At 40.2% G+C, this 105,546-nt stretch overlaps 1 protein-coding gene and 2 long non-coding RNA genes across 6 annotated transcripts in view; 2 read left to right on the plus strand and 1 right to left on the minus strand.

Annotated features, from left to right (window-relative positions):
- Nucleotides 1-607: 607 nt before the first annotated feature.
- Nucleotides 608-64,641, minus strand: CYGB (cytoglobin). 2 transcript variants are annotated; one of them, XM_060764604.2, is made up of 4 exons: nucleotides 64,292-64,641; nucleotides 32,190-32,421; nucleotides 29,915-30,078; nucleotides 608-740 (listed from the first exon to the last, which is right to left on the minus strand). In XM_060764604.2, exons 1-4 carry the CDS (start codon nucleotides 64,432-64,434, stop codon nucleotides 689-691), a joined length of 591 nt encoding a protein of 196 aa, XP_060620587.1. In that variant the 5' UTR covers nucleotides 64,435-64,641; the 3' UTR covers nucleotides 608-688. The 2 variants fall into 2 exon arrangements, with proteins under 2 accessions (XP_060620587.1, XP_060620586.1); XM_060764603.2 differs by having other exon boundaries at nucleotides 29,947-30,078; nucleotides 64,292-64,527.
- LOC137096067 (uncharacterized) lies at nucleotides 38,905-50,050 on the plus strand. 3 transcript variants are annotated; one of them, XR_010909218.1, is made up of 4 exons: nucleotides 38,905-39,458; nucleotides 40,660-40,887; nucleotides 47,012-47,147; nucleotides 49,567-50,050. It is a non-coding gene; the product is annotated as an uncharacterized lncRNA (long non-coding RNA). The 3 variants fall into 3 exon arrangements; XR_010909219.1 differs by lacking the exon at nucleotides 49,567-50,050 and adding an exon at nucleotides 48,223-48,509; XR_010909217.1 differs by lacking the exons at nucleotides 47,012-47,147; nucleotides 49,567-50,050 and adding an exon at nucleotides 41,027-42,503.
- A 25,866-nt stretch (nucleotides 64,642-90,507) lies between the features above and the next one.
- LOC132768578 (uncharacterized) overlaps nucleotides 90,508-105,546 on the plus strand; it is a 17,842-nt gene continuing 2,803 nt past the window's right edge. The window contains exons 1-2 of the long non-coding RNA XR_009630730.2: nucleotides 90,508-90,704; nucleotides 105,237-105,287. This is a non-coding gene — a long non-coding RNA (uncharacterized lncRNA). The remainder of the gene's footprint in view (nucleotides 90,705-105,236; nucleotides 105,288-105,546) is intronic.

Here is a 105,546-nt window from a genome sequence, read left to right on the forward strand (position 1 = left end):
AAAGGAGTTAACAGCAGATAAAAGCAGTAATGATGGACAAGACTAGAACCAGACCCATAGTTAAAATTTCAAAATCTAGGCTAAGTTTACTGTGATCGGATGTATCCTGAAAGGATGTGAATGGATCATGCGGATACAATTCTGGACCTAGATCCTGCAAGCACTTATGCACACACATCACTAGTGTTTTGAATGAAACAAGGGCACAAAGTTACGCACAAGTGGTATATGAGCACAAAAGTACTTGCAGAGTTCAAATACTAGAGCTTTCTGTTGTCACTTTAGTATAAAAGGTGGAAACAAACAAACTCAGCGTCATTTGATGGAATGTCCTCTGCAAGGCAAACAAACACTGTAAGTCCCCAGAGCTATACATGTGTATGAACTATAACAGTCGTGATTGGTTTAACTTTTTCCCCCTGGGGAAATTAAAGATATTCCCTCCCCCCGTCACAGTGTACGTGATTTAAATTTGCCTGCCTATACTTCAGGGAGAGTGCTTATGCACACCTGGTGTTCTATAGCTTTGCTGGCCTTAGCTATAGAAACAATAAAGCACTTCCACTCACTAATATGTACACGGGATAATTAAAGGAGACAGATGTAGTTCTCTTGGGTGCTATCTTGTTCTGGTGCCAGTTTATTCCTCTTTGAGAAACAGCATTTCAGGTCTGTGGGAGGGGCTCTGTCACTTTGCTGCTGCTCCAGCCGCTGCTGCCACCGCCGTCACCTGGGGGTTCCTGGAAGGAGAGAAGAGCAAAGGAAGTGGCTGACTAGGCTGAGTGCTTTGGTGCATTTCCAACCAGATAACTGATTGTCCATCATCTACGCAACAAGGTTCAAGTTGATTTAAGAAGACCCTTAAATGAACCTATCATGAGGTTTTCTTGGCAACATTTTTCCAGGTACTGCTGGAAAACCAACTCTTGTCAGACCCACTGCCATAGGTCAAGAAAAGTAGAATCTATAGTGCAAAAACATCTGCCAAGGTCACCAATTCTCCATCCTGTACACAAAAACAGAAAAGATGGCTCACCCACTGTGGAAAAAGCACACCTACTGGACTCACAGGGGCACATTTACACGTACTACACTATCTAGTTATCTATCTTGCTATCTATCTATCTTTTCAGTTTATCTAAACCAGTGGTTCTCAACCTGAGGTCCCCAGATGTGTTTGGCCTACAACTCCCAGAAATCCCAGCCAATTTACCAGCTGTTAGGATTTCTGGGAGTTGAAGGCCAAAAACATCTGGGGACCCCAGGTTGAGAAACACTGAGATAAACTGACTTTTGCAGGACTTATTTCCGGGAAAGCGCCATCTTCTGGGTAAACATGCAAAGGACCACAGTATTAGTAATGCAGCACCAATTTTGTAGACATATTTGGGCAATATTATCTATTGCATTTTCAATCCCAGTCTTTCTCCAATAATTCCAATCTTAACCTAATCTCACTTAATCTTCACAATTGTTTTGTGAAGTAGATGACCAAGAGACAGACACCTACACTGCCATATAACCCAGTTTCTGAATCCAGATTATCTGCTTTGGGTTATATGGCAGAGTAAGATAGATCAAGCCTAAGTGTCCCAAGATCACCAGGTCATGCTGTTGAGGTCTAGCACTCTTGACACTCTATTACACAGAATATTCAGGGATAATGAAAACAATGAGGTAACTGTATTGTCAAAGGCTTTCACATCTGGAATCACTGGGGTGTTGTGTGGTTTCTGGGCTGTACAGCCATGCTCTAGCAACATTTTCTCTGATGTTTTGCCTGCATCTGTGACTGGAATGCCAGCTGCAGATGGAGGTGAAACATCAGGGGAGAATTACTATTATTTTTAAAATTTTATTTATTTATACCCCATTTTATCTCTCCCAAAGGGGACTGAAAGCAGCATTACATAAATGCCTTCATATAAAATTTTAAATATTCAAACATGCAAACATTTAAACAGAATTAAACACAAACAGCACTAAAAAACAACAGTTAAAATCAATTAAAACATATTCAAAGTTATAAACCACAGGACCCCCTGACTAGATCTTCATCTTTAAAAGCCTGTCTGAATAAAAATATTTTAGCCTGCTGCCAGAAGGACAGCAGGGAGGGAGCTATTGTGGTTTCCCTGCGAAGAAGGGAGCTCCAGGGCAGCCACTGAGAAGGGAGGCCCGCTCTCCCGTTCCCACCAACCGGGCTTCAGATGGAGATGGGACCGAGAGAAGGGCCTCTCCTGAAGATCTCCGGGCCCGGGCAGGTTCGTACAAGGGGAGGTGGTCAGCCAAATAGCCTGGACCTGAACCATCTAGGGTATTAAAGGTCACAACCAGCACTCTGAATTGTTCCTGAAAAGGACTAGCAGCCAGTGGAGCTGCTGCAACAAGGGGGTAGTCCGCTCCCTGTAGATAGCCCCAGTTAGCAACCTGGCTGCAGCTCTTCGGACCAGCTGAGGTTTCCAAGATCTCTTCAGAGGCAGCCCCACATAGAGTGTGCTACAGTAATCAGGATGGAATGTAATGAAGACATGGACCACTGTGGCCAGATCTGGCTTCTCAAGGGACGAGAACCGTTGGCGCACAAGTTTTAATTATGTAAAGGCCCTCCTGGCTACCACAAATACCCGAGCCTCCAGATTCAGTGCTGAGTCCAGGAAGACCCTCAAACTGCAGACCTGTGTCTTCAGGGGGAATGTGACTCCATCCAGCACAGGCTGAACCCCTAATCCCTGGTCTGCCTTCCAACTAACCAGGAGCACCCCTGTCTTGTCTGAATTACATTTCAGTGTGTTTACCCTCATCCAATCAATTAGTAATGACAGACAGGTTTTGGGGTCAGGACAGTTTCATTGGCTTTAGGTGGAAAGGAGTAGTAGAGTTGAGTGTCATCCGCATATAGGTGGCACCGTGCTCCAAAATGCTGCTATAACACAACCATACAGCTCAGAAACCACACAACACTCCAATGACGCAACTCATCTAGGTTCAGAAGCAACTTAGAGAAATTCAGGGAAATCTAGAAAGTAGTGATAAATTCCTGGAATTAAATAAAATGAAAACAAAACAGTAATTTGAATTAATATGACACACTGATAAATGGGAGAAAATATAGGTGCTATGGCTTTCGAGGCAGCAGCTTTGTTCAATTTTTTTTGTTTGCTGAAGTGTTTATAATTTCTATGAAATTCATTGCTGTTGTTGTTTTATTTGCAAAATTAATGCAATATAACTAAAATGCCTTAGCGGCATTCTTTAGATTTAACACTACTGAGACGCTATTGTTATTGGACAGGTTTGTTCAGGGCAGATTTGCCACTGCCGTCTTCAGAGACTGGAAGAATATAACTTGACAAGGTTGCCCAGCGGATTTCCATGGTTGAGGAATAATTTGAACCCTGTTCTCCAGCATCCTAGGTCCAATGCTCAAACCACTGCATCACTTTGGTTCTCATGCGATGCTATACTATGCACATTTACCAGGGAATAAATCCCACTGAACCTTTTTTTCTGAATACATTTGCATTGCATTGAACTTTTGCCATATAATTTAACACTCTCATGGGACTAGTTCAAAATAATAAGATTAGAATGACCCAATGTAATTGCAGAGGGTTGACAAGTTTATTTGTAGCATTAGCAAGAGTATTTCCTTTTGGGAAGGGAAGGAGTGTGGGGGGGAGACGGGTGGGGGAGGCTTAAGGAACGCATCGAGTTAATTTAAAACTGCAGGTTGGTGATTGTATTATATTTAGAGGCTCTGGGATCCCATGGGGACTGTTGGCAAGGGTTTTTCACAGGGGGAGAAATGGAATTTTCCATGCTCCATCTCTCTGTGAAATGAGAAGATGTGTAATTTCTAGTCATTAACCAGCTCCCCCTGCGCAGGAGGGCAGAGCAAGAAACCAGTCATTTAATTCCCCAATCCTCCCACCCCCACCCACGTTCCTTTTTTTCCTTGTTTCTTGAAGGATTATATCAGGAGAGGAGCTTGGAAAGTGGATATTTAATTTAGATAAATATATGTTTCTTTCCTGCAGCATTCAGTGTCCTTTCCATTACCCATTCTTGAATCGATTCGTCATCAAACACCAGAGCATTAATTTTGGTCTTGGCTGATAGAATTTATATTAACTGGAAAAAATCATTTTATATAAATATAAGAGCTTCTCAGATAAACCATATCACCCTGAGCAGATGACGAAAAGGCAGATAAGAGTAGCTCACATTTCTTTCTTAGTATTATGATAGGAGATCTCTCTCTTATTTGATAGACAACCTGAAAAAGAAAATCCAGGCCAAATGTAATGTTGCGCGTGACTGATGAAATCATGGCTGGTTTTACTGGTTATAGGTTTGGTTCAACAATTGTAGCTTCAAAGAACCCAGTCTAGATATGGAATTGCATACCTATTTGAACCAACTAAGGCACTCAGACTCATCCATTCATTATCAGCAGAAGATAACTATTAATATTTTCTTCTGGAACTTGGCCATATAGCCCAGAAAATTCACAGCAACCCATAGCTGTTAATACTTGAGAGAATACATTAACCATGTTGAGATCAGGGACAAAGGAGGTAGACTTTCTTCATGTCACCTCTCTGCTTATGCATAGCGGCCCACAGAACCACTGGATTAGTGTTTAATCATAGTGATGGACCACTGGATTCCTCTAGCTTAATTTTATCTACACTAGTCCAAACTCTAGTCCTCCAGGTGCTTTAGACTTCAACTCCCAGAAGCCTCAGCTGCCTTGGCCAATGATCAGTGATTCTGAATGCTGAAATACAAAATACCTGAGAGATCAGCATTTGGGAAACACTGATCCACACCATCTAGCAGACTGTTGGGATTCTGAAATTCTGGCAATGAAAGCAATTCAATCCTGACACATTTGCGTAATGACACCTCTATGCAGGACCATCCAGCTCTCTTCCTTCAACTCCAAGAATCTCCCTAAATTCCTAGAAATTCACTGTCATCACTTTATTATCTAGCTGAGCCATGGAGCAGAAATACATGACTGTTCATTATTATGAGATAGTAATCAACTTAAAGCTTCCCAAGAGACAGCTCAAAATTCAGAAGAAGCTTATTGTTTACATAGGATTTGGCCACTGATAAGCAGAATGTTCAAGAGGGATGAAAGGATGTGGTATGGCATTCATCCCACAATGAAGTCCATACATAATTAACTCTCAACATAGCACTAACTAACAAGTAGCTTTAGGATTGTAAGGAGATGGAGTCGCACTGGTATCAGCAGAACCTTGGAGAGTCGCCCTCTGCGGCTCCTACCAAAAATCATAGAAAAACATTCTAAAAATATTTTTTAAAAACACACAACTGAGCTTAAAACAGATGGGGACTAACCTTAAAATTACACTCCATCTATCTATCTATCCATCCATCCATCCATAGTTTTATTTTAAAGAGAAATAAAAAAGATAGGGTGCACAACCTGCCTTGGGGCATGCATTCCACAGTTAATATTTTCTCCAATCTTGTTGTAAAATGGCAGCCATACTGTATGTGTTTTTGTATTCACTCCAGCACACCTACTATGTCGGATCACACAAGACCGTGTTGTTGCTCAGTTGATATTCCAAGCAGCTGGGCAGTACATTTTTTATGATGCATTCCTTACAGAAAGGAGTTGAAGTGGAAGGATATTCATTTCCAAACTCTGGATTAAATATAAGCCATTTAGAATTTCCTACACCAGAGAGGCAAACTCACAGTATAGCAATGAACAGTTCCAAATTTCAACTGGTTTGCAAATGCAAGTCAGCAGCAGTTAGACACTGCATATAACTGACCGGCTCTGCCCGGGGTTTGGTGCTGTTTCCTGCTTCTCATCATGGCACTGCTTAAGAACGTAAGCAAAATTCTGTACCAAATGCCTTTTTAATCAACTATCTTTTTACTTCAGTGAACCAACCAGGTGTGTCTGCAAAGCCCACAATCAGTACATATGTGCAATAGCTTCTGTTCTATGAGACAGTAATAGAGACTATGAAAACAACAAGGAAATTTTCACAACACTATAGGTTTCCATAGTCAGATTTGTTATTTATTTATTTTTATTTCCATGTTAGGAGTGACTTGAGAAACTGCAAGTCACTTTTGTTGTGAGAAAATTGGCTGTCTGCAATGACATTGCCCAGGGGACACCCGATGTTTTGATGTTTTAACATCCTTGTGGGAGGCTTCTCACATGTCCCCGCATGGGGAGCCGTGGCTGACAGAAGAAGTTCAACCCGCTCTCCTTGGATTTGAACTGCTGACCTATTGGTCAGCAATCTGGCTGGCACAAGGGTTTAACCCATTGAGACATTGGAGGCTTTTCAACATTTGTTGAAAATGTTAACTAAACATTTGTGTCACATAAGCAAATCTGAGCCTAGAGCGGGCAGCCGAGGTAGAAACGCAACTCTAGTGTTCCCTGATATCTTTCTTTTGTCTGAGCGATTGCTTCCTTGCCTATAGATTAAGTATTTTCAGCTCTGGCTTCATTTCTTCCCATTCTCTGCAATCATTGTCTTTGTTGAATTGATTGAATTTGGGTTTGCCGGTCAGAAGGAAGCTGCAATTTCTAGCATACCATTTTAATGATAAGCCAGAGGGCATTTGAACCATCCTTCTCAATCAGATATGTTGTTTCATTGATACATTCATTAAAGCAGTTTTTGATGCGATTCCAAGCAGCAAGCTTCCATACAAAGGATGAGATACAATGGTAGTTCAAACTAAATGATAGGCATCTATGAGTGAGAAGTTCTCTCCCAGTGTCAAAGTGTACAGTCCTGCTGCTTATCAAGTGAAATACAGCTTATGTGCATTATAAGTTAGCAACTCCAAGGGCAAACTGAATGGCTGCAATGAAGGCAAGGTTAATATTAGCCCAGAAGCTGCTTCCTCAAAGTACGTACATCCACATAGAGAATTATGGTGCTTTGGTACAACTTTAACTGCCATGACTTCATCCTAAAGAATTCATGGATATCTAATTTAGGGAAAACTACAGTTCTCTGTCAGAGAAAGCTAAATACCTCACAACATTTTATTTATTTATTTATTTGGAATATTTATATCCCATCCTTCTCACCTCCGAAGAGGGACTCAGGACGGCTTCCAACAGGCACTATTCAATGCCGACACAATATAATGACATAACATAAAACACAATTAAAACAGTTATAAATATACATTAAAACAGTTCCAACCTCCATATTTCACAGGAAGAACCATGTCAATTAACTTGTGTCAAACTGTTATAACTCTACAGTGTAGAAACATTCTTAGAAGAGGCCATTGTAGGAGAGAAGGTGAGATTGACACTGGTTTATTTCTCTGCCAGCTTATTCAATAACTTGCAATATTTCACAAATGAAAACCAGGATGCATGTAGCCAAGAAACATCATCATGTAGTCAAATTGGCAAAAGTTATTAATGAGGAAGGACAAGTTAGGAGAGGCGGCAACAGTTTGCTTTTCCCTGATCCTGCTGGGAAGGGTGGCAACTAAAGTTAGTTGAGGGATCAAGAAGGAAAGTGGTAGGAGAGAAGAGGAACTGGGAACTTTAAAGTATCTTGGGGGGGGGGGGGAAGAGATGACATAAACTTCATTGGGACTCTTCCTGCTAGATTGTGAGAGTGGGAGGGGGACTTGCTCTGTTCCAAAACTCTCTCTATGAAGCTGTGACAACTCCATCCCTCAGGGTTTTTGCACATCCTTTTTGCACATCTGGTGCAAGAGAAAACTGGAGAGTGTGACAGAGAAAAACAGGCTGGGAGGAAAGAGGCCACCAGGGTTTCATACATGCATTTGTGTATAATATGCTCTTTTGAGGTAATCTATCCTATCCATCCTCTCCTGTCCACCGCCACTACTCCTTGGCAACCATTTTGCATCCTAAATAAAGACAGCAGATTAGTATATTTATGCAACATAATCTGCATGCTTTGTTTAATTCACAGAATTTGGGTTTGCAGGTCAGATAGAAACTCCTATTTTTAGCATACCATTCTAAGAACAAGCCTGGGGGCACTTGAGCATGACATTTTCATGGGCACTGAAATCTCTTTATTATCTGCAGTCCATCCTAACTTTGTGCTGTTTGGCAAAAGCTAGGTAGGTATAGAGGTACAATTAATCCTCTGTCATTCCACTTCCTCTGCTGCTTTTAAAATGCCTGCTTTCCTTTCCTCTTGCTGCTTTCTTCCTTAATCCCCATCTTATTTCCATTTATGTTGGCTGGGTTCAAAAAGCAAAAGTAATCTGCACTCAGTAAACGTAACAGGAGGGAGAGATGAGAATGGATGAATCTTCCCTATGTCCCACTAGGTTCAAGCAAAAGCACATTGTTGCACCCTCTCTGTGCTTCTCTGCTCTTCCTCTTCAATACGCATTGACAACTTGGCTAGATGTCTCTTGTTGCTTGGCTAGATGTCTCTATATTTCAATCTGTGAAATGTTGGAGGATATGTTTTTTTTCTTTTTGGAGGATATGTTTTTTTTTTCCAAATTGTGTTCAAATTCAAATTTTCTTCCCTCATACCTTTCCTCTCCCATCCTTCCATTCCTTAATTCCTGCCTTTCCTCCCTCCTTTCCATCACAGTAAAGGTAAAGGTTTTCCGCTGACATTAAGTCCAGTTGTATCTGACTCTGGTGGTTGGTGCTCATCTCCATTTCTAAGCTGAAAAGCTGGGATCATCCATAGACACCCCCAAAGTCATGATGCTAGCCTGACTGCATGGAGCACTATTATCTTCCTGCTGCAGCAGTACCTATTGATCTACTCACATTTGCATGTTTTCGAACTGCTGGGTTGGCAGAAGCTGGGCCTAACAGTGGAAGCTCACCCTGCTCCCCAGATAACTGACCTTTCGGTTAGCAAGTTCAGCATCTCAGTGGTTTAACCCAGGGGTCCTCAAACTTTTCAAACAGAGGGCCAGGCCACAGTCCCTCAAACTGTTGGAGGGCCGGATTATAATTTGAAAAAACAAACAAACATGAATTCCTATGCGCACTGCACATATCTTATTCGTAGTGCAAAAGACATTTAAAAACAATACAATAAATAAAATGAAGAACAATTTTAACAAATATAAACTTATTAGTATTTCAGTGAGAAGCGTGGGCCTGCTTTTGAGATCGGATTGCTGTTGCTGTTGTGTGCTTTCAAGTCGTTTCAGACTTAGGTTGACCCTGAGCAAGGGCCAGGTAAATGACGTTGGAGGGCCGCATCCGGCCCCTGGGCCTTAGTTTGAGGACCCCTGGTTTAACCCACTATGCCACCTGGGGCTCCCCTTTCCATCATACACACATCCAGTAGCAGCAGCTAATCCATTTTGTCTCCTTTCTTTCCTAGTCACATGACAGAAGGCCACTTCACCTAGCAATAACCAATCCATTGTGTTCCTTTACTTTCCCTCAGCCCTGGGCCCAAAGAAGGTTTTCTTTTTTAGTTTAAACTCATACATTATTTTAAATTGGATAATGAAGGGTAGGTGTCCCAAGTTTGATCCAGACACATCAAGCCATGTAGGAGCCTCTGTGGATCAAACAAACAATCATACTTCGACACACAACATATGTTGTGTGTGTGTGCATTTATGGGGGATGTCATAGGCAAGCTGCAGTCTCCAGATTCCTGTGGGTCAAAATTGTAGCTACGTGGAAGGGAAAATGGGGAAATTGTCCTCCATTTAAGAATTTTTTCCTCTAGTGATTTTTTTTTTTTAGACTAGCGGTGGCAGACGGTTTCCATGCTACTCACCCCACTCTAACTTTTAATCTGAATTTTAACAGCAATATACAAGTACTGAGACCTAGTTTAAATAAAGGTGTCAGTACCTTGGATAGCTCTTTTAGCGTCTGGAGTAAAATATGGAGCAAGTTTATTGCTCTTTAGAGGGGCATCTACGCTATGGAATTAATGCAGGTTGACTCTGCTTTAACTGTCTCAGTGCTATAGAATCCTGAGATTTGTAGTTTTACAGAGAAGGCTAAAAATCTTGTAAAAAACGATGACTCCCATGACTCCAAAGCACTGAGACTTGGCAATAAAGTCATGACAAACTGCAACCTACCCATCAAATTTCAGGGAACATTAGTAATGACAATGAGCCAGATACTTGATTTAAAACAAGGCATTTGCTTCTGTAGGATAGAATATCCTTCATCAAGAATGTTAAGGCCCAGAACATCCCTGACAAAGAAAACTCTTCAAAAGCAAAAGCACTGCACAAGACCCTTGGATCATCAATTATGAGGAGCACTGCCAACAGATCTATATAAGATGATTGAAAGGAAGGGCATGGAATGGCATGGCCAATTGTCCCAACTTGAGCACATACAAAAAGAGAGGTGAAGGACCCAGCAAGGAGTTTGTGTTACCTTATTGCTCTTTCTCTGTTATATAAGCAACAACATCAATTTAACCTCAGATTATTGTGTTTGCCTGCCTTACTTATGGACACCCATTGCTTATCTGCAGATTCTCATAATCCCACTTTCTTTTTTAGAAATAGGAGGACCACAGTGGAGATGATGCTCCAGTATGCACAACCTTGCCAGAATTCTGGCAGGATGTTGTGTATGCAAACTGTATTGCAATGAATGAATAATATTGTGCCTGGGATGATAATACATGATAACATGTGATGTGAATTGACCTTCAGCCCATAGATCCAAGTTGGATTCAAACCAGTGGTTTATGTGGGAACAATTTTCTATCCTAACACAGGCTCCCTGGAGCCTTCTTGTTCCCATACATGAAACTATCCAGCCCATAGTTATTTGAGAGAGCTTTTCATGTTAATATCTTTCCGTCTTGTGTTGAAAGTGTCCACAGGATGTGGTGAGAGCACCCCAAGGACTGGATCTGCATGTTAAGCATAATCAGTATATGGAAATACTTTTTTCCTTTGGGGTTACAAGAAGACATGAAGAATTCAGGTTTAAGTGGGTAGCTATTATGCTACACAGTCCCTCCTGCTCCCCTGAAGCTTCCTTCACGATATTTTTTGTTGACTCACTTGTTTTGGCTGTACAATCTGTTACTGCATTTGGAGAAGAGAAGATCATTGACACATGGGAGAGAGAAGGAGAACAAAATAAGAAATCATTTCTTAATTTGTTTTCATCACTGGATTCCCACAATGTCTGTGAAAACTAGGGGCGGTGAGGGTGGGGAGGCTCTGTTGTTAAATATAGCCAACCCTCTACATTTGTAAGTTTGATGTTTGCAGATTTGATTATTTGGAGATTTAATTAATATAGTCTCTCTAAGAATCTTTAGGTCCGCTGGTGTGATTTTGTCATCAATCTTTGCTAGACATTGACCCTAGATTTATACTGAAGGACTTCGGGATTCCTAAAAAAAGATCAGGTTCAAAAATAAGGTTTATTTTTTTCCATTTTGTACACCCTTGGCCACACCAAATGTAAAGGGCTGACTATAATATCTGGGCAAGAAAGAAATGATTGGAGAGGCCTATTGGTTAGCAGGTTGTTATTTACCAAATCTCCCACTTTTGTCTTAGGCTAATTGTTTGTAGCAAAGTATTTGGCCTGGGGAGAGTCCCAAAATGGTTATACATAATTGTCTGATTCCTCCTTCATGGAAAACTGAGGACGGAACTATGTGCAATAGGAGCATCATTCATGCATCTGCCCTGCTCACCTATACAGCAGAGTATCCGCTACTGATCACTTCTCTTTTACCTTTCACCTCTTACTTGGTTACTTTACTCCCTTCCTAACTCATCAGGAACTACCAACTCTTCCTTCAGATGAAAAGAAACACATACCTTTCCTCCTGCACATTTCAATCCCATGTTGATATGGTGGCAATCTACATTTTGTAACCCTGAAACCGTATATTCTCATGTATATACATGTAAAAAAAACAAACCTGGTTCAATTAATCCACATACTGTACCCTAACTTTTATCAAAGAAGGAACATTCCCCTTCTCCAAGTAGAGAAGTGAAAGACAAGAATTTAGTCCATCCTGCGAGAACCTACATGTATTGACCCACCCTAATCTCTCCATTATGACAATTGTTCTGGCCTGGTGGACAACGAATGAACGAACAATTTTATTGATTAGCCAGTTGGCCTTATCAAAAACGGACAGGGCAAACACAACATACAACATACATAAGTCCTCTTAAAATAAAATACAAATTGAAGGCCTGGTGGGAAAATAGTAGTAGCAGTAGAAATGTTGAGAGGATTCAGTGAGTTGAGAGAATAGAGTGAGTGGGTGCTTCTTATGGATTCTACCAGGAGACACTAAGCTTTCAACTTCTGCCATTCTAATCAGAGAAGACAATGGTTCCTTTATCAAAAAAGAAATCATTTACCCCTCTGTGTAGGGTGATAAACAGCCTTTTTGAATGTTTGGAGAGGAAAATGGCAATGGCTTGGGCTGGCTTTCCCCTCTCTGTGGAATAATCCTTGACTTATCTATGAGTCACTCAAAATTGATAATTTTGGCCTACAAAGCAGCTCTTGACTCATACATGAGTATAATAGTAAACTCATATTTTGTTCTGTTTTGCCAATATTTTCCCTAGACTCTCCATGTGACTTGTGTGATTGTCCATTTCTTTTGCTTGTTTTTTTATATATACTTTGATCTGTTGATTATTATCAGAGCAAGACAAAGGTTGCAAGCATAGAGACCCAACGGAAATTGCTGGACAATATACCAGGCTGTGGAATATAATCGCATAGCTACATTTTAATCAGTCACTTCACTGCTATTTCTTTCTAGAATCCCTGGCTTCTACAAAAATTAGAGATATACCAGAAAAGGAGCATTGCCATTCACTGAAATATCACTGTTCATTAACTGAGGAAAAAGGGTCTAAACAGGTGTAAAAGGAGTTGCCCATCTAGAGCAGGGGCCCTCAAACTAAGGCCAAGGGGGCCAGATATGGCCCTCCAAGGTCATTTACCCGGCCCTAGCTCAGGGTCAATCTAAGTCTGAAACGACATGAAAGCACACAATAACAATAACAATCCTATCTCATCAGCCAAAAGCAGCCCCCCACTTAACATTGAAATACTAATAAATTTATATTTGTTAAAAATTATCTTCATTTTAATTATTGTATTATTTTAAGTGTTTTTTGCACTACAAATAAGATATGTACAGTGTGCATAGGAATTCATTCATGTTTTTTTCAAATTATAATCAGGCCCGCCAACAGTTTGAGGGACTGTGACCTGGCCCTCTGTTTAAAAAGTTTGTGGACCCCTGATCTAGAGTGACAGCAGCAAACAATGCTCTCACGTGGAATTGACTTTTGTGACATTATCATGAAGTCAAATCAATTGGCTAGGTAGGAAGCACTCCTTTCTGAAAATGGTCCCCACTCTCAGTTATCATTGGTCTTGTGACCTCACAGTATTGATTACTTCATATGTGAGCAAACTTGGCAAGACTGGAATCAAATCTTCAGTACCAGTACCTGCCCTCAGGCTGCACCAGCCAAAAACCCCTAAAAGAAAAGAAAAGGCATTGGAAAGAAGAATTGGCTGGCATCCACATCCAGTTTTGTTGTGGGGTGGAGAGCCGATCAAAATCTCTAACTCTTAGAGGCCTCAAGGGGAAGAAGGGCTGGGGGTATCCTCACTCCCATTTTTCCTGGCACATTGTGAAGGAGTCAGAGGGCACAAAAAGTTGTTGGGGTGGCACATGCAATTCTTAGGGTTCATTTTGCTCACCTCTGGTAAGCAGGATCTCTAGGCTGATTAGATAAATGTGAAAACCTAATCACATTGTTTTCAAAAGGTAAATATTAGCTTACAGACTTAAAATATTGAGAAAAGTAAATGTAAGGAAATGAAAGACAATTTCTGCTTGTCTTTTCCTCAAATGCCATACATCATAAAGTACAGAAATCATGAGTTAAGTAGCTACCAACTTCTTTCACAAAATTACTTTTGTTCTTTTTATTGTTTATTTTATGCCATCCTGAGAATTTGAACCAGAGAGTGGGAGATTAAATGTTATAAAAATGAAATATTATGAGATTCTGCAGTGGTTTCTGTGAATAAGAGAAATAACCACTTTTATGTATTTACTCTCGTATATAAAGTGTATGTCCCCTGGAATGGCTCCTCATTAATGAGACTACCACTGTGAGGATATCATAGAGCAGAGGCTACAGCTCGAGGGCTAAAAGGAAAATGAAATGTAAAGATGTGTCCATAGGATAAATGTAAAAGCAGCAACATGCTGAATTTTAAAAATCCCACTTAAAGGAACAGAGCTTTGAGGGAAAAAAGATAAAGCAATAAGAATGGAGTCTTCGATTTATGAAACTAAACAACCTAGGACAGAAATGTGCACTGATTTGCCTAACTACAGTACAATAAAGTAATATTTAGGCAATCACAATTTGAGGGTTGGTGTGTTTTTAAGCAGTTTATATATTTAGCCCCAGGTGCGTCTATATTAGTGGGGCAATGAATAGCTTCCAGGTTTTAGTTTGAACTTGAAATAAGCTATCTGTGATGCTGAAATCTATCTCCAGGTTCTGGCAAAAATCCTGGGTTCATTCACTAACAGGGAAGCTACCAGATGCACCAGTTTCTAATAGGTTTTGTCCCTTTGTAACCAGTGGAGACACTAGTGAATCAGAAGGAGTACAACTGAGATCTTGTGGAAACATCTAGAGAAGAGTTTTATCTCAGCTTGTTTGGTGTGTACACATAATACATAAATCTAGAAGTTTTAAGGAAAAAAATATCAACCCCAAAATCTGGGTTGACTTATCTATAGGTCTATTTATGTAATATACCTTCACTCTTTTTTATCTCATGGGAAGCTTTGCAGGACAGGCAGGGATTACAGAGCAGAAGCTGTCTACCTCACGGTCACAGTCCAACTTCCTTCATCCCAGCAGATGTTGGGCCAACCGGTTTGAAGGGCAAGCTGAATGGCTGCTGGGGATGAAGAGGACCTGAGTGAGATCACCTGCTGGGTCTTTTCAAGCTGAATGGCTGCTGGGGATGAAGAGGACCTGGGTGAGATCACCTGCTGGGTCTTTTCATTCAGGTCATCCCCTGCATTATTTAACAGGAGGAAACAAGTTGGGCTAACCAGTTGCCTTTCAACCACAATGATGTATAACTATAATTATTATAGTAATCACAATTTTAAGTTTTGTATTTGAAGTTTTCTGTTGTTCCAGTCTATGCACACTCACCCTGATTGTGTAAAGAAATCAATACTGCTTTCTGTGGCTTAGTATCTTGATAAATGTGAATCTAAAGAAATGAATATAACTTTTGGAGCAAAGTGTGTAGAGCAGGGGTCCTCAAACTAAGGCCCTCCAAGGTCATATACCCGGCCCTCGCTCAGGGTCAACCTAAGTCTGAAACTACTTGAAAGCACATAACAACAACAATCCTATCTCCATTGAAATACTGATATTTTTATATTTGTTAAAATTGTTCTTAATTTTAATTATTGTATTGTTTTTAAGTAGTTTTTTTTTTGCACTACAAATAAGATATGTGCGGTGTGCATAGGAATTCATTCATGCTTTTTAAAAATTATAATCCGGCCCTCTAACAGTTTGAGGGACTGTGACCTGGCCCTCTGTTTAAAAGGTTTGAGGACCCCTGGTGTAGAGAAACAGTTTTGGGAGGGTGAAGAAAGAAAGAAAAAGAATTATTACAGAAGAGCTAATGATTTATAAGACAAATGAAATACAATTTCTTTTGTAGGCACCACTGATGTTGTGATTCCTTTTTTTGTAAAAAGGGGGAACAGAAGGTAGATTGACAAGTTTAATAGAACTATTTATAGTTAAGAGGCAAAGAGAGAAGAGATTGACTAGTAATATTTAAAAGGTGTTAAATACGTTTTAATAATGGTTGTTGACTTTCTGTAGAGAAGACATATATGATTATATGCTTGATGCTTTAGATTATTTTTGTACATGTACATTATACAATAAATCATCAATCTCCTTTCTGTAATGTACACTATAGAAAGTGGATTGATGATCTATTGTAAAAGAGAAGCACTGAAGGACTTTATAAATTAATAGGAGTTCAATCTATTGTCAAGAAGACTGGCAGCCGTTTTATCTTTTTATCCTTTTCTTTTTCCTTTCTTTTCTTTCACTGTATCTTTTTTCTTTTTTTCTCATATTATCTTATTTTGTTTGATACGGTTATTGTTTTTGAAGTATTTGAGAACTTTGATAAAAAGTATTCTTCTCAAGCCACGGTCAGCATTGGCTACTATGCCTCCTGCCTTTACATCTAAAATTATTTTAGGTTGCAACTTGATTTATTACTTTTTCCATTTACACCATTTAATGCTGTTCCATTATCTGGGAGGAGGCCACCAGGGGGCGCTAGAGAGAGAAGGAGAGTCCATTTTACAGGGGGGGGGGTTGAAGAAAGAAAACCATTTCTCCCATGGAATAACCATTTTGTTGGTTATTTCCCCTCCCCACTTCTCATTTCATAAAAAGGGCTGTTTCCAAGATGAGGACATGGGTGGGGGGAATAACAGGAAAACAGGGGGAAATTGTTTTTGTCCTTCAACCCACCCCCGTAAAATGGACTATGCTTCACTCTCTAGAGCCCCCTGGTGGCCTCCGCTCGGATAATGGAAGAGTGCCCACTATTTATGTAATGTGCAAATATTAGTTTAATTAATTTCATACTGCAATTATATTACCTTTTGCTTTAAAAATGCTTTGAATTACAGCCAGTATAATTTTTTAAAGGAAATGGGATGAGTGGGAATGGGGACCAGTATAGGTTGGGCATCCCTTATTTTAAAATTCTGAAATCCAAAATACGCCAAAATCCAAAAAAACTTCAGGTCCTAAGCATTTCAGATAAAAGATACTCAACCTGTAATGCAGTTTTAGGAATATTTATCCTGGATTCCTAAGACATTCTGATGCTAAATATTTTAAGAATACAGAACAGAAATGCATAATGATTAGCCTAATATAGCCAAGAGTTGTTATTCTTAACGTCATTGATTATTGGTGACTTAAAATGGTGGAAACTTTGTTATTCAAGCAATTACATTTTCTGTGATGTTGGTCTTCAGTCCTACAGATTGCACAAACAGTATAACTACTGCACAGTATGGGAGGAAGAGATACTGTCCCCTCCATGGGCAACTGATTGTGCCACAGTGCATCTCCACATTAGTATAATGCTGGCATAACTGTGCTATCATAAATTTGTGTTATGCAACCAATCAATGGGATCTGGACTTTAATCTCCACAGGATTGGTGGAGATTAAACTTTAGCAGCCTTAAATACATAAATATGAATGCCTGTGTGTGTACGTGCACACACACACAAACATGAAGGATAAACAACCTCCAGGGGTTTCTCGGAGATATCAATAAGAAACAACTTGACATCTTGAGCGATGGATTTTGAAGCAAAACATTGGCCAGCTTCATTGTTCTGAGTCCACAGAAGTTGTGAGGATGCCTTCCTTAGATATGGGCAAAATGTCAGGAGAAAACGCTTCTGGAACACGGCCCAGAAAACTCATGGCAACCCACTATCTTAGTTAGTTTTGGATACTATGCACTTTGCATTAGGAGAGAGGATGAACATTTCTGCTCTCTCTCAGACAGCAAACGTGTTCTGGGCTTGCCCTTAGCCCAAAAGCTCCAAAAGAATTAAGAAGATCACACTTGCATTGTCTTTCACTAGCAGTCAGGGCAGTTTCTATCCCCAAAGCAGGCTGAAAGTCAAACAAAAATGAATCTCTAGCTAGGCTGATCCAAGAGAGCCTGGGACTGTGTTGCGGTCAAGCAGGTTTCAGTTAGGTACAGTGCAGAAGACACAATAACATTGCACACAGGAAATAGGAAAATGAACAGAAAAAGGATCCTGTTACAACTTACTGTAACAGGCTGAGCCACTCACTCAAAAATGAAAACAAATTTGAGATTGGTTCAAAATCTCCAAGGTCAGCAGGTTGGAAGTTTCTTTGTTTCTTTAAAATAAGGAACTCATTGACACCTTTTTTACATACCTCTTTGAAGTGCAAAATCAGCATCATGGAACTGAACTCAAACTACATTGGTAACTAATGAAGATTATCAGTGGTAGTCAATTTTAAAATACCACGTCAGCTACTAGATATTAGTCACTATTGCATATGATTCACCAACTGCTATTAAATAATGGGTTATCAAGTACATTTCACCAAACAACTTCCTTCCTTGGTTATTGTTGGAAGTGCAACTAGGAATGACAGCTCACAGTAACTTGGTGACCATAATGTGAATTGTGTTCATTTTAGAATATGCTGCAGAATCTTCTGCACAGGGGGACATTTGACACAGAAACTGATGTAGAAAGTGATGCCTGAAGTTTGAATACCCACTGTGCTTTCTGTACTCCTGACTGTGCTGTCAATTGCTAAATTTCACCTCCTTTCAGCTTCTAAAAATTGCTGTATACCACCTATGAGATCAAACTTTGTTGCACATCACATAGGACATCATCCCATGGGATAAGTAAAGCATTTGGGATTGTTGGTTTTCCCTTTGCAACACTCTGTTTGGAAATTAAACAGATGATTTTCCTACCCCCACCACACCTTTTCCTTTTCTGTGCTTTCTTTTAGATTTATCTGTTTGATTTGCCATCACACAGTAGAAATTTGTTTCCTCCCATTGTCCCTCCAGGTTTTCAATTAGTTGTCTTTTTAAAAAAAACATCAACCCCGATCTTTCCCCAAGCCTCTGCATTGGGATCGTTGGAGAAATGGGCATTTTGGCTCCTCCCACACTCGTTGTCAGTGTTTTATTTACAAGGGGACAACAGGGATTAACGTCACATAGGGAAATTGTCCATTTTGTCCGTCTCTACATCAGGAATTTAAAAATAAGTAGATTGCCAAAAGGCTCTGGAATCATTGATGGCAAAATATCTCAATCCCACAGCTGAAGCTTGCTTTGTGTGAAGGACACCATGGGTTGCAGTTTCTTAAAGGTGTAGAAACACTGATATTACTGCATGGGATGAAGTCCATAGAGATGGTAAATGTATTGTAACTCTCCGATGGGTATTTGAGAATAAAGTGTTTCTGGAAAGTATTTACAAAGGAGAATTTTGAAGAAAATTTCTGGGAAGAGATTTTGATCATTTTTATATTTTTGATTTTTGACATGTTTTGAAGAGATGGACTTAGTTCATTCACAACTTTAAAATGCTATGACAATTTTAACCTTTAGTTTTCACACAGGACACATAGGCCTTCCTAGAGCCTAAGATTACATTCTATTGAAAATACACATACAAAGGTCCAGCAGTGTATGTACTTTATATTGTATGTTTTCCCATCAAATATGTAATCTTACAAACAGTTGTTTGGCAGTGTCAATGAGAGCTAAACCCAATCCCCACCCCATCTGTCTGATAAAAGGCTATTCTTAATTATCTCTGACACAGCTGGACAATCACGAGTACATTTTTTGTGTGTGTCAGGAGCGACTTGAGAAACTGCAAGTTGTTCCGAATCCTGGTGTGAGAGAATTGGCGGTCTGCAAGGACATTGCCCAGGGGACATCCAGATGTTTTGATGTTTTATCATCCTTGTGGGAGGCTTCTCTCATGTCCCCACATGGGGAGCTGGAGCTGACAGAGGGAGCTCATCTGTGTTCTCCACCAATTTGAACCTCCAACCTTTTGGTCTTCAGTCCTACCGGCACTAGGGTTGAACCCATTTTTGCCACTGAGGGCTCACTTCTTAATATACACCTTTGCCCATCACCTAGGCTTATTTGCTATGGCATAAAGGTTCATGGCATAAAGCATTGCATGCGTGGAAATCCAGCTCCTTTCTGTCTCACACAGACATTTGAGGGATGTTTTTTAAGCTGCTGGAGCCCTGTAATTTGCTTGAGTAATTGCAGCCTATGGGTTCTTGGACAATCTAATTAGTTCAAGTCAAAGTACGTTAGATTCAAGCCACTAAAACTATGCAAAGCATCAAGCAGAGTAAACACAATGTGATGCAATATACAACGTATCTACTCAGCACATGGGAAACAGAAGAGATAAATGAAATCCAGTTTCCAAGAATTTTCAATTTTGAAATGTTTGTTGCTTTTGAAGTCAGAGACCGCTTGGGCTCCAGATATGAGACCTGCAGAAAACATGTAGCAGCTGTCTGGGTGTGTGTTAAGAGAGAACTACGAGCGGAGCCAAGATTCATTCTTCTTTTCTGCTCTCTTCCCTCCTCCAACTTTTAATTCCCTTCTTCTTAAATTTATTTGCATTTCGACTGCTTGACCATTATGTCTTATCAATACATTCAGATCATAACTTTCTCATATAATGGATTTGAGGAAAGGAGACACGGGGAGAAAGTGAAGAGGGGGTGGATTCCAATATTTGTAAGTGGCTTGTTGTTTTGCTTATTGGATCATCACCCAAGGGATGGCAGCTAAAGGCATCTGCACTCCGTTTATTAAAAATATGTGTCTATATCTACAAAATATTAGCAATAAACCCAAGCTTTATCTCATGTGGAGGTTTAGAATTCACGGTAACAACAACCAGGAACAGGGAAGCCAATATGTTCAAGTATATTACACTTTTTATATTTGTGTATAGGTAAAGGTAAAGGTATTTCCCTGACATTAAGTCCAATCATGTCCGACTCTGGGGGTTGGTGCTCGTCTCCATTTCTAAGCTGAAGAGCTGGGGTTGTCCATAGACACCCTCAAGGTCATGTGGCCAGCATGACTACATGGAGTGCCGTTACCTTCCCGTCGGAGTGGTACCTATTGATCTACTCACATTTGCATGTTTTCAATCTGCTAGGCTGGCAGAAGCTGGGGTTAACAGCAGGAGCTCACTCTGCTCCCGGATTTGAACCTGCGACCTTTTGGTCATCAAGCTCAGCAGCTCAGTGCTTTAACCCACTGCACCACCTCCATATTTGTGTATATATATATATGGAATACTTTGACGCTGGAGGCATCTCCCATCATTTTGGCACCAACATTCAGTAGTTATGGAATATCATTTTTCTCTGCATTCATTCCTATTTTCCTAACTCAGCAGCTGTAAAGAACTTCCAGAGTGTTTTCATTGCTCTCCTAGCCACACAGGAGCTAATTCCCCGTCCTACCCCCCCCCCCAGACAAGAGGTTGAAATAATGTTCAAATAGGCCAGTCTTGAGGATGGGATTATTTGGGTGGGTCTTTCCCACATAATCAGCACTCTCCTCTTAGAGCAGTGCTGACCTCATGGGAAGAATAACATATTTGGCCCTCACAAACATAGATGGATCATTTCAACATTATCACCACCATATCAGAGCTGCTCAGAGATATGCAGCTTTCACACAGTAGGGAGAGCATCAATAGGGCACCCAAATCTTGGCCCCTTTTGGATGATGGAACCCTGCTGTAAAGTCACAGGAGTCTTCTGGAGACATTCATTATTCTCTTTCTTGAAAGTCTGACATGTCAACAGCATTCAGGGTGATGAATGAAATCCCTCGGGAGTCTAATGTGGTCCAGACAAGCCTGTGAATGCTGGAGACAGCCTACAGAGCTTCTTGATGTCATGCTGCTTCATGGCCCTCTAGTCTTGCTGTGAATTCAGATGGAATTATAATAGGGTTTCTCTTGAAATCTCTCAGCCCTGTAAATAATGAGAGCATGTTACTGGTTCAGGGCCTCACTGGGATTCCCATCTTAGCCCCTCGAATATCTGGGGCTTTATCATTCTCGTAATGATGAAGAAGTCACATAATTTTTATGAGGTTTTTTTGGTTTAAAAATTACAAGTGTGCATGGGTGGTGTTTCATGGAGTAAGGTGTCCTTGAAGATGAGTTCTGAACCTCTGCTTTTTGAAACTGGTGCTAGAGGCCCTACTAAGAACGGCAATTTATCCTAACATCAGAGTTCATAATTACCCAAGCATAAGTGTTCGGTATCAGAGTGCTGACTTCTGATAGCTATTCCCTCTCTAAATTAACATTAAAACATTGCCATGTTAGCTCTTTCTGGCTCAATGTTCTCTTTGTTATTGTGGGCAACTTGTTGCCACAAACAGCACAAGAGCGGTTGTTTGCCCAAAATATAGGGATGGAAGGGATAGACGAAGCATGAATAGAGTTGCACCCTGGAAGTAGAAATAGTAGAATACTAGCAATGGTAGTAGTTGTTAAGGAATCAACATTCAGTTATGTGAGCTTCCATCTGGATGCAAGTCACTGCCTCCAAACAGGCTTTTCTTCATATAACATCTTTGGGAGAGCTATGTTATAACTTCTTCTGATACACAAAACATGCTGCTTATTAATTTTTAATTTTTAACTTGGGGTTACACATTTACAGGTAGCCCTCCTGGTGGCGTAGCGGGTTAAACTGCTGAACTGCTGAACTTACTGACCAAAAAGTTGGTGGTTTGAATTTGGGGTGAGGGGTGAGCTCCCACTATTAGGCCCAGTTTCCGCCAACCAAGCAATTAAAAACATGCAAATGTGAATAGATCAATAGGTACTGCCTTGGCGGGAAGGTAACGGTGCTCCATGCAGTCATGCTGGCCACATGACCTTGGGAGTGTCTATGGACAATGTTGGTTCTTCAGCGTAAAAATGGAGATGAACACCACCCCTCAGAGTTAGACACAACTAGACTTAATATCAGGGGAAACCTTTACCTTTACACATTACACATTTACTTTAAGATGACATTTCATATTTACTTTCCTTAAAAAGAATTTAAGGAGGATGCTGAGGATGCTTGCTATAAAGACTGAGCTTTATAGCTGTCTGGACAGGGGGCCAACAGATCCCACCAACTGTCCTTCCTTTAAAATAAAGACTTCACACCACTTTGGCACCAATATAACATTTGAGGAGATGTCTCTCTAGTTAAACTTTCGCTGCCACCATACACTAAATGAACAGGAACGCTCTAGCTATTTAAAATGGTAAAAATGCTTTTTAGACCACCAAGTACTGTGTTTTAAAGGGCTTCTTTGAAGGAAAACAGATGGGGTTGATTTAAAAGGAAAAGGGACTAAATCCACAAATGTACACTGGACTCAGGCTTTTAAGTTTCAAAATAAACAAGTAAAGTTTATTTAAATATAGTGCAGAATGAAGTGAATGCAGTTTAATAAGCTTGGCTGTTACAGATAAAATGTTCTTGTTCTTGTAAGCGTAACGGTTGCATGAGAATGGTTCTTTCTTTGTTACAAATATAAAACCCAGCTATTCCTTCTCTAAATAGCTGTCCCCAGTTTGCCACAGCCTAATTCGCTGGCAAACTTCAGGCAAACTGCCTATTCTAATCACGAACTCCTAAAACTGTAATCCTGCTCTAACTCTAACATCAACAGACTGACTGACTAAAACAGCTTCTTTCTTTCCCTCCAAACAGTCCAACTCCGCCCCCCTTTAACACACCAATCCTGGCTGCTCCAAGGCTGGCTCAGGCCTAGGCCACTCCCCCTCTCTGGAATGGAGTTTTCCCTAAACTAAGATGGCTCCTGCTGCCCTCTGCCAGGCCTTCTAAGGCTGAACTAACTAGCCTGCCTCTCCTAGGCCCTGCCACCCAGGCTGGCAAGGTAAGGGATCTTCACATTCGCCATAGATGCAAGCAAAACGTCAGGAGAAATGCCTCTAGAACATAGCCCTATAGCCCAAAAACCCCCACAAGAACCTAATTTGAAGATTACTCATAAACAGCCTGAAGACTACACATTGCCTATCCTTGCATGAACTGAGAGAAGCACAATATCTCATAAACTGAAGAACAGTCCCCTGAAACTGCAGTCTGAAATCAATCAAAATGTTAATAACTTAAGTTAGGAAACTCTAGTTCTTTGCCTCAGAGGGTAGAGAGTATTTTCAGATAATATTGCATATTTCAGGGCTGGCGCAAACAACCTATTTTGACTCAATGTCCTTCAGCATTGGCCTTTGGTGCTCCTGTCAGACTGAAATTATAAAGCTGACTTTCCCCATGGCCCTCTCTCAGTTTTAAGTCTACAATAATAAGTTGATTCCAGAAACTGATAATGACTGAATCGATCACTGTTATCTTTCTGTATCTTCAAGTCCTGTTGAACTTAGGGTGACCCAAGATGAACCAATGATCAGTTTTTCTTGGCAGGATTTTCTCAGGGGGAAGTTTGATTTTGCCTTCCTCTGAGGTTGAGAGAGTGTGACTGGCCAGAGGTCACCCAATGGATTCCCATGGCATGGACTTCAAACCTGGTCCTACACAAGACCACATTTAGTCTTTGAATGGATGGATGTCACCCTAAATCTCCACTTGAGCAGGAGACAAGGCAGCTGCAGATCCTTTTATCTACCTCTCTTCTAGAACTGTAGAAGTTACTTTAAAAAAATAATTGGGGCCTGTTACTTATTATACTGTTGGAAAAGTAGCCCATTATGTATTCCAGTCTTTCAGAAGTAACACACTGTGCTGCTTGTTATTTTTTCTAGTTATTTTTTTGAGGTGAGGGATACTTTGAATAAACAACAGCACCTAAAAAAATGTGTCATATTTCTCTAGTCACATTTGAGATTAATTCAAAAACAGTACCCATTACTTTAATATATATGTTTATTTTACTATGGATGCTCATGTGCCTATATATATGTGTACAGGGCTGTTTGGAAGGGCCCAAGGATAACCATTTGTTGCACAAGGAGGAGAGTTTACTGTAGGAATGTAGGTTACCCTCTTCTTGACTCCAACCATGGGCTCTTAATGAGAGGAGGGGCTTTTTGTGTCACTTAAAGGCGAGCTTTCCAAAGTTTAGTTTTGTTTATCTTTCCCATTTTTGATGTGACTTGGAGCCCTTCCACACAGCCCTCTATTCCAGAATATCAAGGCAGAAAATCCTACAATATCTACTTTGAACTGGGTTATCTGAGTCCGCACTCAGATAATGCGGAATTTTCTGCCTTGATATTCTGGGATAGAGGGCTGTATGGAAGGGCCCTTGGACATAGGTAATTTACTTCTGCTTCAGTCTCTTAATAAAAGATGCTTAGTGAACTACCTAACACAAAAGTTTCTGATATGATTGGTGCAGGATATTGCTGGCCAACCTACTGAGGTTATGCTCATTTAAGCTTCTGGTATGTTTTAAATCCGTGCATTATATGTTTATTTCTATTGCCCTTTTCCTGGCACTTAGTCTGTATGTGTAGGTCACTTCCTTTTTTCATTTGTCCACCAAGCCAGTATGTCTCTGATTGTACTGTTATTTGAGAGTGAGTTATCAGTTTCTGTACTGAAAAATGGGAGGTGGGAATGAAAGTTGGGAATCGGATGATTCTGACAAGATTGTTTTCTTCAGACTCCAACAGATCTTTAAAGACCACAGGTCAGGAGGAATACTTTTAAAACTTCCATTAGTGGAAGTTGTAAATATCATGTTTACAAACACTGAGTGCCAGCCCATAAAGTCATATGGATGGTTTCAATAGACAAAGGTTAGTGTAAGTGAAACAGTTCTTATCCCACTCACAAGTAAGATGCTGGAAGGACATTCTGCTAAACACTTCTCCAGTTGTTGCTAGTATTGCTACAATGTTAAAAAATCTAGGAAAAAACACTTGGTTCCCTATTTCTTCCTCCATCTAAATCAGTGGTTCCCAGTCTTCTTCTTTTTTTTTTTTTACCAGGGACCACTCTCCAACATTAGTACCAAAAACGTTACGAATCAGTTTTGGTCAACTTTAGATTTGATTTGGGGTGCCAGTTCAGAAAATTGCATTGGATAGACCACATCAGCACTAGTTTCTGATACAGAACATATGCCATGGTCAGCGACAGGGAAGGAGTGGCAGGCAGCATGAAAGGAGTAGAAATAAAATAAAATAAAATAAATAAGGAGGAAGGAGACTCGTGGACCAGATTTTCATCCTTGTGGCCCACTTGTTGTCTATGGCCCACAGGTTAAGAACCACTGCTCTAAATACATTTGTATGAATGTTAAAAATGGATTTTGGGTAAATTCCAGATTGGCATGACTAAAGAGTGGAAGCTGTGTGGAAGCTTATTTGATTACCATATCAATTCAGATTAACCTTCTCCTAAATTCATGGAAGTGCAGACTCATATAATCCAGTTCAAAGCAGAAAACATGGGATCATATCCTGGGATATTGGACCTGTCTGGAAGGGCCCTAGAGAGGTATTCTCTTAGGTAAAAAATAGCACATTTTAAATTTGTGGTTTCCCCAGTTTTACAGAGGTTCTGAACTCCTAACTCCAGAGAATGTGGAAGGCTGTCTGTATATTACAAGTACAGTGGGGTTAATGACCCACATTAAAGTATGCTGAAGTATCTTATGTATTCACATAACTGTCATTTAGACAGACATATGTTTCACCTAATCCGGGGAGAGTGGGGACATGAGAGAAGCCTTCCACAAAGATGGTAAAACATCAAAACATCCGGGCGTCCCCTGAGCAATGTCCTTGCAGACGGCCAATTCTCTCACACCAGGAGCAACTTGCAGTTTCTCAAGTTGCTCCTGACACAAACAAACAAACAAACATAATTTTTGTTAAAGGAATGTCATTCACAGGAAATCCTCAAAGAGAGAATAAAAAGGGCTGTCCCTTCCTTGAGTAAAACATTTCCCTTTCATAGTTAGCAACAATTACTCTGTTGAAGAGTAATGGCCACATAGTTTATCCATGAAGCAATTCTTCTGGCCATCTAAAACAGACATTTTCTAATAGCTCCGAAGAAGCCAAATGATGGCATACCATCATGACACATTTTCTCCCTGACTCCTGTTTTACATCCTTGCCTGGGTAAGCACTCGGTTGCCTACTATTTGCTGATTCATTGCTGAGCCTGGGTTGCCTCTGGGAGAATCTCCAGCTCCTTGGCAAACCCCTTTCCTTTCTGCATCCATCTGTCTGACTAATCCTTTGTTCTAGCTCAGGATGAATCAAGACTAGAAAGGGAATCCCAGCATATTCTTCTAATATCCCTGAGCTCTGTCTGAAAATAGGCCAGATCTGACGCTCTTCCCCACCTAGAATCTAGACTAATAACTGAGGTGAATCACAGGCTTCAAAAATTATGCAAGTGAATCAGCAACAGAAAAGAGCAAAAATATCTCTGGGCTTGCAGAGCGATGAAGCTCGATGACTCAGTGGGAAGGAGTTGCCTTGTTATCCCTGAATTATAGCCTGGAAGCATTGCAATTTTTTTCACTAGGATTTAAGAACTATTTAAGAATCAGTTACATATAAATTAAATGTAGGTATTTCACAGACAACACTTGGGATTGCTCCTGGTGGTCATCACAGGCTGTGGGATTCTGCAGAGTCCCAGAGACACAGTTACATCAAAACAATCATAGCACTATGGTTTCAGTTTAACTGGCCTGGTTCCTTCCCATGAAATCTTGGGATAGTTGGTTTAGGGTGGGAAATTCAAATTCTCAACTAGGGAGCTTCTCTGCTATCTCTAACCAAACTACAAATCATAGGCAGCATCCTTGGCAGCTAAAATAGGATGTGTGCATATGTACTTTCAAGTTGCCTGCCAACTTATGGTGATGGCATCACACATTTCACAGGTATTTCTTAGGCAAGGGATGCTCAGAGGTAGTTTTATCAATGTGTTGTTGAAGGCTTCCATAGCCAGAATCACTGGCTTGCTGTGAGTTTTTCAGGCTGCATTGCCATGTTCCAGTAGCATTCTCTTCTGACATTTTGCCTGCATCTGTGGCTGGAATTTTCACACAACTTCTGAAGATGCCAGCTGCAGATGCAGGCGAAATGTCAGGAGAGAATGTGACTGAAACATGGCCATACAGCCCCCCAAAAACCCTCACAGCAACCCAGATTTCTCAATTCTTTCTCTGTAATGTATAGTATCTTAATGCATATGTTCTTATTATGTGTGTTTTTGGCATCAAACTGTTGCCTATATATATATAAGATGCCTTGAGTCCCCTATGGGGTTGAGAAAGGCGGGGTATAAATATAGTAAATATAGTAAATAAATAAATAATCTATAGCAGCTGGGGTTCCTTGGCTGTCTCCTATCCAAGTACTAACTTTAATACCGATTTCGTGTTGACATTTTTTTTTAGAAGTAAGTATATAGCAAAATTGTCAGATAAGGTTTGGTACTATAATGACAAATAGAAGTATAGTTTTAGATTGGTTTTGTAGAGGTAGTAGCCACAAAGAAGCATGTGTGCAGAGACTATTTACTTTGACTTCCAAACAACTAGAGTCACAAAGGCATCATTGCTTTTATACTCATTTTTGGCAGATTTGCAACTATTGCCAGTATGTGCAATGGTTACTTGTAATTAATACAAAGAAAAGAATGTGAAACTCATAGCTGAAGGGAATGGGAAAACAGTGGATTCCAGTTAATTGAAAGCAATATGTGCAGAAGAATGACAAACTGGAAAAGGTATGCTTGCTCAAAACCACAGTGTGAGCTTTGGTTACTATTTTAGGAATTATTACTGAGATTTTTTAAATTGGAATAATAAAAGAAAGAATTTCAGGAGAAAAACAGAACGTGTACTATGGACTGAAATGAGGAACAGAAAGAGAATAGAACCAAATATAAGTAAGACTGTTGTAAAATGGGAAAGTTGTTCCAGTTCACAGTGGGGAAAGGCATGTTGGATTATATTGCCTTCCTACCTCACATTGTGTTCTATAGGAGAGGAAATAAAGGAAGAAACAGACTGAAAAATAATGGGGACATACTAGACCAATGTCCTGATTGATGAGCATCCCTCTCCAAGAGAAGAACTAAAGGCCATCAGGAACACCATTCAAATAAATATTATTTTTCCTAATTATGGGAAAGGAAAGTCAATCGCATTGCCTTAACTACACACAGTGAATACACAGACATATCACATACATTTACTAAGATAGTAAACAGCAAAGATAAAAGTATAATAATAAAAGACAGATTTTCACTGCATGAAAAATGTGAGGGTAAACTGAATACATTTGAGAAGGTAAAAGTTTTTTTTCAGTCCTAGACAATCAAAACCTCAAGCCTCTTTTTTCATATTCTTACAATGAAATATTCTGCCAGTTATAAAACAAAGGAAACAGGATTGATAATCCCTCCCCTAAAGTACATTGACTGGGCAGCCCATAGTACACTGTACCCTAGGTTTAGAAGGTGAACCTATAAATAATTCAGCCCCACTCCCTTCCCTCTTTATTGCACCCACTGTTTCCACAGACAAAAGTGTCTTTCCTTCTGAAGCACAAAACATGAACAAGACTTTGGATGAGATCCATTTCACTGCTCTCAGTGAAGGGGAATCAGCAGTATAGGGAAGTGCCAAAAACAAACAAACCCGTAATCCAAAGGAGACGACTTAAGTTTGAGATCTGGCTCAAACCCTTGCACTTCCTTATTAACTGAACTACTTTCCCTTCCACGCCCACCATTAGAAGGACTAGAGTTAATATTTGCTAATCTCCTCATGTGGACTGCGAAATATAGAAAGACAACAAGCACGGTAAAGTGGTTTGAGCACTGGACTCTGACTCTGAAGACCAGGATTTAAATTCTGCTATTAGTGAAAAAGCTTTGAAAAACTTCTCAATTGTTTAGAAAACTCTATGCATGTATTCCTTAAGCACAATACCTTCTATCATCTTCAACATAGGCAAATTAGTATAATCATTGCTCAACTACAAAGCATTTCCCAGTATTTTCTTGGAAAGAAGGATAACATTTCTTTCTTCTTGGTGTGACAGCAGAAATCTTGCTGCCAGGTTACAGAATTAGTACTGAAGGTGGAGTGAGAAAAGGAAAAAGAAGGAAAGCCTTGAGGGTAACCCCCAACCAGCCCACCCCTGCCCTGTTTCCCTGGTCTGCTCACATGGTGGAGTTTGGATACTGCACCCAGCCCACCTCCTTGTACGCAGCCGTCACGTGAGTGCAGATGAGACTCTTCATTTTCGCCCAGGCTCTCTGGACCTCTGGAGGGCTGAACTCATTGGTATATTCTTCTGTAAGCACTTCAAGCAGAACGCCAATGAGAATCTGGAAGAAGCAGGAGCAGCCATGAGTTAGGACTGGTTTCCCAGCCTCGCTAACACTGAAACAACATATGTACTATCAGTCTATTTTTACCTGAATCCCCAGTTGAGAATTATTGATAAGAATTCCATCTTCTGTTCAAGATGCAGATTAACAGGGTGGTTCACAAATTAAATATGACAATGATATCAACAACAACTAAATAAGTGGAGTAGAAGCAGCAGCACCCTTGGATGACCAAGCTTTGAAGTAAAAGCCCTGGCGATGTTAATACAATACTATTATTTGTCTGTGGCACAACACCCTTAGAAAACATTCTGATAATGTAGTAGTGTATCTGATATAGCATACTACTGATAGCTGTTGTATATGCCATTACTGTTATTGGTTCAACATTTTATCTAATAATTCGTGATTTTGTTCCTTCATCATTGAGCTTGTTTGAGAAGCCTCAGGAAAGAGGCTTTCTTGCCACCTGGTCCTGGAAAGAGGTTAATGTAGGTGACCAATTGGACTTCCTAAGGAGAACTGCATAAGTATCAAGTTCTACAACCTTTTTCCTGATCACATATCATCTCAGCTAGTGAACAGTTACCAGATGACAGGTTGTAAGGAAGCATACATCACATGGGAAATGGCAAAGTTGAAATTACTTTTTGTGGTCTTGGACCCACAATTCAAGTAAGATCAAATGGGATGATAGAAAGGAATTAAACCATGGCTATACTATTCTATTTACATACCTGCAGACCTCCACATTCATTGGGGTTAGGGGCACTTGAAAAACTACAAATCAAAAATATATTTTTTTGATCTGCAGGAACACCTCTTCAGAAATCTTTAGGTCCTCCAGCACAACCCTAAAATCAACTTTTGGCAGAGGTTGACCACAAGATCATGCTGGAGGACCTACAAATGCCTGGAGAAGTGTTCTCCCAAAGAATACCTAAGTCCTCCAGCATAAAGATGACCATAGAGGGAACCTATTAATCAAATCCATAAATAGTAACATCCGCAAAAGTGAAAGCCTCAGATGTGCAGGGCCAACTGTAGTCAAAAGTAGGGAAAGGTATGTTGGCAGTTCAGCACCCCTTTGTCCTTTCACTCAAATGCTTGTATCTATTCTCTTACGTAATTGGCATACAGAAAAATAAATAAAAATAAAACAGTTCTCATACCCAAAGCATAATGCATGAATTTATCCAGACCAACTGGGAAATGTAGATATAAAAATTAGTGTACATTACTCTGTGTGAGCTCTACAGTGAAACGGCTTCTGAGTGTTAGCAGGAAGAAATATTAGAAAACTGAAAGCTGATGGTCACTCTACAAAAGTATGTATTGATTTCTTAATTAGACTCAGTAGGCTGAGATTTCACATCTCCTGGAGCCTTCAATGACTAGATTAAAAATGGAATAATGATTCCAAGAATCCATAATAGAGTGTTTCCATGAATTGAATATTTTAACTCTACCTGCAGTGTTGTCTCTAAACATTAGATTCAATATTTATTTCTCTTCTATACATGTCTTTTGTGTGTGTGATAGTGATGTATATATAATTTTGCTACATCCTTTATGGCCTCCCTCATACCGAGATAAATAGATAAATAGATAGATAGATGCTGATTCCAAATACATTTTTGTAATTCAAACATTGGTATAAACATGTTTACTAGAATTCGAAATAAGCTACAATGAAGGTGCATCCACACTGTAGAATCAATGCAGTTTGACATTATTTTAACTGCAATGGCTTTAACTCCAATTAACTAGCATTCTAAACCAACCAAAGGAATCCAGTGGCATTTTTGAGATTGAGAAAAGGATGTTCCCAGCATAAACTAGATTTTCTTTCTACCCAGTTAGTTTCAAAAGTGCTATTGGTTTTCTTTATCTCTTTTTCTGCTAAAAGAGCCTAATATAACTTATCTTTTTGGATTCTAAATTGACTATAATTGAGAAAGAATAGCTGATTTGGGACAACCGAGAGGTCAGTCACAATTAACCAACTCATTTATTTTCTTTGTGATCATTTGAATGGAAAACGCTTTTTATCGGCTTTACTGGACACCCCCATCCACATTTGGTTTTCCTTTATACATGAATTTTACCTGAAAATAGACGGGTTCAACTTTGTGCTTGACAGCGTGTGCCTTGCCCACCAATGCTAGAACAGAGGCAACCTTTTCTGAATCATAGATATTCTCCACCACACTGTTAATAGCCCCCATCACCCGCCTGCCGTGTTTACGCAGCTGCAGACTCCTTTCCATCTCTAGTGGGTCCTCCATGTGCTTGAATTGGCTGAAGTATTGCTTGGCAGATGGGAAGTTGACAAAAAACCTGTGTGGAGCAATTAAAGAGAAAGAGAGAAGAAGGAGGAAAGCCATATCAGTTTGAGAAAAGCACACTAACATTCTAGGTTGAGGTGGGGGAATTGGTCTCAAAAGAGAGGTTGAGGCGAATGGGGTCAAGTGCTATGCTACCCCTGTCTGCAAGAGGGGGTGTAAGGCAACTCTGTGGCCCTCTATTTAAACCTTTCATGGTAAGCAATCAGGCAACTGTCAAAGTCAACAGGTTTATTTTTGAGGCACTCAAAAGACTCAATGGAGACGTCTGTACATGGAGGAGCAATTAAATATGGAGCACCCACCTTGCCTGCTATGTTATGCTCTATTCAACCACCTCTTTCATCTGCATCCCTAGTGTAGGATGAGCTCACAATCCATACTTATCACTCTTTTCTTGCAGCATCGAGAAATGACTTGAGTATGTGTATCAGTTATTATGGATCAAATAATACAGGCAGAGGATTTTATGCCGCTCAATCACACCTTGGGCACTTGTTCTCAAGAAGGACAATTCATACATTCAATGAAGTTGTGAGTTTCTGCATGCCAGAATATGGAGCAATGTTTATAAGTGAGGGCTTAATTTCAGGTAATGGCCAGAGGAAAAGGAGAAGGCTCCTACTTTTTATAGAATTATTCATTTGTTGTTTGGAGAGTGTTATGTAGTGGGTAGGAACCAGGTAAATCAGGTCTGAATCTCTTCTACAGCTTTGGTCCAGACTATCTGTAAGACTGTATCTTGTTATATGAACCAGTCAGAAGCATGACATCTACTAGGTAAGGCTTTCTCCCAGTCCCACTACCATTACAGTTGTACTTGGTGAAGCCGAGAGAGAAAGCCTTCTCAGTAGTTACTCCCATTCTGGAATGTGCTTCTTCTGGAGAACTCCCTGCTTTCCTTACACCAATATTCAAAGTTGTTCCCAATCAACAATCTCTAAACAAGATAGCTTTTTATGGGGTTATTTTACTTTTTTAAAACTTGTGGGTGTTTTAAAATGTTTCTATACTGTTTTATCTGCTTTCATTTTTTTTATTATTGTGAACATTTTAAATTGTTTTGGAAGCCACCCTGGATACTGCTCTGGGAGAAAGGCAGCATATTCTATAAATATAATAATCAATAAAATCTCAGCTATAAGCTCACCAGGGCAAGTATGGATGTGCCATTTTCAATCAGACTAACACATCTCAACACCGGAGCCCCCGGTAGTGCAATGGGTTAAACCCTTGTGCTAGCAGGACTGCTGACCAATAGGTCAGCAATTCGAATCCGGGGAGGGCGGGTTGAGCTCCCTCTCAGCTCCAGCTCCCCATGTGGGGATATGAGAGAAGCCTCCCACAAGGATGGCAAAACATTCAACATCCGGGCATGTCCTGGGCAAAATCCTTGCAGACAGCCAATTCTCTCACACCAGAAATGACTTGCAGTTTCTCAAGTTGATCAAAGTTTTTGTGGAAATAAAAGCTATTTGGAGGGGGAGAATGTCCATCACCACTGATCCAGTGGCTGAGGAGGTGGAAGATAGTCCTGTACAACCAGGTTGCTCATTTTTATGGAAGCTACTTGATTACTTGCTCACTTCCTTACATGATATCTTCAGAGGAGGTTGAGGTGGTGATGTGCATGGTTATTTCCCTGATGCCAGCCTCACAACAACCCTGCAAGGTAAGACTGAGAGATAGTGGGTACCCAAGGCATTCCTAGATGGCACTTAGTACTACTAATGAAGAATAGTTGTGCAGCTCTTCTTCATTTCCTCTCTTAACATTTTGTGCATGCTTATTTGATTAGAGAAAATGAGAAGCAGAGAAATTGGAAAACACGGGAAGATTATAAATAGGAGAGGAGGTTGTCTGGACCCCCCTGTAAAATTCAGGGCCAGAAGGAGAGTGCATACACAGTAAAAGTCTTGTCTGCAGGAACCTCCAGGGACCCCTTGTCATGGCTGAGCACTTGGAAAAGATAATACATCAGTAAGTTAGAATTCCTGCAGTGTTCTTTTAGCAATACTCCTGAGCCCTTCTCTCTGCTCCAAATGTCAGAAACCCTTGAACAGCTGCAGGCAGTTCCTTTGCCTCTGTGCCAGAGCTAGAGAGCAAGGGATATATTAGCCATGGTTTTAAGGGTCATCCCCTGGTGCCTGCATTGTTTGCATTTCCAACAAACCCTTTGCTAGATCCACCTGCTGCTTCTCCAGTTTCATCTCGGTGCAAACAGAAAGAAGTAGACACATGGGCCTCAGTACTGATGTCACCTTGGCTCTTCGAGCTCCTAACTTTCTCTTCCAGCGCCCTGCATGAATGTGTATGCAACAGAGCCATGCACACTTAGACATACACACACACAGTGAGTGAGGAGCAGACTCCTTCATTTCCCACTTTGTTATGCTCTTCCCACTTGGCTGAATCTCACACAGGAGGCTGCCAGGAAAGCCGTGTGAAGCCGCGAATGGAACAACCGTAGCTCCTGCTGCCTTCCCTAGACATCTGGGATTCATCAGCCAGCCGAAAATAGGTTTTGATGTGTGAAGAGTGTGTGGCAGCAAAAGGAAGAAATAAGATGAGAGATTGAGGGCTGGGGTGGCCATTAAATTGTTTGTAAGATGAAACAGAACAAAAAGTATGTACGGGGAGAGCTGCATTGCTTTCTTTTTTTCTTCCTGTTTTCTTTAGCTTTCTTCCAAATTAAGTCCAACTGCCAGTCTCTCCAGTTTGCTTTTGACATGTGCATGGGGATTTGTTTGGTTTTTAATGCTTTCCGACATCTAGATGCCTATCTGTTAAGTGGCCAGGCCAAGCCTGTCCTGTATTTTATTCCGTAAGCAAGCTCAGAAGCCTAATTTCAGGTCGTCTGTATGTAAGACAGCCCAGATACAGAGTCTCCACAACAGGCCCCTTTTCAGGAAGACAGGTAGCCAAACAATCTCTGGACAGACTTTTTTTTGTAAAAAGCAGAAAAGATGGGGGTGCAAACATTTTCAATTATAGTGGACAGAAAACAATGAGCCATTTCAGCAGATGCCTTTCTCCATGGATAGGCTACATTGGGATTGCCAAACTACCCCCCAAAGGTACATATATTCCTGATAGTTTTCCTCGGGCTCTTTCACAAAGTACAAAGTGGCTGTGCTGGATTCCAAGCTTCCACCTCCTGCTCTTGATTCAAAGCAGCTGCAGTCAATATGCCTACTTCCTTCAGGCCTTAGTTAGAAGGAAAGCAGGGAAAAGGATGCTATGTGTGTTTGTGTGTATAGCACCGAAGGTAAGATCCAAAGTAACAAATTCTGTTCATATTTTGTTTGAAAACTTCACTTCACTTCACTTTATTTCTTAATTAGTCGTTCTCCACCAAGGTGCTCTGAGCGACTTACAATTTAAAATAGCATTTACACAATATAAAAACATTCAACATAAAAACGTACAACAGTGACTATTTGGCAAATTAGATCTGATCACTTTACTTAAATGAACAACCAAACAGCCAAGTCTTGAGCGCCTTTACAAAAGGTCGCAACTCCGACATTGATGTAATATATGGAGGTAATGAGTTCCACAGAATTGGAGCATAGGTCAAAAAAGCTATATGCCTTGTAGCTTCCAGGTGTACCTCCCAAGGGCCTGGTATGTACAGGAGATTTTCCTGGATGGATCGAGGTGATCACTGATGGAGAAAAGGAATAAGGCGGTCCCTAAGATATAAAGGTCCTTGGCCATTTTGAGCTCTAAATGTCAAGATCAGTATCTTGTAAGCGATCCGATGTTCTATTGGTAGCCAATGCAGTTGTTGTAGAATCGGTGTAATATGGGATCTTATAGATCAGAGGTCCTCAAACTAAGGCCCGGGGGCCAGATGCGGCCCTCCAAGGTCATTTACCCGGCCCTCGCTCTGGATCAACCTAAGTATGAAACTACTTGAAAGCACACAATAACAACAACAATCCTATCTCATCAGCTAAAAGCAGGCCCACACTTTCCATTGAAATACTAATAGGTTTATATTTGTTAAAATTGTTCTTAATTTTAATTATTGTATTGTTTTTAAATGTTTTTTGCACTACAAATAAGATATTTGCAGTGTGCCTAGGAATTCATTCATGTTTTTTAAATTATAATCCGGCCCGCTAACAGTTTGAGGGAATGTGACCCGGCCCTCTGTTTAAAAAGTTTGTGGACCCCTGTTATAGATGATCCCGCTAGCAAACTCTAGAAAGATCTGAATTTGGTATATGTTTTAATTGGAAACTCTAGAACAGGGGTCCGCAAACTTTTTAAACAGAGGGCCGGGTCACAGTCCCTCAAACTGCTGGAGGGCCAGATTATAATTTGAAAAAAAATATGAATTCCTATGCACGCTGCACATATCTTATTTGTAGTGTAAATAAACACTTTAAAACAATACAATAATTAAAATGAGGAACAATGTTAACAAATATAAACTTAGTTTGAGGACCCCTGCTCTAGAAGAATAAGAGTTTAGAGCCTTGTTTTGGTGACAAATACACATCTGCAATTCCTGTTGCTAAATATCAAATGGTGCTTTGCCGTTTTAAATATCAGTATTGCCAAGATTCAAATGCCAGGAAGCAAAGTACACAACAGTTGAAAGGGCCCAGATTCACCATCTTGTTCCTCCAGGTACAAATGGGAAAACTTCATATCTAAAACTCAGTTAATGTATATGCTTTTAAATTAGATCAGCGTGGTTTAATGGGTGGATTCACTGGAAGAGCAAATTCCTGGGTCAAGCTGAGATGGGATAGATCAGTGTTTTTCAACCTGGGGGCCACGAGAGAGTGTCAGAGGAGTGGTCACAGACCATCAGAAAACGCAGTATTATGGGTGTTCTGTGTGGGAAGTTTGGCCCAATTCTATCGTTGGTGGAGTTCAGAATGCTCTTTGATTGTAGATGAACAATAAATCCTAGCAACTACAACTCTCAAATGTCAAGTCTATTTTTCCCAAACTCCACCAGTGTTCACATTTGGGTATATTGGGTATTCATGCCAATTTTGGTTCAGATCAATAATTGTTTGAGTCTCCAGTGCTCTCTGGATGCAGGTGAACTACAATTCCAAAACTAAAGATCAATGCCCACCAAACCCTGCCAGTATTTTCTCTTCTTTATGGGAGTTCTGTGTGCCAAGTTTGCTTCAATTCCATTGTTGGTGGAGTTCAGAATACACTTTGATAGAAGGTTAACTATAAACCCCAGAAACTACAACTCCCAAATGACACAATCAATCCCCCACCCAATGCCACCAGTATTCAAATTTGGGTAGTTGTGCCAAATTTGGTCCAGTTATTGAAAATACATTCTGCATATCAGATATTTACATCACAATTTATAACAGCAGCAAAATTACAGTTAGAAGTAGCAATGAAAATAATTTTATGGTTGAGGGTCACCACAACATGAGGAACTGTATTCATGGGTTGCGGCATTAGGAAGGTTGAGAACCACTGGGATAGATGCATTGGGTAGTTGTGGTATTGGTTACTGTAGTTCCTGTAATATTTACAGATATCTAAATGTCATTTCTGTAGTTCTGGATCATATTCTGGGAAATCCCAATGCCACTGACAACATTTCATTCCATGTTATTCATTTTAACCCCTTTAATTCTAATAGGGCATTGGAACAAAAAAGGATCACTTGTTTTTTCTCTCTCTTTTAATTTCCTTTTTTTAAAGTTACCACAGTGAAATGGCTCTTTTGCAGGATACCAATTTAACATTTAGATTTTAAAAAGAAAATTAAAAGAGGAGAACCTCAACCACCTATGCCTCAGTTTTAAGCAAACTCCTTTGAGAAGCTTCATTGTGAATCGAAGAATTGTCCACCAGCAACCCCTAAAATAATTAACTTTTGTGGTATGTAATTTTACCTTGGCATTTTTATGATGATATTTTTAGCTATCTTTTAACTTAATCAAGTTTTAATGTGTTTAATGTTAGTACACTATTACAGGAGTTTTAGGATAGTGATTAATGTCTACTTGTGTACATTTTTGTTTTTGTCTTTAATATTGATACGGTCAGTGGACTAATCAATAAACTTTGCTTTGCTTTGCTTTTATTTAAAAATAATTATGATTGATTAGATGTGGATGCAACAACTAGCAAAAACAAGGAACTGTATCATGAAAGGTTGGGCTTCTTGTAGAAGAACTCAAAAGCTCTCAAGAGACTATATTGCACATTTTTTTAAAAATGTGGAGTTCACATGAAATTTGAGCAGAAATGTTCCAGCATGGCTTACTCACTTAACTACTCCTACACACACTTCCATGCTTCAGGTAGGTCCTGCAAATTTGGGTTTTGATGTCTGGTCTTTTTATTCATATTGGAGTTCTTGCCTTTAAAAAGTAGCACTTCTGAACAGAAAAGAATAAAGAAATAGCTGCAGCTCAGTACAGGCACAGCACAGGTAGAATATTCCTAATCTTTTTTCTTCTTCAGATTTTGGAATACCTGTAATTATGTACATATAGATAATGAGATATCTTGGAAATGCAACCCAAGTATATGGACAAAATTCATTTGTTCAATATGTATCTTTTACACTGGACTGAAGGTAATTTTATATACAATATTTTAATTAATGTCTACATAAAACAAAGTTTGTGTACATTAACCAGAAAGCAAAGGTATCACTATCTTACCATTTAGGATTTGGGTTGTTCTGGAACTCCAGATGATGCATGCTCAACCTATTAGAGATGATGCTCAGCTGTACTTCCAGTTCTACAGATACATTAGAGCTAGCACTAATTTTTCTTCACAGAGGATAACCCTTCTGTCTTTCAGCTTTCCCAAGTATAGTGCCCCCCAGATGAATTGACTCCAGTTGTCACCATCTCCAGGCACATCTGAAGGCTTCCACTGGGGAAACATGCTAGTTTTGAAGAGCTGTCTAGTCCAAGTCTTTTTGTTTTTCAAACCCTAAGAAGTTTGATTAAAAGAAGGGATTTGAAGCTTCCTGACTACCTTTACCTTTTTATCACTATGAAGCACTGAGCTGAAAGGGTGAGTAGCCTTATAGGTTACTGTTGTGCATGGGAGAAGAAGCCTGAACTGAAATTAGTTCCCCTTTCTATCCCTTTTGTTCTTTTTGTCTGTCTGTCTGTCTCTCATACACACAATGTGAGAACCTGCTTTTGGAACTTCCAGTTTTAATATCAGGTCTGACATCTGGAAAGAATGCTTACTTGAGACTCTGGAGAGTTACTGTCAGTCAGGTTGCACGGCTCTGGGCTAAATGGACCATTAGCTTGACTTAGGAGGAAGGCAGCTCCCTATAGTTTTATATAATGCATGTCAGCGCAAACAAATGGAATGACTCATGCTGAGCTCCATAATCATCACTGTCTGAAATGGGGCAGAGAACCAGCACAAGCTGAGGAGGACTGTTGTCAGTGCCTGTGGATTGGGAGATGGGATGCACATTAGGTGTGCGCAAGCAGGACCTGCAACCATGCTATTCTATTCTCTCCAATCCCCATCCCTTCCATCTTCAGGTATCTGCCCTAAAGTGGCTCCATCATATTGAGTAGGCGGGTGGAGGGATATATGGGTAGTTGTTGGTTAGTTGTGTGATACTTCTTTGAGGGTCTTCAGAGGTCATGGGGTGGGGTTCACAGGTGGGGGGGGGATATAGAGGGTTAAGAAATGTTAAGGTATAATTAATTTTACAGCCAAGTCTGATTGTTCATATGTTTAACGAGCACTGAATGTACACCCTTTCATTTTTTTCTTTTGTTCATTTGTTTTGTTTCCTATATACGCTATAAAACAATAAAAAATTTTTTTTAAGGAATTCATCTACTCTGGGTTTGGGTGCAAACTTTGGAGGAGCTATGAAATGTGTTATTTGGGGAATAGTATCCAACAACTTTTTAAGCTTCAGACTAAAAAACAGAGCAGATCTAATGGTCTATGAAAATTGGAGCCACAAGCTGATGTTCTTCTTCTCTAGGCACCTCTCTTAACCTTGAACTCTGTACACTGTGCCTATTGAGCATTGGTTTTGTTGTGTGCCTTCAATTCATTCTCAGCCCCGGAAAACCCCTATCACTGGGTTTTTCTGTGGCTGAGAGTGTATGACATGCCCAAGGTCGCCCAGGGGGTTTCTACATCGAGGCAAGGTTTCTAATGTTGCAGTCTGACACTGATGCTACTATGCAATATTTAAAAATATCTTCATCTTTAGTGTTTTCCCCCCTTAAAGGTGGTTATACTTCTGCAAACCTTGGGATCTCTCCAGACTTGCAGTTACTTTCATCTTGTACATGAAGAGTGCTGCACTGGATACATCAACAACAAACAGCAGTCACAGCCTGAAGTTTGGAAATGTATGAAGTGACCCAGCTCCTTCAAAACCAGGCTTCTGAAGGAGTCTGTGGAAGCCTTGTTGACCCCAAAGGCCCCTTTGGCCTCCATGTTCTTCAGAGCAGAGGTACAGTGGACCTTGATCTCGTAGGGCTATACTTTTCTTCCTGCTGGTATATTTTGTTCCTGTTGCCCACTAATTATACTGTCTGACCATAATGTATTTATCTCACCTACTTTTCCTTTATCTATGTTCTTCATTTCAGCTCATAATTTCTGATGACAAGCCTGTTGAAAACCTTCCCTGCAGGCAAACGTTGTCCATCTGTTCTATGATTTTGCTTCTCCTGAAGTTCAGCTCTATTAGCATCAAGCTGTTCTGTTGAATGATGGCCATGGAGCAAAACTCTGAGACGCCCTGGAAGTGGATTTCCCCGTCAAATGGGTGGGAAGGGGGAAATCATCTCACAGTAGGAGAAAACAGTTGTGCAAATCCAGTTTGGCATCAGAAAAACAATATTATTTTGTATTCTTTCAAGACTCTGTAGATCTAATATTTGCAATGGCATAACACTCACAATTAACATGGATAAAAAGCAGATGTTGGAACGTTTGAGATTCATAAAATTCCATCTCTGATTGATTCCATCCTAAGCCCTGCCTTTTACTTCTCAAGACAAGTACAGCTGGAGAAATTTGGATAGGCCATCTTTTAGTATAGTTTTGTCTCCCCCTTGGCCTTTCCCCTTGAAATCTTTTGTGAACAAAAGCTTGGATCATAAAATAGATGAAGGAAGTCAATAGGAGAAACGTCCCTTCCTCCCCCTATTTCTCACCTCTAAGTCTCATAGTTATGGGCTGTCTAGAACAATGTAAGCAGAATACTGGGAGCTGTTGGAAGAGTGCCGTTCAAGCCAAAATCTGAATCCTAAGAAAAGTTTCCTCCAGGAAGTTGGCAGAGAGTGCTTTGTCTCCTTGCCCAAAGCGCAACGTTCTACATTATTTGGAAAGGGCTCAAATCCCCTTCCCAGGGATGCTTGCGTAGGGCTTAAGTTCAGGATGAGTTAAGACAAGAGAGGAAGCTTTCCTCTTATTAACAGCCTTATGTTAATTTAGTTCCCATAGTGGAATCCACCATGAAACTTTGTGACAAGACTATATTGGAAATAACCACACCTCAGACAAGAACCCGTGATGTTGTGTGTCAAGCAGTGCTTGATGAAGGCTGCAGGCAGAGGTTTGAGGACGGTGTCCCTAATCAACTGCAGGAGCTGGAAAATGATTTTGTGGAGGTGCAAGACTGATGCAGGCATTTGGGAATGCGCTCCTGGGTTCCTATGTTTTTGGAAGCAGAGATTTGTTCAATATGCAGGGGAAGTGAACTCATTATTAAATGTTTTGTCAACGGACTGTAGTGCAGGATCACAGTAATCTTTCCAGTATTATTCTAACATTGCCAAGTTTATAAATGGGTGAACTGTGTTTGGCAATCGGTTCTTCTCTTCAATGCATCTGGAACCATTTAAGATGGATCTTCCTAACAAATGTGCGTAGACTGAGCAAAGTTTAATCCCCAAGCTTCTAAAGGTCTTAAACAAGGATCCATAATAAGACTAAAAGCTGTGTAAAGTTGCCAGACTGGACTGGAAAAGCCTCCTGCGTTTTTAATGGATGTCTAAAGAGGGAATTTCATCAGGGTTGTTGTAGGTTTCTCAGGCTATGTGGCCATGTTCTAGAAGCATTCTCTCCTCATGTTTCGCCTGCATCTATGGAAGGCATCCTCCAAGATTGTGAGGTCTGCCATAGATGCAAGTGAAATGTCAGGAGAGAATGCTTCTAGAACATGGCCATATAGCCTGAGAAACCTACAACAACCCAGTGATTCTGGCCATGAAAGCCTTTGACAATACAAATTCATCAGGTATTGTTTGTCATGCAAACAGATAACAAGCAATACTGCTGATATTCCATCTCCTACACAACCAGTAAAAATATTGGAACCTTCTACCATTTTAGCCTGGCAACGCTGGTTGTAATTATTTTGACAAATGATTTTGCCAGGGTAGTAAATACTCTATAATGAAGTATTCCTTCATTGAGTTGTGGGGTGGGGTGTGTTTTAAAAAGTCAAGGTCTTAACTCTGTGACCAGTGAAATTGAATGTGTGTTACCAAGTATGGTGCCCACTGAAATTCCAATTTGCCTCAGGGTTGCCATAAGTCAGAAATTACTTGAAGGCACATAACAACATCAACAATTTGGAGTTAGCCTTGCTGGAGGAGGAGGAGGAATTGGGGAGGGAATGAGTGTTTGTTTCCAAAGTTGACCAGGCGATGGGATTTGAAGGGGAGGACTTCTAAGTCATGGTGGCTCTCTAGAATTAATTATCTTACATTCACATGTAGTTTTACTTAGAACAGAAGTGGAAAGGCTAGCTTCAGTATAATTTATCTCAGTGGGCCATATAAGCTATTGTTCAAAAGGGTGGTGGCGAAGTTAAAATGGTAGTAAATAAAAAAAAATCAGGTATTGGCCTTGTAAATCTATTTTTTTTCTAATGATAGAGATTAGATGTGTCAAATTTTATATTTACACTTTTCCACAAGAGCAGGACAATAAAGATTTTCACTTGCACTTTAGAATAAACCAGAGTTTCATATTATTTATTGACCTAGGCAAACGATTATTGGTTCAGAATCTGAAATAATAGTTTAAATCCTGGTTTATTTTAGTTGAACCATTCTAGCTAACTCAAGTTCTAACTAGCAGAAGAATTCCCCAAGAATGTACAGAGCATAGAAGTCAAAAAATGGGAGCCCTCTCTCTCTTCTTCTTGAGCAAACGGAAGGGGAAGAGGAGCATGTATGTGCCCAAGGTGCACTGTGCCTCGTTCTGCGTTTTCATCCTAGACTAAAGCCAGGGAGTCAGTAGGTGTACATTACAAGCTGCTTTTTATTAATTTCTTTTTCTAGCAACAAAGATGTAACAAAGTGTTACATAATGAAGTATGACATCACTCATTGTGCTGTGTAACTGCTTTAAATTACTGTTGTGATTAAGTGACATCACCGAATGGTGGGGCATAATCATAACAAACTGTATTCATTCTACAGTGTAGATGCCTCCATAAATAATTCACTCATCCTCTTGCTGAGTAACATGTGAAGGTGATCTGAAGGGCCTGGCTATTGATGTGGAGCTTCCTGGGAGCCACTCACTTCTTCAGATACATGACAAGACAAAGTGACTGGGTTCCTTCCAACCCACCCCTATCTTCCTTCTCTCTGTGCTATCTTTCATTTCTGCCATTTCTCCCAAAAAAACTGGCACGTGAATATATGGACAACCTAGCAACAGGACGGCTCTTTTTGTTCCCGATTGAATATTAAACCGTTGCTGCTGACCTTCCGCAGTCAGCTACTCGTCCTTTCGGTAATATTGTTATCCTGATTTCAGCAGCCGCTGTGCTTTGATTTATCAGAGGCTTTCAGGGATGCTCCTCTCAAAAGAGCAGAGGCCACCGCTGTGTCCTGAAGTAATTACTAGCTTTACACAATCTTGTCTTGTGTAGTCATTTCATCCCCACAAGCAATGCATCTCACTAGACAGCATAATGGCCCTCAGATTCACTCTGTCTTCATTATTCGGGGAGCTGTTGCCAGAAACCCAAACATCCTCTGATTCATAAATCTAACTTTTCACTCTGTAGCTTTGGCTGTAAGCCCATTCTTCAGACTATCTGGGTGCAAATGGTGCCAACTGTATGAAGCATTGTGGAAATCTTTATTGTCTAGCACAGAAATGAACTAATGCTCAAAGCCCCATTTTCCTGCTTTCAATTTTTTTTGCTGGAACTTTGATCTTGCTATTCACAGTTTTTCCATTTTTGTCCCATTTCTTTGGTACTATTTTCAATACAATACTTATCACAAAGGACAGCCAGTGTGGTTTAGTGACCTGAACATTGGACTGTGGCTCTAGTGCAGTGTTACTCAACCTGGGGGTCAGGACCACTAGGAGTTTATGAGGGGGTGTCAGAGGGGTTGCAAACACCATCAGAAAACACAGTATTTTCTGTTGGTCATGAGGGTTCTGTGTGGGAAGTTTGGCCCAATTTATCATTTGTGGGGTTCAGAATGCTCTTTGATTGTAGGTGCATTATAAATCCCAGCAACTACAAATCCCAAATGTCAAGGTCTGCTTTCCCAAAACTCCACCAGTGTTCACATTTGGGCATATTGAGTATCTGTGCCAAGTTTGGTCCAGATCCATCATAGTCCACAGTGCTCTCTGGATGTAGGAGAACTACAACTCAAGGTGTTTACTGGGTATTTGTGCTAAATTTGGTCCAGTGAATGAAAATACATCCTGCATATCACATATTTACATTACAATTCATAACAGTAGCAAAATTACAGTTATGAAGTAGCAACGAAAATAATTTTATGGTTGGGAGTCACCACAACATGAGGAACTATATTCAGGGTTTGCAGCATTAGGAAGGTTGAGAAACACTGCTCTAGAGGACTGGGTCCGAATCCTTGTTGAGACATGGAAACTCAGAGGAAGGCATTGGCAACCCCCTTTGATCAAATCTTGCCAAAAAAATCCCTATGAGGCTTACCATAAGTCAGAAGTACCTAGAAGGCACACCCCTACCACCATAATAACAACGTCTGCCATATGTTTCAATTAAAATGCATATTGTGCACCTTTTAAAAATTTCTTCTCATTTTAATTAAAAAATGCAGTAGTCTAGAAGATAATTGCTTGATGCTGACTCAATGAGGTGAGAAAATAATGGGATATTTTTGTGATAGCCAATCAGAATTATTCATAGCTTGCTTCTGCTGAAGAATAGGATGAACCAGCTAAACCAGAGTCTGTTTTCTGTGGAAAAGTTATATGTCTGCAAAATTGGTAATGATCCATAACTGATTTTCCAGTCAAATAATTAAGATTTCCCTGGATCTTTCTCCTCTTCCATAGTATCATCAACTGTGGTGGGAAAAGCTTTAGAGTTGATTTTGGCCATGTGAAAGTTAGAGTTGGTTAGGTAGTTATATTTATAGTTAATATTTGAATCCTTGGGATATTTGTTCCCTCAATGCTTCTTCATTGACTTGTTTTTCTGGACTGGTTTTGCAAAGTTAATGAACCTCATAATAAACATCAAATGAAGCCAAAAAGGAATACAATCCCATTACATCACATGCATCCTGAAACTGCCTAGTATTTAACCACAAAAACCACAAAAGATGACATAATATAAAAATCCTGGGTGCTTAACACTTAAAATACAAATAATTTATTTTCAGTATTTAGCTAATGGCTAATCTATGAGGACTTTTTGTGTCTTGCAAGTCCTTGTTTTTGTAAATATACAAAATTAAAACTCAAGTTTCCCAATATGGCAAGACTGTTCTTTTTTTCCATTTTACTATTAGGCACAACATGTGAAGCTATACTCTCTCTCTCTCTCTCTCTCTCTCTCTCTCTCTCTATATATATATATATAAACAGAAATTCATTATGAAGTGGTTGTCATAATCACATGTGGTCAAGTTTTGGAAATCAATGGTCTTTAAAAGTCAAAGCAATTCAAGTTCTGAGATAATGAGATAGCTAAGAAGAGGGGGCCAGCAAATGTGGACATTGCATCCCACATACGAATCCTGCCCACAAATGAAATTGTCCCTTCAGTTCCTAAATTTTCAGCATTGCAGAGAGTGAGATGCTCAAAATTATTTAAACTCAGAACATATATTTACTTTGGGGGTTCATTTCCTTGGTTACTTCACCTGCGCTTTTTCTTTCGGTGCTTAAATTGTATTTCTAAATGCTCAACTCAAATTTTAAATTACTGCAGTGCTCGAAATTTGGCACAGTGACACTTTAGACAAAGAAGAAGAGATTTGCTAATGGAAGATCGTGCTCATCCTGAACTTATGGAAGTTGGTTAAAAAGCTCCAAAAGGGGGCATTTGCATTGGGACCTTGGTTACAATGGGTCTGAGTCACTTATTCTGGGAAGCTTCATGATCAGGTCCCTTGACGATGCCAGTGGGGAATTGGGCATAGTTCTTTCTCCTTCACAGTGAATATAATTTTCAAAAAGCCCTCTCAGGAAAAGGTGGCACATAAAAGCCTTGTGCTCTCATACCACCTTCTGTGTTGGTTGTGAACTGGGAGAGCTTTAAAAATGGTGTGCAGGTCTTCTGTTTACACAGATACTTTTTCACACGCCTTTAGGACTGCAGTCTATAGCTGAAGTGTTACAGTGATGGGCCAGTGCTTATGGCGATGGAAAGGAGCAGAAATCCCTCTCCAAGATCTTGGATGACATGCTGATCTCAAGGGAGACAGAGATCCAGTCTCTGCTGATTTTGTAAGTTTTCAAGATGTTACCTATTCTCTCTCTTCTTAGGCCCCTTCCACACAGCTGTATACAATCCACATTGAACTGCATTATATGGCAGTGTGGACTCAGATAATCCAGTTCAAAGCAGATATTGTGGATTATCTGCCTTGATATTCTGGGTTATATGGCTGTGTGGAAGGGCCCTGAGTGGACCAAAAAATAATCATCTCTGAATAAAAAAGGTAATGAAGAAAGGATTGGAGGAAGAATTCAGAAGGCATAATGTGAGGAAGTTAGTTATGATTATCATTACAATGGTTATTCTAAGGCAATGGTTCTCAACCGGTGGGTCCCCAGATGTTTTGGCCTTCAACTCCCAGAAATCCTAACAGCTGGTAAACTGGCTGGGATTTCTGGGAGTTGTAGGCCAAAACACCTGGGGACCCACAAGTTGAGAACCACAGCTATAATATATTATTCCAATTGATGAGCATTTCCAACATCTGTATAAATAAAAACGTAATGTTAGTTTGTGGGATTAACATAACTCAAAAACCACTGGATAAATTCATACCAAATTTGGACACAATACACATATCAGGTCACCAAGTGACTGTCACTCATAAAACACTGAAAAACACAGCAGAAGAGACTTTAAAAGCCAAAATAAATAACAATGCATGCGCAAAACCACACACACACACATATACACACATATACACAGACTGGGCCATAGGTTGTTTTTTTTTTTTTGCAGAACACCCCCCCCCCCCCCCGCTGCCATACCAGTTAGATATCTCTTATTCAATAGTGGAGCCTTTAATTCCAGTTCCCAAGTATGAGACAGGGCTGTTATGTGAGGGGTTAAGCTGTAGCTAGAGCAGAAAATGATGCAAAACACAGAGGCTTCTAGTTTTCCCAAGGGAAAAGGTATTCTGTTTTCTCAGGATGGTTTTTCTGCAAAAGGAAGCAGCCTGTCAGCTGTTCGCATACTTCCTTGTGGTTACTAAGCCAGAAGCAGTGTTCATTTACTGATTTTTTTAATCCTATCTCTCTGTTAAATGCGTTTCCTCCATGGACCCCACTGTGGATTTATCTGAAGGTGGATTTGTTTGAGAAGACCACCCAATGAGCTTCATGGCTGAGCAGGGATTTGAATTGAGGCCAAGTTCTGGTTTCAGCTCAAACCTCCTTCTTAAGTTCCCAGTGATAGCACCAAGAGGCATCATCTGTGAGGGTGAAGGAACAGGCATCCTAGCTCTGGCTTTGGGTCCAAAAGCCAAGAAGGACAATAAAGTGTCTCTCTGAATGGTAAAGAAGAATGTGAAGTGAAGAATAGTAAGAAGGTAGAAAAGTCTCCCACCCAACCCCACTGTTTACATTGGTGATCCCTCCATTACAATAAATGGCTTCTGCAACCTTCTAAGAAAAAAGAATCGCTTCTGCTTTCTTTCTAGGACCAGATTCAGACTGCAGCAACATTGGATATTTGGGAGACCTCTAAAAGGCTGGCTGGGTTGTTTCTGGACTTGAAGTTCAAAAAAGCTTAATTCATCTACACTCTGGAACAGTCCTACCACTGTCCAAATAGTATTGTCATTCTAATTTGACCCCAAATGAAATCAGAGGCAATGTGAGACATCTCCCAGTCTGTATCTCATCACTTCCCAATTGAGAGGCAATGGCTGAGGACTTACTAGATATAAGATATATATTTTGGCTCAAGATTATAATCTAAGGAAGTCAGACCCATACAGTAGGCAGGGTGTTCTTGGGCCTAATGAAACAAATCCCAATTCAAAACTCTGCCCTGTCATGAAACTCAGATTTCTCTTTGCTTGTACAATCACAAAACCAGCAAAGTGAGTTGTTGTAGTTTTTTTGGGCTATATGGCCATGTTTTAGAAGCATTCTATCCTGACATTTTGCCTGCATCTATGGCAAGCATCCTCAGAGGTTGTGAGGTCCCACAACCTCTGAGGATGCTTGCCATAGATGCAAGTGAAATGTCAGGAGAGAATGCTTCTAGAACATGGCCATATACCCCAAAAAACCTACAACAACCCAGTGATTCCGGCCATAAAAGCTTCGACAATACATCTGACAAAGTGACTTTCCATGTTAATTCATGGTGCCTTTTATATAGACTTTTAAAAAATGCCCAAAGCAGAGCATGGGAAAATTCCTTTCTTAGATTACATTTCTCATTTCATTAACAATGCTGGCTGGAAATGCTGGGAGCTGTAGTTTCAAAAGTAACGTTCTGAGCTGTGGCCCAAAGTATTAGCCCATGCTGAGAAACTATGGCATCCCTCCTTTTCCATTCTCTCAGCTTGACCTACTTCTTATCCAAAGTTGATGAGGTCTTAATGAAGGGATAACTGCCTGAATAATTGATTGTATCACTTGCCTGGCTTTCTCTGAACAATTCAGCTCTCTTTCACAGAGCCATTCATCATGAGTCTCTAATACGCCAGTGTTCGGGGCATCTGTGTTGCTGTGGCCAACTGATATAATGACTACTCTTCTGCAATTCATTTCACGGCTGTGGATGGATACATCGGTGAGATAAGACAGAATACTGATGTGCCCTTCGTTTGTATCTTACAGATGCTATTTCAGTAGACTCCACCGATAATACTAATAATGTCCAGAATGCAACATCTCATTTTTGGTGGTGTGTCTACAATTAGAGTCTGCCAAGGTCTTAAGTTCGCACACCCTTTTTCTTATCCACAATGAACAGAAGACATGTGTTCAAACATCCCCATTTTAACTACTGAGTGCAATTACAGCTTTGACTTTCAATGTCCTTAAACACTTTTGAAACTTGTCTAGTGTGGGATTGTTAGCTGCCTTGAGTCCCCACAGGGAGAAAAGCAAGGTATAAATAAATATGAGATATTAATAAAGATGGGATAAAAAATGTCATAAATAAATAAATGGTAATAATAATAATTAAGAATTATTCTTCCAGTTATACATCTCAGACAACACTGAAATCAGTGGGCAAAGGTATACCTAGCCTTAAACTGATCTGGAGCCGAAATGTTCTTCTGAATGTTTATATTAAAGCTTCCTCCCTGTAATTTAAACCTGCTGCTTGAAATGTCCAGTCTTGGATTAGAGGAACAGTTGCTTCATCTCTTCCTTCACATTATAAATGTCTGCTTAGGTTTTCAGTGTTCTGGTTTGACATGTTCATATGACATTCGGTTGGGTCCAGCATATGCTTCATGCAATCTACTTCCATCTGCAGTAGATTTCTGATCTTGCTGGATAAATGGGACAATTGTAATTCATTCCCTATTCCCTCCGCAGTCCTTTATCTCCCTTCCCAAAATCTTCACTTGTTGATTAGTGGGGGGATGGGAACACTGAGGAAGTCCAAATGCAGGAGGGAAATAAAAGCAACCCCAATCCATTTCTACCAGTTGGTGTGTTTTGGAGATAACTTTTTAGGTAAGGCTCCTCCCAGTAGAAGAGAAGTTAGACCCAACCCATTGCTTCTCTCTTTGACTCTGAATGTGTCAGATGTTCATCACTTCCCCCACCTAAGAATTTGCCCAGAACTACAGTGGTTCTCAGCCTGTGGGTCCCCAGGTGTTTTGACCCACAACTCCCAAAAATCCCAGCCAGTTTGCCAGCTGTTAGGATTTCTGGGAGTTGAAGGCCCAAACACCTGGGGACTTATAGGTTGAGAACCATGGCATTATTGGCTAGTGGCTCTCTGAAGATGCAGCATCTAACTAAGAAAGCACATCTGAGCCAAGGGGTGATGGAGCAGAATGCAACATTAGGTTGAGTGTAAGAGGAGCCAAATCTAGAAAAGTCACTTAAAAATGGGCAAAAGAAACTCCTTGCCACATTCTGGGGAAGAATTGGAATCATATTTCTACTCAGCCATGAAGCATACTGTGATAGAGCTGGTACGCCAAATTAACCTACTACAGATAGGCCGTGTGCTACAACAGTTTCTCATTACCGAAGTGAGTGAGTAAATCACATTTGCACTCCCTGCACTTGCCTTTTAGGGACATGCTGTACAATTTGCATTGTTCTTGAAAGTAGTATTTCCAACCTCTCTGAAGGTTATCTCTCTGAGTGGGTGGATTTTACCTCTACTGTACACACCAGTCAATACAATCCCACAGAAAGTAAAGCACCATGGCACACTAAGGCACAGAGCTTGGCATTTCATACACTCTACCAAGTAATCTATACTTACACTGATGATAACACAAGGATGTTTTCCTATTTTATCTTTTCTAAGTCAACACACACCCTCTTGGCTTTTAAATCAAGAGGGCACAAAATAATGAAATAGAGTTTCCAGCTAATTGGGAACCACGTCCAAAATATGTAATAATGACAGTGGTGCTGAAGTCCTAGCTCCCTGGCTCATAAAAGGAGCTGGAGCACACACACACACACATCAGAATTGGGGTGTATCTCCACCAAACAACTGTAACAATTTAGCACCACTTTGTCAAGGCTTCAACCAGTGGAATCCTGACATTTGTAATTTATTTTTTGAGGAAGTTGGAATTTTCTGCCAGAGATATCAGTTAAAGGAATGCACTAGAGCTTAGTTTTCCAATCTCTGTGTTGTGACACATGAGTGTGTCGGCTACAGTATGCAGAGGTGTCCCACAAACATAATGAGAAACCTCTGAGTTATGTGAAATAAGCAATAACACATACATTTCCAAATATATGCATGGAAGGTTTTCATGAGATAGGCTGTGTCCCCATTTCAGTGTTACAAGTTAGGTATGTGTCTCTAAGCTCTTACAAGAAGTTGGTTTAACCCAGCCATGGGCAAACTTCGGCCCTCCAGGTGTTTTGGACTTCAACTTCCACAATTCCTAACAGCCTACTGGCTTAACCTCTGGTTTTCTAGTAAACTAAAGTACTGCGTGGTAGGCTTCTCTCATGTCCCCACATGGGGAGCTGGAGCTGACAGAGGGAGCTCATCTGTGCTCTCCCCAGATTTTAACCTCCGACCTGTTAGTCTTCAGCCCAGTCTTCAGTCCTGCTGGCACAATGGTTTAACCCATTGTGCCACTGGGGGATTTTTCAATGCATTTAGAGGAAAGGTAGGATTAAAATGTAGTAATAAATAATATGATAAATGCCCCTATTTTCACCTGTAAACTGTTGTAGGGGTTGTTAAGGTAACCAGGGGAAATATGTTTATTTCTTTTGCTTTGAGGCCCCTGAAGTAATAACAGAACATTTTTCAAAAAAATCATCCTTTTGAGGCCTGATGCTAGAGATATCAAATAAGAAGCTTCTCAATTTACAGTTTTTGTATTGATAAACTTTCCTGAATATAGAACATCTAGATTAAATTTATTAGTATATAAATGTATTTAAGGGGCTGCGGTAGTACAGTGGGTTAAACCACTAGCTGAAGGAAATCTGCTGACCTGAAGGTTGGCAGTTCAAAACTGCCAATTGGGGTGAGCTCCCAACTGTCAGCCATTGCCAACCTAGCAGTTTGAAAGCATGCAATGTGAGTAGATCAATAGGTACCACCTCAGCAGGCAGGTAAATGGATGCCCCATGCAGATATGCAGACATGCAGCAACATAATCAGAGATGTCTATTGACAACAGGCTCCTCAGCATGGAAAAAATCAAACGAGCATTGCCTCCAAATGCTGGAAATGAAAAAAAGGGGAAGGCCTTTGTCTGCATTGTATGTTGTTGTTCACTGTGTGTAAAAGGCACTGAATGTTTGCCTCATATGTGTATATTGTAATCCACTCTGAGTCCCTCTGGAGAGATAAAGCAGAATATAAATAAAGTGTATTTTATTTATTTTATGTAATGTATAAATGTATACAACAGTTCCTTTGGGATGTCTAATGCTGTGGAAAGGAAAATGTCCATAGTACTCCCATTTCTCCACCAAACTGGCAGTTGAAGCAGTTGTTCTGTTGCTGAATTGCACTTTGGGAGAAACCTTAAAAGAGAACCTGATTTCAGCAAATTGTAGACTAAGGCCTCAATCCAGTTATTAGTCCCTGTTACCCACTGAATCAATGTAAGTATTATTATTTTTAACATCTGCTCTGATTATATAATTGCACATCATATCTTGGATTTATCATGAGATCAGCACATTTTTCTACAGCTGAATCAAAACTCCATATTGCTTGCTTTTTCAATTCTGTGTTAAATTGGAAATGCAGGAAAAAAAGTAAGCCCGTTTCTCATTTTCCATAGAAAATGACACATTACACATTATTGCAAAATAAGCCCTATGGATTAATGCATTGTGTCACCAGTACTACCCAACACACAAAAAGCACCATGATCTGCCTTGGTCCCTATGTGTTCTGCAGCTGCTAAATGCTATCAATCAGAAATGTTGATTTCAGAAAAATCTGTGCTTCATTGCACTTTTTTAATGCTCAAAGAAGGTGAAGTACCTTGCAATCTGTCTCTCATTTTCATTCATCCCCGTCCCATGAACAGGATTATTATTCTCATCCTTCATTTTCAGGTAAGGGATCTTAGTCTAAGAAACAGTGACTTAACCACAGCTACCAAGTGACTCTGTAGTTAGATGTAAAATTTGAACCCAGAGCTTGGTCCAGAACAATCTCCATTGCTCTTATTTCTGTCAGTTTGTGTTAACTTAAATGCAGGTGATCTGGTGACACAGGCAACAGACTCCCAAAATCCTTGTCGCTGTGCTGTTGAATTATTTACTGGTGCGAGCATTGCAAAACCCAGCTGAGTACAATTCTGCCTGTCTTTGCTCTTGATGTGCCTACCCACAGCCTCTCTACATGACCTAGTTCTCCAGGATGGCAGAGGCGATCAATTATCCAGCTGTGAAATATGCAGGAATGAGAGAAGGAGCCAGCTGGGCAAGAGCCGCTTTCCCAGGTACTGTTGCTTTCAGACCATAGACATCCTGCTTTTTAGAGGTGCACAGACATTTGCGCCAAAGTGTCTGCAAAGCGATGCACCGGGAGGGAGGCATCTGGGAAGTGTTTCCTCATTAGGGTTTCTTTGTGTTTTTTCTTTCTCTCCTTACTCTGTTATCTCCCACCCAATCTGCCTCATTGGTCTTTTCTGGGCGAATAGCAGGTTGCAGCAGTGTGGTATGCATATGAGGAACAATCTTTCCAGCTATAGTCCATTCCTTGAAACAAGAGCAAGAGATAAATGATAAAGCATACAAGGAAAATGGGGCTAGGGATCTATACAGTGGTTCCCAAACTTTGGTGTTTTGGACTTGAGTTTCCAAAAGTTGCGGTTTGTTCAGCCAGCAATCAGAAACGATGAGAACTGAAGTCCAAAAAACCTAGAGGGCCAATCTATCTGATCCAAGGATCAATGGAAAATAGATATATCAGATCCAAGAATCCATTTAATCCAGCATTGTGTTCCTATCAGGGAATGATCAGACACATTGAGAAAGCCAAAATGCAGCTTGAGAAGCCAAGATTCATCTCTAATTATATGTTTCCAGTTAAACAAGATGGCTCCATTTCTCTGTGCTTTGTGCTGATCAGTGACCGTAATAAAGTTTTGTATTGTATAGTACTTCTCTGTTATGTCTGATAGCAAATAGTAATAATAGGGAACGTCCCTATGAATTTATTGAACTACCCCTCCACCCACCTGGGAAATAGTCAAGTCTGTAAAGAGTCTGTTGGAGGGTCAAAAGTAGATATGTAGGCCAGGTCAGATCAAAATCAAAGACCAGGTTAAAAGAGCCCAAAGCATTTTCCAAAAGACACCAGTCCAGATGAACAGGATAGCTCCCAAAAGACTAATTATCCAGTCTCACTTTACAGAAGCCGACTCTTCCTCAGCAAGGCTTGTTCTCTCATGTGCTAACTCATTCTAGCTTTATTAACACTACCAGTTTAACTGGGAAAAGTCTGTTAATTTCTTGGTCCTATTTCTGAACCACTTTTTAAAACAGTCATTTTAGTTTTCCTGTTTATGTACTAAGAGCTAGGTGTGTTTGTCAGGAAGTGAAGCTGCACTTAGAAGCCCTTGTCTATACAGAAAGTTCAAAGGTGCTACTGGGAGACATGCATGCTAGGCTGTATATGAAATTGTTCATATAGAGAGTAATATTCCTATAAGGCAGGCCTGGGTAAACTGTGGCCCTTCAGGGGTTTTGGACTTCAATTCCTACAATTCCTAAGAGCCTGGCTCTTAGGAATTGTGGGAGTTGAAGTCCAAAACCCTGAAGGGTCGCAGTTTGCCCAAGTCTGCTATAAGGACTGCACTATTTGCTCTTTTGCAGTTTAACGTCAATAGAATTTAATATATACATACGGAGGCTATACATCCAATGAGATGCGGACTGAGATGCACACACCAGCCATATGCTGTTGGAACTGGATGAGCAGGATAGGGTTAGGGTTAGGGTTAGGGTTACTGGATGCGCAGGATAGGGCAAAAATCTAACTGTTCAGTACTACCAAGGTTGATGCCATTGCCAGTACATATTGTCGTGGGATGTGAGCTTAAAGTGGCATCAGCAATGTTGGTACATGGCCAAATCTAATAGGCTAGCATGGCAAACAGGGAAGTAATTGCATTCACAACAGGATCCTTAGGTCGTATAATGAAAAATGCCTATTGTAGATTTTTTTTTAGAAATGATGAAGAAGAAACAGCAGTTTGGAGAAACAGACTTGAAGACAAAGGCAAAACAGTTGGGCCATAAGGGCTAATTTGATGAAGGCGCCATGCAATGAAATTTGAGTAAAAATGATGATGTGTGAAGCAAAGAAGGAACCATTGCTAATGCTGGTGCAACATATAGTGCAGTGGTTCTCAACCTGTGGGTCCCCAGATGTTTTGGCCTTCAACTCCCAGAAATCCTAACAGCTGGCAAACTGGCTGGGATTCCTGGGAGTTGTAGGCCAAAACACCTGGGAACCCACAGGTTGAGTACTACTGTTATATTGCTTTTAGCAACCCCCAGGATAAATGGCTATGTTTAGGCAAACCTTGTGTGCTTTGATCTAACTCAACCCAGAATGTTGATAATCACCATGCGGTGAAAATATGCAGTCTTGTGCTATGCATTATAGGAACTATATGTTAAACATTGTGTTCAAAGGAATCCACTTGCAACGTGAACATCTGTACTGGTTTTAGCTTATGTCCCAATGTATACTGGGCACATTAGCAACGAGGGAGACATTTACCTGTCTGGCAGATGTGCTGCTGCTTCTACACCCCTTTGCATCTCTTGGAGGACAGTTTGCTTGGATATACAATATACATTGACTGTGAGGAAGAGCTGCAAAGTGATTTAGTCTTTGATTTTTTTAAAAATGTTTCACCACAAAGGTGCTGTGATCCAGTGTTTGGAGAAGTTGCTCTTTTTGACTGCAACTCCCAAAACTGCACAGCCAGCATGATGATAAGCAACTTTGATATTTATGTAGAACTTACACAAGTTTTTTTAAACCAATCTTCTCAATGCTACAGTAAGGAACCACAATGTTCATCCTGAGTATGTATAATCTGTTCTATATTTACTAAGGCCCAAAGACATTATTATAATTTTTAATTTCATGTATTACTCATCTAACATGTAATTTAAAATTCTTATGCTAATCTTTTAATTATATAGATGAGAATACTATTATAGTGTGAAATCCTGTATGAAGATCTCTTAGTAAACTGATTTGCCCTGCAAGCTCTTGTAACTAAAATTATTCCAATGGATATGAGCAGTTAATGACCTAAATACCCTATAGGCACCAGATCCTGTCTGATTATGCAAGCTAAGCAGCACCAGCCCTGGCTACTACTGGGAAGGGAGACTGACAATGAATAATACCAGGTGCTGTAGGCTATATTTCAGAAGAAGGAACCACCTCTGAGTACTCCTTGCCGAACAAGACCCTAACAAATTCATGAGGTCGCTTTCTGTTAACAGGCAACCAAGGCACAGACAGACATATGAGCTGCTGAAGATGAATCCAAATGTATTTACTGCACACAGTGAAGCCTTATGCACATCTATGAGAGAGGAGATTGGCAGCATACTGATTTCACCTACCCCATTTTGCATGTTTGGCATGTAAGGTTACACCCCTTCTCATACAGGGAACGGACCACATATAGAAGACTCCCAAATGCATCGTTTACCCAGAATGTGAGGAGGCCAGCAATCATGGCAATGAGCGGAGCCATTATGCTTGCCCTTGGTATCCCTTCACTAGATGGTGCCCAAATGGATAAGCCCACCTCTGTAGGGCTTGACTGTCAGTGCAATTGTTCCATCCAGCAGGCGGGTCTTTTTGAAGTGTGTTGCAAATTGGTCCGTTGAGTGACAGGAGCATTCTAAGACAGTTAGCAATTGTTTCGGACAAGAGATCAACTAGACACTGTAGAATGTGTGTGGCAGATGTTTTCATAGCCATAACATGTTTCAGGGATCATTGGCTGAAAATACAACCATTTTTATTACTTAATTTTTTAAAAAAATACTTATTTGCAGAGATCTTTGATGAGAAATGTCTCTGCCACTTCCTTGCGTCTGAAGCAGATTACATTCTGAACCTTATATTATGGATCTTCATATAGTGTTTTCTTCTATGAGCAAAACCTAAGCTGTTTTGAAATACCTTTCTTTTCTTTCTTTTTAAAAAAGATTTATTTATGTTACCAGATGTACTATTTCCATAGACTCTGTTATCATTTTGTGGGTGTGTTTGAGGCCACTGTAATATGCAAGGGGATTACTCTAGCGTAGTCCTTTTCAGGTTTTATCTCAGACTGGTTGGTTTGAAGATATAAACCTATATATTTTTGCCAGCATTAGTAATGTTGTTAAGATAGAAACAAAAGTGAAGGATTCCCCAGAAAACTTGGTGAGGGCAACAGATCTCTTGCATGTCTAAATAATGCATATGTTTATAATTGTCCAATAGTGTCCTAAGACATATTGCTGCCTAAAGTACAGTACAAAGGAATCTCTCTCTCATACACACATACATCAGAGCCAGCTCATGATAAATCTCAAGATGCTTTTTGATTGTCTGGAACATCACACTGCATTTGGAGTCCTTGCCTTCCATAGCAGTCAACTAGATTCATATTCTGTTTGAATAGATCTGATTTTGCTGTTGAATGTGAGCTGCTGCTCTGCTGAATTTTATAAACTGAGGCAACTGTGCCTCTCCCGGTTCTTCCTCCCTACCGTCAATATCAGAAAGAGGTTTTGCAGTCACCAAATGACAAATATTCCCACACCTTGTCCTTATGCATGGTTTCTTTTGTTCAGAAAGTATAGCTCCAGTACTCAAGAACCTTAAATTATAAAGGCTCTCTATCCAAGTAGTTTGAATTTTCAAGACCATGTTGCGATTAGTAAAATGGTTTACTTTAGTTGTAAGTCACACGTAGCCTTCACTTTTAGAAAGAATGCTGATCTTATGCAAGTCCATTTTTCTTTGGGATTACAGTATTAGTTTCTGACAACTGAGGAGAAACACGCATTTTAGTCAGGATTTATTGTTTGTTGTGTCATTTCTATATTATTCTTCACTGTCAATATATATATATCACAAACCTTATTTTATTTTAACCTCCTGCTGAATCTGGAACTGCCTGTTTTGCTCCTAGACATAGATCGTTGCTACTACAACATTTTTCTAGAGGTAGGAGAATTCACGTCTGGGTTGTTTTCTTCATTTATTTTTTGGTTTGGCACAATGACTCATAAATAATGTTGCTGCTCCCTTTAAAATTGCTCTTTGAAGGAAGAGGGGGAGGGCAATAAATACATGAACCATTAATCTTTTGTCTTAGGAATCTAGACCAAATGCAGATTATATCCTGAGTCATTTTTTTGTTTGTTTTTTCCCCTTTTCCCACTAAGTAATGTTTAAATCTGATGAGCAACATCACAAACAGCATTTGATTATTGCCTTTCTGAGGATGCTGTGGAACCCTGCTTGGAAATTAATTTCAACATGGTTTGAATGCTGTAAGAAGCAAGGCAGGCTGCGGCGTTTCTGATTACCAGCTCATTGGCCATTCTTGAGTTATTCCATCATTGTTCTCCACTGGCTGCATTTCCCAATAACCTTATCTAATTTTCAACACTGCAGTGATCTTGGATATTTTACAGCTGTGTGCCTTCAAGTCATTTCTGGCTCATGACAATCATAAAGAAACTATCACAGGGTTTCCCTGGTAGAACTTGTTCAGAGGGGATTTGCCCTTGTCGGAGATTGTATGACTTGCCCAAAACCACCCTTTGAGTTTCTGTGACGAAACAGGGCTTTGAGCCCTTGTCAGCACTCAAACCACATGTCATGCTGGCTTATTTTGTATATACACCTAATACATTCAGTCTAAGTTCTTCATAACTCTACACGGCTATTTGTTCAGCTACTGTTAATCTGGTGGTCATGATGCTGATTTGGCCACAACAACCAGCCAGGTTCAATTTCCAATTTCTATCCAGTTTCTTTTTGGGAGATGACTGAGAGCAAGATGTGAAAAAACGTTGCATAAGGTAAATGGACAGACGACAAATCAAAGCTCAGAGTGGCTTCTGGGTGCAATACCAACAGTGCCTCATTCTCAGTGAAATGTTTATTGCAATCCACAGTGATACTCAACTAGTCATATACAACTAGAGATAAATTGGGTCACATATAGGTAAACTATAACAAATGTCACCAACAATCAAAACTATAATGTGCTTATTGATCTGTTGACTGTAATTAAAGCTGATGTTGTTGCTGTTGGTGTTGAAAACTATAATGTTCACTAGCACTTTCTAGAGCAAACAAGGTACATATGCTTGCGGATCTGACTTTGCTCTTGTGCCCTTCTCAAATTATTTATGTGCTCATGCTTCAGAGTAAAGCAGAAAAATGGAATGGAAATTGTCAGACAACCAGCAAGTTGGCACCCTCATTTGCACAAACATATACAACATTCATGCATCAGCCCACTGTAATGTGATGTAATTGGTGTATCTGTTTTTCAGGGCAGTGGGGGAAATGCCTGCATATGCAGAAGTCATTCAGAAAAAGCAAGGATGTTCAAGATATTCTAGATTTTGGATATTTTCTGAGTATCCAAGAAACCCAGTGTATTTGAGCTTGGGTCTATGAATCTGGAAACCAGGGGCCCTTCCACACAGCCATATATCCCAGAATATCATGGCAAAAAATCCCACAACATCTGCTTTGAACTGGGTTATCTGAGTCCACACTGCCATATTTCTCAGTTCAAAGCAGAAAATGTGGGATTTTATTCAGCTCCGTGGAAGTAGCCCAGGGTTCAATTATTTGTTTGACCATGGAAACTCACTGCATGTCCTTGTGCACACACTCTCAGCTCCAGAAAACCTGAGACAGGTTCGCCTTAGGGCTGCAGAATGTTGGAAATTACTTGAAGTCACTCAACAACAACCCAAGAGAAAGCAAAGAGCCATCTTGGTGTTCCCTTCACCTATCTTTTTAAAAAGGCTTTAAAATGAATTAAAAAACTGTCTTGCATAGGGCAACTGCTTCTACTCTTATCTTACTGAATGAATCAAATGTCTTCCAGTCCTTACTATGAGGACACACAGCAGTGTACTCAAGATTGCAAACCACATTTCCCCATACTGAAGGACATCCCTTTGGGTTTTTTTCCCAAATTGCCATTCATATTTCTGCATTTAATATCAGCCTATCATATCATAATATACCGTTGTCTTTTACGGTTATTTGACTTGTCCCAAATCTGCCTTCATGCTAATTGAAAAACAGCTGCTTGAAAGTAATCTAGAATAGTGGAATTTGAAGCTGGAGTCACTAGCTGCACCATTCTTTCATACTTCAATAGCATGGCATTATCTACTGTGTTACATGTTACACATTTGCATCAGCTGGGAAGTTGTGTAAGAGGACAAACTAACTTGTTTGATTTTTGATACCATAGGCTATCTCTGTTTGCATGAAATGGTTCATATTTACTCTGTCTTCCTGCTTTCTAGGTGTGTTTTATATCTCATAAGGAGGGAAACCTGATGCAGTGAGTCAGCAGCCTAGGACTTTAAACTGTAAAAGGTATTTTTATGGCACAGTGGAGCAGTTTTAAAAAACCATTTCTAGATGACAAAGAAGTAGTCAGGTTGTATGTTCTGAAGTGTGTGGTGAATAATCAATCACTTGTCCTACATAGTCAAGAGGTGATTACTATCTGTCATCTTAATGCCTTATTGTTGTAGATTTGCTTCATAGCTATTGAATACACAGAACTAAAAACTATTTCTGGGCATCTCTCCCCAGCTAAAGCCTTCCCCACAACTTGTTGGATGATAAGGAAACACTGAGTACTAGAAAGCACCAAAAGCTTAGACAAATGTAAGGCTTACTTTACTGTAGACAAGCCTATTCTGGATGTGCCCAAATGTTCTGAAATGTTTTGATTATCACATCCATGTATCCTGAAGCTAACCATTTATGCCAGCGTCTTGGCAATTCAAATAAAGAATTAACATATTCCAAACTTCAGTTGACTGAACTGAGAAGAACTGGTGTTTTTACACTTTGCAATGAGGAGAAACAAATGAAAATGCAAGTAAAATCAAGGGATCCATTGCAAGGGATGGACCTGGAGTCCACTTGAGAGGGAACTAAGAATTAAAATTATTGTATTGATGGAGGACTCCCAATGGATCATTTCTTCACTCCGGCTGCTCTATATCTAGAAAGATCACATAAAATATATTTCAAATTTTAAAAAGTTTTCTATGAATCCAAGGGAAACGTTTTGAGGAATGTGATGACATTATTCATTTTCAAGATTTCACATCAAATGCTTGAATGTGCGCTCTGAGTGATGCAGGTTGCCTTTTGAGCTGGAAAGATGCCTTGGCAGAAGAGTGCCCAAGTGTGGCTTGGTTGGCTAAGATCCCAAATATTATTATATTATATTCCACAAGAGCATTGAATCCATGATGTTCTGGGATAAAGGACAACCTTTTAAACAAAAGGATAGTCTGTTTTAAGATAAAGGGCACTGTGTACCACAAAATAAGCTCTCTAAATTTCCAATAAAACAAAAGAAAACATTTATTGGAACCAGGAAAGAGTGAACATGGAACGACTTAAACAATGCTTCTGGAAAATGAGTTAACAGGAAGTCACTAGTGATTATATGTTTTTAAATGATTTTTATAATTTTTATAATGTGCGCTAATGTTTTAATTGTGTTTTATTACTGTTGTGGCTTCAAATTGTTGCCAATTTGTAAGCCTCCTTGAGTCGCCTTCGGGCTGAGAAAGGTGGCATAGAAATACCACAAATAAATAAATAAATAAATAAATAAATAAATAAATATTCGAGACATGGCTTGCCTGCAACTATAAGTAAAAATGAGGTCCACTTTTATTACGCAGGGTAAATTGGATTAATGTTGTCTATATCTAAATAATATTTGCACATTCTGGATCATATGAGGAGAGGACTGTTTCAACAACTTCCAGGTTCTCATGGAAAAATTCTGATTGAAAGGTTCTAAGAAATAGAAATCTGAGCAACACACATTCATGTATTGTCGAATGATTTCATGGCCAGAATCATTGGATTGTTGTAAGCTTTTCAGGCTGTATGGCCATGTTCCAAAACCATTATCTCCTGACGTTTCGCCTGCATCTACGGCAGGCATCCTCAGAGGACCTCACATCCTCTGAGGATGCCTGCCATAGATGTGGGTGAAATGTCAGGAGAGACTGCTTCTGGACTGTGGCCATACAGCCCAAAAAACTTACAACAACTCAATCATTCATGTGTTTCTGAGCATGGTGGTATCACTGTAAAACATTTTTCCATTCATATAGGGCAATTCAGACACACCTGGATTTTGAGATATCTCTATTTGCTTCATAGAACCCCAAAGAATTCCCATGCTCTTTTCTTTCCCTTAAGTTAAATAAAAATGTGATGAAGCAGCTTAACATGCAATTTGGTTTAAATAGGTGTGATTGGCTGTCTCTAAGTTCATGTTTACTTATCATTTCATTCCAACCTACACATAAGGAATCCGCCCAATTGGGTCTGCTAGTGTATGTGTATATTTTTCTCTGTATATACGCTTCCCCCATGCATCCTGGTATTGGTTCCAGTGAGAAAAATACAGGTATCCCTAGCAGGTTTGGAAACGGAGCTTTGAATCCAATCCCAAGGAGCTTAACTTTAATCAAAGTTGACCAGGTTCTGTGGCTTGTTGCCCTTGTGCCCCACCTCTTACTCGGTCCCACCTCTTACTCTCTCACCTGTATTGATCTTCTTAGACCAACGGAAAGAGGGCCAGCCCCTTGCATGTGTACCAAGTCCAAGAGCATCCCTGGGAGTTTTAGAATCACAAAACAAGGCTGAAAATTGGAGTGACACTCAGGGATACTTTAGCAGGGAGAAGGCCACATTCCACAAAACAGTCAAAGAAAACTGTTTACAATTGCAAGGACTATGATTAGGGTAGCCTAAGGACAAGGACATAGTTTTAAGGGTCGGGACATCACATTGATAGGAATCAACAGCTCTAGAAAAGGTGAAGCTCAGCTTTTTTGTTGTACCTGACAGATTTTTAGGACACTTTTAACTCATTGCTTTGAAGTAATTTCACCCTGACATTTCCAGTACATTACAACCACCTTGTATCCAGTACTCATTTACTTGACAGCGTTTGCCTCACTCCATCCCCCAGGCTGGCATCCCCAGAAGACAACTTCAGCAATATCTTTTATACTGGCACTGCAACCCAGCTGATGAGCAGATGGTACTGACAAGCTTCGGCAGCCCTGCTTGGGATTTATCTTGGCTCATAAGTTGCATTATTTCACACAGAAATCTGGTGTATATATAATGCCATTAGAAAAAAGGAACGTTGAAACTACTGAGCCGAATCCCATACAATGGTCCCTTTCATGTAACCTCTCACTTCATATACACCAAATAAGACGACCTTTCTGGCTGAAATATCGATTCTCGTTAACTACAATAACCAAGGCATTCCCTCTCTGTTTCTTCCCTTGCATTATGAGATTAAACATGCAGTGAAATCATTCCAAAATCACAACAAATACATGGAAGGAAGCAGTTGCTGTCCCCGACCTTTGATGTATTTCACTTTAATTTTTGGCTTTTCGTGTGTCATCTTAATTACCTGATCAGTATGGAGACCCCAACGTCCTCGCAGTTCGCGTACACTGTGTTCCATGTCTCCTGGATCATCTTTTTCTCTGCATCTGACATCTCTTCGTTTCTTTCCCATCTCTCAATCTCCATTTCTCCTTGGACTTTCTCCATGAAAAACAGCCAGCAAAATCTTCCGGGGAAGCCAGGAGAGAAAGAGATTTTTGTATGCTTGCCTCTGCGTGTGAGTCTCTCTCTGTGTGTGTCTCTGTGTGCGTGCGTGTATGTGTGTATCCAGCCAGAAGAGATAAGGTGTTCTGTTTGGTGGTGATGTTTGGCTGATACTGTTCTTGCCTCCCTTGCTGTGTTTGTGTGTGTGTCTGTCTATATAGACAGACAGAGGTATGCAACAGAGATAATCAGAGAGAGAAGCAGAGAGAGGGAGAGGGAGATTGTATGTGATCAGATTTCAGATCTCCCAGTGCAGCCCATGGCTGTTGTGGCTCCCTTCAGCTCAGCATGCCCGTTTGTATGACTCTGAAGGGGAACTGGCAAAAAGTAGAATATTCAAAGGCACTGGGAGACCGGCCTCTTCACCAATGTGTGAACGTGAGCTCACTTTCTCCGCCTCTCCTCCTCCTCCTCCTCTTCCTGTGTGTGTGTGTATTTGAGTGGATGTATGTGTTTGTGAGAAAGCGAGAGATTAAGCAGAGGTGCTCCTGAGTGTCAAAACCTCTTGCTTTCAGTATTTTATGCCTGGAAATTTCTCTTATTTCCTTTTCACCATTTGTAAACAGCTGAGAGAAAAGGCAGCATCAGAAGTGAACAGTTAAAGTTATTCCAACAGCTGGCTTAGCTGAAATGGAGCATTTTTAATTCTCTCCACCTTCAACCTTGGAAGAAGCAGCTTTTATTAACCACAGCGGGGAAATATATTTTTGCCACCCTGAGTATGAGGTGGGTTGGGAAAAGAGAAAAGGATCCATCGAGTAAATGTTTATCTCTTTAAAATCTGAATTATATCATGCCTTCAAGGGAATGTTTCTAAATATAACCCGCTCTCCCTATGCCTTATCTGCAACTCTTACACCAGAAAAATAAACTGGTTTTAAAGCCCTTGCAAAAGAAATATATTGGTATACTGTATTAACATATTGACTTTTGCTTTCTTTTTTACACTGGAGATTAGATAGCAGGAGTGGGCAGAATCATTAATTTTAAACCAAAAGGAAATATTTATGCTGGTTTTTATTTAGGGGGTGGTGGTTGATGAGTAGATTATTTTATTTGTGGGTCATTGAATCTGGAGGAAATTTCCACTCTTTTGGATCAGAAAGATGGAAATTTAGATCATGTTGAGGCAATAGCATAAAACCAAAAATACAGTGAATGGGCAATATATTGAGTGTGAAAGAATATGTGCAAAGAGCATGCATTGATGTGAGCATACGGAAATGGGTATAAGAACATATACACAAAGAGTCGGCATCTCAAAATATTCATTTGATCTTTCTTTCAAAGGCGGTATGGGCAAGGCTGGCTCTCCTGTTCAGCAGAATGGGACATCCAATGTTTACATGTCATTCAGGCGACAAACTGTTAGAATGTACACCCTAGGAAAGTCACATGCTTTCAGCCCCAGAAAACCCAGAGATAATGCCATGTGATCTATGCACTTTATCCATCAGCCCTATCCTCGCAATTGTCTTTGCACCAGTCCACCCACCCGTACCCAGAAACTGATGGTTATCATAGAGCTCATTGGTTGTTAGTTGATGTTTGCTTTTATATTTTCGTTATAATGTTGTTGTTTTATTCTGTTTTGCGTTGCCATTATATATGTTAATGTGCTATATTTTAATTATGCTGTTCAGGCCCATCCCCATATAAGCTGCCCCAAGTCCCTTTAGGGAGATGGACGGGTTATAAAAATAAAGTTGTTGTTATTATTATTATTATTATTGTTGTTGTTGTTGTTGTTGTTATTATTATTATTATTATTATTACATGTTGGAAATGACTACAAGGCACACAACAACAATATTCTTGAAAGCTAAACCTAGTCAGGTTAGTTTTTGGGTGAAAGACTACGGATGAATTCCAGCTGCCATTGGCTATGTGTCAGAGGGAGGAGCTGGCAAAATCTCTACATCTCCCTTGTCTAAGAAAACTATTTGAATTTCATGGAGTTGCCATTGGTTGACAGGCAAATTGAAGACACACACACACACACACACACTTTCATAGCTTTTAAAAAATATATCAGGGTTAGGGAAGAATGTGAGAGTTGTTCAGATGGCTTGTATAGTCTTGATATTATCACCCATGGTTTTGTGGAGAGAGGCCCGACTTGCTGTTTTGCTTCTGGCAGCATCATGTTTGGGGACATAGTGCCATTTATAAAAGGCAGAATGGGGCAATGGTCTCCTCCTTAGTTTCAGACCACATACAGTTGTTCTGCAGAAACACCAGTATCTTAAGTGGCTTAAGCGGCAGAGAGGGAAAATGAAGGGGCCTGAGGCTGTTAGGAATGGTGGGAGTTGAAGTCCAAAACACCTGGAGGGAGGGCCCAAGTTTGCCCAGGTCTGGTCTACACTGATCATATAGTGCAGTCCAAACCATGGGTTTTTTTTGCCATTGTAGATCCAGGCAACATTAATAAAAATCTTATATAGGATGGGTATCCCTTATCTGAAATGAAATAAAATGTGTGCAGAATGAGCCTTTTGAAAGCAAAGGCATCACTATCTGAGCCATTTATGTTGACAATTCCAGATTCTGGCATATATTAGGTATCAGAATTTCAAATAATGGACACTCAACTTGTATTTATACTTAATTTTTAAAAACCCCAAATGTTTCATCTTAAATGTATTCAAGAACAGGCCCTATAAACTTTACTGAGAATCTTCATGTATAGCCTTCACAATTTTGCTGTTGTTTTTAACTAGTCCTACTGAAATGAGAACTGACGTCCCATCCGCTGAGAAAACTCCACCCCGCTGCAGAGTCTTCGAGCCCTTAATTGGAAAGGAACAGCATGGTTTCCTCTATTCTTGTTCAATCTACCAACCTTAGAAAGAGAATATGATTTTATTTTTTCTGTGGTACATTGAGAAGGGGGAGAGAGGGGACAAATTCCTTCTCAGTGTAGTATAACCTTTTAAAGAAAATTCAAGAAAACTACTATTGAAGATGTATCCCTGTTTGCTTACAATCCAATAATTGTGGATAAGTATTTTACTGTAATTTTGCTGCAAATGCATACCTGAATAGAGAATTGATTTTGATAAAAGGATGATGTTTCCTAATGGATATTGGTTAGACAGCTGAATGACCACTTCACCTGCAGGCATGATGGATATTTGGCATTTTGAGGAGGAAAACTAATGAGAGTTGACAGCTGTAGGCTGTTATTATTTTGTAAAAATATACTACGGGAAATGGGAAGGAAAGCCTGACTTGGCTCAGGCTTTAGAGTCAACGGTCTGTCTGTGTTCCTAAAATACGGCTGCAATTCTGCTGCCTCCCTCTGGATACCTTTGGCCCCTTCTACACTGCCATATAAAATCCAGATTATCTGCTTTGAATTGGATTATATGGCAGTGTAAACTCATATAATCCACTTCAAAGCAGATAATGTGGATTATCTGTATTGATAAAATGGATTATATGTCAGTGTAGAAGGTACCTTAGTGTTCCTACTTAGCCACTATCCAAAACACCAGCATCTTGATTACAGCCCTCTTGGTGCTTGAAACAGCAAATATGGATATCCCACCACTAATAAGAAAGACGCTATTAGGCGTGATGTCAACAATGATTTTTGTGCCACTTACATTTTACCAAAATAGGGTAGCACTGTTCATGAAAAGAGATGGAAAGAAACCAGATACTTAAGTTGGCATGATACAAAAATCAGTAATGGAGCATTCCAATCTCCCCAAACTTTCATTAACACATGTGAAAGAATATAGGATGAACATAAGAGCTCCATGCTATCTATGCACAGACTGGAACTGAACACTAATTTTCCAATACCTGCCTCAACATTTGGTAAGTTTAGCTTCAGGCAAAAGGAAAGGTGTACAGATCTCCAGGTCAGCCAGCAGAGCAGCACCTTGCAACATTTTACAAGGTATTAATTGATTCATTACTGCAGTAGAATCTCAAAGGGGTGGTATTTATCTTTCTCCTTCCAGTTGTTATGGTGGCAGGGCTCATCTGCTACAATACTCTATATCCATTTTCTGTCTAGGAGTAAGTAGTAAGCTAGATTAAAGACTCCTTATTTCATCTCTGTATGTTGGTAAGAAAGAATAATTTCCTCATTTCGATTACACAGAATCATATAATCATAAATTTAAGATGTCTATCTTATTATCCAAACTAGAGCATACAGGTTTGAATGATAAGTTGCAAGCAACTTTGCGTGATACTTATACAACAGTAGCTGTCATTATCAAAGGCTTTCTCTAGGTCTCAGGCTTTGGCCCAGAAATCTTAGGGCCTTGGACATCCTGAAATGGCAACCGTACAAGATAGTGAAAATAAACATTCCAAGAACATTAATGGTTAGAAGATCTTATTGCTTTAGCTGTGCACAGGAGCCCCCTGTGGCGCAGTGGGTTAAAGCCCTGTGCTGGCAGGACTGAAGACCGACAGGTCGCAGGTTCAAATCTGGGGAGAAGCGGATGAGCTCACTCTATCAGCTCCAGCTCCTCATGCGGGGACATGAGGGAAGCCTCCCACAAGGATGATAAAAACATCAAATCATCCGGGCGTCCCCTGGGCAACGTCCTTGCAGACGGCCAATTCTCTCACAACAGGAGCAAGTTGCAGTTTCTCAAGTCGCTCCTGACACGACAAAAAAAAAAAAAAGCTGTGCACAAATATGTATTTTGTAGCCATCAACTTAAAGGCAATGTACAGAGAGTTAATGATCTATTTTGGAACAATTACCTGTTTTAGAATTGACCAGTTAGCCCCATCTCGCAGAAGGAGGAGGAGGAGGAGGAGGAGGAGGAGGCAGCTTAACAATTGTGGCAAAGATGGGGATCTCTATCCATTAAATGTCCTGAAAGAAATGTCAAGTCAATTACAACCATATTATGAAATTTAAAGTCAGAATGGATGGCTTGCATTAAAATATTTGAAATATCTGTTTTTCCCATCATGGAGAAAGTTTCTGTCATTGTCTGCATTATAAGTTAAGTATTTGAAAGGAGGTAGAGAGCCAAAAGACCATTCATAATGTATTCACCATCCTACATGATACACAACTAAAGATGGAAGACATAGTTTCCCTTTTTCTCTGTATCACAAACTCCAGGAGCACATGGTCACTCCCACCTATGGATCCCACCACCTCCACTCCATTGGCCAGGTCCTCAGTGTTGGTTAGGATCAGATCCACAATAGCAAAAACCCCTGGTGCATCTTCCATCTTCTGGACAGTAACATTGTCTGCAAGGCAAGTGAGGAATTTGTTGGACTTTGTACTCTTGGCAGAGTTTGTTTTCTATTGGAATAGTTGAAGTCTCCCATGACTAGTATATCTTCTTATCCCAGTTTATCTGGCAGTGTGGACTCATATAACCCAAGTCAACGCAGATAAACTGGGATCAGATCCTGGGATATAGGGCAGTGTAGATCCAGCCTAAGATTAAACTTTCCTGGTTGGGCCAATCAAAATGAATGCATTATCAAAAGTGAAGTTCTTCTTCTAAATATTCACTATTATTTTTAAAAGATGCTTATCTTAATAGCTTATTAGTAATCAAGAGAAATAAAATCTGTAATGTACAGAAAATCTGGGGAATTAAGGATGACTAGCATATACAAATTCTGTTCTTTATTTCAGTTGAAGCAACTTCTCTCATTGATCAGTAAAGATAAAGACAAGCAATGGATTCAGATAGAATTTATGTCTGCCCCAGATCTCAAACAAGTTTTTCTGAACATTAACAGAAAAATACTTGATATGTTTAGTAGTCCATATTTTGGTTACTGAGCAAATGGAGAGAGAAATTATTCCTACAGACTTCTTCTCTGATGCCAGTTAAGACACATCTTTTAAATAACCATTGAGATAAAAAAAATCTCAGTTTGGGAACTGGAAAGAAGCTGGGCTATACAGGTGATTTGGCTCTTGCTCTTATTCAGTAATATAGTTGAGAAAGGAACCTTGGGAATCAAGGTAGCATTCTTAAGAATATGCATGGATGGGAAAACACAAAAAGTGTGTCATTATGTGAGGTGACTTAAAAAAAACAATCAAGACTTTAAGCGATTTCATCTAGATTATCTCCATAACACATGAAGGCATTATTTCTCCAGATCAGTGGTTCCCAAACTTTTGACCTCCAAATGTTTTGGACTTTAGCTCCCACAATTCCTAACAACTGGTAAGGTGACTGGGATTTCTGGGAGTTAAAGTCCAAAACAACCGGAGGACCATAAGTTGGGAACCACCTATACACTAGATAATAATGTAAGCATGAAATTTAGGGATGCATAAGATAATAGCTAGCTGTGAAGCAGAGACATTGGCCTCAATGCCTGCCTGAATGTGCTGGGTACCGATACTGAGTCTGTAAGTGAGACCTATACCGTATTATTGCAATACATCCTCACTGTCTTTAACAGTCATATCCCTGTCCAGAGTTACAACCAGTTAGTTATGCCCTTTTCAAGATCATTGAGGCTATTAGAGCTCTGAACAATCTCATACTCTACCATCATCTACTATTAACTTTGCTTTCCCCGTGATATTCCAAGTCTGTGAGTACTGAGCATGTTAATTCCTTTTGAGGGAGGGAATAGTACACTCTGATGTTTTAATGTCTCACATTTCTGCATCACACAAACAGGCTTCTACTTATCTCTTTTTTCTTCTTGCTTTCTTTCTTTCTTTCTCTTTTTTGTTGCAGGGGAGAACTAGTCCAATTTTGAGTCCAACTCTGATAGCAACAAACTACCTCATTGTGCTATTTATGAGGAAAATTCACAAGACAGAATGGCTATAGTCATTAGATCCAAAAGTTACTACATTAGTCTACAATAGAGATAATAAAGGGGAAACAAAGCCAGTATCAGCTGTGACCTACCACCATAATTGGGCTTCAGCTATTGTTTGTTTATAGGCATTGCAGAGACTCTTTTCAAGTACTCAGTTATACACAATTATATCACCATGATCCCATCCTATGATTTATAGTTTGATGAGAGGTATCAGGGGAGCTCTCTAACTGAGAAGTCTAAAGGCCTCTCCAAATTGCCATGTGAGTTACAGTGGAATCATAATGGTATGTGAATGGGCCGCTGGTGCCAATAGTGAATGGGACAAGGGACATTGTCACCTCTGCTGATCAGCCATCATCATCAGCGTCTTCTATACTCCAGCTGTCAGGAACCATCATGTCAGAATTGAATCACAGTGGCTGCAAGAATTGTAGGAATATTTTTGTTGTAATCACTACCTTGAATTTAATATGAGTTTGCATTCCACATCAAGTTATTGTATGACTATATACATAATACATGAACTGGATAATCTAGAAAAGAGAGATCCCAGTTCCAGCTGTATTTTGTTAGGTTTGCTTCTATGGATTTGCAAGAGACCTCCTTGAAGATCTTTTCAAATTTGGGGGAGATCTGCAGAAAACCTTTACAAAGCCCAAACTTTATTCTAATACTGCCCTTTTTGAAAACTTTTCCCCTTTCAGCTGAGAAATTTTTACATGACCCCAGGTATATATGTTTATAAAATAGGTATACAAATCAAACATTTACTGCTAACAAATTAGCATTTGCAAGGCTTGCTAAATAGGCTGGTTCTTTTATGAAGTACAGATGAAGCATCTTCTGCAGAGTCCACTGTAAACACTGCACAATGGATTCACGTAACTGTCTAAAATGGCCACAATGGCATGTGCAGAAAACTTTTACTGTTGCCAAATTTTTCAGGACCCCAACATTGAGCTAAGGGAACCCCATTTGGGACTGGGACCCACAGTTTAAGAAGTTTAAGAAGCAGTGATCTAGTAGACTGAGGCTTAAGGTGGCCTGACATCAGAAGTGTCACTGACAGCCATCAGTGTACTACAACTGGACTGGAGATAAGTGAATTCCTATGAATTTTTACTGCTATCACGATTGCCCCAGCAGAAAGAAATGTAGGGCCAGTGTCCTCTTGCCTTCTCGTCTCAATACTTCTGTCTTTCAGGATGCCTGGTCACAAGTGTCTAAGCTAACAGGAAGCATGAACATAACTGACCCATATCTCCACGTGAGGCGTCAGCCTCAAAGCCTACCAAAGAAAGCATTTAACCTCCTCCTTCTGATATCAGTGTTGATGTGGCTAAACCCAGGGTGTGTATGTTAGTGAGCCTATTATTTAGATGTGTTGCTGAATTATTTCAACAAGTCTGCAGGATATTCAATACTCTTTCCTCAGCTCAGAAATATTTTTAGACTAGACCTTTTCTGGTTCATTCACGCCTAAGAAGTAATTTATAAGCTAAATATTTGGCATTCCCAAAATGATAATAAATGTGAACTAAAATTTCATGGAAAGGAGTAAGAACAGAAATTGCGTCACTTGTTATAACATTATCAAATAAGTGATTATGATCTTCCACAGCCACTTGGAATACAGAAATCAAAATAGAGATTGTGCTATCCAGGGGAGTAGTTGCATTTCCAAGGCATAAAAGAGCAGATTAGGTGTTCCGGAGGTGTGTTATCCCTGTAACAGAAGAACTGTTGAAAGGGAAGACCATGTGACTGAAACTGATAAAAAAAAAACAAATATGAATTTACTGAGCGCAAGGCTGCCCCTAATGAAAACTCAGAAGCCCATTCTTTAAATCTTATATGAACAGAGGTTTGGATAAATATTTTCATTAAGGCCCCATCTACACTGACCTTGCACAGCTTGACAGCACATGCCGTGAAAGGGTGTTGCAGCATGCTTTAGGACTTTAAACCAACATATACAAAGCTGGGGGGAAGTCCAAAGGAACCCTTAACATGCAGCAGTGTGCTCCAATGTATATCACACTTCAATGTGAAATTGTAGGCACCCAAAGTGCTCTGCTTATGTGCACATGTGCATTGCGACAGAGGGGATTTTTTTTAAAAGCACATTCTTTTTGTCTGTCAAGCCACAGATAACACAGATTCTGAGACTAGTTTGAGGCCAGCCTCATTGGTTTGCTTAATCATCATTTAGGCCTCACACCAGGTTCTAGAACTTCTTATGTAGTCATATGCACAGCAAAACCACTTCCTTCAAAACTGGTTTGAAACTGACCTAAGTGGTCAGTGTAGATGTGCCCCCAGATATCAGAACACCTAAAACTGAATAGGAGACACATCTTAAATCTAGACTTCAACTGGGTGGCCTTGTTGTTGCTATCACTCTTACATCTTACATCACACCATGTGTAAAATAAAATTATATTTTCTAAAAAATATGCAAGTGTTTATTTGTCCAATTTGAAAAATGAGTAAAAAAAACACATTTCTGCCTGAAACTCAGTACAGACATTCACATAAATATTCTCACCAAGACTTACCATGAGAGACACTGGAATTTAAAGATTTTGGATATCTTATACTTCCCCTTGATTAGGGCATTTTCCTCCTCTGGATGAATAATATCCACAATACCATTATTTATTGCAATGCATCAGGGGAAAAATGATCAGAGAAACTGTTAGTTGGCTCACACCTTCAAAATTGATCAGTTCAATAAACACAGCCGTGTCATAGCTTAACATGGTCTATTGCAATAACGTATGAAGTAAACTGGTGTTCTTTTGAAGGATGTACATTCAAGATCAGGATGGTTATTTTTTAAAAAAAGTATACAGATGTGGGGGGGAAACTGGACCTAGGGTTGGAAAAACTCTTTGTACAGATATTGCTACTATTAAGAGATGTTGTGAAGAAGGTCTTAATTTAACCTGTCATATTCCTGCTTTATTTTAGGAATGTGCACATGACAATACCCATGTTTTTTAAGGTGAAGTGTGATTCTCAAATGCTAATACCAGGAAAACAGATGAGAATGTCAGTGAGAGAAAAAACATTGCCCTAGGCCACATGACTAGCTTGTAAGGACAGACATAAGAAGGCAGATTTTGAAGTCCACCTTACACAGGTTCCTTTTACAAATGGTTTTATATGTTGTGTGGTAACATTGTGTGCTATTTGTAAGCTGCCCCAGTCCCTATGGGAGATGGCCGTGGGGCATAAATAAAAGATTATTATTATTATTATTATTAAATAAAATAAAACCATTATTTTGTCATACCATCATGCATAAACTCTCCAGCATTTCACAGATGAAAACCAGGATGCCTTTGGCCAAGCAACATCAGAGGCTGAACAAAATGGAAAAAAGTGAGACTCACTCCTTATTGAGATCAGATCTGCCTCCTCCCTCATGGCCACCTTGAAGAAGCTCAAACCCTGGTTATGGGATCAAGCATTCACGGAATAGATGGTTTTAATGGGCTTTTTAGCTGACGGCAATAGATTGATTTGGAAGACGACGTGAAACGGCGAACTGTTTTAATGTATCTATAATTGTTTGTAATGTAGGTTAATTGTATATTATGCTTGTTTTATTGTTTGGCACCGAATGGTGCCTGTTGGTAGCCATCCTGAGTTCCTCTTTGGAGGCAAGAAGGACAGGATAGAAATGTTCCCAATAAAATAATAATAATAATAATAATAATAATAATAATAATAATAATAATATGTAATACATAAGCTTGAAAAGGATGCAGCAGTTTGCTTCTACCTGAAGCAAAGATTCTTCCCCTTTCGCTTTTCCTTATGAGCTATTTGTGTGTAAATAACTTGTGAACTTTGAATTGAGTTTGAATTCATTGGAAGTAAACTGAGGACAAAGGTGGGAAGTGGAAAGAGCAGAGGGAAACTGGGAGATTTTTAAAGCAGTTGGGAAAGTGCAACAACCAGGGGGTTTCTGCCAAATCAGGGCAGTTTTGGGGTATGTATATCTGGGGTAAGAGTTATGTACCTCTCCAGATATTGTTGCAGTGCAAACCAAGCCAGCTTAAGCAATGGAAATGAATGTTGGTATTGCTGTTCACCAACATTTTGAGAACTGCAGAATTTCCTCCCCTGCATTATATTACCTTATATAGTATTATTCCATTATCTGAACAGAGGCCAAAAGGGAGCACCAGACAGAAAAGGATAGTCCATTTTATGTTGGGGGGATTTGAAGGAACAAAACCATTTCCCCCTGTTCCCCTGTTTTCCTGTTATTCCCCTCACCCATGTCGCTGTTGTGGAAACAACCCCTATTCATGAAATAGGAAGTAGGGAGGGGGAATAGCAGCGAAAATAAAACACTACCGCTGGCGATCACCACCAATGTGATGAGGTCGTAAATCTCGAGTATAACATAGCATGATGGTGCCAGGGCATTCTCTCATGGACCATTAGTGGGCAGTATCTAGTAACAGTTGGATATCTGGAAGAAAGGAACAGTCATCACACTTCTGCAATGTACAGTTGCTACATTGCATGAATCAAACAGTCCAATGGGATCTTGGCCCAGGAACCCAGTCTGAAGCTCAGGAGCCAGGCACAAAGAGCAAAGCTTTCCAACATTGTGTCATGATATGTTAGTATGTCAACTACAACATGTAGATGTGCCATGCAGACATAATAAGTCTATCTGAAATAACCAATAATTTATTTATTTTAAATACATAAATGGAAGGTTTTCCATGAAATATGTTGTGATCTCATACATTTCATTATTACAATTTATGTATGTGTTCATATATCTTATAAGGGGTTGTTTTAACTCAGTAATTCCCAAACTGGGCGATATTGACTACTGGGAGGTGCTGAAATGATCCAGGAGGATAGTAGTCACCTGGGGTACAATTGGAGGGCATTGAATAAAAATAAGGGGGCAGTGGAAACAAAAGAAGGAAGAGAAGATTTATTTATTTATTTTAAAAAATCTACTACATGTTTCATCTGTTGTGTAACAGAGAAGTTATAGTGATGACTTTACATTCCAAATGGACTCACAAATCACAAGTTTTAACCTATCAGTGGTCAAGTCCACTAACAAGTCTTAACAAGTAAGTGTTGGCAGGTGAGTGTGTTGTGCATTGTTGGGATGTCCAGCATGCATCAGCAGGGATATGTACATGTGATGACTTCTTTATGATACGATACTATAAATAAGTGAAATCATTTAAATTGTTTCTGAACTGTGTGATAACCAGTTAATAATAGTACAATAAATCCTTAAAATATTTAATTAATACTGCTGACAGAAAAGCTGAACATTAATACCAGGTTCATTCTTGTCATTCGGGATTATTTTTAATGTTATTCGTAACTTTTACATTAATATTTTTTGGAAAGACATGACCTTTTAGAGATCATAACTTTTTGGAAAACCAGTGCATAAAAACAGCAGAGTTTTTCAGTGCCCAAAATATATATCTACTCTCTTGTAAAAACAATGTTTTATATTTGTTTGTTTGTTTGTTTGTTTGTTTGTGGTATTTGTATATCACCTTCTCAACCCTGAAGGGGACTCAGGGCGGTTCACAATGTTGGCAACAATTCAATGCAATTGATAAAAAACAGTACAAAAAATCAGAATTCACCTTCTCCTGATAAAACATTAAACATTATTAACCACATCACATAAAATAACATCATATATCACACAAAGACATAGCCGTTGTCTGTTACCAGTCCTGGGTCACTGCACTTTCAACTTTAACTTTAAATATTTCTATGATGGGCTGAACACTTGATTTAACTTTCTCCTAAAGGTCAGGAGGGAGGGGGCCAATTTGATCTCACTCGGGAGGGCGTTCCACAGCTGTGGGGCTACCACCAAGAAGGCCCCGTCCCTCGTCCCCATCAGCCGCACCTGTGAGGCCAGAGGGGCTGAGAGCAGAACCTCCCCGGAAGATCTTCATCTATGACCTGGTTCATAGAGGGAGGAGATATGATCGGACAGGTAAGTTGGACCAGAGCTGTATAAGGCTTTATAAGCTAAAGCCAGCACTTTGAATCATGCTTGGAAGCTAATAGGTAGCCAGTAGAGTTGCTGCAACAGGGGGATATCATGAACTCAAGAGACACAAATTAAGTAGACTTTGTTAGAAGTAACATATTTGGTTTACTAACAACCTTCATGTATTCAGTGTACAGGTACATACATGTCAATCCAGTTATAAATAGAGTTGAAGTAGTTTCTCTGTGCAGATAACACAGGGCATCCTTCCTACAATCAACAGCAATATGAGTTTGCTCTTAACAGTCCAAAGCCTAATGGTGTATCTGAGTTCTAAGATGGAGTCTGAGCTCTCAGCAGTCTCAGATCTGATCATGTGGTCTGTAGTCCCTCCCACAACCTCAAGAAACATAGAGTAAAAGGAAAGCTGCATACCAAAACATACATATACAATGCTGTTTGCAGCAAGCAAACAGAATCATATACAAACAAATTACTAGTGGAGCCTTGGAGAAGGTTGCTATTTCCAACAATATTATCTTAATTTTTTTGTGTTTAATGCAAATGTTACTACGGTTTATTTTAATAAATAATTTTATCATTTCAAGCATCAAGGTGTCTTATTTACAATACTATCTTCTTTTTTTTACCATGTTGCAGGATATATATAAATATACATAAAATGCATATTTGTCACTGCATCTTTCTGTTTGTTCACTTAAAGTAGCTTTCCAGGAAGGCACAGAGTAATTATTTTCTATAAAGGGGATTATAAACCAGATAAGTTTGGAAAGCTCTGGTTTAACTTTTGATTTGCTAGTAAAACTGAACTGTTGTGTTGAAAAATGATGCATGTCAAAAAAAAAAAGCGTGTCACCAACATGGCATTTCTGGAAAGCTCTGTTCTAGAGATTCCTAGAGAGGACATTTCAACCATGTTTGTGAATAACCAAATCCACCAAAGTCAAATCCGTGATGCCTAACTGCACTAAATTAAATGGACCAATAATCTGGCTCTATTAAAGGCAGCTTCTTATGTTGCTCTTATGTTGCTCTTATGTTCAAGGAGCCCCCCCCCCTCAAAGGTGGGAATTGCTTCTTTAGTATTATATTTGCAGATGATGTGACAGATGGTATGGGTGAGGCCTTTTAAATTCCTTTGATTAGCAATAGATGTTAAAAACAGCATAGGTCAAAGTACAGGGTGTTGGGGAAAGATTATGGTAACATACTGGCCACGAACCTCCCAGGTCATTTACCTTATGAATCGAATCTAAATTGTAAGGAAGCCAGCTGAACTTTACCCAGGTTTTTTTTCCTCCTCAGCTTGGCAAGGTTTGTGTTTCTCCTTTAAAGGTATGCAGAGTCAATTGCAAAGTATTGCCACCAGGAGGAGTCCAGCTGTCTTGCAAATTCTGTAGCCAGGAAATGGCCTGCTAAAGGCATATTTTACTATAAGATTTGAGAGTCTTACCAGCATTCCTGTGCCTCATTCGGCCACCTTTTTCTTGAACCATTGTGCCAGTCTGGGAAATACTTTGTGAAAACAGAAAATGATGCCTCTTCCATTCCATTTTTTCCCATGTCAGGAGCGTCTTGAGAAACTGCAAGTCACTTCTGGTGTGAGAGAATTAGCCGTCTGCAAAGACGTTGCCCAGGGGATGCCTGGATGTTTTATCATCCTGTGGGAGGCTTCTCTCATGTCCCCACATGGGGAGCTGGAGCTGACAGAGGGAGCTCATCTGCGCTCTCCCAGGATTCAAACCTCCAACCTGTCAGTCTTCAGTCCTGCCGGCACAAGAGTTTAATCCATTGCGCCACCAGGGGCTCCTATGGGGTATTGTATAAATGATAGGACTGAATACATCTGTGACATCACTGTCCTAACCTCCCTTTTTTCGTGCAGAATTATAGTAGTTTGGACCACTTTAACAACAACAACAACAACAACAACAACAATGCTTTATTTATATTCCTCTCTTCTCCTTGAGGGGACTCAGAGTGGATTACAGCATATAAACATACACAGGCAAACATTCAATGCCTTATTACAATTAAATACAATGAGACACAAAGACACAGGCAAAGGCAAAGGCTTCTCCTTTTGTTTCCAGTTCTGGAGGTAGTGCTATTGTGTTGTGCTATTGTGTTATATATTGATGTTTTTAATCTGTTAATTGTTTAATTATTGTAATTGTTTTATATTTGTATGTATTTGGATAAGGGCATCGAATTGTGCCTTCTTTTTGTAAGCCACCCTGAGTCCCCCCCTCAGGAGTGAGAAGGGCGGGGTATAAGCAGCAGAAATAAATAAATAAATAAATAAAAATAGTGCTCATCTCCAGCTCTGGGGGAGGTGCTCTTCTCTATTTCTAAGCAGAGAAGCCTGTGTTGTCCATAGACACCTCCTGTCGTGTGGCCAGCTTGACTGCATAGAGTGTCTTTTTGCCTTTTCCCACTGAAGCGGCACCTATTGATCTACTCATATTTGCATGTTTCAAACTGCTAAGTTGGCAGAAGCTAGGGCTAACAGGAGCTAGGGCTAACAGTGGGAGCTCATTCCCATGGATTCAAACTGCCAACCTTCCGGTCAGCACTTCAACAGCACAAGGGTTTAACTCCAGTGGTGCAATGGGTTAAACCAGGGGACTTCAAATTTTTTTAGTGGGGGGCTGATTTATGGTTCCTCAGACTGTTGGGGGGGGGGGGGACGGGACTATAGTTTGGGAAAAAAACTGATTCCTGTACACACTGCACATATCTTATCTATAATGCAAAAAAAAAAAAAGACAAAACAATATTTAAAATGAAGAACAATTTTCACCGACATAAACTTGCCCATCTTTCAATGGGAAGTGTGGGCCTACTTTTGGATGATGAATTAGTAAAGTTAATTAGGATTGTTGTTGTGTACTTTCAAGTTATTTCAGACTTAGGGCAAACCTAAGTCTACAGTTTAGGGCAGGGGCCAGATAAATGACCTTGCAGAGTCACATCCAGCCCATAGGCCGTAGTTCGGGGACCCCTGGGTTAAACCCTTGTACTGGCAGGACTGAAGACTGACAGGTCAAAGGTTTGAATCTGGGGAGAGCGTGGATGAGCTCCCTCTCTCAGCTCCACAAGGATGGTAAAACATCAAAACATCTGGGTAACGTCCTTGCAGATGGCCAATTCTCTCACACCAGAGGTGACTTGCAGTTTCTCAAGTCACTCCTGACACACACACACACAAACCATTGCACCACCACAGCACTTTAACTGCCATAGGTGCATTATATGGATTTGTAGTTTGCTGTAGCACCAGAGCTCTCTGACAGAAAAGGATAAATGCCCCATAAAACTACAGATCCCAGAACTTCATAGTATCAAGCCATGGAAGTCAGTGTGGTGTCAAACTGCAATAACTTGACAGTATGGAAGCAGTCTAAAATCTCAGAGTTGTCTGACCTGCAATCTTCTTTGGAAGGCATGGAAAAGAGCAGGTGTCCCAACCTTCCTCAATTTGACAGCCTCCGAATGTGTTGGGCTTCCATATCAGTTGCACTCAGGCAAGACATCTGGAGAGTGCCCGCAAGGAGATTGGGGTCATTTTGTGACCACAACCCACTGTGCATGTGGAGATGCAGGTCAGGGGACAACCTCCCTGAAAGGGCCGCTGGTGCAGGGGACTAGCATATTTTATGCAAAGTTGTGCTAGTGGGCAAAGATCTCGCATGAGGTAAGCCCTCTCTCTGCTGAGATAGGAGCATTCGTGTAGGGTTGAGTGCTCATGGGAACATTCATGTTTACCCCTTTCATATATTCAGTTTGAATGTTTGGCAGCAGGCCGAATATCAATAGCCCAGCGAGGAGAGGAGGCGCCTTGTATTTCTCACACCATTCAGACTGTTGACTATTGTGCACATTCTATAGAAATGTGCAGTTTTGGAAAGCTACTTTTTAAAAGTAATTTATTTCCTGACTGAGTATAGTGTTTAAGAAGTAGGCCACACTGGTACATGATGAAAACAGATCCTTTATTATCATGGATTTTGCATCCATAGATTAAATCACCCACATCTTAAAAGGAGCAAGTCCTTTCTGTTATTACCAATATATGTACATTACCAATATTTGTAAAAAAAACGCAGTTGGGATATGCAAGTTTCTCAAGGTCCTTTTGGTGAGTGTGCATGTTTCCAAGAGAATGAAGGCATTCCAGATAGGCACATTCCCTAGCAGACTGTGCATGTTTCTAGAGAGATTCCAGTTGAGAAATATATGTTCCCCAAGAGTTGTTGGAGAGTATGTGTATCTCAGAGAATATACAGAATCCTGTCAATATGTGCATTGTCTCCAAAGCCTGGTGTATGTGTGTGTCTATAAGCCACTTATCAACTTAGGGTGACCCCATGAATTTCACTGTGTTTTCTCAGGCAACGACTGCTCAGAGGTGGGTTTGCAAGTTTCATGCTTTGAAATATAACCCACAGCACCTGGGAGTCATTGGTGGCATTCACTGAGCGAGGCATTGAAAATCTGCAGTTGATAAAGAAGAGAAACTGTCCTGATTGCATGCACACAAGATGAAATTAGTTTGAACTTAAAGGACTCCATTCAGTTAGCAAAACGAATGCAGAAATTCATTAGATAAAAGAATGTACACAGTGGGTTGATACTGGAAGAAATTAGTCCCAATTTATTTGCAGGTTTCTTTAAACCAGTAATTTTCTACTGAATATACAAAGGGGATGCTGTAGCACCTTTGAGACAAATTGTAAGGGAAAAGTCTGTACCATAAGCTTTCATAGACAGAGTCTACTTCATCAGATACATGGAGTGAAGTGCGTGAGGAATCACGTTTATGCCCATGAATGAGCAGGTGTTTGGGTGAATAGAGATAGACATGCAAAACATGTAAGTATGGTGCTGAGATGATAATAAGTTCAGCTTTAACAATGGTCAGTGGTTGTTAAGTGAGGAAAGGTAATGCCTCAGTCCAGGATAGCACTCAAAGCAATGGTTCTCAACCTTCCTAATGTCACAGCTCCTTAATACAGTTCCTCATGTTGTGGTGACCCGCAACCATAAAATTATTTTTGTTGCTACTTCATAACTGTAATTTTGCTACTGTTATGAATCATAATATAAATATATGATATGCAGAATGTATTTTCATTCACTGGACCAAATTTGTCACAAATACCCAATAAACCCAAATTTGAATACTGGGGGGTTGTGGGGGGAGGGTTGATTTTGTCATTTGGGAGTTGTAGTTGCTGGGATTTATCATTCACCTACAATCAAAGAGCATTCTGAACTCCACCAACAATGATGGAATTGAACCAAACTTGGCACACACAACTCCCATGACCAACAGAAAATACTGGAAAGGTTTGGTGGACATTGACCTTGATTTGACCAGTGCTAGAGAGCACTGTGGATGGATCTGGACCAGACTTGGCATGAATACTCAATATGCCGAAATGTGAACCCTGGTGGAGTTTGGGGAAAAGTAGACCTTGACATTTGGGAGTTGTAGTTGCTGGGATTTATAATTCACCTACAATCAAAGAGCATTCTGACCCCCACCAACGATAGAATTGGGCCAACTTCCCAGACAGAACCCCCATGACCAACAGAAAAAACTGTGTTTTCTGATGGTCTTTGGTGACCCCTCTGACACCCCTTCACACACACCCCCCCCCCTCGGGGTCTCGACTTAAAGCAATATCTTAAGTCTATAATTGCTTATACTAAAACTTTTTTCAGACTTGAAGGTGCTACAACATCTCTTTACAAGCTGATCTAGACAAACACAGCTTTGATTTCTATTGAATGGTAATTGAAATTAATGCAATAACCTTTGTCCCAGGCAACAAGACACCCACACTTCTACTTTTCCAACAGATGCTGACACAGATACCTATGCAATGCCTTCGCTCCTTCTTGCCAGACCAAGTGCTCTTCCTGGGTTTCAGCAAGGTAAAAACAAATGTATTCCTGACCTTTTCTGACCTTATTGTCTCTCTACCCAGTTCTGTTGGCTTTCTGTTCAAACATTCTCCTTTCCTCTGGCTGGTTCCTCTGAATTTTGCTACAACACACATCTATGCATCATTTGGTTTCCTTCTGCATTGGCTAGCTGCCTTACTTCTGTAGATTTTTAATCAAGGCCCCCGTCAGTTTCTGTCACTCTCCATTCCTTTCACCCTCTTTGTGTCCCTGACTTAGGCCACACATACACACAGAGTCTGTCTCTTGCTCCCGTGTCTTGCCCCCTTTAAAAGCAAACCAAGCGTGTTCTGCCAAGGCTGAGCCTAGAGTGGATTGGAAATGACAGGAGCCTGACCTGCTGCTTGTCAGGGAGCAAAGGGATCAGAGTCTTGTCAATTTCAAACTGCTGTGGAGAGAGACAGGAGCTCCTTTCAGCTTTACCACAGCAATAAATGATGGAAGGCCTTGCACAGCATTCTTTATTTTGATTCACCACCACAGAAAGTGGTGAAATATGTGTGAGCGGGGGTGGGGAGAGGAGGGTAGCCCTGTTACATATCTGCCTTATTTAGCCTCCATTTGTGTATCCTTCTTGTCCCCCACCCACCCTGCTTTTGCACGAATATAGCTGTCTCTTGTAGAATCAAAAAGTTGAAAGAGACCACCAGAGTCATCCAGTACAAACTCCCTGCTATGCAAGAATACTCAAGAATTGTTGGGTTTCATCCCTAGACTGCACAAATCTCTTGTGTCATCAAGTTTCCAGATCTCAATTAGTATCAAGGCTAGAGATAGGACCAGGCTGAGGGATTCCATCTTCCACATTCCTATGCACATTTTCCTAAAAAGGGTTTTGTCTTTACTCTTTCTGTCAGCCACTGTCTCCTTCCCCTTTGATGATGTAGTAATGGAATTCTGTGAAGAAACTTCCTCTTTAAGTTTTTCCCCTAGATTGCCAATGCAATCTCTTCACCATTTTCTCGTCTCTTCTGCCTTTTCTTCCTTCCAGTAAGGATGCATTTTGCCTCTTTCTAGGCAAAATGTAGCTACATGGATCATTTCACCTTTTTACCTCCTTTAGAAAATGAGATTTAGTAAGCTAGTTAGTTCTAAGACCTTTTCTATCAAGAATGTATTTCTTTTACTTCAATAAATTTTTTGAACCTTAAGTTTTGACTCTGGAATCCTGTGCCATTCTAAGATATAAAAGGCTATCCTAGTTTGCCACACATAAGTGTCTGTTAGCTATGAAGTTTATTTTTGATACTCTGCTATATTTATGGTGGAATCACCCCCAACTAGGGTTTTTTTTAGCCTAACAGGTAAGATTACCCAACAAGAATATACAATCAAAGCATTTCTTTTTAATAATAATAATAATAATAATAATAATAATAATCTTTATTTATATACCGCTCCATCTCCCCGAGAGGACTCAGAGCGGTTCCCAAGTAATATCACAAAACATACAGAGTAAAAGCAACATAACCATAAGATTAACAAACAAAATATAAACATAAAAATTGTTGCCATAACACACATATATTAAAAGTAATCCTGCCTGTTCAAGGCAATTAAAAATTTAAAAGGCCGGGCCAAGATTTTTGCAAGCCCAAAAATTCTAGGGGGCCTGGGAATTAAGTGCAGTGCTATGGCAGGCAACAATAATATTATAAGGTCTGTGGCTGTTCATTCCGGGGCTGATTAGAGGAAAGAATCTGGGTAACTGGTAGGAAGAATTAGACAATGTGTGGGGCTGAGTTAGAACTGGTCATTTTCAAAGGCTTGCTGAAACCACCAGGTCTTCAAGCTCTTACAAAAGGAGGGGAGGGATGAGGCCTGTCTTATTTCCCTTGGAAGGGCGTTCCAGAGACCGGGGGGGGGGGCACCACTGTGAAGGCCCTCTCTCTCGTTTAGTGCTTTATAGGTCATGACCTGCACCTTGAATTTGGCTCAGCAACTTATCGGCAGCCAATGAAGCTGTTTTAATAGGGGTGTTGTATGCTCCCTATAGTGTGCTCCAGTAAGGAGCCTGGCTGCCGCCCACTGTACGAGATCAAACTTCTGGGCCGTCTTCAAGGGCAGCCCCACGTAGCGCGCATTGCAATAGTCCAGTTTGGATGTAACCAAGGCGTGGACCACCCTGGCCAAGTCAGACTTCACGAGGTATGGTTGCAGCTGGCGCACAAGTTTGAGTTGTGCAAAGGCCCTCCCAGCCACCGCTGACACCTGAGCGTCAAGCGACAGTGTTGAGTCCAGGAGGACCCCCAAGCTACGGACCTGCGCCTTCAGGGGGAGTGTAACCTTGTCGAGCACAGGTTGCCACCCAATACCCTGGTTGGTCCCACAACTGACCAGGAGGACCTCTGTCTTGTCTGGATTAAGCTTCAAAAAGCTTCAAAAACTTCCAAAGAAGGAGACTCCACAATACTCTGAGGTAGTATGCTGAAGTTCTTCTTAATATTTAGGAGGGATTTTTTTCTAGCAATTTGAACCCATCGTTCCATGTCCAAGATTCTAGAGCAACTGTAAACAAGTTTGTCCATTCCTCCTCAATGTGACATTCTTTTCAATATTTGATTATCGCTACCATGTCCCCTCTTAACATTTTCTTCTCTGGGTTAAATGTATTTAGTTCCACATGCTGCCCCTCATAGGGTATTGTTTTCCAGGCTTTTTCTCGTTTTGGTTATCCTTCCCTTCTCAATATTCTTCTTGAATTGCAGCGCCCAGATCTGGATCCAGTATTCCTGGTGAGTACAATAAAGTGGTACTGCCACTTCCCTCAATCTCAACACTGAGCCTTACTATAAGGTAGAAAGATTAAGGTAAAATTAAGTGAAGCCTATCCCAGCATTTTGGGGGCAGCATGCACATTTTGAGTACTTATTCAGCTACATCCTCCTAGAAGGAACCCCTTGCTCAAACCATGGAATCCCTCAAAAAACATATTTTTCTTGATGAGTGAACCCCAGGTCAGGAACAGCCTTATTGAACTGTATTGCATTAAGATTACTCCCTGAAATAACCTGAAGTCCTTTTCATAAACAACATGCACATTATGAGTAATTATTTTTGGCTCCAGTCTCCCAGAAAAGATCCTTAGTAAAGTTGAAGGGCAAAGAGAGTAAACATAACCTACATGAAAGGAAGAAAATGGAGCCTAGGGGGCAACCACAGGGACAATTTTCTAATTTCCTCTCCAGCCATGTTGTATGATGTTTATCTGATACCCAGACCCCCATCCTTGTTTCAGTCTGAGTACACTAAAACTATTTCACACACTTGCTGCTTCCTTTTTTTCAAAGGTCTGTACCTCCCTAAGGAAGGGTAAACAGCAAGCTAACACTTTGTTTACATTTGGTCCCTCCCTCCTCCCCGTAGAAACTTCACTTTTTATTTAATGCCATCTAAATGTGGCAAGAGGACTGTTTTGAGAAGGCAGGTGTCTAATATCATATTCATGCCATCTTGCATTTGCCCGGGCACTTGATGCAAACACTGTCAAGGATCCTTGCTCAGGTTCAAAGCCAGGGCCCAATTCATATTCAGATCATGTGCCTGATGCTCCCACAAAGATTCGTTGATTCATATCTTAAAAGCAAAAAAAGCCCTCAGAAGCCATTAAGTCTGACTTTTCAAGTGCTCTTTGGTCTCTCAAGGTCCAGGGCAGGCAGCATTAGTGAGGCAGCTCGCATGGTGTGCCTTTGAACTAGGGGTGCCTCTGTGTCAATCAAACCTGTTTGAAATTGATATGCTCTCTCTGGACTAAAGTATTTCATAAAGTTAAATTTACTGGATGTCAGTGAGGCAGAAATACAGAAGCCTCTCTAAATCTCAGCAGTGCCCAATGAAGTGTACAGAGGAGGGGAAGCTTTTCTTCATTCCAGACAATATCTGATACCTACCTTACCCCACAGCACTCTACCTTATTATGTTCATGCCTTTACATCAGAAATGGGCAAACTTCAGCCCTCCAGGCGTTTTGGACTTCAACTCCCACAATTCCTAACAGCCTAACACCCTACTGGCTGTTAGGAATTGAGGGAGTTGAAGTCCAAAACACCTGGAGGGCCGAAGTTTGCACGTGCCTGCTGTACATTCTTGTTAAAGTTAACATCTTTTCCTTACCAAAGCTTTAGACTGACCATTGTTGAGAGACTCAGCTATATCAAACCAGACAGTCAACACAGTAGTGGAAGTTGGAGCCTAGTTTCCTTCCTCCTGCTGCCTGTGCAGTCCACACTCCAGAAAAAGCCATTATTTGGCTTGATGGTGTTGACCACTACACTGGATGGAATCTAAGGCCCTTAGAGGAAATAGATAGGAAAGATCAGAAATGGTTTGTGAATCCAGAGATGAGAGGGTCAATTTACACTGCAGAATTCATGCACTTTAATTGTCATGGCTCAATGCTATGGGATCCTGGGATTTATAGTTTGGTGAGGCACCAGCAGTTTTTGGTAGCAAAGGCAAAACTACAGCTCATATTTTTGAAACTTGAAAGGATGTATCCAAGGTGCTGAACATATTTTGGGAATGGGGCTTAGCATGTGGATATTTTCTTTAAAGTTCAGATTCAGTGCCCCTCAGTGTGGGGGCCAATAGTCACCAATGTAGTTGCATCCAGCTAGCTCTGATTAACTCACACAAGGAAATAACAGGAGCAAAACTGAAGCAAGTCACATTTTATAGCCCCAGTCAGTAATCTGTTCTATTCTAACATAATGTCTATACTACAAATATAAAGTGGTTTAGCAGTCACAGGCATACTGAGAACTGCAATTCTGCAATGAACAGAGAACTCTGTAATAGGAACTTTAAATCATCTTCATCATGTCTGCTCCTTGTATCTTTGGGGAAGCCTTGACAGTTATATTGATCTGAAAGTGGATGATATATGCCATACAGATATCATCTCAGACAGCCTGTCTACAAGCTTCCACTGCTGACAGCCACAGAAATCCTGGAAACGGCTGTCATCATGCTATGAGAAGGACTGGCTTCACAGCTACTTTCTTGAATTCTCCAAACTCCTCTTCTTCTGCCAGCTATCTGCACCAGCTGTTTTTTGTGATATGTCCTAAAACAGACTATAAACATCTGGTGCTGTCTGGACATAATTCCATGTTCTGAGTTTGTCTGGGTTTCCAAGTTTGCATTTCTTGTTGCAGAAGTTAGCACTTTGTTCATTTTTCTGCAATTCCTTGCACCATCTTCACAACCGGCACAGTCACCGTCCTTTATGTAGCAGGAGCATAGTGCCAGCCATATATCTGTGCCTCCAAGTCACTTATGATGACTTCATGAATTCCTCCCAAATATGTATTCTCCATAAGGACCTGTGGATACTTGAATCAGAATGTGATATAAATAGTGAAAAGCTAATTCACTCTTCATGTAAGAGGAGGCTCATGCAAGAGAAAAAGCAGCAACTCACTGCTTGGATTCCATAGAGACAATTTTCGTGGATACTGGGTGGCATAAATCCAGAACCCCTCCAGTATTGGCAATAGCCCATTATAGAACTTCAAAATTATGCAAAAACAAAGCACACATAATTATTTTCTAAGGTCTATGTGACTTGTATTCAAAGAGTATTTGTTGTTTATGAGGATGTTCTCAGGATCTGGCACTGTAGCTATAACATCCGGTAGGGTGGTCTTGAGCACATAATACTGCAGTTACAGCATTTCATAGCAAAAATGGCAGAGCTCAGAAAAACTATACAGGCCACAAGTAAGATGTCAGCTATGGTTAAAACTAAGTTAATCAGATCAATTACAACAGACTAGCTAAATGTGTAATTCTTATTCTATGCCAACAAACCTAGTTAAATAATGGACTCAGCACCTTGGATAGCTCCTTTGAATTATGTGGGCAGGAGATTCAGAGAGGTTTTGCCATGCCACTGACATGACCACCCTGATTGAAGGTATAGTTTGGAGGCAGGACACAAAAATAAGATTTCAACATAGAATCTGGAATTGAAAGGAAATGGTGGAGATGTAGGGTAGATGAAAAGAATGATTTGGGAGAGAGGGGGGAGGACAGAAGGGGGCAGACTAGGGTAACTGGCTTAAGTTTAGGGCTATATCTATAGAAGCCAAACAAAAAAAAAAGAAAATTTCTTACCATTTTGGTCTTCTCAGGCATGTGCATGATGACAATACTGTTGCTTTAATTAAATCAGTTTCAAGAATGGGTTTGTATATTTACAGACAATGTCAGAATATCTGGTGTTTGAGTCTTTTTATGGCAAAAGAAAACACTTTGTTGTTGTAGCTGTTTTATTCAGGTACTTCTTCCAAATATGATTTTAAGGAGATTTTTGTGGCACAAATAACATCACAAGGAGTGTCGATGAAGAAAGAACAGCAAACGGGGGTCTGATTAAGACCAAGATGTTATTATTGGTGCATGTCTTGCCAGGAAACCACAACAAAGAGATTCAGGAAAAGGGGAGGAGCAAGTAATCACCATGAAACAGAGTCTAAACTAAAAGATGAGCTGTCTGTCTGGCACAGAACTAGAAGGATTTACAGATTATCAAGTAACCGGTGGGGGGCAGACAGTATTAGAGGAAGAAAGCGCATTGCACAGAGTAGAAAGTAAACAGAGTTTTTAAAGAGATAATGGGGGGGGGGGGCAGGAAGCATGTAGCAAATAATAGGACAGATACCGTAACGAATTCTAGAGAAAGCCCTAAAACACAGGCAGAAACAAAGATCACAACCCCTCATAAATTATTTTGTTCATGCAAAATAACTTCCCAGACAGAAAAATAATTTCCAGTCCATATAAAATTTTACGAACTTCTCATTTTAAAACATTCCTGATTCCAGAGCATCACAAGCCTAGAAAAAATAAGGAATTTCCTTGAATTTGGAACATGACATCTTCCTCCTCCTCCTCCTCCTCTTTTTCCTGTATGCCTTATTTTCCATAAATAAATAAGGTTACCCTGAATAAAAGATGCCAAGGAATGACTAGAACCTGACCAGTCTGTGAATAGGGTAAATGCAGCTGCGCAGTTGGAAGGCAAATGACTGTATGATTCATTGCACGTAAACAGCAGGTAAAACTCATAGGTGTAGGCAGTCCAGTCTCCTTTCCTTCAAAAGGCTACTAGAGGCTCCTGTCCTCATTTCCCAGCCCATTAATTACATCTTATCCACCCTAATCCTCTCTAAAGCAGTCATGGGAGCTTGCAGGTGACCAAGAAGAAACCCGCCCCCTTCCTTCAGTGGCTTGGCATTCGAGGGCATCAGTCTGACTCAGACTGGAGAGCAGTCAAGGTACTCTTTTCTGCTTCCTAGAAAACCCAAGGATGACCCTGGTTTGGTAATGGAGGAACAACCATGTGCACTACCTTCTTGGTCATCTCCACCTTGGTATTTCTACTGCGTCGACACTTCTTCAACAAAGTTGAACCGTACGTCTGCCCTTCTTTCTTTCCTTCTGTGCCATAAAAAAGTGTATGCAAAGAAGTTAATAATATAAGTCTGTTTGGTTTTGTTCTTCTCTGCACAGAACTACTGGATCTGCGCCTACATAGACTTTGTTGCTAAGATTGTTCTATATAAACTCCAATTAAGGGTTTTTGTGATCTCTGAGCTCTTTTTGTTGAATTCTCCCTTTTCTCATAGTTTTCTCTCACTTACAGCATTTGAGTTCCACTTTAACTGCCATAGCTACATTGCACAAAATATTGGGATTTCTAGTTGGTGATGCACTAATTCTAAGCACTCCTCCATAAATTGTCAATTATGTATTCCCATAAGATGGGACATGACAATTAGTGAAATCATAGTGCATTAATTGTGCAGCATGAAAGGGATTATGGATTTGAGAATGAGAGCTACCTTGAGAACAGAAGGATCAAACACCCATTGTTTATCTGTATTGCTTCCCTACTATGTATGAGGTAAATATAGGAATAGTTCTTTAAAAATTCTGTACAGCTTTTATGTAATGCATATGAAATGGAATCAAGTTGGGAAGAAGACTGTGAATAATAAAAAGCAGGGGCCCTCCCCTTTAAATTCATGTAATCAAGTTAATGAATGTCCCAACATTATACAAAGCGGCATTATCCATTACACCATTCTTTAATCCTTTTCTGGAAAGTATAGCTTATGCCTCTTGAGTAACTGCAACAATGTATTATGAAAAAATTAGTGTGTGAGGCTGTTAAACAAGGTAAACATTTTGATGCTGACCTTAATTTATGCTTGCAAACCATTCAAAGTATTTTCAATTTCTTTGCATATAAATAGACGTAACGCCATCAAAACAAGGGTATGTGTGACATTTAGTAGAATACGTGTAGCTAAATCACACATTCCTCTTGAGCGAATGTGTAAACCTTTCTGCTTTTACTAGAATGACTGTTCTCTTCATACCATAGGGATGTTAATAAATGTGAGATGCAGCACTGGGTCTCTTAAGCAGAGTAAGCATATTGGCAAGGCAGGAGCTGAACAATAGCCACCCCCATGCTCCTCCATGGGGTTTAACAGAGAAAGGAAATAATTTAGCCTTCTTTTTTAAAACATAAAATCAGTGTTGTTTACTAGGTGTACAAACATAAGGTGTTTTGCAGGAAAGAGAGAGGCAAATTGCTGCAAATTTGAATGATGCAGGAAGCAAGTGTGAAAAAGTTAACAAACCTAAAGTCAACAAGTTTGCAAATTGGTTATTAGTACAGGCACGCAAAGTCTGCTATCTCTGACTAGGAGCACATATAAAAACAACTTCCATTTTTATCAGTTGCCATCCAAGATTTTTAGTAGCTTGCAGAATTTGTATTTTTAGGAAGAAATTGAGTTTATTTATTTATTTTCTTTGCCACATTTTGTTTAGCTAACTATTAAATGTATTATTTAATCCAATCTTCTGTTAGGCTGAGCCTCAAATCCATTTTTGGTCACACTTTGAGTATACCAAACAGGTATACTCAATTGAGTTTACATAAGGCTTGTCTTCGGGAGTTCTACTTCATTCCATGGCCCACTCTTATAATTTTCCTAACAAATGGATTTTCTAGTAAACAGGTTTAAATCAGTGTTTGAAAAAGTGGCAGTGGCCAGGCTCTCTGGAGGGTTCTGGAAGCTGTAGTCAGGAAAAAAAAATTTCTCCGGCTTTAAAGTAGGAAAAATAACAGAGTTGTAGCAGCTGTTGGGATCTAGGCCACTCTGCTAAAACAGCTTGCATCGAAGAGTTGCATCATGCTTTGCATTCACCTGTTATGGTCCGAGTGTACATCCACCCCTAATTTAAAGCAATCCTGATTTTCTGATGGTGGGCCTGAATAATCTATGTATTTGGACATTGTAATCATCTGATACTTTCACATGGGGCTGTGGAAAGGATCACATGGGCCATTTAGTCCAACCCCCAACATGCAAGAATATACAGCTAGCAATGGTGAAGGATAACCACTCAACCAGCGTTTTCATGTTGGTGCTTGAAATAAGTGTACTCTTCAAAGAAGGAACATGCAACTTGAATGCCTATTGGAAAAGTATAAGAAACATACCTGTGCTATACACACACACACACACACACACATACAACAGAAACAGAGAAAGTTATTGCCTTAAATTTAGCAAAACAATTTTCACAATAAAAAAAGCTTTGGTTTTGCAATGCATTGTGAGATTGCTAAAAGCAATCCCCATTTGCCAGAGTACAGCTTTCCTCACTAAGCACGAGTCTTGGCTTAATTGTGTTTTCCCGTTACAGACATGCAAATCAATTTTTCAGCTGAGCTTGGAGACTGGCTGCGAGCCGTTAGGTAAAATTGACATTTAAAGACCCATATTACCTCAGCCAATTATAACCCAAAATTGGATATAGTTGAGCTCAGTTGCACAGATAAGACAATAGCATGTTCTTTTCAAAACAAATTAAGGTACACTAAGACTTGTGTTTTGCAGATTAACAAGGATATGGGTGCATGTGTGTACTCATTTTGTGTGGACCAACAAAATTGCTCAATAGAGAGGATACTCTCTATTGGCATTGCTTGTCATGGCTGATTGAGTAGCAAAGGGTTGGGGCTTAGTAAAGAAGTTCCCATCACTACTACCAGTGTGTAGTGTTTCATATATTTGTTGGATAAATTCACTGAAAAAGAAACCACAGTAGTCCCTAATAACAGAGTGTCTGTGAGTATTGAATGACTCATTCATTCATTCAGTATTCGCATCCCAAATACTGTAGTTTGCTTAAGATATTGGGATAGGGGTCATAAATCAATGCATTCTAGGCTGCATCAATAGGAGGGTAGTGTCTAGAAGATAGATCGAAGGACGTCTTCATCCCACTCTATTCAGCTTTGGTCAGAGCTCACCTGGAATAACACTGTGTCCAGTTCTGGGCACCACAATTCACGAAGGATATTGACAAACTTAGACATGCCCAGAGAAGGGAGACTGGAATGAAACCAAGCCCTTGGCTTAGGGAACTAAGTGTGTTTAGCTTAGAGAAGAAAAGTAGGGATATGATTGTCCTTTTTAAATATTTGAAAAGATGCCATCATGACAAACTTGTTTTCTACTACTTTGGACACTATGGCACAGGAAAAAGGTTTCCACCTAAACTTTAGGAAGTACTTCCTGAAAGTAAATGGGCAACATGGGGTAGGACTGGGTGGCCCTTGTGGTCTCTTCCAACTCTATTATTCTAATCATAGCACCCATCTGGACCAATTTGGCAGGGTGATTAATGCTCTGGTGTCCCCATTTTGGCAGCTTTTGTCCTAGTTTATCTCTCCACTTCCCACATGCCCCCTTTGGTTTCTTTGGTTGCTCCAAACTAGTCAAAATACAAAATAAGTTTGCACTCAATTAATTCAGCAATGGGAGAAGGGGGTAAAGTGTTGCTTATCTTTGTAGACATGGACAAAAGCAAGATGCTGGAACCATTACTAGCACATGCCTGTGCTTCCTCATCAATAATTTTTTTCAGTCTTGGCCACACTGCTTTTTACTTGGCCACATGGGACCAGGTTTTATATATGAAACGTTGGAAGGCCTGCAAAACTGAACCATTAACCCATTAGAGCAGTGGTTCTCAACCTGTGTGTCCCCAGATGTTTTGGTCTTCAACTTCCATAAATCCTAATAGCTGGTAAACTGGCTGGGATTTCTGGGAGTTGTAGGCCAAAACACCTGGGGACCCACAAGTTGAGAACCATTACATTAGAGAATCTTTAGCCATTTTAGGCTCAAGAGAGAACTTTTCTCCATTCCTGTTTTACTATAAAGTAAATAGCTATACTATTAATAGCAATGTGCAACCATACACTAGAGATACCATGGGTGGTTGCCAGACTAAAAACTAGAGGGGGTTCCTCCTATCATATGCTTGCAGTCGTTGCACAGAACAGGAGACTTCTACATTACCATTAAAGGTATAGAACCCATCCAGTGGTTTCTGACTACCCGTCACTCTGACTATCGTGTCCTGTCACTTTGTAGTTCAAGATGGTTTGTTATTTATTTCTTTGATTGTGCTTTTGAGGAGATGGTTAAAATATGTATTGCATGATATTTATCATTATTTTAGTTTTTGTTTTTGTTAAACAAAACATGCCCCTTTGTTGTTGCCAACAAAGGGGCAACCAGCAGATCAAATTTAAAAACACTAAATGAATTGTTAAGAAAAACCCATTCTAAACAAATATAATCATAGGGGTGATTGGTCTGACTTGTATGGGGGATTGTTTTTGTTTGTTTGTTTGTTTTGTTTAAAGGTCTATATAACCTGCTTATCAAATGCTTGGGGATAAAATAGAAATAACTGAACAAATGCTTTAAATGTGTGGGAAGGGAGATTAAAGTATTAATATGAGAAGAGGGAGTTTCACCAGCTAACAAGTAACACTGGATTTTCCTCTTCTACAAAAGGTTCAAGAACATACTCCAGCTTTCAGACTGGTAATCCTACCCAACACTTAATGGTAGTCATTAAATATTTATACTCTGCTTCTCAAAAGCTTGAAGTCACTTCTTACAGAATAGAAATAATTAAAGAAATACTTAGAGGGGATGAATAGTCAATAGTATTAGCAGGGTTGCTGTAAGTTTTTTGAGCTGTATGGCCATGTTCCAGAAGCATTCACTCCTGATGTTTCGCCTGTATCTATGGCAGGCATCCTCAGAGGTTGTGAGGTCTGTTGAGTTTGGGAGTTGAGCTACTGAACTTGCTGACCAAAAGGTGGCAGGTTTGAATCAGGGAGCAGCGTGAGCTCACTCTGTTAGCCCCAGCTTCTGCCAACCTAGCAGTTCAAAAACATGCAAATGTGAGTAGATCAATAGCTACCGCTCCGGCAGAAAGGTAACAGCATTCCATGCAGCCATGCCGGCCACATGATCTTGGAGGCATCTACGGACAATGCTGGCTCTTTGGTTTAGAAATGGAGATGAGCACCAACCCCCAGAATCAGACACAACTGGACTTAATGTCAGAGGAAAACCTTTATCTTTACTATAATATAAAGTATATTACTTATGTACAAATATCATATGACATAGTCCTTTTGGGACCATACCACCATATAATGCAAGCAGAGACTGGATTCTTGTAGGTTTTTCGGGCTGTATGGCAGTACTACCTCTGAGAATGACTGCCATAGATGCAGGTGAAACGTCAGGAGCTAATGCTTCTGGAACATGGCCATACAGCCCAAAAAAAACTTACAGCAACCCAGTGATTATGGCCATGAAAGCCTTTGACAATACAGTATTAGCAGGGCTGGGCAAAATAAATTACCATTCATGTATAAGCTGACATGAATAAATCAAGGGCAAGGTTTGGGCTCAAATTATGAATTTCTATATGTCCTGTAGATATGTTGAAGGTCATTCCATGGAGAGGGAGATCTCTGAAGCCATCTTAGGAGGCCAAGTGCCTTTGTCTACTGCCATTTCCTCACCTGGGCCTTGAAAAAGGCCAGAAGCAGAGTCATGGCAGAGAGAGTACAGGAGGTTAGAGTGTCCTTTAGGTTTTCTTAGGATGACTTAATTTTTGCCTTTTGTCACTCTTACTCATGGTAAGCTGACCCAAGTTTTGGGTTGATTGTTCGACTAAAATTTCTAGACTTACACATGAGTATATCAGGCAGTAAATAGAGGCCATAATAAAAATTCCACTTCCTTCCTGGCCTCTGTGTGTGTGTTTACAATTACACACGTGCACCTTCAAGTTGCCAGATGACTCATGATGCCCCACAAATTTTATAAGGTTTACTTCAGTCAGGTGTACTCACAGGTGGTTTTGTCATTTCCTTCCTCTGAAATATACCCACAGCACTTAGTGTTTGTTGGCATTTACCAGGGATGACAATGCTTAACTTCCAAGATTAGATGGGATCTGGCGGCTTTAGGATATTAAGTCAAATGTAATAGCCAGTTAATATTGTTTCAGCACTTGTGACAGATAACATCTCCCACAGTTTTGAGGTTGCTGGCTCTTTTAGGAAACCCAGGAAAGTCCAGGTAGCATGTATAACTCTTACTTTTCCAGATACACATCTAGAGGGTTCAATATGATCAGCCAAAGAAACTGCACTGCTGCACCCCAATATCAGCAGGCCAATACTTTCTTTGTTTAATGGTGTGTAGCCAGCTCACTATCACAATACCTAGTTAGGAACAGACTTTCTGAAAGAGATGCAGTTGTGATTCTGTGAGGGTAGAATCAATAGCATGACCCTTTTTCATGGAATCATGATGGATGCTATTAGAAGATTTACAAGATATAGATCGACAAGATTAGGAGATCTAGATCAAGATGGTCGCCTTAGTTCTAATGCCCTGCAGCAAAGAATCTCATACTACGTTGAAGTTGTTCCAGTGAGGGCTAAGTGCATGTTTTCATTTAATTCAGCATTCAATTTGGGAAGGTCTAAAATATCATACTTCTTTTATGCAGATACAACTAAGTAAAGAACAGATAAACCTCCATCTTCAAGTAGATCTGACTTTCTGAGCTCTGGAGTAAACAATGGGCTGGTTGAATCCATATAGAAATCTCAGAAAGCCGTGTATGGAAGGTACATGGTCAAAAAGCAGAACTAGAACTAGAATCCCAGTGCTGCTGACATTCAAGTGTGTTTTCCATCCACTTGTGCCACAGACACTATCAATCACATGTTCAAGAAGCATCTTTCTGAAAGATGAGCAGGCATTGAAGCAGATCATTCATATTGCCAAGAGCAACATGGCAAAGAGCTGCAACACCGCCACAGTACAGATGCCTCAGCTTCTCTTGTTTCCTTCTTTTTAACACTTAACTTCAAGCAGTGTCACATGAATCAAAATCATCTGGCCCATGGTTAGGCCAGGCTTAATTCCCTCTCTAGATCTGTGAGAGTTAGTTCTCTAAATTCTATCACTTTCTTAGGACCTCATCACATTAATGACACATTGATGAGGTCTCGCATGATTATTCTCCAGCCTCTGTGGTGAACTGGTGGGGCAGCAGAGCAATCCCAGCACCCCATGCCCTGCCTCCTCAGCAACTATGCTTCCTCGTCATATGTGGGGAAGCGTTCCTGCACAGCTTCCCGCCTGTGCTGGCCCACTGGTTTCCCATTAAACATGGGAATCCTCCTGTGTTCTGGGCACAGTGTCGTATGATGCTTGTGCCCCAGTTCATCAACAAAATTCTGCCAGAAGTGAGCTTATGTCATGTGATGGGCGACATGGGGCTCCATCGATCAGCTCTGCTGCAAGCATCCTAGGATACTTGAAGCCCATCGTGTGATGAAGTTTACAATGTGAGGAAGCAGAAGCAGAAGCCAAGACAATATTATTCAGATAAGAGGAACAGGAGCCCAGTTCTCATTCACTCCCAACTGGGAATATGAGGAGTCAGAGCCTAGTTTGATCTGCTCTCTATTGGTATTACATGATTGTGCTAGTTGATTTTCTTCTTTCACATAATGGATGGTTGCTAATCACCCTATGGGGACAGTAAAGCATTACATTGGAGGATGCAGTGTTGGCAAAACCTGGCTTACTTCCCAGTTACCAGCTATCCTTAATAACAAGAAACCTACTGAATACAATGTGTGACAGGAAAGATGCAATAAAAACTACTATGGGCCCTTTTACACCACATAATTATAGCACTATAATGCCACATACCTGCCATGGCATCATCTCAGGGAATCCTAGTATTTGTGGTTTAGAGAAGGGTATTAGGATTCTCAGCCAGGGAACTTCCTTGGTGTCTCTGGCCAAGCTACAAGTCCGAGGATTCGTTTGGATGCAGCTATGGCAGTTCAAGTACAGTCATGATGCTATATTTGCATAGGATGAAAGGATCCAGAATTTAACAAAATTATTTAGAATTATGTACCATGTTTAGACTGGTAACATTTGAAGTCATTCTTCTGGCAATCCCCGATATTTCATGTTCTGTGTATTTTGTTTCACCAAATGTTCATTTATGTTTAGGAACATTCCTGGACATTACTTGTTACTGCAAGATGTGGTGTCAGAGGTAGAAATGACATTAAAAGAACAAAGATAGATTCAGTGCCAGATTTAGGACAAATGAGGCCCTTTGCTAGTGAAGTAATGGGTCCCCTTCCTTGAGCCCCGAAGGAGGGAGGCCCGGTAGGCCTACCCTGCCTGCTTTGTGGCACACTCCCATAGACTATCAACTCTTATCATTATGCCTAGAATAGCTCTGAAACAGAATGCCTTCACATTTCGAATTGCACCACATAAGCAAAATCAATTTAAAAAATTGTGCCAGAAAGAAATCCCACCCCACCCCCATCCCTGGCCATTAGGATCCTATGCTTAACAACATCTAAGCACAATAGTACATCCGTCACTGGGTAGATTCCTATATACCACAAAAGAGAGAGAGAGATTCAATATGCTTCACTGAAGGTTGTGTTCAAAACTTAACAGTATGAAATTAAAAAAAAACAGGCCAGGTAAACATTTTGAATCTTCCAAAGACCAGGTCAAAGGTTCTTCAAAAATGTATTCAAGATGACTCATTCTTTCACCAGCTTCCACTTTTATTGTATTTAAATTTTGGTGGGCAAAATAACAGATTTAGGGTTTCTAAAACATGGTTGGGGTTGCTGGTAAGGCAAACTAATTCACTTCCCGATTTGCTTTTTTCTTGCTGTTTACTCAATTGCTCTTTTGTAGGCAGGCACGGGTTATTACTAGCTATTGTCAAATCATAGAGTAGATTAATTACAGGGTAAATATAGGCATTTTAACTATAACAGTTTGTAGTGATTTATTAATGCTTAGACTGTAGGCCATTTTCATCCAAAATAAATATAAATAAGTATAATAGAAAAGTGCAACATTGTAAAATCATTTCATAAAATAAATGGCACATAGATTTTGCATGTTAACAAAATTTAATACAATGAAAATACATCAAACATAAGCAACAATACTATGTTTAGATTGGATTAATTAGATCAAAGCAACCCTAGAGCAATCAACCAAAATACCAGCAATAAATCTTGCTCGAATTTTCATTGCCACCATGATGAAATGAGAAACTTTGCCAATTACCGTAAAGTTAGTATCAGGCAGTAGATAGAAAATCTTTTCTGAATAGATCCCAAAATGTTGGATCTTGGATCAGAATATAATGACCAGAAAAGCAAATACTGCAATGGCTAATTCTCAATTATGGGGGATTGACAAATATACCAATGGAGGGCCAAAGAGATATGATATTTGCCATCGGTTGGCATGGCTATTGGCATGGTTTGAAGACTATAAAATTTTGCCTGAGTTTTGGGACTGTGAGCTTTGCCAGATAAACAAATTTATAGATTCTATGCCATTTTGATAAATTAGAATTGTCCTTTTGTGTGCCATGGTCAAAAATGTATTCCCAAATCTTATCTTATGAATTCAAGATGGAAACATTGTCAACACCATCATAACTTTTGTTCATCAAAGACCATCTCTAACATTCATCCCATTTTGAAAAAGAAGACAAAAGTTATAGTGGTTTTTAGCCTAGAAATCCAAATTGGAGGTATACATGGGTTTTTGGATTCCTATATGTCAGCTTGTGTAGGGAACCAAACTAAACACACGAGTACAAATGAAGCTGAATGGAAGGGGACCATTTTCTGAAATGCTAAACTGAGTTCTTACCCAAATTTTAGCACCAGGGCACAACTTAGTAAAAATTCTAGCAGAAACCCGGAAAATTGCATTCAAAGCATTCTTCCTCCAGGTGGGCAGCCCCACCCCTCAGAAAAAAAATTACCTTTGGAAAACCTGCCTAATCATGCCTTGGGCAACCTTGTTATACCATCAGCATGTGGACACTACAGGACAAAATGAATAACATACTTATGAAACAAACCAACCGTAAGTGCTAGGTGTATAAGCAAATACCAAAAGAGAGCCAGCTTAGTGTAGTGTTGGACTAGGTCACTGGGAGAGCAGGGCTAGACTCCCCACAGAAGCACACTGGGTGACCTTGAGCAAGTTACATTTTCTCAGACTTAAGACCTTCTCCCACGTTGGGGGAGAGTAGCATCATGAAATCATGGTATTTAGTCAATTCGTGTTACAAATAAAAATGTTCTGTTGTTTATTGCTTATCACATTTGATTGTTCGTTGCTAACCATTTTCATCCTTATACCACAAGCGAGTGGATTGTCTGCCCTCTCCCATTTTAATTCTTAAAAACCATTGAAAATTTAAAAGATTACATTAAAGGATCAGAAATTTAGTGATCTAACAAAGTGGCAGTATTTCTTATTTTTAATTATATATTTAAAAAATTACCGAAATGGATTGAGCAGCTGCATTACGGCAGAGTACCGAGGCTCATTGCTTGTTAAGAGACCACCCACAGTACAGCCCATTTGCAAATGTCATTGTATTTGAATAATTGTGGGCAATTCTGATGGCTCCCATTCCATGTGTTTTTTGCAATTGATAAATGGAATATAGTGAACCCAAGGCTCCTGAAATGATTTCTGATCATCTTCTCCCACCTCCCCTTTTTGACACTTTTTTCAACAATTATATGACAAATCCTGATGGATGCAGACAGGAAGTCCCCCTGCATCATGGGATGGGCTCTCACATTTTCTATTCAAGAAATTGTTTTAATCTGTTTAAAAATGGGGAGGGGGTCTCATGGGATAAGATCCTTAGAGCAGTGTTTCTCAACCTGGGGATCGGGACCACTGGGGAGAAGGTCATGAGAGGTCATCAAAGACCATCAGAAAACATATATTTCTGATGGTCTTAGGAACCCCTATGGCAAAGAAGGCTGAAGATCTCTCCTCCTTTTTGGAAACAGATGGCAAATCCTCCCACCAGAAGCCCTCCTCCGCTGTGATTGGCTGACCTCTCAGCCAAGCGGAGGGCTGTTTCTGAGACTCCAAGCAGGGGGAGTAGGTGAGGCTGGAGAGAGGCTCACACCAGTGAGTCCCTTCAAGGCATGGGGGTTCTGTGTGGGAAGTTTGGCCCAATTCTATGGTTGTTGGGGTTCAGAATACTCTTTGATTGTAGGTGAACTATACATCCCAGCAACTACGATTTCCAATTGTCAAGGTCAGTTTTTCCATCTATCATGATAACTCCTCCAGTGTTCTCATTTGGGCATATTGAGTATTTGTGCCAAGTTTGGTCCATATCTATCAACTACATCCATGCTCTCTGGATGTCGGTGAACTACAACTCCAAAACTCAAAATCAATTCCCACCAAGCCCTTCCAGTATTTTATGTTGCTCATGGGGAATCTATGTGGGAAGTTTGGCCCAATTCTATTGTTGGAGGGGTTCAGAATGCTCTTTGATTGTAGGTTAACTATAAATCCCAGCTACTACAACTCCCAAATGACAAAATCAAACCCCCCACAACAGCACCAGTATTTAAATTTGGGTGTATTGGGTTTTATGGTTGGGGGTCACCACAACCTGAGGAAGTGTATTAAGGAGTTGAGGCATTAGGAAGGTTGAGAAACACTGCCTTAGAGGAAGGCAATGGCAAACCTGATTTGAATAGAGCTTGTGCTGAAAACCCTGTGATAGGATCACCTTAGAGTCAGCATAAGTTGGAAATGACCTGAAGCTACTCAACAACAAATATAAGAGAACTGATGCGAAATTTCAATGTACTATTTGAAAGTGATGCCTACTTCTTTCAAATAAGAAATTAAAAATTCTGGAGAGATTTGAACGAAAAGAATATAAAGAGATGAACAAGAGAAAAGCAAATATCAACAGGTTTCACCAGGCTGACACCTTCATTTTAGGATGCAACCTAGCAAGCAAAATCAATCAATTTTGCAAATCAGTTATGGGCATGGGCTTGAATGTCACCTGGGAAAAATACTCTAGCGCCTGCCCCTCCTCCTTGTTTACAATTTATAGTTAATTGCTGCTTATTCAGCCTTAAGTATTCCCTAATGTCTTCTGTAAGATATTTTCCACATTCCTGGCCAGATTCATTTTGGAGATAAAAAATAAATATTCTTCCTGCAATGAGTAATTTGAACTGATAAGGAAAATGAAGCCTCAGTTCATTCTCAGTTGGCTTTTAAACTCTGGCATTTAGCACCTTCAGCATATATTGACTGATCTGAATCAAGAGATTGTTGCCCTTGCTTTCCTGAGTCTTGAACATGTTAAGTTTTTAAAAGATATGAGACCGTCCTGTTATCAGCTTGGGGCCAGTATTACCTTTAGGTGGTTGCCAAAGACAGCAGATTTTGCATGAGAGGAAAAGGAGGAAAATAATCCTGACTGGTAAAAAGGCAGGCAGGATAGTGATGATGACAGCAGTAGTCACAATAATAAGAATAAGAATAAGAATGAATTACACTTGGCCCTCCATATCTGTGGATTCTGCATCCACCGATTCAAACACCCATAGCTTGACAACCTTAAAAAACTCCAAAACAAACCATGATTTTGCCATTATATATAAGGGAAACAATTTTGTATAAACTTAATTGCTGTGTCATGAAATGTCTAAAAAGTGTGTCACCAACTTGAAATGTTTGGAAAGTTTTGCTGTAGGGGTACATGAGTTCAGAGTATACATCCAAAAGATCTCTCTTTGCACTAGCTTTTCCTCTGGACGCCTATATGGGAAAGGATAGGGTTTCATATGTTCCAGGGAAAAACATGTTAACAATTTAGGACTGTGCTGTCCAAGGTCTGCCAGTGAGTGTCTAATCCCTAGTAAAGATATGGATGTCCTGTTCTAGTCCAGGACCCAACCATGCTGCCTTTCACAAAGGAGGTCGTTTCAAATGGGGGCCCCAGCATTGCACTTGTGACTGCTTAGCCTATTAAGAGCTCAGCCAACCTCAAGCTGTCTTTGATTTTGCACCACTTTGGAGCCCCCAGTGGTGCAGCAGGTTAAACTGCTGAGCTGCTGAAATTGTTGACTGAAAGGTTGGTGGTTTGAATCGGGGGTGAGCTCCCGCTGTTAGCCTCAGCTTCTGCCAACCTAGCAGTTCAAAAACATGCAAATGTGTGTAGATCAATAGGTATTGCTTTGGGGGAAGATAATGGCGCTCCATGCAGCCATGCTGGCCACATGACCTACGGACAAGCTCTTCAGCTTAGAAATGGAGATGAGCACAACCCCTAGCATTGGACATGACTACACTTAATGTCAAAGGGAAACCTTTATCTTTAAAGCCACTTCTAATTTTACATCAGACACTTCATAATAGCCTCAATGCCACCAACATTCCCAGCTAGAGTAGTAGTTGTGTGCCTTCAAGCCATTTCTGATTTATGGCAACTCAAGGTTTTTCTTGGCAGTTGTTCAGAAGAGATTTGTTGTTATCTTCCTGTGAGGCTGAGACAGTGTGGCTTTCCTAAGTTCACTCATTAGGTTTCCATGGCTGAATGGGATTCAAAGATTGGTGTCCCAGTGTCCTAGTCCAACACTCAAACCAGTGTGATGTGGCATCCCTCCTTCACCCACAACCACTACCTTCAGACCGGAGTATGAGGAAAATTCCAGTTCTGAGGCACAATAAATAAAAAAACACAGTGTTGGTCTTGACCTATAGAGCCCTACACGGTTCTGGCCCAGTTTACTTGTCCAAATATATCTCCCTCTATGACCCATCTCGGAGTTTACAATCGTCAGGGGAGGGCCTGCTCTCGATCCTGCCTCCGTTACAAGTGCAAGTGGTGGGGACAAGAGACAGGGCCTTCTCGGTCGTGTCCCCCCCCCCCCCATCTATGGAACGCACTCCCCAGTGAAATCAGAGTGACTCCCTGTCTCCTCTCCTTTAGAAAAAAGCTTAAATCTTGACTTTTGGACCAAGCTTTTGGGCAGCTGATTGAGCAGCAACTGCAGTGACTCATGGGAATTGTCAATGAATAGATCTTGGACTGGAACTCTGGACTATGATTTGGATATGCAGAGTTAGCCTTGGTTGCATTTTAATATTTTAATGTCCAATATTTTAATGTATTTTATAATCTTGTTGTCTTATTTAATGTTAATTGTTTGTATTGCAATTGTTTGTTGGCATCTAATGATTGTCCGTTGTAAGCCACCTTGAGCCCCCCCTCGGGGTTGAGAAGGACGGGTTACAAATGCTCAAAATAAGTAAAATAAATAAATAAATCATAGGTGTAGTTTTCAATCAGTACCTCACAATTTTCCCATTTCTAAAAAAAAGTTTCAGTGCTAATGCAAAACAAATGAAGTTATCCCTCATCAAGTTAGAACCATAATGTAACGTAGCTGTGCCTTCATTAGTGGGAAAATAAATTAGTTGCAGTGAACTAATGAATCACACCCAGCTTCAGAGAGCTGTGGGCTGTGCCCTAATGCTCATTTGTTGTGGGATAAAGTGGAGGTTGCCATCTGCCACCAAGCCCACATGAAAGCTCTCTGGCTTCTTGTTCCTGCCTTGGAAGATGCATCAGAGTGAACTGATACCCTTTGTTTTCCATCTTTCAGAGAAACAACAGAGGAAAGCAAACAAGAGGTTGGATCAGATTCCTCCACAAGGTAATCCAAAATTTTAACAACGACCTAGTTCCTTCAGTTATCTTTGCACAGAAGACAGCGCTGGTGGATCTAATTTTATAATAGTGCAGCCTTTGTTAATAAGCCCCCATAACATATTAAGAGATAAAGACTGTACCCTCTTACATGGGGATAGGAAACACCACTTAACTCAATATGACCTCTATTTCAGTAGATACTTAAAGATTTGTGTGTTGTTAAATATATAAAAACTGCCATGACTTACAAATATTATAAAGAA

The sequence above is a fragment of the Anolis sagrei genome, chromosome 2, assembly GCF_037176765.1.
Source record: "Anolis sagrei isolate rAnoSag1 chromosome 2, rAnoSag1.mat, whole genome shotgun sequence".
Classification (NCBI taxonomy): Eukaryota; Metazoa; Chordata; class Lepidosauria; order Squamata; family Dactyloidae; genus Anolis; species Anolis sagrei.

Excerpts from the sequence above, each read along its gene's own strand:
- CYGB (XM_060764604.2), bottom strand. The coding sequence starts at position 64,434 with ATGGAGAAAGTCCAAGGAGAAATGGAGATTGAGAGATGGGAAAGAAAC. Across the intron at positions 32,422-64,291 it reads GGGGTCTCCATACTGATCAG|GTTTTTTGTCAACTTCCCAT; the intron begins GTAATTAAGATG and ends TGCTCCACACAG. Across the intron at positions 30,079-32,189 it reads TTGAACCCGTCTATTTTCAG|ATTCTCATTGGCGTTCTGCT; the intron begins GTAAAATTCATG and ends TGCTTCTTCCAG.